Here is a 121,896-nt window from a genome sequence, read left to right on the forward strand (position 1 = left end):
CACACACACACACACACACACACACACACATTTCAGTGCTGTTAATTCAGGAGTCTGAGTCAGATACATTCCAGCACAGTTTCAAAAAGAATGTTAGCACAACTACATTACCAAATTATCTAGCGCTGCTATTTGTCCCATTCTTCGACTGATAACCTACGCGCAAAACGATACGCAAACCGAATAAACATACGAGACCACCTACAGTATAGCATTTGACTCAAGGCGACAGTGAGCACACCAAGTCTGAGACTGTAGCGCGGATTCAGTACAACTCCCTGAACACCAGCAAGGTCAGTCATCGCTCCTAACTTTGATAATTATATGGAATTGGGAGCATTACAAAGCATGCCGCACGCGCTTGCTTACGATGAAACCTAGTTTCTTGAACATTCAAGTTCAAAACAGTTTTGTATTTAAAATGTGAAACACACCCCCCAAAAAAACTGAATGAATATGAAGCAGGCTCACTAAAGTATATATATACTATATTGTAAATAGTGTGGCTACTCGTTTATTGCAACGAACTTCAGATGTAAGCCAAGTGTCCGCCAGGTGCCAACCGCTGGAAATTAGCCTGACACTAAAGCCGACGGTACTCTATAAAGATCTCGGTCATCCGACATTTTAAATACATTCGTTACTGTTTTATTAATACTTGCAATAATGTTGGTTTCACGCCAAGATTATCGAAATGCAATGCAAAAGAAGAAAAAAAACATTACCCGTAGGCTGTGTCCCCAAGCTCCCAATGGAGCAAATACGAAAGCATAAACGTAATGGTGTTTACTGGCGCTCTCACGTCGCTAAGTTGGCTATTCCGTACATGCAAATGAAGCCACCTCATTGCGCTTACCTGTCTGTAGCAGGTAAGAAATGCGTTGAGTGTATCGAGAGTTGCGTTGTTCAATTTTGGCTATTTGATCGGTCTTAGTTCCCAAACTGTGCTGCTGTCTTAGTGCTGGGTGCTGAAGTGCTGGACAGCGAACTAAACGGCAGCTGTGTCAATAACATTAACCGCTATGCCCAACATATTAAACACTACCCTCTGTCGACCGGGCGGCGCTGTTGCATATTTCTTTTCTGTATTTCTCTGATATTTTGAGGCAGCGATACTGCAGGAAAGGCAACAGCAGTGGGCGCAAAAACCAGGATGAGTAGATGCGAGCCGCGGTTATGTTCCCTTTTTAAAGGGAAGACAGGAAACCACCATGAAACCATCAAAATAATTGTATTGAAATTCAATTATAACTAGGCTATTGACCGGCGTAATACACTCACTGAGCACTTTATTACGTATTTATTAGACTTATTTATTTGACTTATTGGTCTTCTGCTGCTGTAGCCTATCCACTTAGAGGTTTGATGCGTTTTTTTTCAACGTTTTTTTCCCCCTCAGAACTGCTGCTGACTGGATGTTATTTGTTTTTCACACCATTCTCTGCAAACTCTGGAGATTGTTGTGCGTGAAAATCCCAGGAAATCAGCAGTTTTTGGTATTCTCAAACCACCCTGTCTGGCACCAACAATAATTTCTTCCTCATTCTGACATTTGGTATGAAAAACAGCTGAACCTCTAGACCACGTCTGCATGCTTCAATGCATTTAGTTGCTTCCACATGATTGGCTGAATAAATATTTGCATTAACACGGTGGTGTACAGATCTACCAAATAAAGTGCTCACTGAGTGTACATTAGCCTACTGTATATGTCATCGAATTTACATATTCTATTGTATCGTCTATGTATTAATATGTGTGCTGCCTGTATTCCGTTATACTGTACAGTATGCATTTTTTCAATGTTACGTAAACTCACAAGCATTGCTCTTTTCCAAACACAAGAGGGCATTAGTCACCCAGGAAAATCCGTTCAATTGTAATTTACAGCGAAGATAAAGCTATGCATTGCTGTAGCGACACCGTATGAATTAAACCGCAGATATAAACAATTAATTTAACTCGCTTGTTGCACTGTCTAAATAAATAATGCATAATAAATAAAGTAATAAATATGGTCCAGCAATAAATTATTTGTGTTCTGTGGAAGCAAAATAATTGCATGGAAGGCCAGCATAAATGAATATCATATAAATCAATACACTAATTAAAAATTGCGTTGCAGAATTCATAGCGAATCATCAGATAAGCATAGGCAAAGTAAGGAAACAGAATTTGATCATGAAATAGATGATACCCACATATCTTTCTATTACCTTTCCAGTGCTATTTATAAAATAAAAAATAACATTAATATTACATTGCATTACATTCATGGCATTTGGCAGACGCTCTTATCCAGAGATAAGTGTGCTGAAAGACCCTAGAGGGAAGTACAATTTCAACTGCTACCTGTACAACAAAGATAGAAGTGTCTGTGACACAGAGGGGATAACATAAAGCCCTGCTCTTCATATATCTCTATATCCTATAGCTTTCAGGAGCTCTATACTCTTAGACAAGTTCATCTGCTTCTACATTTTACAGACTGTTACAAACCTACAATTTCAAACAGCAGCTATAATGGCAACACAACTGTGTGCACACAGACTCTGTTACGCCTGCAGCTACATCCATACTGTGAGTGGATAGCTCTCCCTCAGTCTGCATAGAGCAGGAATCATCAAATCACAGCCCTCCAGGTCCGAGAACTGCCGGTTTTCCACCCTCCCTTTACCTGGGAGTCAGGTGTGAAGCCGGTCACTAGTATTACTTGTCCAGCTAATTACCTGGGAGGAAAAGAAAAACAGCGCCGGATTTGAATTTGAGCTGCAGATTTGATGATGGCTGGCACAGAGCAGGAGCCTTTAGGCCACTGGGATTCCTCACAGGCAGTTTGAAGATCCTCTGGTTGCCATGGCGATGTTGAATTTCTGATGACAGTGCCGTCAGTTCCTTTCAATCTGCAGGTTCCATCAAATCTGTGCATCATGTCAAATAGACAGGGCTGTTTCTCACACTCAAATGTCATCTTTTTGAGAAGCGATTCCTTAAGCCAAGTACTCACTTACAGTAAAGACCAAATAAAATACCCTTTAATACAAAGTAGCCTGATATACTGTATGTTCAATTGAACTCCATCCGTGTCAATGCTGGCTGTAGTCAAAGCAGGACATCATTACCCACAATGCCACTCTGTGAGAGACGGTTTGCCAGCAGGGGTTTCCAGTGTCTCACTGGCTGTCAGTAGCTCCTCTGGCTCTGTTTGAGTTTCCCCAGCCGCACAGGCACCACAGGCTAAAGTCACCAAAGTTCACCTGCACCAAGGCCAGATCGCACATTTGACTTCACCCCCCAACAAATCGGCAGCCCAAACTGAACAGGTATGCTGCACAGGTCAGATTGTGCATACATAGTGTGCTTTCTGAAATCTGTATGTGCATTTCAGAGAACAAGTCTCTTCAAGCCTCGTAAAATAAAAATTTGCCGGTTGTATTGTTTTCTTATATGCAGAGCGCTGCCGGTAAATATGTTAGCTGTTTTCCAATGTGAACGGTCTTGATCATGTGTTGATAGCTAGTCTAATACTTAAAATACTGAACACCATTTAGCTGCCTAGTGTGAAAATGCCCTTGAAGGACAAATGTGGGTCACAGGAAAGAAAGGATGAAGAACGACCAGGAGGAAAGGTAGCAAAACTACCTGAACGGCTTTTTGAAAAAATAATTGCTCATCTGCTAGCCTGTTCCCAGTAGCAGTTGCCCATCATAATCACTGCACACGACAGCGGCAAAACCTTGCAGGTAGGATAGCAAGCTAGACATAACATTAGCTTGCAGCACTTTTTCAGGTGGAAATCCGGCTACATTTGGCTGAAAAGTGAAAGTTTCCCAGCGACTAGGATGTAGCCATGCTATATCCAGGTAAACCCTGGGCTGTACTGGGTTGACCTAGTCCGTCTATGTAAAAACGTCTCAACCTATATTTCCACCCCCTCTCAATTACATCTCAATTCCAGTTTTGCTCAACGCAGTAACGTTAATGTGAGTTAACTTCAGTCTTGCAATGATTAATTAACATTAGTCAAAGTCTTCACTCGCATTGCATTCAAATTAGCCAAGGAAGCTGCTCATTCTCCCAGCAGTTTCCGTGAATTAAATTTGTTGCTGGACTGGTTATTTGTTGTAAACTCAGCGCTCCAACAATATCAGGGGGCTGTTTTTAAAAACCTTATGGTATAGAAAGTATAAATTGTATCGCTTAACAAATAGGTGTGTGGACGTTTTATTGTCAAGTTTGGTCCATTTCGTTTTATCAACTGCAGGAGGAGTTACGTCCATAATAAGAATAAGTATATATAGATATACTGTTATTTTTTAAAATAATAATGACAAGTTGAACGACAAAACAAAAGCTACGAAATTAACTGATTTTCATACATTAATTCATATTTTATTGTAAAAAAGTAAATAAAAAAAATGCATTCAGTGAATTAGGCCTAAGGACAGAGTGAACAGTCAATTTATTGATTGTGCTTTTCCTCTGATACTGACTCATGGGTAGTCCATGGGCCTAAGCTTTAGTCATGTAAACAACCCAGCTATCGTTATTTGATTCCATCTTCGTCGGTCCATGGTTCTGACTTGATTAATACAAATGTTCTGAAGTATCACAAACGATGTAGCCTGCGTCCCAATAACCAAAGTTACTCATGAGCCAAATGAAATCCAAAGTATTGTCTGTAAAATATCTGTCTAATGGTGCTGTGTGTGTGTGTGTGTGTGTGTGTGTGTGTGTGTGTGTGTGTGTGTGTGCGGAGGTTATATGCCTGCATTTTAGAGGAAGGGCCCATAAGAAAATCTTGCACCGGGCCCATTCTAACTAGTTGCTGCCAGTGAATGTGAGTGTGTGGGTGACTCAAGGTGGATTACACTGATTATATAAACTATTCTCTCCACAGAAAGACGTTAGCTAACTTAAGGCGGCAAACTAAAATCGCTGCGGTCGGGAAGATGCTGAGAGAACTTAGGTTGACACTCATTTGGCTGTTATAATGCATTTTAATCAATATAATATTTGTTCCTACCTTTTAAAATAAAAATCCCAGGTGAGCAGCTAATCAGCTATAGTTGCTCGCAGCTTTATATTTGAGTTATACCATTTGTATTAAAAGGTACCGGTGGCGGTGAAAATTGTTCAACAGTATCTGTTTTCTGCAAATATTGATTCAGTCTGCCAGTGTAACAGTACAGAATCAGCGCTCTCAGCTGATCCAGACTGATGTGAGTGTCCTCTAGTGGCTGAAAAGGGTACTTCGCAAATCTATTAATTAATCATTTCACGTTGCTGCCATCTCTTGCACGTTTTATGTAGTATGTTGGGTGACCTTTTTTTGTTGCTAGTTTACAGTATTAAAAAGCAACACACACAGATATTCTCCGTGCTGTGTTTTATTGACCAACGTTTCGGCAAAATGTGCCTTCACCCTGACGAAGGCACATTTTGCCAAAGTGTCGGCTAATGCTTTTTATTGTTTATGTTCTGCTAGTCTGCTCATCTGAAACTTTTGGGTGTGCTCCAATCTGTGTATATAAACGGTAGTCTGCAGTACAAATGACTTTACAAGATAATAAATGGTGTTTATGTATTCATTTGAGAAAAGATGGTGCGGTTTCAAGGTCATCCGACATGTAATAATAAAAACAGTTTTAATATTGGCATGTTCTATGGCTTGTTTGAGGTCCTGTTCACAGTGCTTGGCTGTTTTGATGCAATACTCCTTCATCTACCAGGCCTTGCTGGAATACTGTGTCGAGGACCCGGCCCTAGGCCCTCCTGATGAGAGATTGACAGAAGATGGGTTAAGCAGGAATGCATTGTTAACCCCTCGCACACGCCAATGGGGTAGGAGTAAAAGCTCCCGTAAGAGGAAAAGTATATGGTATAAAATAAATGTACAACCGTATATGGATACTGAGGAGTCTGAAGTCAGAGGACTTAGATTCAGGGTTTTAGAGAGCAAGGCTAAAGGCCTGACTGAGGCCATGCGTAGAATGTGTTCTAGCATGACCATGGAAGGGGCTGAACACGCAGAACGGAAAATTGGGGACCCAGGGAGTTTTGCATTCAAGGAGATGATAGATGTGATAACATACTTGGTTGACACGTGTGGGCTGGCTCCTACAGGGGAGGAGCACGAGGCCTGGTTAAAAAAACAGGGTGAGAAAGACAATGAAAATAATTGGGAAATCAAAGAGCAGGAGGAGATTGAAAAATGTAAAAGAGATAAGGAAAATGGCATGGACGTCAATACCGAGAGAAAATTAAGAGGCTTCACGGGCCTCTCTGAGGATAACACAAATAATTTATCGAATAGATTTAAAGGACTGACTATAGAGGAGTTGAATGATGAATTACACTCAGCTATTAGCTGGATGACCTTTGTAGACCCCTTAAGGCGCCACAAAAAGGGGCACCTAAAGAGGGTGTTGGGATGGTGGCAGGCTTTAACGTCTGGCTTACATGAAATCAAAGTTTGGAGGAAGTCAAGGAGAGATTATGAAACTGACACAGACACCAGTGATGAATAGGTTCATTAAAAACAACATAAGGGCTAGTGTTTTTCCACTCATATATTAAGATGGGGGAAATTCCCAAACCAGAGGGGCCCATGAAATAAAATATTGGGGACGGTTCTTTGGAGGTATGAGAAAATGACAATTGGAAAAACAGAAATAATTAATATGGTCATTGAAAAACAGGTTATATAAAAGATAAATGTCTTCCCGCTTGACATAATGGGGACATTTCTTATCAAAAAAGGTACACTTTTGTATACAAAAAAGATATATAAGGGATAAGTTTTTAGACCTTAGAGCAGGATCCCAGAATTTGGCTTCAGAAGATATCTACGAGCTGGTGAAGAAAGATCCACGCAGAACAATTATAACCAAGCTGGAGTGGTAATTATAATCTATATTACTTGTAGAAGTAGGAAAAGTAACATATTATAAGTTTACTTTTATATATCTTTTATTTCTTATTAGGATACTATATAAAGTTGAAAAATGTAGAGAAATTATCATATTTAGATAAATATAATATTATAGGAATAGTTTCTTTTTAAACGTCAAGAAGGGGGAGCTATAGGATAAGGCTAAGGCCAAAGAGGATGGATATAGGAAGGGTGTACCTTGATTTTTAAACATCGTGGTGGAAAGGTAATTTAGAAAGAGCTAAGAGGGGTATATGTAACTTGCATGTGATTAGCAAACTGCAAAAGATGATATGTACACTGTAATCTGTATAACTCTATTCTTTTGATTGATTATAATAAAGTATATCTTACTATAATCATATGTGATAAAGAGTCTTTAGAGGAATACATTGAATACAGGACATCGATTACCAGATTTGCATCACACCCTTCACTTCGAGACTGGGCTGGAAGTTCAGTAGAACTTACCAGGGCTCCAGGACGTTCGGAGTACTTGAGTTCGTCCCCGAGACACCTCCTCGTGGGGTACTGCTCGTGGGAACGTGAGGTCTGAGCTCGGCAAGGGGTCCGTGGCTCACGACAACTGCCTCTACGGAGACACAGAGCTGGACATATCCTCTCTGGATATCCACAAGCTCCACAACACACTGGTGCCACTGGACCGGATTGGGCTGGAGGAGGAGTTCAAGGTAAGAGCTGCTGCTTGAATCATGTCTGTCTCATATCAAAACGTTGTACTGTCACTTCAGTACCTATAATTATAAGTCTCTCACTGCTGACCTTGGCCTACATGTGTTTCTGTCGATGGGATTTGAACTCAAGTGTAGCTCATCCAGTGTAAATGTATTTCTGGCACACGCACACACGCACACACATACGCATGCATGTACGCATGCAAGGACACACACAATTCAGATTTTAGCTTAATGGATGCAAATTGGAAACATCAAGTCAAGTTTATTTGCCATATTGTTTACTTTGTTTGTTTACTTACTGAATTGTGTAGTCACATTTCTAGTCTGTTCATTATCACTTCTGGCAATGATTATTGTTAATATTTTATTTCTTATCAGAAATTGACCAATGTGAGGAAAACGAAGGCGTGCATGAGGGTGGGGAACCTTCAGGCAAACATGAAGAAGAACCAAGTCTCCAGATCATACCATGTGAGAACACTTCCTATTCCTCTCATAGTCATGTTTTGGAAGCCGCTTATGGCTCGACGATTCTGACTGGCTATAGGCCCCCACACTGAACTCCACACTGAAGTTTCCCCAAAATAGGTTTCATTACATTATCTAAGGTCAAAAAAGTTAGCTTGGGAGCAAGAGATGTGTGCCTTCACTACAAACTATGTTTCATTCATACAGCTGAATTGTTAGCTAGGAGGCTGTTTTCATATAGCATGGATACAGTTATCCATGAAGTGTTTTGTTGCTAGCTAGCTATTTTTTTGATGTTTCATGATAAAAGTGCCGTAACTAACCATCTCCCATGCTGTTAATTCTAATGAAATTACTCAGCCATAGCTCAGTTCAGCTGTTCCAGTAATGCCCCATGTTACATCCAGCAGCCGGCTGGCTATCTGAGCTTGGCTGGAATTACATTAAGACATGAAATAAATATTTGCTTCCATTACACTCTATGTTTCAGTAATGCAGCACGCTGCCTTGCCAGCTATACTTCAGTTAGTTCATTAGAACTTCAGTGTGGTCCCTACCCCCAGTTCCTACCTCACTGCTATAATTAGCCATGTGTATGCCATAAGATATAATGGCACTTATGTATAATTATTTTAGTATTCTGGGTATTCTAGCTGCCAAGACGTGGTATGCTAGTTGGAAAGTTGATATACTCTTCAAAGGCTCAAGTTGTATCTAGGTATCTATGTATCACTCTAGGACTTGGAACTGTTCTTTCCTCTGGAGTCTTCAATGCACTTGTCCCTGGTTTTGATTTGCACTTTATTGTACGTCGTTCTGGATAAGAGCATCTGCTTATTGACTGTAATGTAATGTAATGTAGTGTGATGTTATGCTCCATAGCTGTCCCTCCTGTTGGCTATGACATCATCAGATGTTTGTAGGCTACTCAACAAAAATTCTACCCTGGATAGCCATCCCACAAACAAAAAATGAATACCAGATAACAATGATAATTGTTTTGCAATGGATTTTAATAGGATTTCATCGGGTTTAATACATATCTTAAATGCATACATATTAATCAGGTAAATACAATTACATAAATCAAATCAAGTATAATCATTACATAAATCAAACAACATTTTTTTTTGTGGTGGGGGATGGGGAGAAAGGGGTCAGGGCTGTTGGAATGGTCAGTGGGGGCTCAGAACACAAAGTCAGCTTTTGTCATAAGGAAAATAAATAGCCCAGGCAAACTTCACTCTCTGGCTTTTGTTGGAAGTTGATTGTCAAGGTTCTCAGGGCGATCTGCCTGTCCTCCTCTCTGCCAATGAAGTGCCTGAATGTTCAGCTTCAGTAGCTGGCCCTCAAGCTGGCGTGTAGCTTTCTGCTTTTTCTTAATCTCACTGAAACACACACACACACACACACACACACAGTGCGTTTACACACAGACAAATGAGGACAATACACACATGCACACCTGTGAGAGAAAAGCACTCCACATTTGGGACAGTCACACATGCCACTTGCTGTTGGGGCAGCCCTTGGCTTTCCATGTGGCCAATGTCAGCTCAGTCTTGGCCTGCACAAGCTCCTGTGTCATACTGTCAATCTGGAGGAGAACACAGAAGAACAGAACATAGAAGCCAGAGCAAGATGTTTTTTCAAGATCAGTTTTTCTCCCTGAATCTGAAGGGCCTGTTTCGCACTGCTCCCCTCAATCCCTCACTGTACCTCGGCATGCAGTCCAGCCATGGACTGCTCAAAGTTCTTTGTATCCGCCTGCTAGCGGTTACAGTGAACAGCAGCTGCACAGTTTGCCCTGTTGTAGGCAAGCAGCTTCTCAGCCTGGCCATCTGACACTTCTAAGCCAGTCAAAAGTAACATTTGGTCTCATGCGCTGGTCAGCTTGCTGACTTCCCCCTCCTGGAGCATACATTGTTAGCCCCCACCGTTGGCACACATGCCTGTGGGGGAGAGCTAGAGAAGGATTCTTAGAGGCGCCTTCTTGGGCCCTGGGGGCCCCCCTTTTCTCACATTCCAGAACAGGAATATTGGAGATGTTATAAAGATGTTTCATGATAATCCCAGGTCAGAATAGAGTAATGTTTGGTGTTATTCTGATTGTTTCAGTGCGACTGGTGTAATAGTTTTTGTAACAGTCTACCTTTGATAGCATAACCATTCAGGAGTCGAGGGGAAACTGGGCAAAAGCTGTCTCTGTAGAAGTCATGTGTTTCAGCCCCCTGCCTGGTGGGCCTGGCTGTAAATTATAGATGGGTGACTCACTTTTAGGGTCAAGAACTAAGGCCTGGATTTTGGAGATAAGGAGAAGAAACCAAACAGTCTGGGGTGTCTCCTTTCCTTTCATTCACCCAAATCAGGTTTATCCAAAAGGAATATTACCATGAGAGGCACAAATACATATTTACAGCATAATGCAGTTATCATGAAAACTCCCAACTACAGCATTCATAGATATGATGGGGCGGCCTGTAGCACAGTTGTTAAGGTCAGGAAGGGTGCCATTTGTGAGGGGCCTGAGAGCTGGGGTTTCAATGTTGTTTAGACTACCTGTTGGGGAGTTAAGATGTATGAGTGGTCCAAGGCCAGTTGGGTCATGGGAAAAGAATCCTCCCGAACATTGGTGACCTCCCTGTGACCCCATACCTGGTCACTTCCAAGGGGGAAGACTCCGGACAATGCCACAGTGCCCTCATTTGGGCACTGCTGTCATTACACCGGTGACTGCTCTCCAAGATTAAATATTCAAAACTGCTATTAAGATAGTAAATAGACCCAGTAACACCTTGAAAACATTGCCCATGTGATCCTTGTATTATTGCATTAAGTCTTATGTAATGGTAACAGGAATTGCATGTAAAATGGATAATCAGGAGGGAAGTTTCATGATAACTGCAACATAATAAAACATAAGGGTAATCTGTTTGGTATGGATGTGATCTGATAAAATCAAGGAATCGGATGAGATACATTTCATACCAAATGGATTTTAATAAACCATAGTTTCAATAACTCAAGGGAAAACCTACACGTCCTCTCTTAGTAATCATCTAATTTTCCCTACTCAACAACCCCCAACGGTGGGGGTCTAAATTCCAGATTTGACCACCCCTCCAGGTTGATTTATGGCACTGCCGCCTGGTTTCAAACGTATGATTTGGCATAAAAGCATCAGGAAGTATCAGGAAGATCGTATTCGACTTCCCACACAACATGTCTTGTGTATGTATGTATGTATGTATGTGTAGCAGCGGAAGATCGTATTCGACTTTCCACACGGCATATTCTATACTCTGTGTTTGTGTGTAGTCCAAGCAGGCTAGGTATGATTATTTACTCTATCTCTATTCTTAATTTGTGTATTTTGTAATTGATTATGATATTCGAATGCTAATAACCTACCTGTCTGCGAATAAACTATTTTGTTTGTAACTTGCGTGATCTCCATGACTCTAATTCATCCTGTACCTATTCAGCCTAAATTACAACTGCATATTGAGGGGGAAAAGGGAGGCCAAAGACTGACCGATCGGCAGTTTGGCACATATGTGATATGTTCTAAGCTGTGAGGCCAGCAAGTTTCTGCCACTTAAAGGGTTGGGGGACGCACGGCTCTTGTGATTTGACGCGAAGGGAACCCCTGGGCGTTACGGCGCTGGTTCCTGTCAAATTAGCTCTAAAGAGCCCAGTTAATGCTACGCCGACCTGGGCTCGCAACTATCATGGCAGGTTTGCATGTATTGTGTTGAGTGGACCCTCAGCCTCTGAGTTCTACACCGAACTGAGATTTCAGCAATAATGTTAATCGCGAGAGCATATATTGAGTAATGGTGGCGCAGGTTTATTGTTTATTAAAAGGATCCCCATTAGCTTGTTCTGTGGCACTAGCTATTCTTAAGGTACAAGTCGAATGTAATCACTCCCGAGGTCCGCGTAAGTTGCAAACCCAAATTTCTAAATTATATTTTAAACGGAGTCAGATAAATGAGTAAAACTATAGTAACCACTAAGCATACAATACGGCCCCGTTTGAGAACGGAGAATATTAAGAATTGTACTGATCCGTTTCTGGCCAGCTGTAAGCGGGATATGGGGCAGGTCAATCCATATCCGACCCATGGCAACGGACCCAGTATATTCTTAAACATAATTGTGCTCTGTTCTTGTACGGAGGATAATAATTAACCCTACTAATGTTCTCCCAGCAACGCCAGAAGGACAAGCACTCAAAACCCCCTTCGGCCCCCGTTAAATTCCATCATTGGGTTAGCGTGGGGTTTTACACACTGTTATGAGAGAAGGGGGAGAGGGAGAATGGGGGAGGAAAAGAGGGAGAAAGAAAATACTGTATAAGACTGCGTACAGGTGTGTAACACTGAGTACACTGAGTACAGGTGTGTAAGACTGAGTACAGGTGTGTAAAACTGAGTACAGGTGTGTAAAACTGAGTGCAGGTGTGTAAGACTGAGTACAGGTGTGTAAAACTGAGTACAGATGTTTAAGACTGCGTACACTGAGTACAAGTGAGTAACACAGCGTACACTGAGTACAGGTGTATAAGACTGGCTGTAGGGGTGGGTAGATTAGTAGTAGTAGAGTAGAGGTGAAGATACCCACAGCAGGACCGTTCTCTCAGGCTCTTTTGCAGGGCGACAGAGGTGTTTTGTGTTCGAAACACTTTGGCGGTCAGACCGGGCATCAGTGAGCTGATGTACTCATTTAGAGTGGATGTCTGAGCAGGGAGCGAGAGAATGGGAGTGTTTTTGACACCCAAAGACACAGACATACAAAACACAGACGATCATTCAACTATAGACTTTCTGTCAGCACAGAAACAATCAGGTTGGAGACTCACGGTCAGTAGGTTGAACAATTTGTCCCCTGCTTCCTTGGCCTCAATGAAATCCTTGAGGTTTTTATAGACCTGGATCACAGAACAACAGGAGAACCATCTGCATAAACAGGCACTGCTCATAGTGAAGAAACCTAAGTGCAGCGTTGATGAAATATTAAGGAAACGTTCGGTCCGGCGTCTCCACTCACCCTCTGCGTGACGGGCACTTTATTGTAGGAGCGGATTAGGTCTTCCCTCAGGAAGTCGAACTCCACCGTGTACTCATTCCTGTCACGGTCTTTGTGCAGAGTGACGTTTTTCACATGGAGAGAGGAGCAGCTCACCTCCTTTTCGCTCCCCACACTCAGGGCCAGCTGCAGCGACACAACTCATTTATATTCAGGTCATCAACTGAAAAATCATCACTGACAATTTCTGACGCTGAAAACCGTTTTGTCACTTCCTTAGCGACTGCGTTTTCTCAGTTGATGACTAATGACAGGTTATTTTTCTATTCATTATTTACTTGTTTTTTCAAATTGCATTGTGATTTGACCGAATCTGTAATGAAATTGGCCCTATCGTCTCGAATCGAAGGGCGGCGGTCATTTCCACATCACATCTTGAGACCGCATGCTCAGCTAGTGAAGAGACTGTAGAGACCTGTCGGAGACAGGAAGTCCCGCCCTCCACTCACTTTGTCAATGAAGTAGAGAGCGGTGGCTCTCTGCCGAATCGCCATCTCTGCCGAATCCATGTCCTGGTAGTACTGGGACCGGATCTGGTCAACGTAGGAGTGCAGTCTCCGGGCCAGCTCATACCTCTCCCAGTCCTTCTCACCCTGGGTGGACAGCACAAAAGGTCTACTTTGCTTGCTGTTACATCACTTTCTGTCTGTAAGGATGGTGATCTACATGTCTTGTGTGGTTTTTGTGAATGGTTGGGTCCAGCGGGTACCTGAGGTTTGGAGCTGGCATTAAGCCTGATGTATCTGCTGGCCCCCTGAATTTTCTCTGTCCAGCTGGCTAGCCATGTAACAGTGTTGTCATGGCGAACTTCCTTCCACTGGTGACCAGGAGGCTCTGGGATACGTGCCTGTCTGTGGGGAGGGCAAGGGTGGTGTTCTCTTTTTCTCTCTACACTTATGCTTCTCACTAACAACATCCATCAACTTTACCAGGGAGCCCTCACTCCCCTCATGCCTCTGGCTCCCAGCATGCTTCACTCCCCGCATGCCTCTAACTCCCAGCATGCTTCATCCCTATCATGCCTCTAGCCCCCAGCATGCTTCACTCCTATCATCATGCCTCTAGCTCCCAGCATGCTTCACTCCTATCATGCCTCTAGTTCCCAGCATGCTTCACTCCCCGCATGCCTCTAGCTCCCAGCATGCCTCTTACTTGCTGCAGTTGATGATTATGTCCTCAGGCTGAATCCTCCTCTTCAGCATGCCCTCTTTGGCATGTTCCCCTTGGCCATGGAAGAGGCCCGGGGGCTCAATCCGGAAGTTTCCAATGCGTTCACGGTGCTGGTTCAGAGTGCAGTAGCCATACTCTTCCATAAGCCTCTTATTGGCCTCTGTGATGACCTGGAAACACACAAATAATGAGACTGAGAGTGGGAGGGACAGGCAGAGGGGCGAAGGAAATGCTTAAGAAGGACCTGAGCTGTCAGACTTTACCCCAGCCACTTGATGGTTGGAGCCACACCCACCTGTTTCTCCTCCTTGCTCATATTATATTTGGCATCCACCCTCCTCTTTTTCAGGTAGAAAAGCTTGAAGAAATCGCACTTATTCAAGTCTGTAATCAACATGCTCTCCTCTGGAGTCATCTCCTGTGCAGAGAAACACATGCAAGGAACCGATTAAAAGGGCAGTTCAAACAAAAATGAAAGTCTTTTCACTTACGCAGGGCACTATCAAACCATCCATATAATTTTGCTGAGATATATGAATAATTTTCGAGATTTGACAGCATTTGACGGTACTTTAATTAAATGTGTGGGTGAAATGCCCCTATTAACAAACAAACCAACCCAACAAAATCAACTAAACAGTCACCTACCCCTACCACCCCCACCCCATTTTTTTCCTTCACTCCCTGCTCTCCCCTTCCTCACCCTTCTCCAGTCTGTGAGGAAGTTCTTACAGAACACGTCACAGGTGGTACGCTCATGATCCAGCATCTGAGCATAGAAGAAGGCCACTTCCTCTGCTCTTGTGTAACAGGTTCTATTTGGGCCTAGATATCTGATGCATTAATTCTTATCAAAACTCAAAGGGTTAAACACTCTAGTAAAGGGTTAAAGACTCTAGGTTGACTCTAGGAGTATTCAAGGCACACGGACAAGGTATAAAATAACAAATATTAAATGCCGGTCTTTTATTAGCAATAATCAAATCCCTTATCAATAATATCAAACATATGCACACATTGGCCAATAAGATTTCCTGTGACTAATAGGTTGCAACCTTAAAAATAAATTTTTAAATGTCAAAATGTCCCATCTATCCGGGTAGTGTGATTTTGGTTCAGAGCGCTCAATTTGCTTATCTGTCTCCTGTGCGTTGCTGCAGCCTGGGCACATGGTGATGCTGTTCCTGGCGCGTGCAGCGTGCCGGGTGGAGAACATGCAGAGTGGAGCGTGTGCATGCAGTTCAGCTAGGGCGCTCGTGCTCGGGGGTCCTGGCTCGCCGATCAACTTTCTCAAAGTCCACAAAAAAACCAACCTGCACGCAGCAGCGGCTTCAATTAGAGTTCAAACCTAAATATGAATCTTGACTGTACAGTGCTTAATCTAGATCAAAGTTACATCAATTAACGTCAACTCACGTTAAATCGCACACACGAACCAAATGCACAAATTAACTGAATGCCTCGTTCATTATTTAGCTAGTTCAGCTATAATTCAGCTATAATTATACAACTTTGTCTCCGATTGGTTTTTTAAATATCTACATGAAATATGAACTAATATCATCAAAATTAAATGTACATCATGAAATCACGAAAAGAAAACCATAACGGCACTGCCGTTTCATAGGCTAACATTAGCTACACGAAATGCACCCAATACTTAGCATGACTCATGAACTGAAACTCACCGAAGCTTCTGCTCGATTAAACTTGAATATTAAAAAATGAAAGGTGGACTTTTCACCGTCGGACACTTGGTCTTTGTTAATACGAAAGGTTTTACTAAACCAACTCAAATTAAAAGGGGTTATTTAAATTTTAAACCTTTATCAAAGTTTGTAGGTACTTTCTCTGCAGTAGGCGTCAGCTGACTAATATCAGGGGAAGGTGTAAAGTTAAGAGCTTGGGAAAAAGCTTGGTCTAAACCAGGGGTCGGCAACCCTGGTCCTGGAGAGCCACAGGGTGTGCTGGCTTTCGTTGTTGCTTGGCATTAATTGATCAATGAAAGCCGTTGATTACACAGTTAACTCACCTCACCTGGTTTCTTGGGTCTGAGTCGCTTGCTTATTTTAAGGTGGAGACGAAAGCCAGCACACCTTGCGGCTCTCCAGGAGCAGGGTTGCCGATCCCTGGTCTAAACCATCTAGAATGGAGTGCATAACTAGGAGTAGGGGTTTCCTAGTGACTTGTATGTCAACCTATCAGGCTCTATTCTTTGTCTCATAGACCTTCTGACTTCTGGTTCTTCCTCCTGTGCAGGATTTTCCTGAGAAGGTGCACAACTATCCTTAACTCCATCGTTGGTCATCCTGTCTTCCGCAGGGGATACATCTTCTCTCCTTCTAGATTGTTGGAAGATCACATCTTCATCTTCAGAATCTGAGGACAGTTCTACGCTGGAATTATTGTTTTCAGGCAAGTCGTCAGCTGGGTTTTCTGGTAGGTTTTCAGGTAAGGTTTCGACTGCTTGATCCTCATCGACATCCAGTGCATCCTGCACAACTGAGACATCAGGAAGATAGAATGCCTCTGCCTCAGGGTTTAGGTTGGATCCATTTGAGCTTGTCTGCTCTTGTTCATCCTCTAACACAGGATTAGCTTTTGTCAATGGGATTTCATGGACAACAGTGATGGTTGGATATATTGTGTCCTTGGGAGTATAGTAGTACTCCATTTCGTCTTCACTGGGTTGATCAACCGTTTCCTCCAATCCTTCCTCTGTTTCCTGAGTTCTCTTCGGAGCTTTGGCTTTTGCCTTCCTTCCACTCTCTTGATCCGGTTCAGGCGATGCAGGGGGAGCGAGAAACCCACAGGGCAACAGCAAGTCGCGGTGTATCATCTTCTCTGGACCATCCGAGGCGGAAGGAGCCACTACATAGACCGGAGAATCACTGATGTGTTTCACAACTTTGTGCACAGTTTGGCTCCGCCTGTTAGCTATCTTGTGTTTCCCTCTGATCCCGACATTCTTGACCAATGTGTTTCACAACTTTGTACACAGTTTGGCTCCACCTGTTAGCTATCTTGTATTTCCCTCTGATCCCGACATTCTTGACCGATGTGTTTCACAACTTTGTACACAGTTTGGCTCCACCTGTTAGCTATCTTGTGTTTCCCTCTGATCCCGACATTCTTGACCGATGTGTTTCACAACTTTCTACACAGTTTGGCTCCACCTGTTAGCTATCTTGTATTTCCCTCTGATCCCGACATTCTTGACCGATGTGTTTCACAACTTTGTACACAGTTTGGCTCCACCTGTTAGCTATCTTGTGTTTCCCTCTGATCCCGACATTCTTGACGAGGACGAGGTCTCCGACCTCGAGGACTGACTCTCTGACCTTGAGGTCATATCTTTGCTTGTTGCGCTGAGCTGTCTTTTTGCTGTGCTCAATGGCAAGTTTGTAGCTTTCCTGTAAACTTTCCCTCAGTTTCTTCAAATACTCAGTGTGAGTGTCTTTGCTCTGTTCCTCTAGATGGAGTCCAAACGCCACATCGATGGGAAGGCTTGGATGTCTTCCAAACATTAATTGGTAGGGAGAGTAGCCAGTTGTGTCATTTTCCGTGCAATTGTAGGCATGCACGAGTGGCTGAACGAAGTCACGCCACTTGATCTTGTCCTCCTCTTGAAGAGTTCCGAGCATCTCCAGTAGCGTTCGGTTGAAGCGTTCCACGGGGTTTCCCTGTGGATGATAGGGCGTAGTTTGTGTCTTCTTTATGCCTAGGATCAGGCAGAGATCTTTGATTATCGCCGACTCAAAATCTCGACCGTGGTCGCTGTGAAGACGTTCTGGCAGTCCGTAATGGACAAAGAAATTGCTACACAAGGTCTTGGCGACAGTCTTTGTTTTCTGGTCGGCAGTAGGGACGGCCACCGCGTATTTGGTGAAATGATCAGTTATAACTAGAATGTTCTTTGTCCCTCGGCCATCAGGCTCTAGTGACAGGTAGTCCATACACACTAACTCGAGTGGTCGACTGGTTTTGATGTTCACCAGACCAGTCTTCTCTGCTCTTGCCTTTCGCCTGATACATCGCTCACATGTCCTGATCTTGTTGTCTACATCCATCACCAGCCGTGGCCAATAGAAACGTGTGCGGACAAGATCCAGTGTCCTGCCGATTCCCATTTGACCGACGGCATCATGCAGACTCTTCAGAGCCATTTCTCGATATTTGCTTGGAAGAACTAATTGGAAGGAAGGTTCTGTACATGCGTCTCCTGTACATAACTCCATTGTTGAGTACAAGTTGATCTGCAACTCTAAGCATGAGTCGCTCTTCCTGTTGTCTTACACGGTAGGACAGACGTTTCCCTGTACTGACAATGTTCATCACTCTGCTGATTGTGGGATCATTCCTTTGTTCTGCAGCCCAATTTTGCTGCGACATCCTGGGAAGAGTGCTCGATCCAAGGAGTAAGTCAGCTTGAGAGAACTCTGCTGGGATAGCACTCACATCAAGAGCAAGACACTGGACTAGGGCAATTGAGTGGCTTCCCTCATCACTGTCGGTAGCATTCTCTAGCTCATGTCTTTGACAGACAGCTTTCACTGCTTCTTTGGGGAAGACATGTTCAGTTTCCTCCTTCATGAACCGTGCACTGTGGTACTGTGATCAGCCTCTTCCGAGTCATGAGGACGTCGGGACAGACCGTCCGCATCTTGATTTTGCTTGCCAGCTCTGTACTGGATGTTGAAGTTGAAGCTGGACAGGGCAGCAAGCCACCGGTGTCCTGGGGCGTCGAGCTTGGCAGAGGTCAACACGTAAGTGTTGAGGGCGAGGAATTCTAGTTTGTGAGTGGGGTATCTCTTCTCACAGTTGGACAGACCTCTACTTGCAAAGGCGATGACACGCAGATGACCATCTTGTTCTTGGTAGAGAGCTGCACCAAGTCCGTATAGACTGGCGTCAGTATGTAAGATGTAGGGACATTTGGGATTAGCGAACCCTAGGATTGGAGCTGTCGTCAGTTTCTCGATGAGCATTTTGAATGCATCCTCACATTTTGATGTCCACTTTCCATCCAAGGGTTGCTTCAGATCAGCATTGGAGAAGGGCTTGGTGTTCTTAGACTTTAGAAGGATTTCAGTTTGCGGATGTTGGTTGGCCTTGGCCATGTGGTGAGTGCTGTGATTTTTCCAGGGTCAGTCTCTACTCCGTTTTCTGAGACGTGTCCCAAGTATTTCACTGACTTCTGAAAGAAGTGGCTGCCCATACACTTCTCCATGACTCTTTGAAAAGTGCTTGTGGCATCCTATTGAACTCTCGCGATGAGTATGTGAGATGCGAAAGGGCTCTCAGACTCCCTAATGATGTTGGCGTCACAGAGCTCTTTCAGGTGGAAACGGACCGCCTCGTAGTCTGATGGGTGGCTAGGTCGGGTAATTTGTTTGAAAGGGGTCGGATCAGAGAGACGGATCTTGTGTTTGACAGTTGTTGTGTGACCGTAGTCAAGGTCACCGACTGCAAACACCTCTGGGATGGAATTTAGCCTGTCTGTGATCCTTGCTTTCTACTCCTCTGACAGAGGGGAATTGTTGAAGTTGAAGGTGATCTTGTTCTGTGGGCTACTAAGACACTGAGCATTGCTCTCAGCAGTGGTGGGAGAGTGCGACACTTGGTGTTCCTGGTTTTCCTTTGAAGGAGTCGGCAGTGAGGAGAGAGATAAAGGGATAGAAAGCTCAGCGATGTTGCGTCTCGCCGGCACTGTTATGTCATGGGCAGTTTCGTTCCTGAGTAGGATAGGGACCTTGAAGGATGTCTGTCTTGGGCAGGACACGACATAACTACAGAAAAACAGACCACTGGGCAGACTAAACTGAGTGGGCGGTTCTACCATCAAGGGGACTCCAGCTACGGCAGGTACGTTTCTAGTGTAACCATTTAACACCATCTTTTGTCCAGCTGGGACTGTGACATTGTCCTTACTCTGCAGTTTAACTCTAGCTACTCTGCCATTGTGTTGCTCGATCTGGTACCTACTACACAGATTTCTGACAAGTGGTGCATAGGGGCAGTTCTCTGGTGTGTTCTTAGTGTCTTTGTCTCCAGCACAGGCTTTGTACAGGATGTCTAGGGTGTTAGTACCTATGAGAATAGGGACCTCGATGTTGGATCTGCAGTCTGGAACTACAAGGGCTAAAGTACTAACAGTTCCAGACTTGCCAGCTATCTCTTTTGAGAAGAAAAACTTCGATATAACCTAAGTAGGGAACAACGTGCCCCCCTGCCCCCTCTACTTCTATGATATTATCTCGTGGGAGAATGGGTCTGGATGGCAGGTAAGTATCATGAAAAGACTTAGATATAGTGGTCACCTGTCAAGAAGGGAACTACACCGATTTCCTTCGATAGTGATTACTGCAGTGCATCGTGGTCCAACTAAGTCATTGATAAGCTTGTCAGTGGACTGGGTAAGTGCATGGCATTTGGGGGTTCTGTTGTGTTTTGACTCTGACTCGGAACTATCATTGGGACTCTCAATGTTGTCGGCCTCAGTATGTCCCGCTACTGAAACCCTATGCAGTTTGACGGCAGGTCTTACGTGGCCTTCCACAGATCTTGTTTTGTACGCAGCTCTTGATACTTTTTGTCGACAGCCAGTTTGTTGGCTGGGTTTTCACACCCTTTGGCTATGTGGCCATCTTCGCCACATTTGAAGCAGAACCAGGCTCTAGGTTGCTTTGGCGTCGCCCGTTGGGCTTGAGCTTCAACTCGAGGTGTGGGCTGTTCTTGTTTTTCAGCTGCACGTGGCTTGTCTTCCCTTCCTCTTTTAGGTTTCCTTGTGCTCAGCTGCGTCTGCAGCTCTGTAACCTGTTTTCTCAGGCTCTCTGTCTCAGAGATATACGCCTGTAGGACTCCGTGATTTGGATTGGTGAATGGATCGAGTCCGGACACAGCCTGCACATTAGCCGTGGACTTCAGCTTGGAGCTCCCGAAATGGCGGTGCATGCGGTCCATTTTTGTGGCTCTCCTGTCCTCTTCGGTTCGCAGCTCCAGCAGCAGCTCTGCGAAGTCAAGGGCTTTCTCAGATTTCAGCTCCAGCTGCATGATGAGAGTGTGGTCCCAACAGCCGCGCTTGAATTGCTTGAGGAGCAGACGGTTTGAGTCTTTTTGTTTTATCCCTTTCCGCTTCACTGCAGTGGTCAGGAGCACCTGCAGCCGTTGCAGGTACTCGGATGCTTTCTCACCTGGATTTTGATTGGTGTTCAGGAATTTGGCGAAGATCTCCTCTCCATCCTCCACAACGCCATAAGCTGAGTCCAGTAGTTTTACATAGTCTTGGGGAGATGCAGAGGATCCAAGCTGCTTCACAACATCCGAAGCTGGGGGAAGCAGACTCTCCAAGATTTTCCTCCGCTGTACCTCCACTGGCACACGGTCGTGAGTCATCAGTTCCACATGCAGACACCATGTCTCAGTCAGCTTCACCGGGTGGCTTTGGAACTTTGCCGGAGAAAGAACGCAGCCATTTGGACTGATTTTGTGTGGTGGAGGCATCACTCTTGATCACATGTTCGACTACAAGGCGTTGTGCTTCTGGTGGATTTACTACGTCGTCATCATCCAGCTTGATTGTCTTGGTGGGAAAGATTTCACTTCGAACCACAGGCTGGGGTGACATTTTAGAAACGCAGAGTAAAAGAAGTGGGTCAGGCTTCTTGTGGTCAATTTTCTTCAGAGGTCAGCGGAATAAGGGGGTCATGCTATTTTCAGAACATACACTATCATCAGACTCACTACTGCTGTCTGAGTCAGGGGCGGTAGCTACACAAGCTGGGGTCTGGTCTGTGGGCGGTACTGGTACTTCTAGCCTATCTACGCACCACTTTGCCGTAGTGTCTACCACACTGCTTATATCAAGGGGAAGATCTGGCTCAAGAAGTGTAACTGGTGCCTCTGAATCAAACTCTACTATGACTGTAGTCTCGCCCTGCACTGCATTGACCTCCCTTACTACCCTTACAACCGCTCCGTATTGATTAAAAGTATCAATGATAGCATTATCAGTATCAGTGGCAGTAATGCCATACACACGCAATGACCTTTTTGCATGAACACCATACATATTCATAACATCCATTTTTCATTCACTTAGTTCGTTTTTGAAATCGCACACACAAACCGAATGCACAAATGAACTGAATGCCTCGTTCATTATTTAGCTAGTTCAGCTATCAGCATCGTGAGCTATAACTTACTTACTTCTTTCAGAGACCAATATTAATAATACAACTTTGTCTTCGATTGGTTTTTTAAATATCTACATGAAATATGAACTCATATCATCAAAATTAAATGTACATCATGAAATCATGAAAAGAAAACCATAACGGCACTGCCGTTTCATAGGCTAACATTAACTACACGAAATGCACCCAATACTTAGCATGGCTCATGAACTGAAACTCACCGGAGCTTTGGCTCGATTAAACTTGAATATTAAACAATGAAAGGTGGACTTTTCACCGTCGGACACTTGGTCTTTGTTAATACGAAAGGTTTTACTAAACCAACTCGAATTAAAAGAGGTTATTTTAATTTTAAACCTTTATCGAAGTTTGTAGCAACTTTCTCTGCAGAAATCTGTTTGCTGGTCATTTCTAGACTGACGTGACATAGTCCGCTGCGCCCTCTAGTGAAACTAGGGGGATTTACGTGAAAACACATAAATCATAGAAAACATTATTAACCTTTTCTATATAGGGGAAAAATACATGGGTTACATCCTCCCCCCCTGAATCTGCCTGTGTCCTCACATGCGCTCCAATTAAGGCGTAGGCGTCAACTGACTAATATCAGGGGAAGGTGTAAAGTTAAGAGCTCGGGAAAAAGCTTGGTCTAAACCATCTAGAATGGAGTGCATAACTAGGAGTAGGGGGTTTCCTAGTGACTTGTATGTCAACCTATCAGGATCTATTCTTTGTCTCATAGACCTTCTGACTTCTGGTTCTTCCTCCTGTGCAGGATTTTCCTGAGAAGGTGCACAACTATCCTTAACTCCATCGTTGGTCATCCTGTCTTCCGCAGGGATACCTCTTCTCTCCTTCTAGGTTGTTGGAAGATCACATCTTCATCTTCAGAATCTGAGGAGAGTTCTACGTTGGAATTATTGTTTTCAGGCAAGTCGTCAGCTGGGTTTTCTGGTAGGTTTTCAGGTAAGGTTTCGACTGCTTGATCCTCATCGACATCCAGTGCATTCTGCACAACTGAGACATCAGGAGGATACAATGCCTCTGCCTTAGGGTTTAGGCTGGATCCAGCTTGTCTGCTCTTGTTCATCCTCTAACACAGGATTAGCTTTTGTCAATGGGATTTCATGGACAACAGTGATGGTTGGATATATTGTGTCCTTGGGAGTATAGTAGTACTCCATTTCGTCTTCACTGGGTTGATCAACCGTTTCCTCCAATCCTTCCTCTGTTTCCTGAGTTCTCTTCGGAGCTTTGGCTTTTGCCTTCCTTCCACTCTCTTGATCCGGTTCAGGCGATGCAGGGGGAGTGAGAAACCCACAGGGCAACAGCAAGTCGCGGTGTATCGTCTTCTCTGGACCATCCGAGGCGGCAGGAGCCACTACGTAGACCGGAGAATCACTGATGTGTTTCACAACTTTGTACACAGTTTGGCTCCACCTGTTAGCTATCTTGTGTTTCCCTCTGATCCTGACATTCTTGACTGATGTGTTTCACAACTTTGTACACAGTTTGGCTCCACCTGTTAGCTATCTTGTGTTTCCCTCTGATCCCGACATTCTTGACGAGGACAAGATCTCCGACCTCGAGGACTGACTCTCTGACCTTGAGGTCATATCTTTGCTTGTTGCGCTGAGCTGTCTTTTTGCTGTGCTCAATGGCAAGTTTGTAGCTTTCCTGTAAACTTTCCCTCAGTTTCTTCAAATACTCAGTGTGAGTGTCTTTGCTCTGTTCCTCTAGATGGAGTCCAAACGCCACGTCGATGGGAAGGCTTGGATGTCTTCCAAACATTAATTGGTAGGGAGAGTAGCCAGTTGTGTCATTTTTCGTGCAATTGTAGGCATGCACGAGTGGCTGAACGAAGTCACGCCACTTGATTTTGTCCTCCACTTGAAGAGTTCCGGGCATCTCCAGTAGCGTTCGGTTGAAGCGTTCCACGGGGTTTCCCTGTGGATGATAGGGCGTAGTTTGTGTCTTCTTTATGCCTAGGAGCAGGCAGAGATCTTTGATTATCGCCGACTCAAAATCTCGACCTTGGTCGCTGTGAAGACGTTCTGGCAGTCCGTAATGGACAAAGAAATTGCTACACAAGGTCTTGGCGACAGTCTTTGTTTTCTGGTCGGCAGTAGGGACGGCCACCGCATATTTGGTGAAATGATCAGTTATAACTAGAATGTTCTTTGTCCCTCGGCCATCAGGCTCTAGTGACAGGTAGTCCATACACACTAACTCGAGTGGTCGACTGGTTTTGGTGTTCACCAGACAGGCTGTCTTCTCTGCTCTTGCCTTTCGCCTGATACATCGCTCACATGTCCTGATCTTGTTGTCTACATCCATCGCCAGCCGTGGCCAATAGAAACGTGTGCGGACAAGATCCAGCGTCCTGTCGATTCCCATATGACCGACGGCATCATGCAGACTCTTCAGAGCCATTTTCGATATTTGTTGGAAGAACTAATTGGAAGGAAGGTTCTCCTGCGTCTCCTGTACATAACTCCATTGTTGAGTACAAGTTGATCTGCAACTCTGAGCATGAGTCGCACTTCTCTCTCTTCCTGTTGCCTTACATGGTAGGACAGACATTTCCCTGTACTGACAATGTTCATCACTCTGCTGATTGTGGGATCATTCCTTTGTTCTGCAGCCCAATCTTGCTGCGACATCCTGGGAAGAGTGCTCGATCCAAGGAGTAAGTCAGCTTGAGAGAACTCTGCTGGGATAGCACTCACATTGAGAGCAAGACACTGGACTAGGGCAATTGAGTGGCTTCCCTCATCACTGTCGGTAGCATTCTCTAGCTCATGTCTTTGACAGACAGATTTCACTGCTTCTTTGGGGAAGACATGTTCAGTTTCCTCCTTCCTGAACACCCCTACCACAGGGGCGGTAACTTGCGCTCTTTCGTCCTCATTCTTGGTACTGTGATCAGCCCCTTCCGGGTCATGAGGACGTCGGGACAGACCGTCCGCCTCTTGATTTTGCTTGCCAGCTCTGTACTGGATGTTGAAGTTGAAGCTGGACAGGGCTGCAAGCCACCGGTGTCCTGCGGCGTCGAGCTTGGCAGAGGTCAACACCTAAGTCAACGGGTTGTTGTCGGTCATGATGGTGAACTCAGCTCCATAGAGGTAGTCGTAGAATTTGTCCGTAACTGCCCACTTGAGGGCGAGGAATTCTAGTTTGTGAGTGGGGTATCTCTTCTCACAGTTGGACAGACCTCTACTTGCAAAGGCGATGACACGCAGATGACCATCTTGTTCTTGGTAGAGAGCTGCACCAAGTCCAAATAGACTGGCATCAGTATGTAAAATGTAGGGACATTTGGGATTAGCAAACCCTAGGATTGGAGCTGTCGTCAGTTTCTCGATGAGCATTTTGAATGCATCCTCACATTTTGATGTCCACTTTCCATCCAAGGGTTGCTTCAGATCAGCATTGGAGAAGGGCTTGGTGTTCCTAGACTTCCTCCTCGGTGGGATGTAGCCCACAGTAAGATCATTCAGTGGCTTTGCAATTTTTGCGTAATCTTGCACGAACCTTCTGTCATATCCGGTGAATCCTAAGAAGGATTTCAGTTTGCGGATGTTGGTTGGCCTTGGCCATGTGGTGAGTGCTGTGATTTTTCCAGGGTCAGTCTCTACTCCGTTTTCTGAGACAACGTGTCCCAATTATTTCACTGACTTCTGAAAGAAGTGGCATTTGTCTGGGGATAACTTCAGACCAAAGTCCTTTAGTCGGCTCAGCACATGCATGAGGCGTTGTTCGTGTTGTTCCAGGGTGTCTGAAAAGACGATTAAATCGTCCAGGAATACGAGAACTTTGTTCAGGTTCAGGCTGCCCATACACTTCTCCATGACTCTTTGAAAAGTGCTGGGCGCATTGGTGACACCTTGTGGCATCCTATTGAACTCCCAAAAGCCCATGGGTGTTACAAAGGCTGTCTTGTACTTGTCATCCTCCTCCATTTCCACTTGGTAGTAGCCGGATTTTAAATCCATTACTGAGAACCACTTTGATCCTGTGAGCGTAGCGAAGGCTTCCTCTATATTTGGAAGGGCGTACGCGTCCTTGATAGTCTGGCTATTCAACCTCCGATAGTCGACACAGAGCCGGATGGCGCCACTCTTCTTCTTCGCGATGACTATCGGAGATGCGAAAGGGCTCTCAGACTGCCTAATGATGTTGGTGTCACTGAGCTCTTTCAGGTGGAGACGGACCGCCTCGTAGTCTGATGGGTGGATCGGGCCCTTTGTTTGAAAGGGGTCGGATCAGAGAGACGGATCTTGTGTTTGACAGCTGTTGTGTGACCGTAGTCAAGGTCACCGACTGCAAACACCTCTGGGATGGAATTTAGCCTGTCTGTGATCCTTGCTTTCCACTCCTCTGACAGAGGGGAATCGTTGAAGTTGAAGATGATCTTGTTCTCAGGGCTACTAAGACACTGAGCATTGCTCTCAGCAGTGGTGGGAGAGTGCGACACTTGGTGTTCCTGGTTTTCCTTTGAAGGAGTCGGCAGTGAAGAGAGAGATAAAGGGATAGAAAGCTCAGCGATATTGCGTCTCGCCGGCACTGTTATGTCATGGGCAGTTTCGTTCCTGAGTAGGATAGGGACCTTGAAGGATGTCTGTCTTGGGCAGGACACGACATAACTACAGAAAAACAGACCACTGGGCAGACTAAACTGAGTGGGCAGGGGACTCCAGCTACAGCAGGTACGTTTCTAGTGTAACCATTTAACACCATCTTTTGTCCAGCTGGGACTGTGACATTGTCCTTACTCTGCAGTTTAACTCTAGCTACTCTGCCGTTGTGTTGCTCGATCTGGTACCTACTACACAGATTTCTGACTAGTGGTGCATAGGGGCAGTTCTCTGGTGTGTTCTTAGTGTCTTTGTCTACAGCACAGGCTTTGTACAGGATGTCTAGGGTGTTAGTACCTATGAGAATAGGGACCTCGATGTTGGATCTGCAGTCTGGAACTACAAGGGCTAAAGTACTAACAGTTCTAGACTTGCCAACTATCTCTTTTGAGAAGAAAATGTCGACTGATATAACCTAAGTAGGGAACGACGTGCCCCCCTGCCCCCTCTACTTCTATGATATTATCTAGTGGGAGAATAGGTCTGGATGGCAGGTAAGTATCATGAAAAGACTTAGATATAGTGGTCACCTGTGAGCCTGAGTCAAGAAGGGAACTACACCGACTTCCTTCGATAGTGATTACTGCAGTGCATCGTGGTCCAACTAAGCCATTGATAAGCTTGTCAGTGGACTGGGTAAGTGCATGGCATTTGGGGGCATTTGGGGGTTCTGTTGTGTTTTGACTCTGACTCGGAACTATCATTGGGACTCTCAATGTTGTCGGCCTCAGTATGTCCCGCTACTGAAACCCTATCCAGTTTGACGGCAGGTCTTGCGTGGCCTTCCACGTTGGATATATTGTGTCCTTGGGAGTATAGTAGTACTCCATTTCGTCTTCACTGGGTTGATCAACCGTTTCCTCCAATCCTTCCTCTGTTTCCTGAGTTCTCTTCGGAGCTTTGGCTTTTGCCTTCCTTCCACTCTCTTGATCCGGTTCAGGCGATGCAGGGGGAGTGAGAAACCCACAGGGCAACAGCAAGTCGCGGTGTATCGTCTTCTCTGGACCATCCGAGGCGGCAGGAGCCACTACGTAGACCGGAGAATCACTGATGTGTTTCACAACTTTGTACACAGTTTGGCTCCACCTGTTAGCTATCTTGTGTTTCCCTCTGATCCTGACATTCTTGACTGATGTGTTTCACAACTTTGTACACAGTTTGGCTCCACCTGTTAGCTATCTTGTGTTTCCCTCTGATCCCGACATTCTTGCCCGATGTGTTTCACAACTTTGTACACAGTTTGGCTCCACCTGTTAGCTATCTTGTGTTTCCCTCTGATCCCGACATTCTTGACGAGGACAAGATCTCCGACCTCGAGGACTGACTCTCTGACCTTGAGGTCATATCTTTGCTTGTTGCGCTGAGCTGTCTTTTTGCTGTGCTCAATGGCAAGTTTGTAGCTTTCCTGTAAACTTTCCCTCAGTTTCTTCAAATACTCAGTGTGAGTGTCTTTGCTCTGTTCCTCTAGATGGAGTCCAAACGCCACGTCGATGGGAAGGCTTGGATGTCTTCCAAACATTAATTGGTAGGGAGAGTAGCCAGTTGTGTCATTTTTCGTGCAATTGTAGGCATGCACGAGTGGCTGAACGAAGTCACGCCACTTGATTTTGTCCTCCACTTGAAGAGTTCCGGGCATCTCCAGTAGCGTTCGGTTGAAGCGTTCCACGGGGTTTCCCTGTGGATGATAGGGCGTAGTTTGTGTCTTCTTTATGCCTAGGAGCAGGCAGAGATCTTTGATTATCGCCGACTCAAAATCTCGACCTTGGTCGCTGTGAAGACGTTCTGGCAGTCCGTAATGGACAAAGAAATTGCTACACAAGGTCTTGGCGACAGTCTTTGTTTTCTGGTCGGCAGTAGGGACGGCCACCGCATATTTGGTGAAATGATCAGTTATAACTAGAATGTTCTTTGTCCCTCGGCCATCAGGCTCTAGTGACAGGTAGTCCATACACACTAACTCGAGTGGTCGACTGGTTTTGGTGTTCACCAGACAGGCTGTCTTCTCTGCTCTTGCCTTTCGCCTGATACATCGCTCACATGTTCTGATCTTGTTGTCTACATCCATCGCCAGCCGTGGCCAATAGAAACGTGTGCGGACAAGATCCAGCGTCCTGTCGATTCCCATATGACCGACGGCATCATGCAGACTCTTCAGAGCCATTTTCGATATTTGTTGGAAGAACTAATTGGAAGGAAGGTTCTCCTGCGTCTCCTGTACATAACTCCATTGTTGAGTACAAGTTGATCTGCAACTCTGAGCATGAGTCGCACTTCTCTCTCTTCCTGTTGCCTTACATGGTAGGACAGACATTTCCCTGTACTGACAATGTTCATCACTCTGCTGATTGTGGGATCATTCCTTTGTTCTGCAGCCCAATCTTGCTGCGACATCCTGGGAAGAGTGCTCGATCCAAGGAGTAAGTCAGCTTGAGAGAACTCTGCTGGGATAGCACTCACATTGAGAGCAAGACACTGGACTAGGGCAATTGAGTGGCTTCCCTCATCACTGTCGGTAGCATTCTCTAGCTCATGTCTTTGACAGACAGATTTCACTGCTTCTTTGGGGAAGACATGTTCAGTTTCCTCCTTCCTGAACACCCCTACCACAGGGGCGGTAACTTGCGCTCTTTCGTCCTCATTCTTGGTACTGTGATCAGCCCCTTCCGGGTCATGAGGACGTCGGGACAGACCGTCCGCCTCTTGATTTTGCTTGCCAGCTCTGTACTGGATGTTGAAGTTGAAGCTGGACAGGGCTGCAAGCCACCGGTGTCCTGCGGCGTCGAGCTTGGCAGAGGTCAACACCTAAGTCAACGGGTTGTTGTCGGTCATGATGGTGAACTCAGCTCCATAGAGGTAGTCGTAGAATTTGTCCGTAACTGCCCACTTGAGGGCGAGGAATTCTAGTTTGTGAGTGGGGTATCTCTTCTCACAGTTGGACAGACCTCTACTTGCAAAGGCGATGACACGCAGATGACCATCTTGTTCTTGGTAGAGAGCTGCACCAAGTCCAAATAGACTGGCATCAGTATGTAAAATGTAGGGACATTTGGGATTAGCAAACCCTAGGATTGGAGCTGTCGTCAGTTTCTCGATGAGCATTTTGAATGCATCCTCACATTTTGATGTCCACTTTCCATCCAAGGGTTGCTTCAGATCAGCATTGGAGAAGGGCTTGGTGTTCCTAGACTTCCTCCTCGGTGGGATGTAGCCCATTCAGTGGCTTTGCAATTTTTGCGTAATCTTGCACGAACCTTCTGTCATATCCGGTGAATCCTAAGAAGGATTTCAGTTTGCGGATGTTGGTTGGCCTTGGCCATGTGGTGAGTGCTGTGATTTTTCCAGGGTCAGTCTCTACTCCGTTTTCTGAGACAACGTGTCCCAATTATTTCACTGACTTCTGAAAGAAGTGGCATTTGTCTGGGGATAACTTCAGACCAAAGTCCTTTAGTCGGCTCAGCACATGCATGAGGCGTTGTTCGTGTTGTTCCAGGGTGTCTGAAAAGACGATTAAATCGTCCAGGAATACGAGAACTTTGTTCAGGTTCAGGCTGCCCATACACTTCTCCATGACTCTTTGAAAAGTGTTGGGCGCATTGGTGACACCTTGTGGCATCCTATTGAACTCCCAAAAGCCCATGGGTGTTACAAAGGCTGTCTTGTACTTGTCATCCTCCTCCATTTCCACTTGGTAGTAGCCGGATTTTAAATCCATTACTGAGAACCACTTTGATCCTGTGAGCGTAGCGAAGGCTTCCTCTATATTTGGAAGGGCGTACGCGTCCTTGATAGTCTGGCTATTCAACCTCCGATAGTCGACACAGAGCCGGATGGCGCCACTCTTCTTCTTCGCGATGACTATCGGAGATGCGAAAGGGCTCTCAGACTGCCTAATGATGTTGGTGTCACTGAGCTCTTTCAGGTGGAGACGGACCGCCTCGTAGTCTGATGGGTGGATCGGGCCCTTTGTTTGAAAGGGGTCGGATCAGAGAGACGGATCTTGTGTTTGACAGCTGTTGTGTGACCGTAGTCAAGGTCACCGACTGCAAACACCTCTGGGATGGAATTTAGCCTGTCTGTGATCCTTGCTTTCCACTCCTCTGACAGAGGGGAATCGTTGAAGTTGAAGATGATCTTGTTCTCAGGGCTACTAAGACACTGAGCATTGCTCTCAGCAGTGGTGGGAGAGTGCGACACTTGGTGTTCCTGGTTTTCCTTTGAAGGAGTCGGCAGTGAAGAGAGAGATAAAGGGATAGAAAGCTCAGCGATATTGCGTCTCGCCGGCACTGTTATGTCATGGGCAGTTTCGTTCCTGAGTAGGATAGGGACCTTGAAGGATGTCTGTCTTGGGCAGGACACGACATAACTACAGAAAAACAGACCACTGGGCAGACTAAACTGAGTGGGCAGGGGACTCCAGCTACAGCAGGTACGTTTCTAGTGTAACCATTTAACACCATCTTTTGTCCAGCTGGGACTGTGACATTGTCCTTACTCTGCAGTTTAACTCTAGCTACTCTGCCGTTGTGTTGCTCGATCTGGTACCTACTACACAGATTTCTGACTAGTGGTGCATAGGGGCAGTTCTCTGGTGTGTTCTTAGTGTCTTTGTCTACAGCACAGGCTTTGTACAGGATGTCTAGGGTGTTAGTACCTATGAGAATAGGGACCTCGATGTTGGATCTGCAGTCTGGAACTACAAGGGCTAAAGTACTAACAGTTCTAGACTTGCCAACTATCTCTTTTGAGAAGAAAATGTCGACTGATATAACCTAAGTAGGGAACGACGTGCCCCCCTGCCCCCTCTACTTCTATGATATTATCTAGTGGGAGAATAGGTCTGGATGGCAGGTAAGTATCATGAAAAGACTTAGATATAGTGGTCACCTGTGAGCCTGAGTCAAGAAGGGAACTACACCGACTTCCTTCGATAGTGATTACTGCAGTGCATCGTGGTCCAACTAAGCCATTGATAAGCTTGTCAGTGGACTGGGTAAGTGCATGGCATTTGGGGGCATTTGGGGGTTCTGTTGTGTTTTGACTCTGACTCGGAACTATCATTGGGACTCTCAATGTTGTCGGCCTCAGTATGTCCCGCTACTGAAACCCTATCCAGTTTGACGGCAGGTCTTGCGTGGCCTTCCACAGATCTTGTTTTGTACGCAGCTCTTGATACTTTTTGTCGACAGCCAGTTTGTTGGCTGGGTTTTCACACCCTTTGTCTATGTGGCCATCTTCACCACATTTGAAGCAGAACCAGGCTCTAGGTTGCTTTGGCGTCGCCCGTTGGGCTTGAGCTTCAACTCGAGGTGTGGGCTGTTCTTGTTTTTCAGCTGCGCGTGGCTTGTCTTCCCTTCCTCTTTTAGGTTTCCTTGTGCTCAACTGCGTCTTCAGCTCTGTAACCTGTTTTCTCAGGCTCTCTGTCTCGGAGATATACGCCTGTAGGACTCCGTCATTTGGATTGGTGAATGGATCGAGTCCGGACACAGCCTACACATTAGCCGTGGGCTTCAGCTTGGAGCTCCCGAAATGGCAGAGGTGCATGCGGTCCATTTTTGTGGCTCTCCTGTCCTCTTCGGTTCGCAGCTCCAGCAGCAGCTCTGCGAAGTCAAGGGCTTTCTCAGATTTCAGCTCCAGCTGCATGATGAGAGTGTGGTCCCAACAGCCGCGCTTGAATTGCTTGAGGAGCTGACGGTTTGAGTCTTTTTGTTTTATCCCTTTCCGCTTCACTGCAGTGGTCAGGAGCACCTGCAGCCGTTGCAGGTACTCGGATGCTTTCTCACCTGGATTTTGATTGGTGTTCAGGAATTTGGTGAAGATCTCCTCTCCATCCTCCACAACGCCATAAGCTGAGTCCAGTAGTTTTACATAGTCTTGGGGAGAAGCAGAGGATCCAAGCTGCTTCACAACATCCGAAGCTGGGGGAAGCAGACTCTCCAAGATTTTCCTCCGCTGTACCTCCACTGGCACACGGTCGTAAGTCATCAGTTCCACTTGCAGACACCATGTCTCAGTCAGCTTCACCGGGTGGCTTTGGAACTTTGCCGGAGAAAGACTGCAGCCATTTGGACTGATTTTGTGTGGTGGAGGCATCACTCTTGATCACATGTTCGACTACAAGGCGTTGTGCTTCTGGTGGATTTACTACGTCGTCATCATCCAGCCTGATTGTCTTGGTGGGAGAGATTTCACTTCGAACCACAGGCTGGGGTGACATTTTAGAAACGCAGAGTAAAAGAAGTGGGTCAGGCTTCTTGTGGTCAATCTTCTTCAGAGGTCGGCGGAATAAGGGGGTCATGCTATTTTCAGAACATACACTATCATCAGACTCACTACTGCTGTCTGAGTCAGGGGCGGTAACTACACAAGCTGGGGTCTGGTCTGTGGGCGGTACTGGTACTTCTAGCCTATCTACGCACCACTTTGCCGTAGTGTCTACCATACTGCTTATATCAAGGGGAAGATCTGGCTCAAGAAGTGTAACTGGTGCCTCTGAATCAAACTCTACTATGACTGTAGTCTCGCTCTGCACTGCATTGACTACCTTTACAACCGCTCCATACTGATTAAAAGTATCAACGATAGCATTATCAGTATCAGTGGCAGTAATGCCATACACACGCAGTGACCTTTTTGCATGAACACCATACATATTCATAACATCCATTTTGAATTCACTTAGTTTGTTTTTGAAATCAGAAAAAAAATATTAATCATCGGCTAATTAATAATTAATATATAATACCTCTCCTTAAATACTCCTGGCTGGCTCGCCACAAAGTGCTTATGTAACAGGTTCTCTTCATGCCTAGATATCTGATGCATTAATTCTTATCAAAACTCAAAGGGTTAAACACTCTAGTAAAGGGTTAAAGACTCTAGGTTGACTATGAGTATTCAAGGCACACGGACAAGGTATAAAAAAACAAATATTAAATGACGGTCTTTTATTAGCAATAATCTAATCCCTTATCAGTAATATCAAACATATGTACACATTGGCCAATAAGATTTCCTGTGACTAATAGGTTGGTTCAGAGCGCTCAATTTGCTTATCTGTCTCCTGTGCGTTGCTGCAGCCTGGGCACATGGTGATGCTGTTCCTGGCGCGTGCAGCGTGCCGGGTGGAGAACATGCAGAGTGGAGCGTGTGCATGCAGTTGAGCTCGGGCGCTCGTGCTCGGGGGTCCTGGCTCGCCGATCAACTTCCTCAAAGTCCACAAAAAAAACCAACCTGCACGCAGCAGCGGCTTCAATTAGAGTTCAAACCTAAATATGAATCTTGACTGTACAGTGCTTAATCTATATCAAAGTTACATCAATTAGCATCAACTCACGTTAACTCACACACACAAACCAAATTCACAAATTAACTGAATGCCTCGTTCATTATTTAGCTAGTTCAGCTATCAGCATCGTGAGCTATAACTTACTTACTTCTTTCAGAGACCAATATTAATAATACAACTTTGTCTTCGATTGGTTTTTTTAATATCTACATGAAATATGAACTCATATCATCAAAATTAAATGTACATCAATGACACTTGGTCTTTGTTAATACTAAAGGTTTTACTAAACCAACTCAAATTAAAAGGGGTTATTTTAATTTTAAACCTTTATCGAAGTTTGTAGCTACTTTCTCTGCAGAAATCTGTTTGCTGGTAATTTCTAGACTGACGTGACATAGTCCGCTGCGCCCTCTAGTGGAACTAGGGGGATTTACGTGAAAACACATAAATCGTAGAAAACATTATTAACCCTTTCTATATAGGGGAAAAATACATGGGTTAGACTTGGATTCAATTTCACTGCTTTCTCTGAGCACAGATAACACGCCCTCACACAAACACTCTTCTTTCCCTCAACATGTTTTAAACATAACATGCAATGTCAAAAGCGTTGCCGCTCCATCAACGCACTCACCGTCATAGTAGAAATTGACATCATCGGGAAACAGTTGGTATTCCGCAGGAAACAGCGGTCCCCTGTGCTCCAGGAACCTCCATTTGGTCCCGTCTTCATTCCTTTCTTCCTCCCACCTTACGGGAGGGGGGGGGGGGGGGGGGGGGGGGGCGGACCAAATGGAAGCAGGGAAAGAGGAAGTGAGATCATTCCCCCATCACCGCTGGACAGGAAAGCTATGAAAGCAGTTTAGCCACTTCCTTGGCAACTGCATATTCCAAATGACGATTGATGACAGGTTATTTTAATATTGTTTTCATTATATGGTCAATTATAGAATTTTTAATGTATTTTTATATAGATTTTCTGAATACTATACACCCATCTGTAGTATATGAATTTCCATGACTCCCTCATTGGCCAACACATGGCCTGCTATCGCCTTTGTGCTCATGCATAAAGGAACGCCCATACACACCAACACAAATACACACACACACACACATAAAGAAACAAAGAGACACACACACAGCATGTTCTGTACCATCTCCGTTGCTGGTTCCCTTCTTTCCTCATGACCTTAATGGGCCTCACAGGCTTAAGGTCCTCATCAGGATTGTTTGTCCAAGACACCAGACAGTCTGTCCCTTCCTTAGGTTCCTGGGATGGGAAGAGCAAAGGTTAACTGTTCAATCAAAGAATGGGAAACACTTTCTCAGCTACTGTGTGTGCGTACATGCATGTGTGTGTTTGTGTGTGAGAGTGTGTGTGTGTGTTTGTGTGTACACACACCTGTTTTGTGTCCTTAATCCTCGGCTCTTCGTGCTTTCTTAATCACCTCCTTCTCTTGGCTTTTCTTATCAATGATCATCCTCTTAATCCCCGCCTCTTTTTTCTCATTAATCATCTCCTTCGGCCCTGCCCCTTTTTCTGCCTTTGTATTCACATCTGTGTTCTCTCAAGTCATGTGCTTTACAAGCTCCGCCTGTCTCCCTCAGAAGCTCCAGTCCTGTTGTCTGTTTCTTCTCCATCACCTTTAGAAGCTCATCTCCCTTTAGCTCTTTTCGCATGGCTTCTTTTTCCTTCTTAATTCTCATCAAATGTGTCTTTAGTCCAAGTCCTTTGTGTTCTGCAGTGTCCTTTGAATTCTTCCTCACCTCTACCTCCTCATGAATCATCTCCGTGAGCCCCGCCTCATTTTGTGCCTTTGTAACCTCCTCCTTCATTAGCCCCGCCTCATTTTGTGCCTTTGTAACCTCCTCCTCCTTTAGCCCCGCCTCATTTTGTGCCTTTGTAACCTCCTCCTTTAGCCCCGCCTCATTTTGTGCCTTTTTAAGCACCTCCTTCATTAGCCCCGCCTCATTTTGTGCCTTTGTAACCTCCTCCTTTAGCCCTGCCTCATTTTGTGCCTTTTTAAGCACCTCCTTCTTTAGCCCCGCCTCATCCATTACATTACATTATTGGCATTTGGCAGACGCTCTTATCCAGAGCGACGTACAACAAAGTGCATACCTAACCTGGGATAAGTGCACTGAAAGACCCTAGAGGGAAGTACAATTAAAATTGCTACCCGTACAACAAAGATAAGGACCAGGGCCTATTTATTTTATTTATTTATTTATTTTTTAACAACAAATAAACAAACAACAAAGCAAAAGTGACCAAACTTAACTATCCAAATACTGCTTACCTAGCCAACTAAAAAATACTGAAACACAACGTAAATCACAGACAACAATTAAGGTTCACAGGGAGGTAGGGAGGGATGGGGAGTGGTGCTGCTTGAAGAGGTGCATCTTCAGTTTGCGCTTGAAGGTGGGGAGAGATTCTACAGTTCTGACTTCAACGGGGAGTTTGTTCCACCACCGTGGAGCCAGAACAGACAGTAGTCGTGAGCGTGAGGTGGAGGTGCGGAGAGGGGGGAGTGCCAAGAGGCCTGTGGAGGCTGAACAAAGAGGTCTGGCAGGGGTGTAGGGTCTGATGATTTTTTGTAGGTAAGCTGGGGAAGACCCCTTAACTGCTTGGAAGGCTAGCACCAATGTTTTGAATTTGATGCGAGCCATGACAGGCAGCCAAGTGGAGGGAAGTAAGCAGGGGGGTGACGTGTGAGTATTTGGGAAGGTTGAAGACCAGACGAGCTGCTGCATTCTGGATAAGTTGGAGAGGTCTGATGGCGGACGCTGGAAGGCCAGCTAAGAGGGAATTGCAGTAGTCGAGGTGGGACAGAACCATCGCTTGGACCAGGAGCTGGGTCGAGTAGGGGGTGAGAAAGGGGCGGATTCTCCGTATGTTGTATAGGAAGAACCTGCATGACCGGGTCACCGCCGCTATGTTCTCGGAAAGGGACAGTCTGCTGTCCATCACCACGCCGAGGTTCCTTGCACTGGGTGATGGCGTGAGTGTGGTATCCCCAAGGGAAATGAAGAGATCCAGATGGGGAGAGGTCTTAGCAGGAATGAATATCATTCATGTCACTGGATGTCACTCAGGCAAGCAGAGATACGGGCTGAAACCTGTGTATCAGATGGTGGGAATGAGATGAAGAGTTGGGTATCGTCTGCATAGCAGTGGTAGGATAGCCTATGTGCAGTGACCACAGGGCCAAGGGAACGAGTGTAAAGAGAAAAAAGAAGCGGGCCTAGGACTAAGCCCTGGGGAACTCCTGTGGCAAGGGGCCGAGGTGTCGATACCGTACCAGGCCAGGCAATCTGGAAGGAGCGACCAGAGAGGTAGGACTCAATCCAGTCCAGGGCTGTGCCACAGATGCCCGTTGCTGACAGGGCGGACAGGAGGATGGAGTGATCCACAGTGTCGAAGGCAGCAGAGAGATCTAGAAGAATGAGGACAGGGGAGAGGGAGGCTGCACGTGTGGCATGGAGCGACTCACTGGCGGAGAGGAGCGCGGTCCCTGTCGAGTGGCCCGATCTGAAGCCAGACTGATGGGGGTCTAGCAGGTTCTTGTTAGAAAAGAAAGAAGAAAGTTGAGTAGAAGCAGCTCGTTCTATGGTTTTAGAAAGAAAAGGAAGAAGAGATACCGGGCGGTAGTTCTGGATGATGGAGGGATCCAGGGTACGCTTTTTTAGCAACGGAGTGATGTGGGCCCTCTTGGAGGATGCTGGAAAACAGCCGGAAGACAGGGAGGAGTTGACAAGGGAGGTGACAAATGGGAGAATGTCAGGTGTGATAGTCTGGAGAAGAGAAGAGGGGATAGGGTCAAGGGCACAGGTTGTAGGGCGGTGGGAGAGCAGGAGTTGAGAAACATCAGAGTCTGTAAGGGGGGAGAAAGTGGAAAAGGAAGGGATGGGCCTAGAGGGGGGGGAAGGGCACAGTAAGGGGGGCGGTGGTTGTAAAGGATCTGCGGATGACTGTGACCTTCTCATTGAAAAAATCAGCAGTCATCAGCAGCGAAGGAGGACTGAGGTGGAGAAGGCGGTGCGTTGAGGAGAGAGGAGAAAATGGAGAACAGTTTCCGGGGGTTAGAAGCAGAGTTCTGAATTTGTGTCTGATAGTATTTCGCTTTGGCGGCAGTGACAGCGGAGGAGAATGCCGCCAAGAGTGACTGGTAAATTGTCTGAAGGGTCTCTGGATTTTCCTCACTTCCTCTCCGCTGCGCAGAGGCTGGTCCTGGAGGTACGGAGGGTGTCAGATATCCAAGGACTGGGAGGGGATGTGCGAGGTGGCTTTGAGACAGGGGGACAGAGAGAGTCAAAGGCAGAGGAGAGAGATGAAAGGAGGGTGGCAAATGCAGAGTCAGTGGGGAGTTTGGAGAAGGATTCGAGAGGGGGGAGTGAGGCGGTTACAGTGGTGGCAAAGGAAGACGGTGAGAGGGAGTGGAGGTTACGGCGGGCTGAGGAAGTGTGGGTGGGAGGTGGGGGAGGAGGATGGGGAGGAAGAGGGAGGGAGAATGAGATGAAGAGGTGATCAGATCTATGCAGAGGGGTAGCCATGAAATCGGAGCATGAGCAGTTCCTCACAAAGACAAGGTCTAGGACATTGCCCGCCTTGTGGGTTAGAGGAGAGTGTTGCAGGGAGAGGCCGAAGGAGTGGATTAGCGGTAGGAAGGCAGCAGCCTGGGAGGCTTCAAGGTGGATGTTGAAGTCTCCAGGGAAAATCAGTGGGGTGCCATCCTCAGGGAAGGAGCTGAGAAGGGTGTCTAGCTCATCAAGGAAGCTTCCCAGGGGCCCTGGAGGACAATAGATAACTGCAATGAAAAGGTTAGTAGGGTAGGATACTGCAACAGAATGGAATTCAAAAGTGGATATGGACAGGTCAGAGAGGGGGAGAACAGAGAATTTCCATGAGGGGGAAATTAAAAGACCCACCGCCATGGCCGGAAGGCCGGGGAGTGTGCAAGAAGGAGAAGGAGGATGAGAGGGCAGCGGGAGTGGCGGTGTTGTCAGGTGTGATCCAGGTCTCCGTTAGGGCAAGGAATTGTAGGGACTGGAGGGAGGCATATGCGGGGATGAAGTCAGCCTTCCGAGTGGCAGACTAGCAGTTCCATAGTCCCCCTGTGACAGCAAAGTCCTCACAGGGGGTCAGCGGGGGGTAGCTGAGGTTGGAGGGGTTCCGACGGAGTGGAGGCCCACGTCGCAGGGGGCGCCTTCTCCCGAATCATGTGCTTTAGAAGCTCCACCTGTTTGTGCCACTTCTGAGTAGTCTCCCTCAGAAGCTCCAGTCCTGTTGCCTGTTTCTTCTCCATCACCTTTAGAAGCTCATCTCCCTTTAGCAGGGTTCTTCGTTGGCCCAAGTTCCTTCTGCTGTACAGTGTTCTTTGTTTTCTTCTCTGGTTCCTTCTCATCCTCATTGGTCTTTCTCTTCATTTTTGGCCTGGCCTCTCCCTCGCTCTGCTCTTTCTCAGCCATCTCCTTGGGAAGCTCCACCTGTTTGTGCCCTTTCTTCGCAATGTGCTTTTCATTTTTTGCTTTGACTTCCTCTCCTTGCTTCTTCAAAGCCTTCCTCCTGTCGATCTCTTTCTTCCAGATCTTCTTGAGCCTCTCTCTCTCTTTCTCATTCTTCCCCATCTTCTCCTTACTCAATCCAGCCTGTCCCTCCTGCTCTATCTGCATCCTCCTTTTCTTATCATCCGATTCCAACCTGTCTGTTTTTGGCCAGCCTCACCCACCTCCTTTTTCCTCTCCTTGTTCTTATCTCCCATCTCCCCCTGTATCTCCTTTCCCGTGTCACTCTTCTTGCTTCCCCCTTCCATCTTTCCAACACTCACTTTTTCCTGCATGCTTCCTTTTCAGGCTGAGGGGTGGGATTAGCAGTTAATGGCAATTTTCACACCACCTAGCACTGGCGCAACATATTGTTGAAGGGCAGCAGTGAATTGAGACTAAAGGACTGACTATCCTGTCATTAAATCCAGCTGTGCCAGCTTGACCAGCTTGAAAATTTAGCTGGTCAAAGTGGTTTCTGTTCTGGCTGGATATGAGCTGGTCTACCAGCTGTTTCAAAACATAGCTTGAGCTGATCAAAACATGTCAAGCTGGGAGCTAGTCTGAATCAACCAGCCGAACCATGGGGAGCTAGTTTGAACTTGTCAACCAGCTGTTTCAAAACCTAGCATCAGAATTTTTTCAGCAGGGTAGTTTGAATTTTTGCAATATGTGTGGAAAATGTGCAGAATATCTTGCTAGGACATGGAGTGGAGGCAGGAACACCTGGTTTTCTAAACCAGGCTTGATAAGGTGCTAGATGCTATCTAGCTTTTAGGCAAACTAAGCACTGGGTACACTTTAGTGGTCAGAAAAGGCCAGCATTACTTGGCTGAATGGCCTGGTCTCATCATTATGCTGTTATTTTATGTCATGCTATGCTGTGTTATGTTGTGCTATGCTATGCTATGCTATGTTATGTTATGTTATGTTATGTTGTGCTGTGCTATGCTATGCTATGCTATGTTATGTATGCTATGCTATGTTGTGCACTGATGAACTGCTCATCATTTGACTTTCGGATTGCTTTGCACTTGTTTATTCTGCTGTATTAAAGTCTATGGTTCTAAAGCCTCGTTCATGTCATATGGGAGAAAGTGCTCCGATTTGAAAGTGTTCACGCACTGTGCACTCTGGGAAACTCAACATGGTGGTAAAATTAATATTAAATACTGTGTAAAAATAAAATATAGACATACAATGCTATGATTTTGTTAACCTGAACGGTCAGCAGGTTCGTAGTTGTGGAAGCTGAACTCACTCACTTCCATGTTTCTTACTGCCAGGTTGGAGATTATTATTAGAGTTTGACCATTTGTTCCACAAGTTAAATTACATCCGTTAATAAATCAAGCTACAAAACTACAAAAATGGTCACATTTCGCTAGCCAATATTCAAGTTGCATACTACCCTGTCTGCAGGCGAATTGTAGTTTTAATATAGCAACTTGTTAGCAACTAACTTTATTAAAGCATATAAGCCTAACAGCTTTGAAATTCATGCTTGAGATATTTCAAGATGTGGGTGAACAAAATGTGAAACTCAAGCAACCTTTTGTCAATAGAAACAGTGTTCGAAATCTTGGGATACAAAATGACATCATCATCGGAAAACCAGTTTGAACTACAAAAGTTCTGTCAGGCTGTGACAGTCCAGCTGATATCTTTCTGTATTCAAACAACTCCCCGCTGTGACATCACAGAAGCTATGAATCTTTCAAATTAAAACTGAATTTGAAGAATACAAATTAGAAATAGCCCAATTCACCTTCATCAAATAGCCCAATTCACCTTCATCATCACCCAATTCACTATCATAAGACAACAGATTGTTAGCGCTAAATTTAGCTGCAGTAGGTTATAGTGTGGGATAGCTGGGCCATTAGATTGGAGGGTAATTGAATTGAAACACTAATGACAACTAGCAGGAATAAATCCATGCTGTATATGTCCTCACAGGGGAAATAGATTATTATTAGTAGTAGTATTGTTTGTAGTAGTATTGACACCATGTATTATTACATTTAATAGTATAATTTGGCATAATACTCTTCCATGGAGAGATAAGATATCAATCTTATCTAGTTTTTAAGAGATCAAGAGATTTAAATTAACAGCTAAGTCGATCCTGATTGGTAAATAAAAATGTGGAAACACTGGAGGGTTATTACTCACAGAGCCGGAGGAGGAGGCTCTGGTCCGAGAAAATCTAAAAGTACAAGTTTTGATGGCATTTGCTGGATTAAAATATCCATGATGATGAGAGCTGTTAGCAGTTGTGTGTACAATGTCTAAACTGAAAATCTACTGGTAACACTTTGAATTTCAACACATCTTCCTCTGTGACTTCATAGAGGTTAACAATACAGAACCCTAACATTCTAATGCTTTGGTTGTTTTCTAGTCAGAATTCGTACTGCTTCTAAGGCCTGTACAGTGCAACAGCAATGTGTTCAAATGTTCTCAACATAAAAGCTAATATATATTAGCTTCTATATCACCGTTCCCTCTGACTTCTAACATTTCTAATTCACATTAGGTAAGTACTGTGTGTATTTAGCACCTAATGTAAATTAGAAATGTTAGAAGTCAGAGGGAACAGTGATATAGAAGTGTGAACACAAAGTTGGTGGAGCGCTCATAAGTGGTTCTCCCTCGAAGCACAAATTGTTGGCAGTTTGACTCTGTTCTGTAGCTGTGTGACTGGTATAGCTTTGTATCTCCCATCCCATGCATAACGACATCTCTTTATACGTTTTATACGTTCATTTATCAAAGAGAAAGTACCTTATACAAGTTTTTTTTTTAACTTTCCCTGAATACGTTTCCTCCCTAAGTGTAAGTTTGTTTGCTGCTCTTCCATTTTTGTTTCTGGGCAAATAAATACATTTCAATAACCTGTACACGTGATGCTGTGCAGTTCTTGCACATGGCTACAGGCAGAAGGACGACTACATCGCCATTCAGGGCCCCCTTGCCCAATCAGTGGAGGACTTCTGGTGGATGGTGAGGGAGTGGAGGTGCCGCTCCATCGTTATACTAACTAGCCGAGCTGCAGGAATGCGAGCAGGTGGATGAACCCGAGTCAGTTCCCCGTCGATTCAGTTTTTGACAAGTCTATATTCTAAACACTCATCGGAAAGTAACACGAAGGCTAAGCTTGCTTTGACTGTGATGTGTATTTACATATCCTTAAATAAGCAAACTAGTCTTGGTCATGGTTATTAGCTGCATTTTCTTTGCAGGCTACAATGTGATCATGCTAAATTTATACCGTGCGTCTATTTTACAGAAAAAAGGCTATACTGTATAAACTATTCAGAAGTAACTTGTGGCAGGGTAATTCATTTGCCGTTAGTATTATTTTCTGATATGCAGAGCGCTGCCGGGAAATATGTTAGCTGTTTTCCTGTCTTGATCATGTGTTGATAGCTAGTCTAATACGTAAAATATTGAGCACAATTTAGCTGCCTAGTGTGAAAATGCCCTTGAAGGACAAATGTGGGTCGCAGAAAAGAAAGGATAAAAAGGAGCAGGAGGAAAGGGTGGTAAAACTACACAAACTAGACGCCTTTTTGAAAAAAAAATAATAATAATCTCAAATGCTACCCTGTTCCCGACCGCGGCGAAACCTTGGAGGTAGGATTGCAAGCTAGATAAAACTTTAGCTTGCTGCACTTTTTCAGGAGGAAATTCGGCTACATTTGGCTGAAAGGTGAAAGTTTCCCAGCGACTAGGATGTAGCCATGCTATATCCAGGTAAAGCCTGAGCTGTATTGGGGTTAACCCAGTATGTCTATTTGTCTCTCAATCACTCAACTCAATTTCCACCCAATAGACATCTAGATCCAGTTGCTCAACGCAGTAACGTTAATATGACTAAGGGCAATTTTCTTAATTGATTCTTAATTGACAGTGTGTTAACATAAAGACAATCACGTGATTACAAATAACCTTTTAGTGATAATCCTGATTACTATTAGACCACTTTCTGAATTAAGTGCTTTCTATGAGTCTTTCTCTGTCTCTCTCCCAGCAGACAGACAGCCTTTGACCTTAATGTCTCTGCTTCTCCTGGAAGGGGGAAGCTAGCACATTCCGGTCTTACAGCAAGGTCAACAAGGGGTATTCGGAAGACAAAATACTGATAAATGTTAGTGACCAGCTTCATGTCTTTTTATTTTGTTAAAGCTCCCCCTTCTGGAAAAGTATGTATAAGAGTCTGACTGTGTCTGATTCAAATCAGAAAGCCGGCAAGCTTTCTCACTTTCTGTCATTTCTTTGCAAATAAATACTAAAGTTAAACTCAAGTATGGCTATCGTTGTTTTTACTGGGATCTGTTTCATCAGACGACGCTCACCTGTGAAATGTTAAAAAGGGCATTTTTCCCTAACAGTGAGCTAACATCATTCTTAATTTGTTCTGATTAATTAACATTAGTCAAAGTCCGTAAATGTACTTCACTCGCATTGTATTCAAATTAGCCAAGGAAGCTGCTAATTCTCCCAGCAGTTTCCGTGAATTAGATAGATTTGTTTGTTAAATTGCTGGACGGGTTATCTGCTGTAAACTCAGCGTTCCACCAATGTTAAGTCAGGGGGCTGTTTTTAAAAACGTTATGATATAGAAAGTATAAATTGTATCACTTAACAAAGAGGAAGCGACCAAATAGGTGTGTGGAAGTTTGATTGACTGTTTAGTTTTATCAACTGCAGGAGGAGTTACGTCGATAAGAATAAGTACCTGCAATAAATAAAAAGACTTAATTTAAAAAATAATAATGACAAGTTGAACGACAAAACAAAAGCTACAAAAATAACTGATTTTCATACATTAATTCATATTTCATTGTAAAAAATGCATTCAGTCAATTTGGCACAAGTACACAGTGAACAGTGAGTATTGTGTTGTGCTTTTCCTCTGATACTGACACAAGGGAAGCCTATAGACCAGGGATCGGCAACTCTGGTCCTGGAGAGCCGCAGGGTGTGCTGGCTTTCGTCTCCACCTTAAAATAAGCAAGCGACTCAGACCCAAGAAACCAGGTGAGGTGAGTTAACTGTGTAATCAACGGCTTTCATTGATCAATTAATGCCAAGCAACAACGAAAGCCAGCACACCCTGCGGCTCTCCAGGACCAGGGTTGCCGACCCCTGCTATAGACCTAAGCTTTAGTAAACACCCCAGCTATCCTGAGTTGATTTGTTGACTTGCTGATTTCATTCTATTACCATCCTCGTTGGTCCATGGTTCTGACTTGATTAATGCAAATGTACTAAAGTATCACAAACGATGTAGCATGTGTTTGGCTCATAAGTTACTCATGAGCCGAATAAAATCCAAAGTATTGTCTGTAAAATATCTGTCTAATAGTGCATGCGTGTGTGTGCGTGCGTAGGTTATATGCAGTTGCGTTTGCGTGCCTGTGTGTTAGAGGAAGGGACCTGTAGGGACCTCAAAACTACATTTCCCACAATCCCACCAGACACTTCCGCGACGTCGACCCCGGCATGATGTCTAGCTACGGTTTAGCCAATACTGTAACAGCGAGAGCAATACAATTTCCCAGTATAGGAGCTGGGACAAGCATTGTCCAGCCTCTCTTTGACTCTTCTTGCCCTTCTCTTCACCTCATCTGGGCCCCGGCTTCTGCAGTGCACCACAAGGCCTTACGCACACGCCTTGCGGGAACTTAAAGTGGCCTGTAATGAGTGGAAACTTGTTTGGTGGCCCATGCGAGGACCCTATAGCCCGTTAAAAAAATCTTGCACCGGGGCCCATCCTAACTAGCTGCCGCTGCACCAGTGGTCACTGTGTGGAACAGCCTGGCAGCACGTAGTGCAGGTAGAAACTCCAGACCAGGCTTGATACGGTGCTAGATACTATCTAGCTTTTAGGTAAATTAAGCATTTAATGGCGCACATTAATGGTAGGAAAGTCAAGCATTGCTTGGCTGAATAGCCTGTTTTTGTCATTATCTTATGTTGAGATATTGGGCTCAATAACATCAAACAGCCAAAAAACACAGAGATTACAGGAAGCACAGAGGTGACACAAGACACAAGCTGATGTACCTCCAGGATACATCAGCACTGAACACACACACAGATGAATGAATCACATAGGATTACTCACTTTTCGGAAGTCACAGATTTTGGATGAAACAGAGCCAAATACTGTTTGTTTGAACATTCAACACCATCCATCCATCCATCCATTATCTGAACCCGCTTATCCTGATCAGGGTCGCAGGGGGGCTGGAGCCTATCCCAGCATACATTGGGCGAAAGGCAGGAATACACCCTGGACAGGTCGCCAGTCCATCGCAGGGCACACACACCATTCACTCACACACTCATACCTACAGGCAATTTAGACTCTCCAATCAGCCTAACGTGCATGTCTTTGGACTGTGGGAGGAAACCGGAGTACCCGGAGGAAACCCACGCAGACACGGGGAGAACATGCAAACTCCGCACAGAGAGGCCCCGGCCGACGGGGATTCGAACCCAGGACCTCCTTGCTGTGAGGCGGCAGTGCTACCCACTGCACCATCCGTGCCGCCCCATTCAACACCAGTGCAGGGTATCTAAATATTCAGAGCATTATTAGTATTAATTATTAGAAGGAAGGCTTTTGAATGGTATTATTATTTATACATTTTATTAGAGATGGCTACCCCTTGTGCCTGAGCCAAAAGGAAGTTTTTATAGTTATAGGTAGTACGGTATGCTTTTTTCACGCACTAGCCGCAGTTTAGGTATGCAAGCCGTATATTTTGTTGCACGATCAAGCACACAATGGCATTCACATATTCATTCATTCATTCATTATCCTAACCCACTTATCCTGAACAGGGTCGCAGGGGGGCTGGAGCCTATCCCAGCATACATTGGGCGAAAGGCAGGAATACACCCTGGACAGGTCGCTAGTCCCCATCGCAGGGCACACACACCGTTCACTCACACACTCATACCCACGGGCAATTTAGACTCTCCAATCAACCTAACCTGCATGTCTTTGACTGTGGGAGGAAACCAGAGTACCCGGAGGAAACCCACGCAGACACGGGGAGAACATGCAAACTCCACACAGAGAGGCCCCGGTCGACCGGGATTCGAACCCAGGACCTCCTTGCTGTGAGGCGGCAGCGCTCCCTGCTGCACCATCCGTGCTGCCACATTCACATATTGCACATTAGAAATAATTAGCCAACAAGAAACATATCTTGGATAGAAAGCCTTTTGTTTTATATGCTTGAAAGAAGAAGCATCGTTTTGTTTGTATACCTGCAACCTGCTGCTGAAGGGATACAATAACTACCATTTCTGCTGCCGTGCCATGATACTGCGTATGTGTGTCCGAAGCAGCCGCGGCCGGACAGTGCTCGTATCTATTAGAAACGTTTTGCAAAATACGTCACTAAATTATTTATGAATGAGAAAAAAAAAATTCACATATGTAACATTTATGGCTGGGGTTTTGAGCTAGTGAGTTCTTAATATCCTTAATATTTTTCACCAGCAAAAGTTTATTTTTTGATAGGTTGGGTCATTTTCAAAGTGATAGATAGTACTGGGCAGCTTAGAATTGCACAAGCAAAGCTATCTGCAATAAAATGAGATTTCAAGCCGTTAACTGAGACGGTTGTCCTGTAATTGAGAAGCCCCATCTGGTGGATTTAAAAGGCATTGCATGTAACAAAGAGAAACTTGCCTAAGTGTAGCGTTTTTGTAATGTCAAATATGTGATCTCCATAATTTCAAAATTACTTCCAAATAAATGCGCCTGTTAACATCACTCCAAATTGTTGAGGTGTAATCTGCTTTTCAGTTGGAAAAAAATTGTAAATCAGGTGTGCAACCACTATTCCATGTGAAATCTACATTTATTATACATATACTGTATAACACAGTGCGAGTAGTGACCCAATCTTTGATATTTTCATGCCAATTTTACTTATATTCAGATAGAATCACAAAACATTTCATTTGTGTTTTAACCATATTGATTAAGTCTCAACATTTATGTATGACTATACACTCACCGAACACTTTATTAGGTATTTATTATACTTATTTTTTAGCAGCAGTTCTGTGGGCAGAAACTGTTCCCAATCATTCCAAACATAATCAGAAATCTGGTGTTATATATATAGTGTGTCTTCTGTTAACTTCTTGTTTTTTGCTTTACTATTATTTTATTTCTTATCAGAAATTGACCAATGTGAGGATAATGAAGGAGTGCATGAGGGTGGGGAACCTTCAGGCAAACATGAAGAAGAACCAAGTCTCCAGATCATACCATGTGAGAACACTTCCTATTCCTCTCATAGTCATGTTTTGGAAGCCGCTTATGGCTCGATGATTCTGACTGGCTATAGGCCCCCACACTGAACTCCACACTGAAGTTTCCCCAAAATAGGTTTCATTACATTATCTAAGGTCAAAAAAGTTAGCTTGGGAGCAAGAGATGTGTGCCTTCACTACAAACTATGTTTCATTCATACAGCTGAATTGTTAGCTAGGAGGCTGTTTTCATATAGCGGATACAGTTATCCTTGAAGTGTTTTGTTGCTAGCTAGCTATTTTTTTGATGTTTCATGATAAAAGTGCCGTAACTAACCATCTCCCATGCTGTTAATTCTAATGAAATTACTCAGCCATAGCTCAGTTCAGCTGTTCCAGTAATGCTCCATGTTACATCCAGCAGCCGGCTGGCTATCTGAGCTTGGCTGGAATTACATTAAGACATGAAAGAAATATTTGCTTCCATTACACTCTATGTTTCAGTAATGCAGCACGCTGCCTTGCCAGCTATACTTCAGTTAGTTCATTAGAACTTCAGTGTGGTCCCTACCCCCAGTTCCTACCTCACTGCTATAATTAGCCATGTGTATGCCATAAGATATAATGGCACTTATGTATAATTATTTTAGTATTCTGGGTATTCTAGCTGCCAAGACGTGGTATGCTAGTTGGAAAGTTGATGTACTCTTCAAAGGCTCAAGTTGTATCTAGGTATCTATGTATCACTCTAGGACTTGGAACTGTACTTTCCTCTGGAGTCTTCAATGCACTTGTCCCTGGTTTTGATTTGCACTTTATTGTACGTCGTTCTGGATAAGAGCGTCTGCTTATTGACTGTAATGTAATGTAATGTAGTGTGATGCTATGCTCCATAGCTGTCCCTCCTGTTGGCTATGACATCATCAGATGTTTGTAGGCTACTCAACAAAAATTCTACCCTGGATAGCCATCCCACAAACAAAAAATGAATACCAGATAACAATGATAATTGTTTTGCAATGGATTTTAATAGGATTTCATCGGGTTTAATACATATCTTAAATGCATACATATTAATCAGGTAAATACAATTACATAAATCAAATCAAGTATAATCATTACATAAATCAAACAACATTTTTTTTTGTGGTGGGGGATGGGGAGAAAGGGGTCAGGGCTGTTGGAATGGTCAGTGGGGGCTCAGAACACAAAGTCAGCTTTTGTCATAAGGAAAATAAATAGCCCAGGCAAACTTCACTCTCTGGCTTTTGTTGGAAGTTGATTGTCAAGGTTCTCAGGGCGATCTGCCTGTCCTCCTCTCTGCCAATGAAGTGCCTGAATGTTCAGCTTCAGTAGCTGGCCCTCAAGCTGGCGTGTAGCTTTCCGCTTTTTCTTAATCTCACTGAAACACACACACACACACACACACAGTGCGTTTACACACAGACAAATGAGGACAATACACACATGCACACCTGTGAGAGAAAAGCGCTCCACATTTGGGACAGTCACACATGCCACTTGCTGTTGGGGCAGCCCTTGGCTTTCCATGTGGCCAATGTCAGCTCAGTCTTGGCCTGCACAAGCTCCTGTGTCATACTGTCAATCTGGAGGAGAACACAGAAGAACAGAACATAGAAGCCAGAGCAAGATGTTTTTTCAAGATCAGTTTTTCTCCCTGAATCTGAAGGGCCTGTTTCGCACTGCTCCCCTCAATCCCTCACTGTACCTTGGCATGCAGTCCAGCCATGGACTGCTCAAAGTTCTTTGTATCCGCCTGCTGGCGGTTACAGTGAACAGCAGCTGCAAAGTTTGCCCTGTTGTAGGCAAGCAGCTTCTCAGCCTGGCCATCTGACACTTCTAAGCCAGTCAAAAGTAACATTTGGTCTCATGCGCTGGTCAGCTTGCTGACTTCCCCCTCCTGGAGCATACATTGTTAGCCCCCACCGTTGGCACACATGCCTGTGGGGGAGAGCTAGAGAAGGATTCTTAGAGGCGCCTTCTTGGGCCCTGGGGGCCCCCCTTTTCTCACATTCTAGAACAGGAATATTGGAGATGGTATAAAGATGTTTCATGATAATCCCAGGTCAGAATAGAGTAATGTTTGGTGTTATTCTGATTGTTTCAGTGCGACTGGTGTAATGGTTTTTGTCACAGTCTACCTTTGATAGCATAACCATTCAGGAGTCGAGGGGAAACTGGGCAAAAGCTGTCTCTGTAGAAGTCATGTGTTTCAGCCCCCTGCCTGGTGGGCCTGGCTGTAAATTATAGATGGGTGACTCACTTTTAGGGTCAAGAACTAAGGCCTGGATTTTGGAGATAAGGAGAAGAAACCAAACAGTCTGGGGTGTCTCCTTTCCTTTCATTCACCCAAATCAGGTTTATCCAAAAGGAATATTACTATGAGAGGCACAAATACATATTTACAGCATAATGCATTTGTCATGAAAACTCCCAACTACAGCATTCATAGATATGATGGGGCGGCCTGTAGCACAGTGGTTAAGGTCAGGAAGGGCTGCCATTTGTGAGGGGCCTGAGAGCTGGGGTTTCAATGTTGTTTAGGCTACCTGTTGGGGAGTTAAGACGTATGAGTGGTCCAAGGCCAGTTGGGTCATGGGAAAAGAATCCTCCCGAACATTGGTGACCTCCCTGTGACCCCATACCTGGTCACTTCCAAGGGGGAAGACTCCGGACAATGCCACAGTGCCCTCATTTGGGCACTGCTGTCATTACACCGGTGACTGCTCTCCAAGATTAAATATTCAAAACTGCTATTAAGATAGTAAATAGACCCAGTAACACCTTGAAAACATTGCCCATGTGATCCTTGTATTATTGCATTAAGTCTTATGTAATGGTAACAGGAATTGCATGTAAAATGGATAATCAGGAGGGAAGTTTCATGATAACTGCAACATAATAAAACATAAGGGTAATCTGTTTGGTATGGATGTGATCTGATAAAATCAAGGAATCGGATGAGATACATTTCATACCAAATGGATTTTAATAAACCATAGTTTCAATAACTCAAGGGAAAACCTACACGTCCTCTCTTGGTAATCATCTCATTTTCCCTACTCAACAACCCCCAACGGTGGGGGTCTAAATTCCAGATTTGACCACCCCTCCAGGTTGATTTATGGCACTGCCGCCTGGTTTCAAACGTATGATTTGGCATAAAAGCAAGGGAGACAGACCAATCTGGGAAGATCGTATTCGACTTCCCACACAGCATATTGTACGTGTATGTAAGTATCAGGAAGATCGTATTCGACTTCCCACACAACATGTCTTGTGTATGTATGTATGTATGTATGTGTAGCAGCGGAAGATCGTATTCGACTTTCCACACGGCATATTCTATACTCTGTGTTTGTGTGTAGTCCAAGCAGGCTAGGTATGATTATTTACTCTATCACTATTCTTAATTTGTGTATTTTGTAATTGATTATGATATTCGAATGCTAATAACCTACCTGTCTGCGAATCAACTATTTTGTTTGTAACTTGCGTGATCTCCATGACTCTAATTCATCCTGTACCTATTCAGCCTAAATTACAACTGCATATTGAGGGGGAAAAGGGAGGCCAAAGACTGACCGATCGGCAGTTTGGCACATATGTGATATGTTCTAAGCTGTGAGGCCAGCAAGTTTCTGCCACTTAAAGGGTCGGGGGATGCACGGCTCTTGTGATTTGACGCGAAGGGAACCCCTGGGCGTTACGGCGCTGGTTCCTGTCAAATTAGCTCTAAAGAGCCCAGTTAATGCTACGCCGACCTGGGCTCGCAACTATCATGGCAGGTTTGCATGTATTGTGTTGAGTGGACCCTCAGCCTCTGAGTTCTACACCGAACTGAGATTTCAGCAATAATGTTAATCGCGAGAGCATATATTGAGTAATGGTGGCGCAGGTTTATTGTTTATTAAAAGGATCCCCATTAGCTTGTTCTATGGCACTAGCTATTCTTAAGGTACAAGTCGAATGTAATCACTCCCGAGGTCCGCGTAAGTTGCAAACCCAAATTTCTAAATTATATTTTAAATGGAGTCAGATAAATGAGTAAAACTATAGTAACCACTAAGCGTACAATACGGCCCCGTTTGAGAACGGAGAATATTAAGAATTGTACTGATCCGTTTCTGGCCAGCTGTAAGCGGGATATGGGGCAGGTCAATCCATATCCGACCCATGGCAACGGACCCAGTATATTCTTAAACATAATTGTGCTCTGTTCTTGTACGGAGGATAATAATTAACCCTACTAATGTTCTCCCAGCAACGCCAGAAGAACAAGCACACACTGTTATGAGAGAAGGGGGAGAGGGAGAATGGGGGAGGAAAAGAAGGAGAAAGAAAATACCGTATAAGACTGCGTACAGGTGTGTAACACTGAGTACACTGAGTACAGGTGTGTAAGACTGAGTACAGGTGTGTAAAACTTAGTACAGGTGTGTAAAACTGAGTACAGATGTTTAAGACTGCGTACACTGAGTACAAGTGAGTAACACAGCGTACACTGAGTACAGGTGTATAAGACTGGCTGTAGGGGTGGGTAGATTAGTAGTAGTAGAGTAGAGGTGAAGATACCCACAGCAGGACCGTTCTCTCAGGCTCTTTTGCAGGGCGACAGAGGTGTTTTGTGTTCGAAACACTTTGGCGGTCAGACCGGGCATCAGTGAGCTGATGTACTCATTTAGAGTGGATGTCTGAGCAGGGAGCGAGAGAATGGGAGTGTTTTTGACACCCAAAGACACAGACATACAAAACACAGACGATCATTCAACTATAGACTTTCTGTCAGCACAGAAACAATCAGGTTGGAGACTCACGGTCAGTAGGTTGAACAATTTGTCCCCTGCTTCCTTGGCCTCAATGAAATCCTCGAGGTTTTTATAGACCTGGATCACAGAACAACAGGAGAACCATCTGCATAAACAGGCATTGCTCATAGTGAAGAAACCTAAGTGCAGCGTTGATGAAATATTAAGGAAACGTTCGGTCCGGCATCTCCACTCACCCTCTGCGTGACGGGCACTTTATTGTATGAGCGGATTAGGTCTTCCCTCAGGAAGTCGAACTCCACCGTGTACTCATTCCTGTCACGGTCTTTGTGCAGAGTGACGTTTTTCACACGGAGAGAGGAGCAGCTCACCTCCTTTTCGCTCCCCACACTCAGGGCCAGCTGCAGCGACACAACTCATTTATATTCAGGTCATCAACTGAAAAATCATCACTGACGATTTCTGACGCTGAAAGCCGTTTTGTCACTTCCTTAGCGACTGCGTTTTCTCAGTTGATGACTAATGACAGGTTATTTTTCTGTTCATTATTTACTTGTTTTTTCAAATTGCATTGTGATTTGACCGAATCTGTAATGAAATTGGCTCGTCTCGAATCGAAGGGCGGCGGTCATTTCCACATCACATCTTGAGACCGCATGCTCAGCTAGTGAAGAGACTGTAGAGACCTGTCGGAGACAGGAAGTCCCGCCCACCCTCACTTTGTCAATGAAGTAGAGAGCGGTGGCTCCCTGCCGAATCGCCATCTCTGCCGAATCCATGTCCTGGTAGTACTGGGACCGGATCTGGTCAACGTAGGAGTGCAGTCTCCGGGCCAGCTCATACCTCTCCCAGTCCTTCTCACCCTGGGTGGACAGCACAAAAGGTCTACTTTGCTTGCTGTTACATCACTTTCTGTCTATAAGGATGGTGATCTACATGTCTTGTGTGGTTTTTGTGAATGGTTGGGTCCAGCGGGTACCTAAGGTTTGGAGCTGGCATTAAGCCTGATGTATCTGCTGGCCCCCTGAATGTTCTCTGTCCAGCTGGCTAGCCATGTAACAGTGTTGTCATGGTGAACTTCCTTCCACTGGTGACCTGGAGGAGGCTCTGGGATACGTGCCTGTCTGTGGGGAGGGCAAGGGTGGTGTTCTCTTTTTCTCTCTACACTTATGCTTCTCACTAACAACACCCATCAACTTTAACAGGGAGCCCTCACTCCCCTCATGCCTCTAGCTCCCAGCATGCTTCACTCCCCGCATGCCTCTAACTCCCAGCATGCTTCATCCCTGTCATGCCTCTAGCCCCCAGCATGCTTCACTCCTATCATCATGCCTCTAGCTCCCAGCATGCTTCACTCCTATCATGCCTCTAGTTCCCAGCATGCTTCACTCCCCGCATGCCTCTAGCTCCCAGCATGCCTCTTACTTGCTGCAGTTGATGATTATGTCCTCAGGCTGAATCCTCCTCTTCAGCATGCCCTCTTTGGCATGTTCCCCTTGGCCATGGAAGAGGCCCGGGGGCTCAATCCGGAAGTTTCCAATGCTTTCACGGTGCTGGTTCAGAGTGCAGTAGCCATACTCTTCCATAAGCCTCTTATTGGCCTCTGTGATGACCTGGAAACACACAAATAATGAGACTGAGAGTGGGAGGGACAGGCAGAGGGGCGAAGGAAATGCTTAAGAAGGACCTGAGCTGTCAGACTTTACCCCAGCCACTTGATGGTTGGAGCCACACCCACCTGTTTCTCCTCCTTGCTCATGTTATATTTGGCATCCACCCTCCTCTTGTTCAGGTAGAAAAGCTTGAAGAAATCGCACTTATTCAAGTCCGTAATCAACATGCTCTCCTCTGGAGTCATCTCCTGTGCAGAGAAACACATGCAAGGAACAGATTAAAAGGGCAGTTCAAACAAAAATGAAAGTCTTTTCACTTACGCAGGGCACTATCAAACCATCCATATAATTTTGCTGAGATATATGAATAATTTTCGAGATTTGACAGCATTTGACGGTACTTTCATTAAATGTGTGGGTGAAATGCCCCTATTAACAAACAAACCAACCCAACAAAATCAACTAAACAGTCACCTACCCCTACCACCCCCACCCCATTTTTTTCCTTCACTCCCTGCTCTCCCCTTCCTCACCCTTCTCCAGTCTGTGAGGAAGTTCTTACAGAACACGTCACAGGTGGTACGCTCATGATCCAGCATCTGAGCATAGAAGAAGGCCACTTCCTCTGCTCTTGTGTAACAGGTTCTATTTGGGCCTAGATATCTGATGCATTAATTCTTATCAAAACTCAAAGGGTTAAACACTCTTGTAAAGGGTTAAAGACTCTAGGTTGACTCTAGGAGTATTCAAGGCACACGGACAAGGTATAAAAAAACATATTAAATGCCGGTCATTTATTCGCAATAATCAAATCCCTTATCAATAATATCAAACATATGCACACATTGGCCAATAAATTTCCTGTGACTAATAGGTTGCAACCTTAAAAATAAATTAAAAAATGTCAAAATGTCCCATCTACCCGGGTAGTGTGATTTTGGTTCAGAGCGCTCAATTTGCTTATCTGTCTCCTGTGCGTTGCTGCAGCCTGGGCACATGGTGATGCTGTTCCTGGCGCGTGCAGCGTGCCGAGTGGAGAACATGCAGAGTGGAGAACATGCAGAGTGGAGCGTGTGCATGCAGTTGAGCTAGGGCGCTCGTGCTCGGGGGTCCTGGCTCACCGATCAACTTCCTCAAAGTCCACAAAAAAAACCAACCTGCACGCAGCAGCGGCTTCAATTTGAGTTCAAACCTAAATATGAATCTTGACTGTACAGTGCTTAATCTAGATCAAAGTTACATCAATTAACGTCAACTCACGTTAAATCGCACACACGAACCAAATGCACAAATTAACTGAATGCCTCGTTCATTATTTAGCTAGTTCAGCTATCAGCATCATGAGCTATAACTTACTTACTTCTTTCAGAGACTAATATTAATTATACAACTTTGTCTCCGATTGGTTTTTTAAATATATACATGAAATATGAACTAATATCATCAAAATTAAATGTACATCATGAAATCTCGAAAAGAAAACCATAACGGCACTGCCGTTTCATAGGCTAACATTAGCTACACGAAATGCACCCAATACTTGAACTCATGAACTGAAACTCACCGGAGCTTTTGCTTGATTAAACTTGAATATTAAACAATGAAAGGTGGACTTTTCACCATCGGACACTTGGTCTTTGTTAATACGAAAGGTTTTACTAAACCAACTCAAATTAAAAGGGGTTATTTTAATTTTAAACCTTTATCGAAGTTTGTAGGTACTTTCTCTGCAGTAGGCGTCAGCTGACTAATATCAGGGGAAGGTGTAAAGTTAAGAGCTTGGGAAAAAGCTTGGTCTAAACCATCTAGAATGGAGTGCATAGCTAGGAGTAGGGGGTTTCCTAGTGACTTGTATGTCAACCTATCAGGCTCTATTCTTTGTCTCATAGACCTTCTGACTTCTGGTTCTTCCTCCTGTGCAGGATTTTCCTGAGAAGGTGCACAACTATCCTTAACTCCATCGTTGGTCATCCTGTCTTCCGCTGTCTTCTCTCCTTCTAGGTTGTTGGAAGATCACATCTTCATCTTCAGAATCTGAGGACAGTTCTACGTTGGAATTATGGTTTTCAGGCAAGTCGTCAGCTGGGTTTTCTGGTAGGTTTTCAGGTAAGGTTTCGACTGCTTGATCCTCATCGACATCCAGTGCATTCTGCACAACTGAGACATCAAGAGGATAGAATGCCTCTGCCTCAGGGTTTAGGCTGGATCCATTTGAGCTCGTCTGCTCTTGTTCATCCTCTAACACAGGATTAGCTTTTGTCAATGGGATTTCATGGACAACAGTGATGGTTGGATATATTGTGTTCTTGGGAGTATAGTAGTACTCCATTTCGTCTTCACTGGGTTGATCAACCGTTTCCTCCAATCCTTCCGCTGTTTCCTGAGTTCTCTTCGGAGCTTTGGCTTTTGCCTTCCTTCCACTCTCTTGATCCGGTTCAGGCGATGCAGGGGGAGCGAGAAACCCACAGGGCAACAGCAAGTCGCAGTGTATCGTCTTCTCTGGACCATCCGAGGCGGCAGGAGGCACTACGTAGACCGGAGAATCACCGATGTGTTTCACAAGGTCTCCGACCTCGAGGACTGACTCTCTGACCTTGAGGTCATATCTTTGCTTGTTGCGCTGAGCTGTCTTTTTGCTGTGCTCAGTGGCAAGTTTGTAGCTTTCCTGTAAACTTTCCCTCAGTTTCTTCAAATACTCAGTGTGAGTGTCTTTGCTCTGTTCCTCTAGATGGAGTCCAAACGCCACGTCGATGGGAAGGCTTGGATGTCTTCCAAACATTAATTGGTAGGGAGAGTAGCCAGTTGTGTCATTTTTCGTGCAATTGTAGGCATGCACGAGTGGCTGAACGAAGTCACGCCACTTGATTTTGTCCTCCACTTGAAGAGTTCCGAGCATCTCCAGTAGCGTTCGGTTGAAGCGTTCCACGGGGTTTCCCTGTGGATGATAGGGCGTAGTTTGTGTCTTCTTTATGCCTAGGTGCAGGCAGAGGTCTTTGATGATCGCCGACTCAAAATCTCGACCTTGGTCGCTGTGAAGACGTTCTGGCAGTCCGTATTGGACAAAGAAATTGCTCCACAAGGTCTTGGTGACAGTCTTTGCTTTCTGGTCGGCAGTAGGGACAGCCACCGCGTATTTGGTGAAATTATCAGTTATAACTAGAATGTTCTTTGTCCCTCGGCCATCAGGCTCTAGTGACAGGTAGTCCATACACACTAACTCGAGTGGTCGACTGGTTTTGATGTTCACCAGACAGGCTGTCTTCTCTGCTTCTCTGCTCTGCTCTGCTGTTGTCGGTCATGATGGTGAACTCAGCTCCATAGAGGTAGTCGTATAATTTGTCCCTAACTGCCCACTTGAGGGCGAGGAATTCTAGCTTGTGAGTGGGGTATCTCTTCTCACAGTTGGACAGACCTCTGCATAGGCGATGACACGCAGATGACCATCTTGTTCTTGGTAGAGAGCTGTACCAAGTCCGTATAGACTGGCGTCAGTATGTAAGATGTAGGGACATTTGGGATTAGCGACCCCTAGGATTGGAGCTGTCGTCAGTTTCTCGATGAGCATTTTGAATTCATCCTCACATTTTGATGTCCACTTTCCATCCAAGGGTTGCTTCAGATCAGCATTGGAGAAGGGCTTGGTGTTCTTAGACTTCCTCCTCGGTGGGATGTAGCCCACAGTAAGATCATTCAGTGGCTTTGCAATTTTTGCGTAATCCTGGACGAACCTTCTGTAATATCCGGTGAATCCTAAGAAGGATTGTTGGTTGGCCTTGGCCATGTGGTGAGTGCTGTGATTTTTCCAGGGTCAGTCTCTACTCCGTTTTCTGAGACAACGTGTACCAAGTATTTCACTGACTTCTGAAAGAAGTGGCATTTGTCTGGGGATAACTTCAGACCAAAGTCCTTTAGTCGGCTCAGCACATGCATGAGGCGTTGCTCGTGTTGTTCCAGGGTGCCTGAAAAGACGATTAAATCGTCCAGGAATACGAGAACTTCGTTCAGGTTCAGGCTGCCCATACACTTCTCCATGACTCTTTGAAAAGTGTTGTCGAGGACCCGGCCCTAGGCCCCCCTGATGAGAGATTGATGGGGGATGGGTTAGAAAGGAATGCATTGTTAACCCCTCGCACACGCCATCGAGGTGGTAGTAAGAACGCCCGTAAGAAGAAAAATATGTGGTTCAGAGAATGAGCAGCCATACTTGTCAGTAGAGGAGTCTGAAGTCGGGGGACTTAGATTTAGGGTTTTAAGGGGCAAGGTTAAAGTTCTGACTGAGAATACCCCAACCCTACAGGGGAGGGGCACAATGCCTGGCTAAAGAAAAACAAAAATAAGGAAAACGGAAGGGATGTCAATACCGAAAGAAAATTAATGATTAATGGCGGATGATTTACACTCAGCTATTGGCTGGATGTCCTTTGTAGATCCCTTAAGGCGCCACAAAAAGGGGCACCTGAAGAGGGTGTTGAGATGGTGGCAGGCTTTAACGTCTGGCTTGCATGAGATCAAAGTTTGGAGGAAGTCAAGGAGAGATTATGAAACTGACACAGACACCAGTGATGAATAGGTTCATTAAAAACAACATAAGGGCTAGTGTTTTTCCACTCATATATTAAGATGGTGGAAATTCCCAAACCAGAGGGGCCCATGAAATAAAATATTGGGGACAGTTCTTTTGAGGTATGAGAAAATGACAATTGGAAAAACAGAAATAATTAATATGGTCATTAAAAAACAGGTTATATAAAAGATAAATGTCTTCCCGCTTGACATAATGGGGGCATTTCTTATCAAAAAAGGTACACTTTTGCATGCAAAAAAGATATATAAGGAATAAGCTTTTAGACCTTAGAGCAGGATCCCAGAATTTGGCTTCAGAAGATATCTACGAGCTGGTGAAGAAAGAGCCACGCAGAACAACTATAACCAAGCTGGAGTGGTAATTATAATCTATATTACTTGTAGAAGTAGTAAAAGTAACATATTATAAGTTTACTTTTATATATCTTTTATTTCTCATTAGGGTACTATATAAAGTAGAAAAATGTAGAGAAATTATCATATTTAGATAAATATAATATTATAGGAATAGTTTCTTTTTAAACGTCAAGAAGGGGGAGCTATAGGATAAGGCTAAGGCCAAAGAGGATGGATATAGGAAGGGTGTACCTTGATTTTTAAACATCGTGGTGGAAAGGTAATTTAGAAAGAGCTAAGAGGGGTATATGTAACTTGCATGTGATTAGCAAACTGCAAAAGATGATATGTACACTGTAATCTGTATAACTCTATTCTTTTGATTGATTATAATAAAGTATATCTTACTATAATCATAGGTGATAAAGAGTCTTTAGAGGAATACATTGAATACAGGACATCGATTACCAGATTTGCATCACACCCTTCACTTCGAGACTGGGCTGGAAGTTCAGTAGAACTTACCAGGGCTCCAGGACGTTCGGAGTACTTGAGTTCGTCCCCGAGACACCTCATGGTGAGGTACTGCTCGTGGGAACGTGAGGTCTGAGCTCGGCAAGGGGTCCGTGGCTCACGACAGTGTTGGGTGCATTGGTGACACCTTGTGACATCCTATTGAACTCCAAAAAGCCCATGGGTGTTACAAAGGCTGTCTTGTACTTGTACTCCTCCATTTCCACTTGGTAGTAGCCGGATTTTAAATCCATTACTGAGAACCACTTTGATCCTGTGAGCGTAGCGAAGGCTTCCTCTATATTTGGAAGGGCGTACACGTCCTTGATAGTCTGGCTATTCAACCTCCGATAGTCGACACAGAGCCGGATGGCGCCACTCTTCTTCTTCGTGATGACTATCGGAGATGCGAAAGGGCTCTCAGACTCCCTAATGATGTTGGCGTCACAGAGCTCTTTCAGGTGGAGACGGACCGCCTCGTAGTCTGATGGGTGGATAGGTCGGGTAATTTGTTTGAAAGGGGTCGGATCAGAGAGACGGATCTTGTGTTTGACAGCTGTTGTGTGACCGGAGTCAAGGTCACCGACTGCAAACACCTCTGGGATGGAATTTAGCCTGTCTGTGATCCTTGCTTTCCACTCCTCTGGCAGAGGGGAATCGTTGAAGTTGAAGGTGATCTTGTTCTCAGGGCTACTAAGACACTGAGCATTGCTCTCAGCAGTGGTGGGAGAGTGCGACACTTGGTGTTCCTGGTTTTCCTTTGAAGGAGTCGGCAGTGAAGAGAGAGATAAAGGGATAGAAAGCTCAGCGATGTTGCGTCTCGCCGGCACTGTTATGTCGTGGGCAGTTTCGTTCCTGAGTAGGATAGGGACCTTGAAGGATGTCTGTCTTGGGCAGGACACAACATAACTACAGAAAAACAGACCACTGGACAGACTAAACTGAGTGGGCGGTTCTACCATCAAGGGGACTCCAGCTACAGCAGGTACGTTTCTAGTGTAACCATTTAACACCATCATTTGTCCAGCTGGGACTGTGACATTGTCCTTACTCTGCAGTTTAACTCTAGCTACTCTGCCATTGTGTTGCTCGATGTGGTACCTACTACACAGATTTCTGACTAGTGGTGCATAGGGGCAGTTCTCTGGTGTGTTCTTAGTGTCTTTGTCTCCAGCACAGGCTTTGTACAGGATGTCTAGGGTGTTAGTACCTATGAGAATAGGGACCTCGATGTTGGATCTGCAGTCTGGAACTACAAGGGCTAAAGTACTAACAGTTCCAGACTTGCCAACTATCTCTTTTGAGAAGAAAATGTCGACTGTGATATAACCTAAGTAGGGAACGACGTGCCCCCCTGCCCCCTCTACTTCTATGATATTATCTAGTGGGAGAATAGGTCTGGATGGCAGGTAAGTATAAGGGGGTCATGCTATTTTCAGAACATACACTATCATTAGACTCACTACTGCTGTCTGAGTCAGGGGCGGTAGCTACACAAGCTGGGGTCTGGTCTGTGGGCGGTACTGGTACTTCTAGCCTATCTACGCACCACTTTGCCGTAGTGTCTACCACACTGCTTATATCAAGGGGAAGATCTGGCTCAAGAAGTGTAACTGGTGCCTCTGAATCAAACTCTACTATGACTGTAGTCTTGCCCTGCACTGCATTGACCTCCCTTACTACCCTTACAACCGCTCCATACTGATTAAAAGTATCAATGATAGCATTATCAGTATCAGTGGCAGTTATTCCATACACACGCAATGACCTTTTTGCATGAACACCATACATATTCATAACATCCATTTTGCATTCGCTTAGTTCGTTTTTGAAATCAGAAAAAAGACTAATCTTTTATAATAATTTATATATAATACCTCTCCTTAAATTCTCCTGGCTGGCTCGCCACAAAGTGCTTATGGAACAGGTTCTATTTGGTCTATTTGGGCTCGCCGATCAACTTTCTCAAAGTCCACAAAAAAAAACCAACCTGCACGCAGCAGCGGCTTCAATTAGAGTTCAAACCTAAATATGAATCTTGACTGTACAGTGCTTAATCTATATCAAAGTTACATCAATTAGCGTCAACTCACGTTAAATCGCACACACAAACCAAATGCACAAATGAACTGAATGCCTCGTTCATTATTTAGCTAGTTCAGCTATCAGCATCGTGAGCTATAACTTACTTACTTCTTTCAGAGACCAATATTAATAATACAACTTTGTCTCCAATTGGTTTTTTAAATATCTACATGAAATATGAACTCATATCATCAAAATTAAATGTACATCATGAAATCATGAAAAGAAAACCATAACGGCACTGCCGTTTCATAGGCTAACATTAGCTACACGAAATGCACCCAATACTTAGCATGACTCATGAACTGAAACTCACCGGAGCTTTTGCTCGATTAAACTTGAATATTAAACAAAGAAAGGTGGACTTTTCACCGTCGGACACTTGGTCTTTGTTAATACGAAAGGTTTTACTAAACCAACTCAAATTAAAAGGGGTTATTTTAATTTTAAACCTTTATCGAAGTTTGTAGCTACTTTCTCTGCAGAAATATGTTTGCTGGTCATTTCTAGACTGACGTGACATAGTCCGCTGCGCCCTCTAGTGAAACTAGGGGGATTTACGTGAAAACACATAAATCATAGAAAACATTATTAACTTTTTCTATATAGGGGAAAAATACATGGGTTAATCCTCCCCCCCCTGAATCTGCATGTGTCCTCACATGCGCTCCAATTAAGGCGTAGGCGTCAACTGACTAATATCAGGGGAAGGTGTAAAGTTAAGAGCTTGGGAAAAAGCTTGGTCTAAACCATCTAGAATGGAGTGCATAACTAGGAGTAGGGGGTTTCCTAGTTACTTGTATGTCTATTCTTTGTCTCATAGACCTTCTGACTTCTGGTTCTTCCTCCTGTGCAGGATTTTCCTGAGAAGGTGCACAACTATCCTTAACTCCATCGGTGGTCATCCTGTCTTCCGCAGGGGATACATCTTCTCTCCTTCTAGGTTGTTGGAAGATCACATCTTCATCTTCAGAATCTGAGGACAGTTCTACGTTGGAATTATTGTTTTCAGGCAAGTCGTCAGCTGGGTTTTCTGGTAGGTTTTCAGGTAAGGTTTCGACTGCTTGATCCTCATCGACATCCAGTGCATTCTACACAACTGAGACATCAGGAGGATAGAATGCCTCTGCCTCAGGGTTTAGGCCGGATCCATTTGAGCTCGTCTGCTCTTGTTCATCCTCTAACACAGGATTATCTTTTGTCAATGGGATTTCATGGACAACAGTGATGGTTGGATATATTGTGTCCTTGGGAGTATAGTAGTACTCCATTTCGTCTTCACTGGGTTGATCAACCGTTTCCTCCAATCCTTCCTCTGTTTCCTGAGTTCTCTTCGGAGCTTTGGCTTTTGCCTTCCTTCCACTCTCTTGATCCGGTTCAGGCGATGCAGGGGGAGCGAGAATCCCACAGGGCAGCAGCAAGTCGCAGTGTATTGTCTTCTCTGGACCATCCAAAGCGGCAGGAGCCACTACGTAGACCGGAGAATCACTGATGTGTTTCACAACTTTGTACACAGTTTGGCTCCACCTGTTAGCTATCTTGTGTTTCCCTCTGATCCCGACATTCTTGACCGATGTGTTTCACAACTTTGTACACAGTTTGGCTCCACCTGTTAGCTATCTTGTGTTTCCCTCTGATCCCGACATTCTTGACCGATGTGTTTCACAACTTTGTACACAGTTTGGCTCCACCTGTTAGCTATCTTGTGTTTCCCTCTGATCCCGACATTCTTGACCGATGTGTTTCACAACTTTGTACACAGTTTGGCTCTACCTGTTAGCTATCTTGTGTTTCCCTCTGATCCCGACATTCTTGACCGATGTGTTTCACAACTTTGTACACAGTTTGGCTCTACCTGTTAGCTATCTTGTGTTTCCCTCTGATCCCGACATTCTTGACCGATGTGTTTCACAACTTTGTACACAGTTTGGCTCCACCTGTTAGCTATCTTGTGTTTCCCACTGATCCCGACATTCTTGACGAGGACAAGGTCTCCGACCTCGAGGACTGACTCTCTGACCTTGAGGTCATATCTTTGCTTGTTGCGCTGAGCTGTCTTTTTGCTGTGCTCAATGGCAAGTTTGTAGCTTTCCAAACGCCACGTCGATGGGAAGGCTTGGATGTCTTCCAAACATTAATTGGTAGGGAGAGTAGCCAGTTGTGTCATTTTACGTGCAATTGTAGGCATGCATGAGTGGCTGAACGAAGTCACGCCACTTGATCTCGTCCTCCTCTTGAAGAGTTCCGAGCATCTCCAGTAGCGTTCGGTTGAAGCGTTCCACGGGGTTTCCCTGTGGATGATAGGGTGTAGTTTGTGTCTTCTTTATGCCTCGGATCAGGCAGAGATCTTTGATTATCGCCGACTCAAAATCTCGACCTTGGTCACTGTGAAGACATTCTGGCAGTCCGTAATGGACAAAGAAATTGCTACACAAGGTCTTGGCGACAGTCTTTGCTTTCTGGTCGGCAGTAGGGACGGCCACCGCGTATTTGGTGAAATGATCAGTTATAACTAGAATGTTCTTTGTCCCTCGGCCATCAGGCTCTAGTGACAGGTAGTCCATACACACTAACTCGAGTGGTCGACTGGTTTTGATGTTCACCAGACAGGCTGTCTTCTCTGCTCTTGCCTTTCGCCAGATACATCGCTCACGTCCTGATCTTGTTGTCTACATCCATCGCCAGCCGTGGCCAATAGAAACGTGTGCGGACAAGATCCAGCGTCCTGCCGATTCCCATATGACCGACGGCATCATGCAGACTCTTCAGAGCTATTTCTCGATATTTGCTTGGAAGAACTAATTGGAAGGAAGGTTCTGTACATGCGTCTCCTGTACATAACTCCATTGTTGAGTACAAGTTGATCTGCAACTCTAAGCATGAGTCGCTCTTCCTGTTGTCTTACACGGTAGGACAGACGTTTCCCTGTACTGACAATGTTCATCACTCTGCTGATTGTGGGATCATTCCTTTGTTCTGCAGCCCAATTTTGCTGCGACATCCTGGGAAGAGTGCTCGATCCAAGGAGTAAGTCAGCTTGAGAGAACTCTGCTGGGATAGCACTCACATCGAGAGCAAGACACTGGACTAAGGCAATTGAGTGGCTTCCCTCATCACTGTCGGTAGCATTCTCTAGCTCATGTCTTTGGCAGACAACTTTCACTGCTTCTTTGGGGAAGACATGTTCAGTTTCCTCCTTCATGAACCGTGCAATGAACTGTTGCATTTTTTCGTCCTCATTCTTGGTACTGTGATCAGCCTCTTCCGGGTCATGAGGACGTCGGGACGGACCGTCCGCATCTTGATTTTGCTTGCCAGCTCTGTACTGGATGTTGAAGTTGAAGCTGGACAGGGCAGCAAGCCACCGGTGTCCTGGGGCGTCGAGCTTGGCAGAGGTCAACACGTAAGTCAACGGGTTGTTGTCAGTCATGATGGTGAACTCAGCTCCATGGAGGTAGTCGTAGAATTTGTCCGTAACTGCCCACTTGAGGGCGAGGAATTCTAGTTTGTGAGTGGGGTATCTCTTCTCACAGTTGGACAGACCTCTACTTGCAAAGGCGATGACACGCAGATGACCATCTTGTTCTTGGTAGAGAGCTGCACCAAGTCCGTATAGACTGGCGTCAGTATGTAAGATGTAGGGACATTTGGGATTAGCGAACCCTAGGATTGGAGCTGTCGTCAGTTTCTCGATGAGCATTTTGAATGCATCCTCACATTTTGATGTCCACTTTCCATCCAATGGTTGATTCAGATCAGCATTGGAGAAGGGCTTGGTGTTCTTAGACTTAAGAAGGATTTCAGTTTGCGGATGTTGGTTGGCCTTGGCCATGTGGTGAGTGCTGTGATTTTTCCAGGGTCAGTCTCTACTCCGTTTTCTGAGACAACGTGTCCCAAGTATTTCACTGACTTCTGAAAGAAGTGGCTGCCCATACACTTCTCCATGACTCTTTGAAAAGTGCTGGGCGCATTGGTGACACCTTGTGGCATCCTATTGAACTCCAAAAAGCCCATGGGTGTTACAAAGGCTGTCTTGTACTTGTCATCCTCCTCCATTTCCACTTGGTAGTAGCCGGATTTTAAATCCATTACTGAGAACCACTTTGATCCTGTGAGCGTAGCGAAGGCTTCCTCTATATTTGGAAGGGCCTTGATAGTCTGGCTATTCAACCTCCGATAGTCGACACAGAGCCGGATGGCGCCGCTCTTCTTCTTCGCGATGACTATCGGAGATGCGAAAGGGCTCTCAGACTCCCTAATGATGTTGGCGTCACAGAGCTCTTTCAGGTGGAGACGGACCGCCTCGTAGTCTGATGGGTGGATAGGTCGGGTAATTTGTTTGAAAGGGGTCGGATCAGAGAGACGGATCTTGTGTTTGACAGTTGTTGTGTGACCGTAGTCAAGGTCACCGACTGCAAACACCTCTGGGATGGAATTTAGCCTGTCTGTGATCCTTGCTTTCTACTCCTCTGACAGAGGGGAATTGTTGAAGTTGAAGGTGATCTTGTTCTCAGGGCTACTAAGACACTGAGCATTGCTCTCAGCAGTGGTGGGAGAGTGCGACACTTGGTGTTCCTGGTTTTCCTTTGAAGGAGTCGGCAGTGAAGAGAGAGATAAAGGTATAGAAAGCTCAGCGATGTTGCCTCTCGCCGGCACTGTTATGTCGTGGGCAGTTTCGTTCCTGAGTAGGATAGCAGCTCTGTGAAGTCAAGGGCTTTCTCAGATTTCAGCTCCAGCTGCATGATGAGAGTGTGGTCCCAACAGCCGCGCTTGCATTGCTCGAGGAGCTGACGGTTTGAGTCTTTTTGTTTTATCCCTTTCCGCTTCACTGCAGTGGTCAGGAGCACCTGCAGCTGTTGCAGGTACTCGGATGCTTTCTCACCTGGATTTTGATTGGTGTTCAGGAATTTGGCGAAGATCTCCTCTCCATCCTCCACAACGCCATAAGCTGAGTCCAGTAGTTTTACGTAGTCTTGGGGAGAAGGAGAGGATCCAAGCTGCTTCACAACATCTGAAGCTGGGGGAAGCAGACTCTCCAAGATTTTCCTCCGCTGTACCTCCACTGGCACACGGTCGTGAGTCATCAGTTCCACATGCAGACACCATGTCTCAGTCAGCTTCACTGGGTGGCTTTGGAACTTTGCCGGAGAAAGAACGCAGCCATTTGGACTGATTTTGTGTGGTGGAGGCATCACTCTTGATCACATGTTCGACTACAAGGCATTGTACTTCTGGTGGATTTACTACGTCGTCATCATCCAGCCTGATTGTCTTGGTGGGAGAGATTTTACTTCGAACCACAGGCTGGGGTGACATTTTAGAAACGCAGAGTAAAAGAAGTGGGTCAGGCTTCTTGTGGTCAATTTTCTTCAGAGGTCGGCGGAATAAGGGGGTCATGCTATTTTCAGAACATACACTATCATCAGACTCACTACTGCTGTCTGAGTCAGGGGCGGTAACTACACAAGCTGGGGTCTGGTCTGTGGGCGGTACTGGTACTTCTGGCCTATCTACGCACCACTTTGCCGTAGTGTCTACCACACTGCTTATATCAAGGGGAAGATCTGGTTCAAGAAGTGTAACTGGTGCCTCTGAATCAAACTCTACTATGACTGTAGTCTCGCCCTGCACTGCATTGACCTCCCTTACTACCCTTACAACCGCTCCATACTGATTAAAAGTATAAACGATAGCATTATCAGTATCGGTGGCAGTAATGCCATACACACGCAGTGACCTTTTTGCATGAACACCATACATATTCATAACATCCATTTTGCATTCACTTAGTTCGTTTTTTAAATCAGAAAAAAAACTAAAAAATTAATCGCCGACTAATTAATAATTCATATGTAATACCTCTCCTTAAATTCTCCTGGCTGGCTCGCCACAAAGTGCTTATGGAACAGGTTCTATTTGGTCTATTTGGGCTCGCCGATCAACTTTCTCAAAGTCCACAAAAAAAAACCAACCTGCACGCAGCAGCGGCTTCAATTAGAGTTCAAACCTAAATATGAATCTTGACTGTACAGTGCTTAATCTATATCAAAGTTACATCAATTAGCGTCAACTCACGTTAAATCGCACACACAAACCAAATGCACAAATGAACTGAATGCCTCGTTCATTATTTAGCTAGTTCAGCTATCAGCATCGTGAGCTATAACTTACTTACTTCTTTCAGAGACCAATATTAATAATAGAGGCTATTATTAACTAATATCAGGGGAAGGTGTAAAGTTAAGAGCTTGGGAAAAAGCTTGGTCTAAACCATCTAGAATGGAGTGCATAACTAGGAGTAGGGTGTTTCCTAGTGACTTGTATGTCAGCCTATCAGGCTCTATTATTTGTCTCATAGACCTTCTGACTTCTGGTTCTTCCTCCTGTGCAGGATTTTCCTGAGAAGGTGCACAACTATCCTTAACTCCATCGTTGGTCATCTTGTCTTCCGCAGGGGATACATCTTCTCTCCTTCTAGGTTGTTGGAAGATCACATCTTCATCTTCAGAATCTGAGGACAGTTCTACGTTGGAATTATTGTTTTCAGGCAAGTCGTCAGCTGGGTTTTCTGGTAGGTTTTCAGGTAAGGTTTCGACTGCTTGATCCTCATCGACATCCAGTGCATTCTACACAACTGAGACATCAGGAGGATAGAATGCCTCTGCCTCAGGGTTTTGGCTGGATCCATTTGAGCTCGTCTGCTCTTGTTCATCCTCTAACACAGGATTAGCTTTTGTCAATGGGATTTCATGGACAACAGTGATGGTTGGATATATTGTGTCCTTGGGAGTATAGTAGTACTCCATTTCGTCTTCACTGGGTTGATCAACCGTTTCCTCCAATCCTTCCTCTGTTTCCTGAGTTCTCTTCGGAGCTTTGGCTTTTGCCTTCCTTCCACTCTCTTGATCCGGTTCAGGCGATGCAGGGGGAGTGAGAAACCCACAGGGCAACAGCAAGTCGCGGTGTATCGTCTTCTCTGGACCATCCGAGGCGGCAGGAGCCACTACGTAGACCGGAGAATCACCAATGTGTTTCACAACTTTGTACAGTTTGGCTCCACCTGTCAGCTATCTTGTGTTTCCCTCTGATCCCGACATTCTTGACCGATGTGTTTCACAACTTTGTACACAGTTTGGCTCTACCTGTTAGCTATCTTGTGTTTCCCTCTGATCCCGACATTCTTGACCGATGTGTTTCACAACTTTGTACACAGTTTGGCTCCACCTGTTAGCTATCTTGTGTTTCCCACTGATCCCGACATTCTTGACGAGGACAAGGTCTCCGACCTCGAGGACTGACTCTCTGACCTTGAGGTCATATCTTTGCTTGTTGCGCTGAGCTGTCTTTTTGCTGTGCTCAATGGCAAGTTTGTAGCTTTCCAAACGCCACGTCGATGGGAAGGCTTGGATGTCTTCCAAACATTAATTGGTAGGGAGAGTAGCCAGTTGTGTCATTTTCCGTGCAATTGTAGGCATGCACGAGTGGCTGAACGAAGTCACGCCACTTGATCTTGTCCTCTTGAAGAGTTCCGAGCATCTCCAGTAGCGTTCGGTTGAAGCGTTCCACGGGGTTTCCCTGTGGATGATAGGGCGTAGTTTGTGTCTTCTTTATGTCTAGGAGCAGGCAGAGATCTTTGATTATCGCCGACTCAAAATCTCGACCTTGGTCGCTGTGAAGACGTTCTGGCAGTCCGTAATGGACAAAGAAATTGCTACACAAGGTCTTGGCGACAGTCTTTGTTTTCTGGTCGGCAGTAGGGACGGCCACCGCGTATTTGGTGAAATGATCAGTTATAACTAGAATGTTCTTTGTCCCTCGGCCATCAGGCTCTAGTGACAGGTAGTCCATACACACTAACTCGAGTGGTCGACTGGTTTTGATGTTCACCAGACAGGCTGTCTTCTCTACTCTTGCCTTTCGCCTGATACATCGCTCACATGTCCTGATCTCGTTGTCTACATCCATCGCCAGCCGTGGCCAATAGAAACGTGAGCGGACAAGATCCAGTGTCCTGCCGATTCCCATATGACCGACGGCATCATGCAGACTCTTCAGAGCTATTTCTCGATATTTGCTTGGAAGAACTAATTGGAAGGAAGGTTCTGTACATGCGTCTCCTGTACATAACTCCATTGTTGAGTACAAGTTGATCTGCAACTCTAAGCATGAGTCGCTCTTCCTGTTGTCTTACACGGTAGGACAGACGTTTCCCTGTACTGACAATGTTCATCACTCTGCTGATTGTGGGATCATTCCTTTGTTCTGCAGCCCAATTTTGCTGCGACATCCTGGGAAGAGTGCTCGATCCAAGGAGTAAGTCAGCTTGAGAGAACTCTGCTGGGATAGCACTCACATCAAGAGCAAGACACTGGAATAGGGCAATTGAGTGGCTTCCCTCATCACTGTCAGTAGCATTCTCTAGCTCATGTCTTTGACAGACAGCTTTCACTGCTTCTTTGGGGAAGACATGTTCAGTTTCCTCCTTCATGAACCGTGCAATGAACTGTTGCATTTTTTCGTCCTCATTCTTGGTACTGTGATCAGCCTCTTCCGGGTCATGAGGACGTCGGGACAGACCGTCCGCATCTTGATTTTGCTTGCCAGCTCTGTACTGGATGTTGAAGTTGAAGCTGGACAGGGCAGCAAGCCACCGGTGTCCTGGGGCGTCGAGCTTGGCAGAGGTCAACACGTAAGTCAACGGGTTGTTGTCGGTCATGATGGTGAACTCAGCTCCATAGAGGTAGTCGTAGAATTTGTCCGTAACTGCCCACTTGAGGGCGAGGAATTCTAGTTTGTGAGTGGGGTATCTCTTCTCACAGTTGGACAGACCTCTACTTGCAAAGGCGATGACACGCAGATGACCATCTTGTTCTTGGTAGAGAGCTGCACCAAGTCCGTATAGACTGGCGTCAGTATGTAAGATGTAGGGACATTTGGGATTAGCGAACCCTAGGATTGGAGCTGTCGTCAGTTTCTCGATGAGCATTTTGAATGCATCCTCACATTTTGATGTCCACTTTCCATCCAAGGGTTGCTTCAGATCAGCATTGGAGAAGGGCTTGGTGTTCTTAGACTTCCTCCTCGGTGGGATGTAGCCCACAGTAAGATCATTCAGTGGCTTTGCAATTTTTGCGTAATCCTGGATGAACCTTCTGTAATATCCGGTGAATCCTAAGAAGGATTTCAGTTTGCGGATGTTGGTTGGCCTTGGCCATGTGGTGAGTGCTGTGATTTTTCCAGGGTCAGTCTCTACTCCGTTTTCTGAGACAACGTGTACCAAGTATTTCACTGACTTCTGAAAGAAGTGGCATTTGTCTGGGGATAACTTCAGACCAAAGTCCTTTAGTCGGCTCAGCACATGCATGAGGCGTTGCTCGTGTTGTTCCAGGGTGCCTGAAAAGACGATTAAATCGTCCAGGAATACGAGAACTTCGTTCAGGTTCAGGCTGCCCATACACTTCTCCATGACTCTTTGAAAAGTGTTGGGTGCATTGGTAGTAGCCGGATTTTAAATCCATTACTGAGAACCACTTGAACCTGTGAGCGTAGCGAAGGCTTCCTCTATATTTGGAAGGGCGTACACGTCCTTGATAGTCTGGCTATTCAACCTCCGATAGTCGACACAGAGCCGGATGGCGCCACTCTTCTTCTTCGCGATGACTATCGGAGATGCGAAAGGGCTCTCAGACTCCCTAATGATGTTGGCGTCACAGAGCTCTTTCAGGTGGAGACGGACCGCCTCGTAGTCTGATGGGTGGATAGGTCGGGTAATTTGTTCGAAAGGGGTCGGATCAGAGAGACGGATCTTGTGTTTGACAGCTGTTGTGTGACCGTAGTCAAGGTCACCGACTGCAAACACCTCTGGGATGGAATTTAGCCTGTCTGTGATCCTTGCTTTCCACTCCTCTGGCAGAGGGGAATCGTTGAAGTTGAAGGTGATCTTGTTCTCAGGGCTACTAAGACACTGAGCATTGCTCTCAGCAGTGGTGGGAGAGTGCGACACTTGGTGTTCCTGGTTTTCCTTTGAAGGAGTCGGCAGTGAAGAGAGAGATAAAGGGATAGAAAGCTCAGCGATGTTGCGTCTCGCCGGCACTGTTATGTCGTGGGCAGTTTCGTTCCTGAGTAGGATAGGGACCTTGAAGGATGTCTGTCTTGGGCAGGACAGGACATAACTACAGAAAAACAGACCACTGGGCAGACTAAACTGAGTGGGCGGTTCTACCATCAAGGGGACTCCAGCTACAGCAGGTATGTTTCTAGTTTAACCATTTAACACCATCTTTTGTCCAGCTGGGACTGTGACATTGTCCTTACTCTGCAGTTTAACTCTAGCTACACTGTCATTGTGTTGCTCGATCTGGTACCTACTACACAGATTTCTGACTAGTGGTGCATAGGGGCAGTTCTCTGGTGTGTTCTTAGTGTCTTTGTCTACAGCACAGGCTTCGTACAGGATGTCTAGGGTGTTAGTACCTATGAGAATAGGGACCTCGGACCTGCAGTCTGGAACTACAAGGGCTAAAGTACTAACAGTTCCAGACTTGCCAGCTATCTCTTTTGAGAAGAAAAAGTCGACTTCGATATAACCTAAGTAGGGAACGACGTGCCCCCCTGCCCCCTCTACTTCTATGATATTTTCTAGTGGGAGAATGGGTCTGGATGGCAGGTAAGTATCATGAAAAGACTTAGATATAATGGTCACCTGTGAGCCTGAGCCAAGAAGGGAACTACACCAATTTCCTTCGATAGTGATTACTGCAGTGCATCGTGGTCCAACTAAGCCATTGATAAGCTTGTCAGTGGACTGGGTAAGTGCATGGCATTTGGGGGTTCTGTTGTGTTTTGACTCTCAATGTTGTCGGCCTCAGTATGTCCCGCTACTGAAACCCTATCCAGTTTGACGGCAGGTCTTGCGTGGCCTTCCACAGATCTTGTTTTGTACGCAGCTCTTGATACTTTTTGTCGACAGCCAGTTTGTTGGCTGGGTTTTCACACACTTTGGCTATGTGGCCATCTTCGCCACATTTGAAGCAGAACCAGGCTCTAGGTTGCTTTGGTGTCGCCCGTTGGGCTTGAGCTTCAACTCGAGGTGTGGGCTGTTCTTGTTTTTCAGCTGCACGTGGCTTGTCTTCCCTTCCTCTTTTAGGTTTCCTTGTGCTCAGCTGCGTCTGCAGCTCTGTAACCTGTTTTCTCAGGCTCTCTGTCTCAGAGATATACGCCTGTAGGACTCCGTGATTTGGATTGGTGAATGGATCGAGTCCGGACACAGCCTGCACATTAGCCGTGGGCTTCAGCTTGGAGCTCCCGAAATGGCGGTGCATGCGGTCCATTTTTGTGGCTCTCCTGTCCTCTTCGGTTCGCAGCTCCAGCAGCAGCTCTGCGAAGTCAAGGGCTTTCTCAGATTTCAGCTCCAGCTGCATGATGAGAGTGTGGTCCCAACAGCCACGCTTGAATTGCTTGAGGAGCTGACGGTTTGAGTCTTTTTGTTTTATCCCTTTCCGCTTCACTGCAGTGGTCAGGAGCACCTGCAGCCGTTGCAGGTACTCGGATGCTTTCTCACCCGGATTTTGATTGGTGTTCAGGAATTTGGCGAAGATCTCCTCTCCATCCTCCACAACGCCATAAGCTGAGTCCAGTAGTTTTACATAGTCTTGGGGAGAAGCAGAGGATCCAAGCTGCTTCACAACATCTGAAGCTGGGGGAAGCAGACTCTCCAAGATTTTCCTCCGCTGTACCTCCACTGGCACACGGTCGTGAGTCATCAGTTCCACATGCAGACACCATGTCTCAGTCAGCTTCACTGGGTGGCTTTGGAACTTTGCCGGAGAAAGACTGCAGCCATTTGGACTGATTTTGTGTGGTGGAGGCATCACTCTTGATCACATGTTCGACTACAAGGCGTTGTGCTTCTGGTGGATTTACTACGTCGTCATAAGGGGGTGATGCTATTTTCAGAACATACACTATCATCAGACTCACTACTGCTGTCTGAGTCAGGGGCGGTAACTACACAAGCTGGGGTCTGGTCTGTGGGCGGTACTGGTACTTCTGGCCTATCTACGCACCACTTTGCCGTAGTGTCTACCACACTGCTTATATCAAGGGGAAGATCTGGCTCAAGAAGTGTAACTGGTGCCTCTGAATCAAACTCTACTATGACTGTAGTCTCGCCCTGCACTGCATTGACCTCCCTTACTACCCTTACAACCGCTCCATACTGATTAAAAGTATAAACGATAGCATTATCAGTATCAGTGGCAGTAATGCCATACACACGCAGTGACCTTTTTGCATGAACACCATACATATTCATAACATCCATTTTGCATTCACTTAGTTTGTTTTTGAAATCAGAAAAAAAATATTAATCATCAGCTAATTAATAATTAATATATAATACCTCTCCTTAAATACTCCTGGCTGGCTCGCCACAAAGTGCTTATGTAACAGGTTCTCTTCGTGCCTAGATATCTGATGCATTAATTCTTATCAAAACTCAAAGGGTTAAACACTCTAGTAAAGGGTTAAAGACTCTAGGTTGACTATGAGTATTCAAGGCACACGGACAAGGTATAAAAAAACAAATATTAAATGACGGTCTTTTATTAGCAATAATCGAATCCCTTATCAATAATATCAAACATATGTACACATTGGCCAATAAGATTTCCTGTGACTAATAGGTTGGTTCAGAGCGCTCAATTTGCTTATCTGTCTCCTGTGCGTTGCTGCAGCCTGGGCACATGGTGATGCTGTTCCTGGCGCGTGCAGCGTGCCGGGTGGAGAACATGCAGAGTGGAGCGCGTGCATGCAGTTGAGCTCGGGCGCTCGTGCTCGGGGGTCCTGGCTCGCCGATCAACTTCCTCAAAGTCCACAAAAAAAACCAACCTGCACGCAGCAGCGGCTTCAATTTGAGTTCAAACCTAAATATGAATCTTGACTGTACAGTGCTTAATCTAGATCAAAGTTACATCAATTAACGTCAACTCACGTTAAATCGCACACACGAACCAAATGCACAAATTAACTGAATGCCTCGTTCATTATTTAGCTAGTTCAGCTATAATTCAGCTATAATGATACAACTTTGTCTCCGATTGGTTTTTTAAATATATACATGAAATATGAACTAATATCATCAAAATTAAATGTACATCATGAAATCACGAAAAGAAAACCATAACGGCACTGCCGTTTCATAGGCTAACATTAGCTACACGAAATGCACCCAATACTTAGCATGACTCATGAACTGAAACTCAACGAAGCTTCTGCTCGATTAAACTTGAATATTAAACAATGAAAGGTGGACTTTTCACCGTCGGACACTTGGTCTTTGTTAATACGAAAGGTTTTACTAAACCAACTCAAATTAAAAGGGGTTATTTTCATTTTAAACCTTTATCAAAGTTTGTAGGTACTTTCTCTGCAGTAGGCGTCACCTGACTAATATCAGGGGAAGGTGTAAAGTTAAGAGCTTGGGAAAAAGCTTGGTCTAAACCAGGGGTCGGCAACCCTGGTCCTGGAGAGCCGCAGGGTGTGCTGGCTTTCGTTGTTGCTTGGCATTAATTGATCAATGAAAGCCGTTGATTACACAGTTAACTCACCTCACCTGGTTTCTTGGGTCTGAGTCGCTTGCTTATTTTAAGGTGGAGACGAAAGCCAGCACACCCTGCGGCTCTCCAGGTGACTTGTATGTCAACCTATCAGGCTCTATTCTTTGTCTCATAGACCTTCTGACTTCTGGTTCTTCCTCCTGTGCAGGATTTTCCTGAGAAGGTGCACAACTATCCTTAACTCCATCGTTGGTCATCCTGTCTTCCGCAGGGGATACATCTTCTCTCCTTCTAGATTGTTGGAAGATCACATCTTCATCTTCAGAATCTGAGGACAGTTCTACGCTGGAATTATTGTTTTCAGGCAAGTCGTCAGCTGGGTTTTCTGGGAGGTTTTCAGGTAAGGTTTCGACTGCTTGATCCTCATCGACATCCAGTGCATCCTGCACAACTGAGACATCAGGAAGATAGAATGCCTCTGCCTCAGGGTTTAGGTTGGATCCATTTGAGCTTGTCTGCTCTTGTTCATCCTCTAACACAGGATTAGCTTTTGTCAATGGGATTTCATGGACAACAGTGATGGTTGGATATGTTGTGTCCTTGGGAGTATAGTAGTACTCCATTTCGTCTTCACTGGGTTGATCAACCGTTTCCTCCAATCCTTCCTCTGTTTCCTGAGTTCTCTTCGGAGCTTTGGCTTTTGCCTTCCTTCCACTCTCTTGATCCGGTTCAGGCGATGCAGGGGGAGCGGGAAACCCACAGTGCAACAGCAAGTCACGGTGTATCGTCTTCTCTGGACCATCCGAGGCGGAAGGAGCCACTACATAGACCGGAGAATCACTGATGTGTTTCACAACTTTGTACACAGTTTGGCTCCACCTGTTAGCTATCTTGTGTTTCCCTCTGATCCCGACATTCTTGACCGATGTGTTTCACAACTTTCTACACAGTTTGGCTCCACCTGTTAGCTATCTTGTATTTCCCTCTGATCCCGACATTCTTGACCGATGTGTTTCACAACTTTGTACACAGTTTGGCTCCACCTGTTAGCTATCTTGTGTTTCCCTCTGATCCCGACATTCTTGACCGATGTGTTTCACAACTTTCTACACAGTTTGGCTCCACCTGTTAGCTATCTTGTATTTCCCTCTGATCCCGACATTCTTGACCGATGTGTTTCACAACTTTGTACACAGTTTGGCTCCACCTGTTAGCTATCTTGTGTTTCCCTCTGATCCCGACATTCTTGACGAGGACGAGGTCTCCGACCTCGAGGACTGACTCTCTGACCTTGAGGTCATATCTTTGCTTGTTGCGCTGAGCTGTCTTTTTGCTGTGCTCAATGGCAAGTTTGTAGCTTTCCTGTAAACTTTCCCTCAGTTTCTTCAAATACTCAGTGTGTCTTTGCTCTGTTCCTCTAGATGGAGTCCAAACGCCACGTCGATGGGAAGGCTTGGATGTCTTCCAAACATTAATTGGTAGGGAGAGTAGCCAGTTGTGTCATTTTTCGTGCAATTGTAGGCATGCACGGTGGCTGAACGAAGTCACACCACTTGATCTTGTCCTCCTCTTGAAGAGTTCCGAGCATCTCCAGTAGCGTTCGGTTGAAGCGTTCCACGGGGTTTCCCTGTGGATGATAGGGCGTAGTTTGTGTCTTCTTTATGCCTAGGATCAGGCAGAGATCTTTGATTATCGCCGTCTCAAAATCTCGACCTTGGTCGCTGTGAAGACGTTCTGGCAGTCCGTAATGGACAAAGAAATTGCTACACAAGGTCTTGGCGACAGTCTTTGTTTTCTGGTCGGCAGTAGGGACGGCCACCGCGTATTTGGTGAAATGATCAGTTATAACTAGAATGTTCTTTGTCTCTCGGCCATCAGGCTCTAGTGACAGGTAGTCCATACACACTAACTCGAGTGGTCGACTGGTTTTGATGTTCACCAGACCAGTCTTCTCTGCTCTTGCCTTTCGCCTGATACATCGCTCACATGTCCTGATCTTGTTGTCTACATCCATCGCCAGCCGTGGCCAATAGAAACGTGTGCGGACAAGATCCAGCGTCCTGCCGATTCCCATATGAGCGACGGCATCATGCAGACTCTTCAGAGCCATTTCTCGATATTTGCTTGGAAGAACTAATTGGAAGGAAGGTTCTGTACATGCGTCTCCTGTACATAACTCCATTGTTGAGTACAAGTTGATTTGCAACTCTAAGCATGAGTCGCTCTTCCTGTTGTCTTACACGGTAGGACAGACGTTTCCCTGTCCTGACAATGTTCATCACTCTGCTGATTGTGGGATCATTCCTTTGTTCTGCAGCCCAATTTTGCTGCGACATCCTGGGAAGAGTGCTCGATCCAAGGAGTAAGTCAGCTTGAGAGAACTCTGCTGGGATAGCACTCACATCAAGAGCAAGACACTGGACTAGGGCAATTGAGTGGCTTCCCTCATCACTGTCGGTAGCATTCTCTAGCTCATGTCTTTGACAGACAGCTTTCACTGCTTCTTTGGGGAAGACATGTTCAGTTTCCTCCTTCATGAACCGTGCAATGAACTGTTGCATTTTTTCGTCCTCATTCTTGGTACTGTGATCAGCCTCTTCCGGGTCATGAGGACGTCGGGACAGACCGTCCGCATCTTGATTTTGCTTGCCAGCTCTGTACTGGATGTTGAAGTTGAAGCTGGACAGGGCAGCAAGCCACTGTTGTCCTGGGGCGTCGAGCTTGGCAGAGGTCAACACGTAAGTCAACGGGTTGTTGTCGGTCATGATGGTGAACTCAGCTCCATAGAGGTAGTCGTAGAATTTGTCCGTAACTGCCCACTTGAGGGCGAGGAATTCTAGTTTGTGAGTGGGGTATCTCTTCTCACAGTTGGACAGACCTCTACTTGCAAAGGCGATGACACACAGATGACCATCTTGTTCTTGGTAGAGAGCTGCACCAAGTCCGTATAGACTGGCGTCAGTATGTAAGATGTAGGGACATTTGGGATTAGCGAACCCTAGGATTGGAGCTGTCGTCAGTTTCTCGATGAGCATTTTGAATGCATCCTCACATTTTGATGTCCACTTTCCATCCAAGGGTTGCTTCAGATCAGCATTGGAGAAGGGCTTGGTGTTCTTAGACTTAAGAAGGATTTCAGTTTGCGGATGTTGGTTGGCCTTGGCCATGTGGTGAGTGCTGTGATTTTTCCAGGGTCAGTCTCTACTCCGTTTTCTGAGACAACGTGTCCCAAGTATTTCACTGACTTCTGAAAGAAGTGGCTGCCCATACACTTCTCCATGACTCTTTGAAAAGTGCTGGTGACACCTTGTGGCATCCTATTGAACTCTCGCGATGACTATCCGAGATGCGAAAGGGCTCTCAGACTCCCTAATGATGCTGGCGTCACAGAGCTCTTTCAGGTGGAAACGGACCGCCTCGTAGTCTGATGGGTGGCTAGGTCGGGTAATTTGTTTGAAAGGGGTCGGATCAGAGAGACGGATCTTGTGTTTGACAGTTGTTGTGTGACCGTAGTCAAGGTCACCGACTGCAAACACCTCTGGGATGGAATTTAGCCTGTCTGTGATCCTTGCTTTCTACTCCTCTGACAGAGGGGAATTGTTGAAGTTGAAGGTGATCTTGTTCTCTGGGCTACTAAGACACTGAGCATTGCTCTCAGCAGTGGTGGGAGAGTGCGACACTTGGTGTTCCTGGTTTTCCTTTGAAGGAGTCGGCAGTGAAGAGAGAGATAAAGGGATAGAAAGCTCAGCGATGTTGCGTCTCGCCGGCACTGTTATGTCGTGGGCAGTTTCGTTCCTGAGTAGGATAGGGACCTTGAAGGATGTCTGTCTTGGGCAGGACAGGACATAACTACAGAAAAACAGACCACTGGGCAGACTAAACTGAGTGGGCGGTTCTACCATCAAGGGGACTCCAGCTACAGCAGGTACGTTTCTAGTGTAACCATTTAACACCATCTTTTGTCCAGCTGGGACTGTGACATTGTCCTTACTCTGCAGTTTAACTCTAGCTACTCTGCCATTGTGTTGCTCGATCTGGTACCTACTACACAGATTTCTGACTAGTGGTGCATAGGGGCAGTTCTCTGGTGTGTTCTTAGTGTCTTTGTCTACAGCACAGGCTTTGTACAGGATGTCTAGGGTGTTAGTACCTATGAGAATAGGGACCTCGATGTTGGATCTGCAGTCTGGAACTACAAGGGCTAAAGTACTAACAGTTCCAGACTTTCCAACTATCTCTTTTGAGAAGAAAATGCCGACTGTGATATAACCTAAGTAGGGAACGACGTGCCCCCCTGCCCCCTCTACTTCTATGATATTATCTAGTGGGAGAATAGGTCTGGATGGCAGGTAAGTATCATGAAAAGACTTAGATATAGTGGTCACCTGTGAGCCTGAGTCAAGAAGGGAAGTACACCGATTTCCTTCGATAGTGATTACTGCAGTGCATCGTGGTCCAACTAAGCCATTGATAAGCTTATCAGTGGACTGGGTAAGTGCATGGCATTTGGGGGTTCTGTTGTGTTTTGACTCTGACTCGGAACTATCATTGGGACTCTCAATGTTGTCGGCCTCAGTATGTCCCGCTACTGAAACCCTATCCAGTTTGATGGCAGGTCTTGCGTGGCCTTCCACAGATCTTGTTTTGTACGCAGCTCTTGATACTTTTTGTCGGGTTTTCACACCCTTTGGCTATGTGGCCATCTTCGCCACATTTGAAGCAGAACCAGGCTCTAGGTTGCTTTGGCGTCGCCCGTTGGGCTTGAGCTTCAACTCGAGGTGTGGGCTGTTCTTGTTTTTCAGCTGCATGTGGCTTGTCTTCCCTATCTCTTTTAGGTTTCCTTGTGGCTCTCCTGTCCTCTTCGGTTCGCAGCTCCAGCAGCAGCTCTGCGAAGTCAAGGGCTTTCTCAGATTTCAGCTCCAGCTGCATGATGAGAGTGTGGTCCCAACAGCTGCGCTTGAATTGCTTGAGGAGCTGACGGTTTGAGTCTTTTTGTTTTATCCCTTAACGCTTCACTGCAGTGGTCAGGTGCACCTGCAGCCGTTCAGGAATTTGGCGAAGATCTCCTCTCCATCCTCCACAACGCCATAAGCTGAGTCCAGTAGTTTTACATAGTCTTGGGGAGATGCAGAGGGTCCAAGCTGCTTCACAACATCCGAAGCTGGGGGAAGCAGACTCTCCAAGATTTTCCTCCGCTGTACCTCCACTGGCACATAGTCGTGAGTCATCAGTTCCACATGCAGACACCATGTCTCAGTCAGCTTCACCGGGTGGCTTTGGAACTTTGCCGGAGAAAGAATGCAGCCATTTGGACTGATTTTGTGTGGTGGAGGCATCACTCTTGATCACATGTTCGACTACAAGGCGTTGTGCTTCTGGTGGATTTACTACGTCGTCATCATCCAGCCTGATTGTCTTGGTGGGAGAGATTTCACTTCGAACCACAGGCTGGGGTGACATTTTAGAAACGCAGAGTAAAAGAAGTGGGTCAGGCTTCTTGTGGTCAATCTTCTTCAGAGGTCGGCGGAATAAGGGGGTCATGCTATTTTCAGAACATACACTATCATCAGACTCACTACTGCTGTCTGAGTCAGGGGCGGTAACTACACAAGCTGGGGTCTGGTCTGTGGGCGGTAGTGGTACTTCTAGCCTATCTACGCACCACTTTGCCGTAGTGTCTACCACACTGCTTATATCAAGGGGAAGATCTGGCTCAAGAAGTGTAACTGGTGCCTCTGAATCAAACTCTACTATGACTGTAGTCTCGCTCTGCACTGCATTGACTACCTTTACAACCGTTCCATACTGATTAAAAGTATAAACGATAGCATTATCAGTATCGGTGGCAGTAATGCCATACACACGCAGTGACCTTTTTGCATGAACAACATACATATTCATAACATCCATTTTGCATTCACTTAGTTTGTTTTTGAAATCAGAAAAAAAATATTAATCATCGGCTAATTAATAATTAATATATAATACCTCTCCTTAAATATTCCTGGCTGGCTCGCCACAAAGTGCTTATGTAACAGGTTCTCTTCGTGCCTAGATATCTGATGCATTAATTCTTATCAAAACTCAAAGGGTTAAACACTCTAGTAAAGGGTTAAAGACTCTAGGTTGACTATGAGTATTCAAGGCACACGGACAAGGTATAAAAAAACAAATATTAAATGACGGTCTTTTATTAGCAATAATCTAATCCCTTATCAATAATATCAAACATATGTACACATTGGGCAATAAGATTTCCTGTGACTAATAGGTTGGTTCAGAGCGCTCAATTTGCTTATCTGTCTCCTGTGCGTTGCTGCAGCCTGGGCACATGGTGATGCTGTTCCTGGCGCGTGCAGCGTGCCGGGTGGAGAACATGCAGAGTGGAGCGCGTGCATGCAGTTGAGCTCGGGCGCTCGTGCTCGGGGGTCCTGGCTCGCCGATCAACTTCCTCAAAGTCCACAAAAAAAACCAACCTGCACGCAGCAGCGGCTTCAATTTGAGTTCAAACCTAAATATGAATCGTGACTGTACAGTGCTTAATCTATATCAAAGTTACATCAATTAGCATCAACTCACGTTAACTCGCACGCACGAACCAAATGCACGAATGAACTGAATGCCTCGTTCATTATTTAGCTAGTTCAGCTATCAGCATCGTGAGCTATAACTTACTTACTTCTTTCAGAGACCAATATTAGTCATACAACTTTGTCTTCGATTGGTTTTTTAAATATCTACATGAAATATGAACTCATATCATCAAAATTAAATGTACATCAATGACACTTGGTCTTTGTTAATACTAAAGGTTTTACTAAACCAACTGAAATTAAAAGGGGTTATTTAAATTTTAAACCTTTATCGAAGTTTGTAGCTACTTTCTCTGCAGAAATCTGTTTGCTGGTAATTTCTAGACTGACGTGACATAGTCAGCTGCGCCCTCTAGTGGAACTAGGGGGATTTACGTGAAAACACATAAATCGTAGAAAACATTATTAACCCTTTCTATATAGGGGAAAAATACATGGGTTAGACTTGGATTCAATTTCACTGCTTTCTCTGAGCACAGATAACACACCCTCACACAAACACTCTTCTTTCCCTCGACATGTTTTAAACATAACATGCAATGTCAGAAGCGTTGCCGCTCCATCAACGCACTCACCGTCGTAGTAGAAATTGACATCATCGGGAAACAGTTGGTATTCCGCAGGAAACAGCGGTCCCCTGTGCTCCAGGAACCTCCATTTGGTCCCGTCTTCATTCCTTTCTTCCTCCCACCTTACGGGAGGGGGGGGGCGGACCAAATGGAAGCAGGGAAAGAGGAAGTGAGATCATTCCCCCATGGACAGGAAAGCTATGAAAGCAGTTTAGCCACTTCCTTGGCAACTGCATATTCCAAATGACGATTGATGACAGGTTATTTTAATATTGTTTTCATTATATGGTCAATTATAGAATTTTTAATGTATTTTTATATAGATTTTCTGAATACTATACACCCATCTGTAGTATATGAATTTCCATGACTCCCTCATTGGCCAACACATGGCCTGCTATCGACTTTGTGCTCATGCATAAAGGAACGCCCATACACACCAACACAAATACACACACACACACACACACATAAAGAAACAAAGAGACACACACACAGCATGTTCTGTACCATCTCCGTTGCTGGTTCCCTTCTTTCCTCATGACCTTAATGGGCCTCACAGGCTTAAGGTCCTCATCAGGATTGTTTGTCCAAGACACCAGACAGTCTGTCCCTTCCTTAGGTTCCTGGGATGGGAAGAGCAAAGGTTAACTGTTCAATCAAAGAATGGGAAACACTTCCTCAGCTACTGTGTGTGCGTACATGCATGTGTGTGTTTGTGTGTGAGAGTGTGTGTGTTTGTGTGTACACACACCTGTTTTGTGTCCTTAATCCTCGGCTCTTCGTGCTTTCTTAATCACCTCCTTCTCTTGGCTTTTCTTATCAATGATCATCCTCTTAATCCCCGCCTCTTTTTTCTCATTAATCATCTCCTTCGGCCCTGCCCCTTTTTCTGCCTTTGTATTCACATCTGTGTTCTCTCAAGTCATGTGCTTTACAAGCTCCGCCTGTCTCCCTCAGAAGCTCCAGTCCTGTTGCCTGTTTCTTCTCCATCACCTTTAGAAGCTCATCTCCCTTTAGCTCTTTTCGCATGGCTTCTTTTTCCTTCTTAATTCTCATCAAATGTGTCTTTAGTCCAAGTCCTTTCTGTTCTGCAGTGTCCTTTGAATTCTTCCTCACCTCTACCTCCTCATGAATCATCTCCCTGAGCCCCGCCTCATTTTGTGCCTTTGTAACCTCCTCCTTCATTAGCCCCGCCTCATTTTGTGCCTTTGTAACCTCCTCCTCCTTTAGCCCCGCCTCATTTTGTGCCTTTGTAACCTCCTCCTTTAGCCCCGCCTCATTTTGTGCCTTTTTAAGCACCTCCTTCATTAGCCCCGCCTCATTTTGTGCCTTTGTAACCTCCTCCTTTAGCCCTGCCTCATTTTGTGCCTTTTTAAGCACCTCCTTCTTTAGCCCCGCCTCATCCATTACATTACATTATTGGCATTTGGCAGACGCTCTTATCCAGAGCGACGTACAACAAAGTGCATACCTATAACCAGGGATAAATGCACTGAAAGACCCTAGAGGGAAGTACAATTAAAATTGCTACCCGTACAACAAAGATAAGGACCAGGGCCTATTTTTTTATTTTTATTTTATTTTATTTTTTTTAACAACAAATAAACAAACAACAAAGCAAAAGTGACCAAACTTAACTATCCAAATACTGCTTACCTAGGCAACTAAAAAATACTGAAACACAACGTAAATCACAGACAACGATTAAGGTTCACAGGGAGGTAGGGAGGGATGGGGAGAGGTGCTGCTTGAAGAGGTGCATCTTCAGTTTGCGCTTGAAGGTGGGGAGAGATTCTACAGTTCTGACTTCAACGGGGAGTTTGTTCCACCACCGTGGAGCCAGAACAGACAGTAGTTGTGAGCGTGAGGTGGAGGTGCGGAGAGGGGGGAGTGCCAAGAGGCCTGTGGAGGCTGAACAAAGAGGTCTGGCAGGGGTGTAGGGTCTGATGATTTTTTGTAGGTAAGCTGGGGAAGACCCCTTAACTGCTTGGAAGGCTAGCACCAATGTTTTGAATTTGATGCGAGCCATGACAGGCAGCCAAGTGGAGGGAAGTAAGCAGGGGGGTGACGTGTGAGTATTTGGGAAGGTTGAAGACCAGACAAGCTGCTACATTCTGGATAAGTTGGAGGTCTGATGGCGGACGCTGGAAGGCCAGCTAAGAGGGAATTGCAGTAGTCGGGGTGGGACAGAACCATCGCTTGGACCAGGAGCTGGGTCGAGTAGGGGGATTCTCCGTATGTTGTATAGGAAGAACCTGCATGACCGGGTCACCGCCGCTATGTCAAGGGCGGCCTGTAGCGTAGTGGTTAGGGTAAATGACTGGGACACGCAAGGTCAGTGGTTCTAATCCCGGTGAAGCCACAATAAGATCCGCACAGCCGTTGGGCCCTTGAGCAAGGCCCTTAACCCTGCATTGCTCCAGGGGAGGATTGTCCCCTGCTTAGTCTAATCAACTGTACGTCGCTCTGGATAAGAGCGTCTGCCAAATGCCAATAATGTAATGTAATGTAATGTAATGTTCTCGGAAAGGGACAGTCTGCTGTCCATCACCACGCCGAGGTTCCTTGCACTGGGTGATGGCGTGAGTGTGGTATCCCCAAGGGAAATGAAGAGATCCAGATGGGGAGAGGTCTAAGCAGGGATGAATATCATTTCAGTCTTACCTGGGTTGAGCTTTAGATGGTGGTTGTCCATCCAGCTCTGGATGTCACTCAGGCAAGCAGAGATACGGGCTGAAACCTGTGTATCAGATGGTGGGAATGAGATGAAGAGTTGGGTATCGTCTGCATAGCAGTGGTAGGATAGCCCATGTGCAGTGACCACAGGGCCAAGGGAACGAGTGTAAAGAGAAAAAAGAAGCGGGCCTAGGACTAAGCCCTGGGGAACTCCTGTGGCAAGGGGCCGAGGTGTCGATACCGTACCAGGCCAGGCAATCTGGAAGGAGCAACCAGAGAGGTAGGACTCAATCCAGTCCAGGGCTGTGCCACAGATGCCCGTTGCTGACAGGGCGGACAGGAGGATGGAGTGATCCACAGTGTCGAAGGCAGCAGAGAGATCTAGAAGAATGAGGACAGGGGAGAGGGAGGCTGCACGTGCGGCATGGAGCGACTCACTGACGGAGAGGAGCGCGGTCCCTGTCGAGTGGCCCGATCTGAAGCCAGACTGATGGGGGTCTAGCAGGTTGTTGTTAGAAAAGAAAGAAGAAAGTTGACTAGAAGCAGCTCGTTCTATGGCTTTAGAAAGAAAAGGAAGAAGAGATACCGGGCGGTAGTTCTGGATGATGGAGGGATCCAGGGTACGCTTTTTTAGCAACGGAATGATGTGGGCCCTCTTGGAGGATGCTGGAAAACAGCCGGAAGACAGGGAGGAGTTGACAAGGGAGGTGACAAATGGGAGAATGTCAGGTGTGATAGTCTGGAGAAGAGAAGAGGGGATAGGGTCAAGGGCATAGGTTGTAGGGCGGTGGGAGAGCAGGAGTTGAGAAACATCAGAGTCTGTAAGGGGGGAGAAAGTGGAAAAGGAAGGGATGGGCCTAGAGGGGGGGAAGGGCACAGTAAGGGGGGCGGTGGTTGTAAAGGATCTGCGGATGACTGTGACCTTCTCATTGAAAAAATCAGCAGTCATCAGCAGCGAAGGAGGACTGAGGTGGAGAAGGCGGTGCGTTGAGGAGAGAGGAGAAAATGGACAGTTTCCGGGGGTTAGAAGCGGAGTTCTGAATTTGTGTCTGATAGTATTTCGCTTTGGCGGCAGTGACAGCAGAGGAGAATTCCGCCAAGAGTGACTGGTAAATTGTGAGGTCTGAAGGGTCTCTGGATTTTCCTCACTTCCTCTCCGCTGCGCAGAGGCTGGTCCTGGAGGTACGGAGGGTGTCAGATATCCAAGGACTGGGAGGGGATGTGCGAGGTGGCTTTGAGACAGGGGGACAGAGAGAGTCAAAGGCAAAGGAGAGAGATGAAAGGAGGGTGGCAAATGCAGAGTCAGTGGGGAGTTTGGAGAAGGATTCGAGAGGGGGGAGTGAGGCGGTTACAGTGGTGGCAAAGGAAGACGGTGAGAGGGAGTGGAGGTTACGGCGGGCTGAGGAAGTGTGGGTGGGAGGTGGGGGAGGAGGATGGGGAGGAAGAGGGAGGGAGAATGAGATGAAGTGGTGATCAGATCTATGCAGAGGGGTAGCCGTGAAATCGGAGCATGAGCAGTTCCTCACAAAGACAAGGTCTAGGACATTGCCCGCCTTGTGGGTTAGAGGAGAGTGTTGCAGGGAGAGGCCGAAGGAGTGGATTAGCGGTAGGAAGGCAGCAGCCTGGGAGGCTTCAAGGTGGATGTTGAAGTCTCCAGGGAAAATCAGTGGGGTGCCATCCTCAGGGAAGGAGCTGAGAAGGGTGTCTAGCTCATCAAGGAAGCTTCCCAGGGGCCCTGGAGGACAATAGATAACTGCAATGAAAAGGTTAGTAGGGTAGGATACTGCAACAGAATGGAATTCAAAAGTGGATATGGACAGGTCAGAGAGGGGGAGAACAGAGAATTTCCATGAGGGGGAAATTAAAAGACCAGTACCACCGCCACGGCCGTCCCCCTGTGACAGCAAAGTCCTCACAGGGGGTCAGCGGGGGTTAGCTGAGGTTTGAGGGGTTCCGACGGAGTGGAGGCCCATGTCGCAGGGGGCGCCTTCTCCCGAATCATCTGCTTTAGAAGCTCCGCCTGTTTGTGCCACTTCTGAGTAGTCTCCCTCAGAAGCTCCAGTCCTGTTGCCTGTTTCTTCTCCATCACCTTTAGAAGCTCATCTCCCTTTAGCAGGGTTCTTCGTTGGCCCAAGTTCCTTCTGCTGTACAGTGTTCTTTGTTTTCTTCTCTGGTTCCTTCTCATCCTCATTGGTCTTTCTCTTCATTTTTGGCCTGGCCTCTCCCTCGCTCTGCTCTTTCTCAGCCCTCTCCTTGGGAAGCTCCACCTGTTTGTGCCCTTTCTTCGCAATGTGCTTTTCATTTTTTGCTTTGACTTCTTTTTGCTTCTTCAAAGCCTTCCTCCTGTCCATCTCTTTCTTCCAGATCTTCTTGAGCCTCTCTCTCTCTTTCTCATTCTTCCCCATCTTCTCCTTACTCAATCCAGCCTGTCCCTCCTGCTCTATCTGCATCCTCCTTTTCTTATCATCCGATTCCAACCTGTCTGTTTTTGGCCAGCCTCACCCACCTCCTTTTTCCTGTCCTTGTTCTCATCTCCCATCTCCCCCTCTATCTCCTTTCCCGTGTCACTCTTCTTGCTTCCCCCTTCCATCTTTCCAACACTCACTTTTTCCTGCATGCTTCCTTTTCAGGCTGAGGGGTGGGATTAGCAGTTAATGGCAATTTTCACACCACCTAGCACTGGCGCAACATATTGTTGAGGGGCAGCAGTGAATTGAGACTAAAGGACTGACTATCCTGTCATTAAATCCAGCTGTGCCAGCTTGACCAGCTTGAAAATTTAGCTGGTCAAGGTGGTTTCTGTTCTGGCTGGGTATGAACTGGTCAACAAGCATGGCCAAGCTGCTTATAAGCTCTTCTAGCTGGATATGAGCTGGTCTACCAGCTGTTTCAAAACATAGCTTGAGCTGATCAAAACATGTCAAGCTGGGAGCTAGTCTGAATCAACCAGCTGAACCATGGGGAGCTAGTTTGAACTTGTCAACCAGCTACCAGCTGTTTCAAAACCTAGCATCAGAATTTTTTCAGCAGGGTAGTTTGAATTTTTGCAATATGTGTGGAAAATGTGCAGAATATCTTGCTAGGACATGGAGTGGAGGCAGGAACACCTGGTTTTCTAAACCAGGCTTGATAAGGTGCTAGATGCTATCTAGCTTTTAGGCAAACTAAGCACTGGGTACACTTTAGTGGTCAGAAAAGGCCAGCATTACTTGGCTGAATGGCCTGGTCTCATCATTATGCTGTTATTTTATGTTATGCTATGCTATGTTATGTTGTGCTATGCTATGCTATGTTATGTTGTGCTATGCTATGTTATGTTGTGTTATGCTATGCTATGTTATGTTATGTTGTGCTATGCTATGTTATGTTATGTTGTGCTATGCTATGTATGCTATGTTATGTATGCTATGCTATGTTGTGCACTGATGAACTGCTCATCATTTGACTTTCGGATTGCTTTGCACTTGTTTATTCTGCTGTATTAAAGTCTATGGTTCTAAAGCCTCGTTCATGTCATATGGGAGAAAGTGCTCCGATTTGAAAGTGTTCACGCACTGTGCACTCTGGGAAACTCAACATGGTGGTAAAATTAATATTAAATACTGTGTAAAAATAAAATATAGACATACAATGCTATGATTTTGTTAACCTGAACGGTTAGCAGGTTCATAGTTGTGGAAGCTGAACTCACTCACTTCCATGTTTCTTACTGCCAGGTTGGAGATTATTATTAGAGTTTGACCATTTGTTCCACAAGTTAAATTACATCCGTTAATAAATCAAGCTACAAAACTACAAAAATGGTCACATTTCGCTAGCCAATATTCAAGTTGCATACTACCCTGTCTGCAGGCGAATTGTAGTTTTAATATAGCAACTTGTTAGCAACTAACTTTATTAAAGCATATAAGCCTAACAGCTTTGAAATTCATGCTTGAGATATTTCAAGATGTGGGTGAACAAAATGTGAAACTCAAGCAATCTTTTGTCAATAGAAACAGTGTTCGAAATCTTGGGATACAAAATGACATCATCATCGGAAAACCAGTTTGAACTACAAAAGTTCTGTCAGGCTGTGACAGTCCAGCTGATATGTTTCTGTATTCTAACAACTCCCCGCTGTGACATCACAGAAGCTATGAATCTTTCAAATTAAAACTGAATTTGAAGAATACAAATTAGAAATAGCCCAATTCACCTTCATCAAATAGCCCAATTCACCTTCATCATCACCCAATTCACTATCATAAGACAACAGATTGTTAGCGCTAAATTTAGCTGCAGTAGGTTATAGTGTGGGATAGCTGGGCCATTAGATTGGAGGGTAATTGAATTGAAACACTAATGACAACTAGCAGGAATAAATCCATGCTGTATATGTCCTCACAGGGGAAATAGATTATTATTAGTAGTAGTATTGTCTGTAGTAGTATTGACACCATGTATTATTACATTTAATAGTATAATTTGGCATAATACTCTTCCATGGAGAGACTGCTATGATTAGTCAAATATCAATCTTATCTAGTTTTTAAGAGATCAAGAGATTTAAATTAACAGCTAAGTCGATCCTGATTGGTAAATAAAAATGTGGAAACACTGGAGGGTTATTACTCACAGAGCCGGAGGAGGAGGCTCTGGTCCCAGAAAATCTAAAAGTACAAGTTTTGATGTCATTTGCTGGATTAAAATATCCATGATGATGAGAGCTGTTAGCAGTTGTGTGTACAATGTCTAAACTGAAAATCTACTGGTAACACTTTGAATTTCAACACATCTTCCTCTGTGACTTCATAGAGGTTAACAATGCAGAACCCTAACATTCTAATGCTTTGGTTGTTTTCTAGTCAGAATTCGTACTGCTTCTAAGGCCTGTACAGTGCAACAGCAATGTGTTCAAATGTTCTCAACATAAAAGCTAATCTATATTAGCTTCTATATCACAGTTCCCTCTGACTTCTAACATTTATAATTTACATTAGGTAAGTACTGTGTGTATTTAGTACCTAATGTAAATTAGAAATGTGATATAGAAGTGTGAACACAAAGTTGGTGGAGCGCTCATAAGTGGTTCTCCCTCGAAGCACAAATTGTTGGCAGTTTGACTCTGTTCTGTAGCTGTGTGACTGGTATAGCTTTGTATCTCCCATCCCATGCATAACGATATCTCTTTATACGTTTTATACGTTCATTTATCAAAGAGAAAGTACCTTATACAAGTATTTTTTTTACTTTCCCTGAATATGTTTCCTCCCTAAGTGTAAGTTTGTTTGCTGCTCTTCCATTTTTGTTTCTGGGCAAATAAATACATTTCAATAACTTGTACACGTGATGCTGTGCAGTTCTTGCACATGGTTACAGGCAGAAGAACGACTACATCGCCATTCAGGGCCCACTTGCCCAGACAGTGGAGGACTTCTGGTGGATGGTGAGGGAGTGGAGGTGCCGCTCCATCGTTATACTAGCCCAGGGGTCGGCAACCCTGGTCCTGGAGAGCCGCAGGGTGTGCTGGCTTTCGTCTCCACCTTAAAATAAGCAAGCGACTCAGACCCAAAAAACCAGGTGAGGTGAGCTAACTGTGTAATCAACGGCTTTCATTGATCAATTAATGCCAAGCAACAACGAAAGCCAGCACACCCTGCGGCTCTCCAGGACCAGGGTTGACCGACCCCTGTTCTAAACACTCATCGGAAAGTAACACGAAGGCTAAGCTTGCTTTGACTTTGATGTGTATTTACATATCCTTAAATAAGCAAACTAGTCTTGGTCATAGTTATTAGCTGCATTTTCTTTGCAGGCTACAATGTGATCATGCTAAATTTATACCGTGCGTCTATTTTACAGAAAAAAGGCTATACTGTATAAACTATTCAGAAGTAACTTGTGGCAGGGTAATTCATTTGCCGTTATTATTGTTTAATGATATGCAGAGCGCTGCGGGGAAATATGTTAGCTGTTTTCCTGTCTTGATCATGTGTTGATAGCTAGTCTAATACGTAAAATATTGAGCACAATTTAGCTGCCTAGTGTGAAAATGCCCTTGAAGGACAAATGTGGGTCGCAGAAAAGAAAGGATAAAAAGGAGCAGGAGGAAAGGGTGGTAAAACTAAAACGCCTTTTTGAAAAAAATCATCTCTCAAATGCTACCCTGTTCCCGACCGCGGCGAAACCTTGGAGGTAGGATTGCAAGCTAGATAAAACTTTAGCTTGCTGCACTTTTTCAGGAGGAAATCCGGCTACATTTGGCTGAAAGGTGAAAGTTTCCCAGCGACTAGGATGTAGCCATGCTATATCCAGGTAAAGCCTGAGCTGTATTGGGGTTAAACCAGTATGTCTATTTGTCTCTCAATCACTCAACTCAATTTCCACCCAATAGACATCTAGATCCAGTTGCTCAACGCAGTAACGTTAATATGACTAAGGGCAATTTTCCTAATTGATTCTTAATTGACAGTGTGTTAACATAAAGACAATCACGTGATTACAAATAACCTTTTAGTGATAATCCTGATTACTATTAGACCACTTTCTGAATTAAGTGCTTACTATGAGTCTTTCTCTGTGTCTCTCCCAGCAGACAGACAGCCTTTGACCTTAATGTCTCTGCTTCTCCTGGAAGGGGGAAGCTAGCACATTCCGGTCTTACAGCAAGGTCAACAAGGGGTATTCGGAAGACAAAATACTGATAAATGTTAGTGACCAGCTTCATGTCTTTTTATTTTGTTAAAGCCCCCCCTTCTGGAGAAGTATGTATAAGAGTCTAACTGTGTCTGATTCAAATCAGAAAGCCGGCAAGCTTTCTCACTTTCTGTCATTTCTTTGCAAATAAATACAAAAGTTGAACTCAAGTATGGCTATCGTTGTTTTTACTGGGATCTGTTTCATCAGACGACGCTCACCTGTGAATTTTTCCCTGACAGTGAACCAACATCATTCTTAATTTGTTCTGATTAATTAACATTAGTCAAAGTCCGTAAATGTACTTCACTCGCATTGTATTCAAATTAGCCAAGGAAGCTGCTAATTCTCCCAGCAGTTTCCGTGAATTAGATAGATTTGTTTGTTAAATTGCTGGACTGGTTATCTGCTGTAAACTCAGCGTTCCACCAATGTTAAGTCAGGGGGCTGTTTTTAAAAACGTTATGATATAGAAAGTATAAATTGTATCACTTAAAGAGGAAGCGACCAAATAGGTGTGTGGAAGTTTGATTGACTGTTTAGTTTTATCAACTGCAGGAGGAGTTACGTCCATAATAAGAATAAGTACCTGCAATAAATAAAAAGACTTAATTTAAAAAATAATAATGACAAGTTGAACGACAAAACAAAAGCTACAAAAATAACTGATTTTCATACATTAATTCATATTTCATTGTTAAAAAAAAATGCATTCAGTCAATTTGGCACAAGTACACAGTGAACAGTGAGTATTGTGTTGTGCTTTTCCTCTGATACTGACACATGGGAAGCCTATAGACCAGGGGTCGGCAACCCTGGTCCTGGAGAGCCGCAGGGTGTGCTGGCTTTCGTCTCCACCTTAAAATAAGCAAGCGACTCAGACCCAAGAAACCAGGTGAGGTGAGTTAACTGTGTAATCAACGGCTTTCATTGATCAATTAATGCCAAGCAACAACGAAAGTCAGCACACCCTGCGGCTCTCCAGGACCAGGGTTGCCGACCCCTGCTATAGACCTAAGCTTTAGTAAACATCCCAGCTATCCTGAGTTGATTTGTTGACTTGTTGATTTCATTCTATTACCATCCTCGTTGGTCCATGGTTCTGACTTGATTAACACAAATGTCCTAAAGTATCACAAACGATGTAGCATGTGTTTGGCTCATAAGTTACTCATGAGCCAAATAAAATCCAAAGTATTGTCTGTAAAATATCTGTCTAATGGTGCATGCGTGTGTGTGTGCGTGCGTAGGTTATATGCATTTGAGTTTGCGTGCCTGTGTGTTAGTGGAAGGGACCTGTAGGGACCTCAAAACTACATTTCCCACAATCCCACCAGACACTTCCGCGACGTCGACCCCGGCATGATGTCTAGCTACGGTTTAGCCAATACTGTAACAGCGAGAGCAATACCATTTCCCAGTATAGGAGCTGGGACAAGCATTGTCCAGCCTCTCTTTGACTCTTCTTGCCCTTCTCTTCACCTCATCTGGGCCCCGGCTTCTGCAGTGCACCACAAGGCCTTACGCACACGCCTCGCGGGAACTTAAAGTGGCCTATAATGAGTGGAAACTTGTTTGGTGGCCCATGTGAGGACCCTATAGCCCATTAAAAAAAAATCTTGCACCGGGGCCCATCCTAACTAGCTGCCGCTGCACCAGTGGTCACTGTGTGGAACAGCCTGGCAGCACGTAGTGCAGGTAGAAACTCCAGACCAGGCTTGATACGGTGCTAGATACTATCTAGCTTTTAGGTAAATTAAGCATTTAATGGCGCACATTAATGGTAGGAAAGTCAAGCATTGCTTGGCTGAATAGCCTGTTTTTGTCATTATCTTATGTTGAGATATTGGGCTCAATAACATCAAACAGCCAAAAAACACAGAGATTACAGGAAGCACAGAGGTGACACAAGACACAAGCTGATGTACCTCCAGGATACATCAGCACTGAACACACACACAGATGGATGAATCACATAGGATTACTCACTTTTCGGAAGTCACAGATTTTGGATGAAACAGAGAGCCAAATACTGTTTGTTTGAACATTCAACACCAGTGCAGGGTATCTAAATATTCAGAGCATTATTAGTATTAATTATTAGAAGGAAGGCTTTTGAATGGTATTATTATTTATACATTTTATTAGAGATGGCTACCCCTTGTGCCTGAGCCAAAAGGAAGTTTTTATAGTTATAGGTAGTACGGTATGCTTTTTTGACGCACTAGCCGCAGTTTAGGTATGCAAGCCGTATATTTTGTTGCACGATCAAGCACACAATGGCATTCACATATTCATTCATTCATTCATTATCCTAACCCACTTATCCTGAACAGGGTCGCAGCATACATTGGGCGAAAGGCAGGAATACACCCTGGACAGGTCGCTAGTCCCCATCGCAGGGCACACACACCGTTCACTCACACACTCATACCCACGGGCAATTTAGACTCTCCAATCAACCTAACCTGTATGTCTTTGACTGTGGGAGGAAACCAGAGTACCCGGAGGAAACCCACGCAGACACGGGGAGAACATGCAAACTCCACACAGAGAGGCCCCGGTCGACCGGGATTCGAACCCAGGACCTCCTTGCTGTGAGGCGGCAGCGCTCCCTGCTGCACCATCCGTGCTGCCACATTCACATATTGCACATTAGAAATAATTAGCCAACAAGAAACATATCTTGGATAGAAAGCCTTTTGTTTTATATGCTTGAAAGAAGAAGCATCGTTTTGTTTGTATACCTGCAACCTGCTGCTGAAGGGATACAATAACTACCATTTCTGCTGCCGTGCGATGATACTGCGTATGTGTGTCCGAAGCAGCCGCGGCCGGACAGTGCTCGTATCTATTAGAAACGTTTTGCAAAATACGTCACTAAATTATTTATGAATGAGAAAAAAAAAATTCACATATGTAACATTTATGGCTGGGGTTTTGAGCTAGTGAGTTCACGTCCTTAATATTTTTCACCAGCAAAAGTTTATTTTTTGATAGGTTGGGTCATTTTCAAAGTGATAGATAGTACTGGGCAGCTTAGAATTGCACAAGCAAAGCTATCTGCAATAAAATGAGATTTCAAGCCGTTAACTGAGACGGTTGTCCTGTAATTGAGAAGCCCCATCTGGTGGATTTAAAAGGCATTGCATGTAACAAAGAGAAACTTGCCTAAGTGTAGCGTTTTTGTAATGTCAAATATGTGATCTCCATAATTTCAAAATTACTTCCAAATAAATGCGCCTGTTAACATCACTCCAAATTGTTGAGGTGTAATCTGCTTTTCAGTTGGAAAAAAATTGTAAATCAGGTGTGCAACCACTATTCCATGTGAAATCTACATTTATTATACATATACTGTATAACACAGTGCGAGTAGTGACCCAATCTTTGATATTTTCATGCCAATTTTACTTATATTCAAATAGAATCACAAAACATTTCATTTGTGTTTTAACCATATTGATTAAGTCTCAACATTTATGTATGACTATACACTCACCGAGCACTTTATTAGGTATTTATTAGACTTATTTTTTAGCAGCAGTTCTGTGGGCAGAAACTGTTCCCAATCATTCCAAACATAATCAGAAATCTGGTGTTATATATATAGTGTGTCTTCTGTTAACTTCTTGTTTTTTGCTTTACTATTATTTTATTTCTTATCAGAAATTGACCAATGTGAGGATAATGAAGGAGTGCATGAGGGTGGGGAACCTTCAGGCAAACATGAAGAAGAACCAAGTCTCCAGATCATACCATGTGAGAACACTTCCTATTCCTCTCATAGTCATGTTTTGGAAGCCGCTTATGGCTCGATGATTCTGACTGGCTATAGGCCCCCACACTGAACTCCACACTGAAGTTTCCCCAAAATAGGTTTCATTACATTATCTAAGGTCAAAAAAGTTAGCTTGGGAGCAAGAGATGTGTGCCTTCACTACAAACTATGTTTCATTCATACAGCTGAATTGTTAGCTAGGAGGCTGTTTTCATATAGCGGATACAGTTATCCATGAAGTGTTTTGTTGCTAGCTAGCTATTTTTTTGATGTTTCATGATAAAAGTGCCGTAACTAACCATCTCCCATGCTGTTAATTCTAATGAAATTACTCAGCCATAGCTCAGTTCAGCTGTTCCAGTAATGCTCCATGTTACATCCAGCAGCCGGCTGGCTATCTGAGCTTGGCTGGAATTACATTAAGACATGAAAGAAATATTTGCTTCCATTACACTCTATGTTTCAGTAATGCAGCACGCTGCCTTGCCAGCTATACTTCAGTTAGTTCATTAGAACTTCAGTGTGGTCCCTACCCCCAGTTCCTACCTCACTGCTATAATTAGCCATGTGTATGCCATAAGATATAATGGCACTTATGTATAATTATTTTAGTATTCTGGGTATTCTAGCTGCCAAGACGTGGTATGCTAGTTGGAAAGTTGATGTACTCTTCAAAGGCTCAAGTTGTATCTAGGTATCTATGTATCACTCTAGGACTTGGAACTGTACTTTCCTCTGGAGTCTTCAATGCACTTGTCCCTGGTTTTGATTTGCACTTTATTGTACGTCGTTCTGGATAAGAGCGTCTGCTTATTGACTGTAATGTAATGTAATGTAGTGTGATGCTGTGCTCCATAGCTGTCCCTCCTGTTGGCTATGACATCATCAGATGTTTGTAGGCTACTCAACAAAAATTCTACCCTGGATAGCCATCCCACAAACAAAAAATGAATACCAGATAACAATGATAATTGTTTTGCAATGGATTTTAATAGGATTTCATTGGATTTAATACATATCTTAAATGCATACATATTAATCAGGTAAATACAATTACATAAATCAAATCAAGTACAATCATTACATAAATCAAACAACATTTTTTTTTGTGGTGGGGGATGGGGAGAAAGGGGTCAGGGCTGTTGGAATGGTCAGTGGGGGCTCAGAACACAAAGTCAGCTTTCCGCTTTTTCTTAATCTCACTGAAACACACACACACACACACACACACACACACACACACAGTGCGTTTACACACAGACAAATGAGGACAATACACACATGCACACCTGTGAGAGAAAAGCACTCCACATTTGGGACAGTCACACATGCCACTTGCTGTTGGGGCAGCCCTTGGCTTTCCATGTGGCCAATGTCAGCTCAGTCTTGGCCTGCACAAGCTCCTGTGTCATACTGTCAATCTGGAGGAGAACACAGAAGAACAGAACATAGAAGCCAGAGCAAGATGTTTTTTCAAGATCAGTTTTTCTCCCTGAATCTGAAGGGCCTGTTTCGCACTGCTCCCCTCAATCCCTCACTGTACCTCGGCATGCAGTCCAGCCATGGACTGCTCAAAGTTCTTTGTATCCGCCTGCTGGCGGTTACAGTGAACAGCAGCTGCACAGTTTGCCCTGTTGTAGGCAAGCAGCTTCTCAGCCTGGCCATCTGACACTTCTAAGCCAGTCAAAAGTAACATTTGGTCTCATGCGCTGGTCAGCTTGCTGACTTCCCCCTCCTGGAGCATACATTGTTAGCCCCCACCGTTGGCACACATGCCTGTGGGGGAGAGCTAGAGAAGGATTCTTAGAGGCGCCTTCTTGGGCCCTGGGGGCCCCCCTTTTCTCACATTCCAGAACAGGAATATTGGAGATGGTATAAAGATGTTTCATGATAATCCCAGGTCAGAATAGAGTAATGTTTGGTGTTATTCTGATTGTTTCAGTGCGACTGGTGTAATGGTTTTTGTAACAGTCTACCTTTGATAGCATAACCATTCAGGAGTCGAGGGGAAACTGGGCAAAAGCTGTCTCTGTAGAAGTCATGTGTTTCAGCCCCCTGCCTGGTGGGCCTGGCTGTAAATTATAGATGGGTGACTCACTTTTAGGGTCAAGAACTAAGGCCTGGATTTTGGAGATAAGGAGAAGAAACCAAACAGTCTGGGGTGTCTCCTTTCCTTTCATTCACCCAAATCAGGTTTATCCAAAAGGAATATTACCATGAGAGGCACAAATACATATTTACAGCATAATGCAGTTATCATGAAAACTCCCAACTACAGCATTCATAGATATGATGGGGCGGCCTGTAGCACAGTTGTTAAGGTCAGGAAGGGCTGCCATTTGTGAGGGGCCTGAGAGCTGGGGTTTCAATGTTGTTTAGACTACCTGTTGGGGAGTTAAGATGTATGAGTGGTCCAAGGCCAGTTGGGTCATGGGAAAAGAATCCTCCCGAACATTGGTGACCTCCCTGTGACCCCATACCTGGTCACTTCCAAGGGGGAAGACTCCGGACAATGCCACAGTGCCCTCATTTGGGCACTGCTGTCATTACACCGGTGACTGCTCTCCAAGATTAAATATTCAAAACTGTTATTAAGATAGTAAATAGACCCAGTAACACCTTGAAAACATTGCCCATGTGATCCTTGTATTATTGCATTAAGTCTTATGTAATGGTAACAGGAATTGCATGTAAAATGGATAATCAGGAGGGAAGTTTCATGATAACTGCAACATAATAAAACATAAGGGTAATCTGTTTGGTGTGGATGTGATCTGATAAAATCAAGGAATCGGATGAGATACATTTCATACCAAATGGATTTTAATAAACCATAGTTTCAATAACTCAAGGGAAAACCTACACGTCCTCTCTTAGTAATCATCTAATTTTCCCTACTCAACAACCCCCAACGGTGGGGGTCTAAATTCCAGATTTGACCACCCCTCCAGGTTGATTTATGGCACTGCCGCCTGGTTTCAAACGTATGATTTGGCATAAAAGCATCAGGAAGTATCAGGAAGATCGTATTCGACTTCCCACACAACATGTCTTGTGTATGTATGTATGTATGTATGTGTAGCAGCGGAAGATCGTATTCGACTTTCCACACGGCATATTCTATACTCTGTGTTTGTGTGCAGTCCAAGCAGGCTAGGTATGATTATTTACTCTATCTCTATTCTTAATTTGTGTATTTTGTAATTGATTATGATATTCGAATGCTAATAACCTACCTGTCTGCGAATAAACTATTTTGTTTGTAACTTGCGTGATCTCCATGACTCTAATTCATCCTGTACCTATTCAGCCTAAATTACAACTGCATATTGAGGGGGAAAAGGGAGGCCAAAGACTGACCGATCGGCAGCTTGGCACCTATGTGATATGTTCTAAGCTGTGAGGCCAGCAAGTTTCTGCCACTTAAAGGGTTGGGGGACGCACGGCTCTTGTGATTTGACGCGAAGGGAACCCCTGGGCGTTACGGCGCTGGTTCCTGTCAAATTAGCTCTAAAGAGCCCAGTTAATGCTACGCCGACCTGGGCTCGCAACTATCATGGCAGGTTTGCATGTATTGTGTTGAGTGGACCCTCAGCCTCTGAGTTCTACACCGAACTGAGATTTCAGCAATAATGTTAATCGCGAGAGCATATATTGAGTAATGGTGGCGCAGGTTTATTGTTTATTAAAAGGATCCCCATTAGCTTGTTCTGTGGCACTAGCTATTCTTAAGGTACAAGTCGAATGTAATCACTCCCGAGGTCCGTGTAAGTTGCAAACCCAAATTTCTAAATTAAATTTTAAACGGAGTCAGATAAATGAGTAAAACTATAGTAACCACTAAGCATACAATACGGCCCCGTTTGAGAACGGAGAATATTAAGAATTGTACTGATCCGTTTCTGGCCAGCTGTAAGCGGGATATGGGGCAGGTCAATCCATATCCGACCCATGGCAACGGACCCAGTATATTCTTAAACATAATTGTGCTCTGTTCTTGTACGGAGGATAATAATTAACCCTACTAATGTTCTCCCTGCAACGCCAGAAGGACAAGCACGCAAAACCCCCTTCGGCCCCCGTTAAATTCCATCATTGGGTTAGCGTGGGGTTTTACACACTGTTATGAAAGAAGGGGGAGAGGGAGAATGGGGGAGGAAAAGAGGGAGAAAGAAAATACTGTATAAGACTGCGTACAGGTGTGTAACACTGAGTACACTGAGTACAGGTGTGTAAGACTGAGTACAGGTGTGTAAGACTGAGTACAGGTGTGTAAAACTGAGTGCAGGTGTGTAAGACTGAGTACAGGTGTGTAAAACTGAGTACAGATGTTTAAGACTGCGTACACTGAGTACAAGTGAGTAACACAGCGTACACTGAGTACAGGTGTATAAGACTGGCTGTAGGGGTGGGTAGATTAGTAGTAGTAGAGTAGAGGTGAAGATGCCCACAGCAGGACCGTTCTCTCAGGCTCTTTTGCAGGGCGACAGAGGTGTTTTGTGTTCGAAACACTTTGGCGGTCAGACCGGGCATCAGTGAGCTGATGTACTCATTTAGAGTGGATGTCTGAGCAGGGAGCGAGAGAATGGGAGTGTTTTTGACACCCAAAGACACAGACATACAAAACACAGACGATCATTCAACTATAGACTTTCTGTCAGCACAGAAACAATCAGGTTGGAGACTCACGGTCAGTAGGTTGAACAATTTGTCCCCTGCTTCCTTGGCCTCAATGAAATCCTTGAGGTTTTTATAGACCTGGATCACAGAACAACAGGAGAACCATCTGCATAAACAGGCACTGCTCATAGTGAAGAAACCTAAGTGCAGCGTTGATGAAATATTAAGGAAACGTTCGGTCCGGCGTCTCCACTCACCCTCTGCGTGACGGGCACTTTATTGTAGGAGCGGATTAGGTCTTCCCTCAGGAAGTCGAACTCCACCGTGTACTCATTCCTGTCACGGTCTTTGTGCAGAGTGACGTTTTTCACATGGAGAGAGGAGCAGCTCACCTCCTTTTCGCTCCCCACACTCAGGGCCAGCTGCAGCGACACAACTCATTTATATTCAGGTCATCAACTGAAAAATCATCACTGACAATTTCTGACGCTGAAAGCCGTTTTGTCACTTCCTTAGCGACTGCGTTTTCTCAGTTGATGACTAATGACAGGTTATTTTTCTGTTCATTATTTACTTGTTTTTTCAAATTGCATTGTGATTTGACCGAATCTGTAATGAAATTGGCCCTATCGTCTCGAATCGAAGGGCGGCGGTCATTTCCACATCACATCTTGAGACCGCATGCTCAGCTAGTGAAGAGACTGTAGAGACCTGTCGGAGACAGGAAGTCCCGCCCACCCTCACTTTGTCAATGAAGTAGAGAGCGGTGGCTCTCTGCCGAATCGCCATCTCTGCCGAATCCATGTCCTGGTAGTACTGGGACCGGATCTGGTCAACGTAGGAGTGCAGTCTCCGGGCCAGCTCATACCTCTCCCAGTCCTTCTCACCCTGGGTGGACAGCACAAAAGGTCTACTTTGCTTGCTGTTACATCACTTTCTGTCTATAAGGATGGTGATCTACATGTCTTGTGTGGTTTTTGTGAATGGTTGGGTCCAGCGGGTACCTGAGGTTTGGAGCTGGCATTAAGCCTGATGTATCTGCTGGCCCCCTGAATGTTCTCTGTCCAGCTGGCTAGCCATGTAACAGTGTTGTCATGGCGAACTTCCTTCCACTGGTGACCTGGAGGAGGCTCTGGGATACGTGCCTGTCTGTGGGGAGGGCAAGGGTGGTGTTCTCTTTTTCTCTCTACACTTATGCTTCTCACTAACAACATCCATCAACTTTACCAGGGAGCCCTCACTCCCCTCATGCCTCTAGCTCCCAGCATGCTTCACTCCCCGCATGCCTCTAACTCCCAGCATGCTTCATCCCTATCATGCCTCTAGCCCCCAGCATGCTTCACTCCTATCATCATGCCTCTAGCTCCCAGCATGCTTCACTCCTATCATGCCTCTAGTTCCCAGCATGCTTCACTCCCCGCATGCCTCTAGCTCCCAGCATGCTTCTTACTTGCTGCAGTTGATGATTATGTCCTCAGGCTGAATCCTCCTCTTCAGCATGCCCTCTTTGGCATGTTCCCCTTGGCCATGGAAGAGGCCCGGGGGCTCAATCCGGAAGTTTCCAATGCGTTCACGGTGCTGGTTCAGAGTGCAGTAGCCATACTCTTCCATAAGCCTCTTATTGACCTCTGTGATGACCTGGAAACACACAAATAATGAGACTGAGAGTGGGAGGGACAGGCAGAGGGGCGAAGGAAATGCTTAAAAATGACCTGAGCTGTCAGACTTTACCCCACCCACTTGATGGTTGGAGCCACACCCACCTGTTTCTCCTCCTTGCTCATGTTATATTTGGCATCCACCCTCCTCTTGTTCAGGTAGAAAAGCTTGAAGAAATCGCACTTATTCAAGTCCGTAATCAACATGCTCTCCTCTGGAGTCATCTCCTGTGCAGAGAAACACATGCAAGGAACCGATTAAAAGGGCAGTTCAAACAAAAATGAAAGTCTTTTCACTTACGCAGGGCACTATCAAACCATCCATATAATTTTGCTGAGATATATGAATAATTTTCGAGATTTGACAGCATTTGACGGTACTTTCATTCAATGTGTGGGTGAAATGCCCCTATTAACAAACAAACCAACACAACAAAATCAACTAAACAGTCACCTACCCCTACCACCCCCACCCCATTTTTTTCCTTCACTCCCTGCTCTCCCCTTCCTCACCCTTCTCCAGTCTGTGAGGAAGTTCTTACAGAACACGTCACAGGTGGTACGCTCATGATCCAGCATCTGAGCATAGAAGAAGGCCACTTCCTCTGCTCTTGTGTAACAGGTTCTATTTGGGCCTAGATATCTGATGCATTAATTCTTATCAAAACTCAAAGGGTTAAACACTCTAGTAAAGGGTTATAGACTCTAGGTTGACTCTAGGAGTATTCAAGGCAAACGGACAAGGTATAAAAAAACAAATATTAAATGCCGGTCATTTATTAGCAATAATCAAATCCCTTATCAATAATATCAAACATATGTACACATTGGCCAATAAGATTTCCTGTGACTAATAGGTTGCAACCTTAAAAAAAAAATAAAAAAAAGTCAATATGTCCCATCTACCCGGGTAGTGTGATTTTGGTTCAGAGCGCTCAATTTGCTTATCTGTCTCCTGTGCGTTGCTGCAGCCTGGGCACATGGTGATGCTGTTCCTGGCGCGTGCAGCGTGCCGAGTGGAGAACATGCAGAGTGGAGCGTGTGCATGCAGTTGAGCTAGGGCGCTCGTGCTCGGAGGTCCTGGCTCGCCGATCAACTTTCTCAAAGTCCACAAAAAAAACCAACCTGCATGCAGCAGCGGCTTCAATTTGAGTTCAAACCTAAATACGAATCGTGACTGTACAGTGCTTAATCTATATCAAAGTTACATCAATTAGCATCAACTCACGTTAACTCGCACACACGAACCAAATGCACGAATGAACTGAATGCCTCGTTCATTATTTAGCTAGTTCAGCTATCAGCATCGTGAGCTATAACTTACTTACTTCTTTCAGAGACTAATATTAATTATACAACTTTGTCTCCGATTGGTTTTTTAAATATATACAAGAAATATGAACTAATATCATCAAAATTAAATGTACATCATGAAATCACGAAAAGAAAACCATAACGGCACTGCCGTTTCATAGGCTAACATTAGCTACACGAAATGCACCCAATACTTAGCAAGACTCATGAACTGAAACTCACCGGAGCTTTTGCTCGATTAAACTTGAATATTAAACAATGAAAGGTGGACTTTTCACCGTCGGACACTTGGTCTTTGTTAATACGAAAGGTTTTACTAAACCAACTCAAATTAAAAGGGGTTATTTTAATTTTAAACCTTTATCGAAGTTTGTAGGTACTTTCTCTGCAGTAGGCGTCAGCTGACTAATATCAGGGGAAGGTGTAAAGTTAAGAGCTTGGGAAAAAGCGTGGTCTAAACCATCTAGAATGGAGTGCATAACTAGGAGTAGGGGGTTTCCTAGTGACTTGTATGTCAACCTATCAGGCTCTATTCTTTGTCTCATAGACCTTCTGACTTCTGGTTCTTCCTCCTGTGCAGGATTTTCCTGAGAAGGTGCACAACTATCCTTAACTCCATCGTTGGTCATCCTGTCTTCCGCAGGCGATACATCTTCTCTCCTTCTAGGTTGTTGGAAGATTTAGGTTGATCTTCATCTTCAGAATCTGAGGACAGTTCTACGCTGGAATTATTGTTTTCAGGCAAGTCGTCAGCTGGGTTTTCTGGTAGGTTTTCAGGTAAGGTTTCGACTGCTTGATCCTCATCGACATCCAGTGCATTCTGCACAACTGAGACATCAGGAGGATAGGGTTTAGGCTGGATCCATTTGAGCTTGTCTGCTCTTGTTCATCCTCTAACACAGGATTAGCTTTTGTCAATGGGATTTCATGGACAACAGTGATGGTTGGATATATTGTGTCCTTGGGAGTATAGTAGTACTCCATTTCGTCTTCACTGGGTTGATCAACCGTTTCCTCCAATCCTTCCTCTGTTTCCTGAGTTCTCTTCGGAGCTTTGGCTTTTGCCTTCCTTCCACTCTCTTGATCCGGTTCAGGCGATGCAGGGGGAGAGAGAAACTCACAGGGCAACAGCAAGTCGCAGTGTATCATCTTCTCTGGACCATCCGAGGCGGCAGGAGCCACTACATAGACCAGAGAATCACCGATGTGTTTCACAACTTTGTACACAGTTTGGCTCCACCTGTTAGCTATCTTGTGTTTCCCTCTGATCCCGACATTCTTGACGAGGACGAGGTCTCCGACCTCGAGGACTGACTCTCTGACCTTGAGGTCATATCTTTGCTTGTTGCGCTGAGCTGTCTTTTTGCTGTGCTCAATGGCAAGTTTGTAGCTTTCCTGTAAACTTTCCCTCAGTTTCTTCAAATACTCAGTGTGAGTGTCTTTGCTCTGTTCCTCTAGATGGAGTCCAAACGCCACGTCGATGGGAAGGCTTGGATGTCTTCCAAACATTAATTGGTAGGGAGAGTAGCCAGCTGTGTCATTTTCCGTGCAATTGTAGGCATGCACGAGTGGCTGAACGAAGTCACACCACTTGATCTTGTCCTCCTCTTGAAGAGTTCCGAGCATCTCCAGTAGCGTTCGGTTGAAGCGTTTCAAGGGGTGTCCCTGTGGATGATAGGGCGTAGTTTGTGTCTTCTTTATGCCTCGGAGCAGGCAGAGATCTTTGATTATCGCTGACTCAAAATCTCGACCTTGGTCGCTGTGAAGACGTTCTGGCAGTCCGTATTGGACAAAGAAATTGCTCCACAAGGTCTTGGTGACAGTCTTTGCTTTCTGGTCGGCAGTAGGGACGGCCACTGCGTATTTGGTGAAATGATCAGTTATAACTAGAATGTTCTTTGTCCCTCGGCCATCAGGCTCTAGTGACAGGTAGTCCATACACACTAACTCGAGTAGTCGACTGGTTTTGATGTTCACCAGACAGGCTGTCTTCTCTGCTTCTCTGCTCTGCTCTGCTGTTGTCGGTCATGATGGTGAACTCAGCTCCATAGAGGTAGTCGTATAATTTGTCCCTAACTGCCCACTTGAGGGCGATGAATTCTAGCTTGTGAGTGGGGTATCTCTTCTCACAGTTGGACAGACCTCTACTTGCATAGGCGATGACACGCAGATGACCATCTTGTTCTTGGTAGAGAGCTGTACCAAGTCCCTATAGACTGGCGTCAGTATGTAAGATGTAGGGACATTTGGGATTAGCGACCCCTAGGATTGGATCTGTCGTCAGTTTCTCGATGAGCATTTTGAATTCATCCTCACATTTTGATGTCCACTTTCCATCCAAGCGTTGCTTCAGATCAGCATTGGAGAAGGGCTTGGTGTTCTTAGACTTCGTCCTCGGTGGGATGTAGCCCACAGTACGATCATTCAGTGGCTTTGCAATTTTTGCGTAATCCTGGACGAACCTTCTGTAATATCCGGTGAATCCTAAGAAGGATTTCAGTTCGCGGATGTTGGTTGGCCTTGGCCATGTGGTGAGTGCTGTGATTTTTCCAGGGTCAGTCTCTACTCCGTTTTCTGAGACAACGTGTACCAAGTATTTCACTGACTTCTGAAAGAAGTGGCATTTGTCTGGGGATAACTTCAGACCAAAGTCCTTTAGTTGGCTCAGCACATGCATGAGGCGTTGCTCGTGTTGTTCCAGGGTGCCTGAAAAGACGATTAAATCGTCCAGGAATATGAGAACTTCGTTCAGGTTCAGGCTGCCCGTACACTGCCCATGACTCTTTGAAAAGTGTTGGGTGCATTGGTGACACCTTGTGGCATCCTATTGAACTCCCAAAAGCCTATGGGTGTTACAAAGGCTGTCTTGTACTTGTCATCCTCCTCCATTTCCACTTGGTAGTAGTCGGATTTTAAATCCATTACTGAGAACCACTTTGATCCTGTGAGCGCAGCGAAGGCTTCCTCTATATTTGGAAGGGCCTTGATAGTCTGGCTATTCAACCTCCGATAGTCGACACAGAGCCGGATGGCGCCGCTCTTCTTCTTCGCGATGACTATCCGAGATGCGAAAGGGCTCTCAGACTCCCTAATGATGTTGGCGTCACAGAGCTCTTTCAGGTGGAGACGGACCGCCTCGTAGTCTGATGGGTGGATAGGTCGGGTAATTTGTTTGAAAGGGGTTGGATCAGAGAGACGGATCTTGTGTTTGACAGCTGTTGTGTGACCGTAGTCAAGGTCACCGACTGCAAACACCTCTGGGATGGAATTTAGCCTGTCTGTGATCCTTGTTTTCCACTCCTCTGACAGAGGGGAATCGTTGAAGTTGAAGGTGATCTTGTTCTCTGGGCTACTAAGACACTGAGCATTGCTCTCAGCAATGGTGGGAGAGTGCGACACTTGGTGTTCCTGGTTTTCCTTTGAAGGAGTCGGCAGTGAAGAGAGAGATAAAGGGATAGAAAGCTCAGCGATGTTGCGTCTCGCCGGCACTGTTATGTCGTGGGCAGTTTCGTTCCTGAGTAGGATAGGGACCTTGAAGGATGTCTGTCTTGGGCAGGACACGACATAACTACAGAAAAACAGACCACTGGGCAGACTAAACTGAGTGGGCGGTTCTACCATCAAGGGGACTCCAGCTACAGCAGGTACGTTTCTAGTGTAACCATTTAACACCATCTTTTGTCCAGCTGGGACTGTGACATTGTCCTTACTCTGCAGTTTAACTCTAGCTACTCTGCCATTGTGTTGCTCGATCTGGTACCTACTACTTTTTTTCTTTCTACTTTTTTAAATCTGTTTGCTGGTAATTTCTAGACTGACGTGACATAGTCCGCTGCGCCCTCTAGTGAAACTAGGGGGATTTATGTGAAAACACATAAATCATAGAAAACATTATTAACCTTTTCTATATAGGGGAAAAATACATGGGTTACATCCTCCCCCCCTGAATCTGCATGTGTCCTCACATGTGCTCCAATTAAAGCGTAGGCGTCAACTGACAAATATCAGGGGAAGGTGTAAAGTTAAGAGCTTGGGAAAAAGCTTGGTCTAAACCATCTAGAATGGAGTGCATAACTAGGAGTAGGGGGTTTCCTAGTGACTTGTATGTCAACCTATCAGGCTCTATTCTTTGTCTCATAGACCTTCTGACTTCTGGTTCTTCCTCCTGTGCAGGATTTTCCTGAGAAGGTGCACAACTATCCTTAACTCCATCGTTGGTCATCCCGTCTTCCGCAGGCGATACATCTTCTCTCCTTCTAGGTTGTTGGAAGATTTAGGTTGATCTTCATCTTCAGAATCTGAGGACAGTTCTACATTGGAATTATTGTTTTCAGGCAAGTCGTCAGCTGGGTTTTCTGGTAGGTTTTCAGGTAAGGTTTCGACTGCTTGATCCTCATCGACATCCAGTGCATTCTGCACAACTGAGACATCAGGAGGATAGGGTTTAGGCTGGATCCATTTGAGCTTGTCTGCTCTTGTTCATCCTCTAACACAGGATTAGCTTTTGTCAATGGGATTTCATGGACAACAGTGATGGTTGGATATATTGTGTCCTTGGGAGTATAGTAGTACTCCATTTCGTCTTCACTGGGTTGATCAACCGTTTCCTCCAATCCTTCCTCTGTTTCCTGAGTTCTCTTTGGAGCTTTGGCTTTTGCCTTCCTTCCACTCTCTTGATCCGGTTCAGGCGATGCAGGGGGAGCGAGAAACCCACAGGGCAACAGCAAGTCGCAGTGTATCGTCTTCTCTGGACCATCCGAGGCGGCAGGAGCCACTACATAGACCAGAGAATCACCGATGTGTTTCACAACTTTGTACACAGTTTGGCTCCACCTGTTAGCTATCTTGTGTTTCCCTCTGATCCCGACATCGCGGATGTTGGTTGGCCTTGGCCAAGTGGTGAGTGCTGTGATTTTTCTAGGGTCAGTCTCTACTCCGTTTTCTGAGACAACGTGTCCCAAGTATTTCACTGACTTCTGAAAGAAGTGGCATTTGTCTGGGGATAACTTCAGACCAAAGTCCTTTAGTCAGCTCAGCACATACATGAGGCGTTGCTCGTGTTGTTCCAGGGTGCCTGAAAAGACGATTAAATCGTCCAGGAATACGAGAACTTTGTTCAGGTTCAGGCTGCCCATACACTTCTCCATGACTCTTTGAAAAGTGTTGGGTGCATTGGTGACACCTTGTGGCATCCTATTGAACTCCCAAAAGCCCATGGGTGTGACAAAGGCTGTCTTGTACTTGTCATCCTCCTCCATTTCCACTTGGTAGTAGCCGGATTTTAAATCCATTACTGAGAACCACTTTCATCCTGTGAGCGTAGCGAAGGCTTCCTCTATATTTGGAAGGGCCTTGATAGTCTGGCTATTCAACCTCCGATAGTCGACACAGAGCCGGATGGCGCCGCTCTTCTTCTTCGCGATGACTATCCGAGATGCGAAAGGGCTCTCAGACTCCCTAATGATGTTGGCGTCACAGAGCTCTTTCAGGTGGAGACGGACCGCCTCGTAGTCTGATGGGTGGATAGGTCGGGTAATTTGTTTGAAAGGGGTTGGATCAGAGAGACGGATCTTGTGTTTGACAGCTGTTGTGTGACCGTAGTCAAGGTCACCGACTGCAAACACCTCTGGGATGGAATTTAGCCTGTCTGTGATCCTTGTTTTCCACTCATCTGACAGAGGGGAATCGTTGAAGTTGAAGGTGATCTTGTTCTCTGGGCTACTAAGACACTGAGCATTGCTCTCAGCAATGGTGGGAGAGTGCGACACTTGGTGTTCCTGGTTTTCCTTTGAAGGAGTCGGCAGTGAAGAGAGAGATAAAGGGATAGAAAGCTCAGCGATGTTGCGTCTCGCCGGCACTGTTATGTCGTGGGCAGTTTCGTCCCTCAGGGACCTTGAAGGATGTCTGTCTTGGGCAGGACAGGACATAACTACAGAAAAATAGACCACTGGGCAGACTAAACTGAGTGGGCGGTTCTACCATCAAGGGGACTCCAGCTACAGCAGGTACGTTTCTAGTGTAACCATTTAACACCATCTTTTGTCCAGCTGGGACTGTGACATTGTCCTTACTCTGCAGTTTAACTCTAGCTACTCTGCCATTGTGTTGCTCGATCTGGTACCTACTACACAGATTTCTGACTAGTGGTGCATAGGGGCAGTTCTCTGGTGTGTTCTTAGTGTCTTTGTCTCCAGCACAGGCTTTGTACAGGATGTCTAGGGTGTTAGTACCTATGAGAATAGGGACCTCGATGTTGGATCTGCAGTCTGGAACTACAAGGGCTAAAGTACTAACAGTTCCAGACTTGCCAGCTATCTCTTTTGAGAAGAAAATGTCGACTTTGATATAACCTAAGTAGGGAACGACGTGCCCCCCTGCCCCCTCTACTTCTATGATATTATCTAGTGGGAGAATGGGTCTGGATGGCAGGTAAGTATCATGAAAAGACTTAGATATAGTGGTCACCTGTGAGCCTGAGTCAAGAAGAGAACAACACCAATTTCCTTCGATAGTGATTACTGCAGTGCATCGTGGTCCAACTAAGCCATTGAGGGTTCTGTTGTGTTTTGACTCTGACTCGGAACTATCATTGCGACTCTCAATGTTGTCGGCCTCAGTATGTCCCGCTACTGAAACCCTATCCAGTTTGACGGCAGGCCTTGCGTGGCCTTCCACAGATCTTGTTTTGTACGCAGCTCTTGATACTTTTTGTCGACAGCCAGTTTGTTGGCTGGATTTTCACACCCTTTGGCTATGTGGCCATCTTCGCCACATTTGAAGCAGAACCAGGCTCTAGGTTGCTTTGGCGTCGCCCATTGGGCTTGAGCTTCAACTCGGGGTGTGGGCTGTTCTTGTTTTTCAGCTGCGCGTGGCTTGTCTTCCCTTCCTCTTTTAGGTTTCCTTGTGCTCAGCTGCGTCTGCAGCTCTGCAACTTGTTTTCTCAGGCTCTCCATCTCGGAGATATACGCCTGTAGGACTCCGTCATTTGGATTGGTGAATGGATCGAGTCCGGACACAGCCTGGACATTAGCTGTGGACTTCAGCTTGGAGCTCCCGAAATGGCGGTGCATGCGGTCCATTTTTGTGGCTCTCCTGTCCTCTTCGGTTCGCAGCTCCAGCAGCAGCTCTGCGAAGTCAAGGGCTTTCTCAGATTTCAGCTCCAGCTGCATGATGAGAGTGTGGTCCCAACAGCCGCGCTTGAATTGCTTGAGGAGCTGACGGTTTGAGTCTTTTTGTTTTATCCCTTTCCGCTTCACTGCAGTGGTCAGGAGCACCTGCAGCCTTTGCAGGTACTCGGATGCTTTCTCACCTGGATTTTGACTGGTGTTCAGGAATTTGGCAAAGATCTCCTCTCCATCCTCCACAACGCCATAAGCTGAGTCCAGTAGTTTTACATAGTCTTGGGGAGAAGCAGAGGATCCAAGCTGCTTCACAACATCCGAAGCTGGGGGAAGCAGACTCTCCAAGATTTTCCTCCGCTGTACCTCCACTGGCACATAGTCGTGAGTCATCAGTTCCACATGCAGACACCATGTCTCAGTCAGCTTCACCGGGTGGCTTTGGAACTTTGCCGGAGAAAGAATGCAGCCATTTGGACTGATTTTGTGTGGTGGAGGCATCACTCTTGATCACATGTTCGACTACAAGGCATTGTACTTCTGGTGGATTTACTACGTCGTCATCATCCAGCCTGATTGTCTTGGTGGGAGAGATTTTACTTCGAACCACAGGCTGGGGTGACATTTTAGAAACGCAGGGTAAAAGAAGTGGGTCAGGCTTCTTGTGGTAAATTTTCTTCAGCGGTCGGCGGAATAAGGGGGTCATGCTATTTTCAGAACATACACTATCATTAGACTCACTACTGCTGTCTGAGTCAGGGGCGGTAGCTACACAAGCTGGGGTCTGGTCTGTGGGCGGTACTGGTACTTCTAGCCTATCTACGCACCACTTTGCCGTAGTGTCTACCACACTGCTTATATCAAGGGGAAGATCTGGCTCAAGAAGTGTAACTGGTGCCTCTGAATCAAACTCTACTATGACTGTAGTCTCGCCCTGCACTGCATTGACCTCCCTTACTACCCTTACAACCGCTCCATACTGATTAAAAGTATCAACGATAGCATTTTCAGTATCAGTGGCAGTAATGCCATACACACGCAATGACCTTTTTGCATGAACACCATACATATTCATAACATCCATTTTGCATTCACTTAGTTCGTTTTTCGTAATTAATAATTTATATATAATACCTCTCCTTTAATTCTCCTGGCTGGCTCGCCACAAAGTGCTTATGGAACAGGTTCTATTTGGTCTATTTGGGCTCGCCGATCAACTTTCTCAAAGTCCACAAAAAAAACAACCTGCATTGAAGCAGCGGCTTCAATTAGAGTTCAAACCTAAATATGAATCTTGACTGTACAGTGCTTAATCTATATCAAAGTTACATCAATTAGCGTCAACTCACGTAAAATCGCACACACAAACCAAATGCACAAATGAACTGAATGCCTTGTTCATTATTTAGCTAGTTCAGCTATCAGCATCGTGAGCTATAACTTACTTACTTTCAGAGACCAATATTAATAATACAACTTTGTCTCCAATTGGTTTTTTAAATATGTACATGAAATATGAACTCATATCATCAAAATTAAATGTACATCATGAAATCATGAAAAGAAAACCATAACGGCACTGCCGTTTCATAGGCTAACATTAGCTACACGAAATACAATACTTAGCATGACTCATGAACTGAAACTCACCGGAGCTTTTGCTCGATTAAACTTGAATATTAAACAATGAAAGGTGGACTTCACCGTCGGACACTTGGTCTTTGTTAATACGAAAGGTTTTACTAAACCAACTCAAATTAAAAGGGGTTATTTTAATTTTAAACCTTTATCGAAGTTTGTAGCTACTTTCTCTGCAGAAATCTGTTTGCTGGTCATTTCTAGACTGACGTGACATAGTCCGCTGCGCCCTCTAGTGAAACTAGGGGGATTTACGTGAAAACACATAAATCATAGAAAACATTATTAACCTTTTCTATATAGGGGAAAAATACATGGGTTAGACTTGGATTCAATTTCACTGCTTTCTCTGAGCACAGATAACACACCCTCACACAAACACTCTTCTTTCCCTCGACATGTTTTAAACATAACATGCAATGTCAAAAGCGTTGCCGCTCCATCAACGCACTCACCGTCATAGTACAAATTGACATCATCGGGAAACAGTTGGTATTCCGCAGGAAACAGCGGTCCCCTGTGCTCCAGAACCTCCATTTGGTCCCGTCTTCATTCCTTTCTTCCTCCCACCTTACGGGAGGGGGGGGGGGGGGGGCGGACCAAATGGAAGCAGGGAAAGAGGAAGTGAGATCATTCCCCCATCACCGCTGGACAGGAAAGCTATGAAAGCAGTTTAGCCACTTCCTTGGCAACTGCATATTCCAAGTGACGATTGATGACAGTTATTTTAATATTGTTTTCATTATATGGTCAATTATAGAATTTTTAATGTATTTTTATATAGATTTTCTGAATACTATACACCCATCTGTAGTATATGAATTTCCATGACTCCCTCATTGGCCAACACATGGCCTGCTATCGACTTTGTGCTCATGCATAAAGGAACGCCCATACACACCAACACAAATACACACACACACACATAAAGAAACAAAGAGACACACACACAGCATGTTCTGTACCATCTCCGTTGCTGGTTCCCTTCTTTCCTCATGACCTTAATGGGCCTCACAGGCTTAAGGTCCTCATCAGGATTGTTTGTCCAAGACACCAGACAGTCTGTCCCTTCCTTAGGTTCCTGGGATGGGAAGAGCAAAGGTTAACTGTTCAATCAAAGAATGGGAAAGACTTTCTCAGCTACTGTGTGTGCGTACATGCATGTGTGTGTTTGTGTGTGAGAGTGTGTGTGTGTTTGTGTGTACACACACCTGTTTTGTGTCCTTAATCCTCAGCTCTTCGTGCTTTCTTAATCACCTCCTTCTCTTGGCTTTTCTTATCAATGATCATCCTCTTAATCCCCGCCTCTTTTTTCTCATTAATCATCTCCTTCGGCCCTGCCCCTTTTTCTGCCTTTGTATTCACATCTGTGTTCTCTCAAGTCATGTGCTTTACAAGCTCCGTCTGTCTCCCTCAGAAGCGCCAGTCCTGTTGTCTGTTTCTTCTCCATCACCTTTAGAAGCTCATCTCCCTTTAGCTCTTTTCGCATGGCTTCTTTTTCCTTCTTAATTCTCATCAAATGTGTCTTTAGTCCGAGTCCTTTCTGTTCTGCAGTGTCCTTTGAATTCTTCCTCACCTCTACCTCCTCATGAATCATCTCCCTGAGCCCCGCCTCATTTTGTGCCTTTGTAACCTCCTCCTTCATTAGCCCCGCCTCATTTTGTGCCTTTGTAACCTCCTCCTCCTTTAGCCCCGCCTCATTTTGTGCCTTTGTAACCTCCTCCTTTAGCCCCGCCTCATTTTGTGCCTTTTTAAGCACCTCCTTCATTAGCCCCGCCTCATTTTGTGCCTTTTTAAGCACCTCCTTCTTTAACCCCGCCTCATCCATTACATTACATTACATTATTGGCATTTAGCAGACGCTCTTATCCAGAGCGACGTACAACAAAGTGCATACCTATAACCAGGGATAAGTGCGCTGAAAGACCCTAGAGGGAAGTACAATTAAAATTGCTACCCGTACAACAAAGATAAGGACCAGGGCCTATTTATTTTTATTTATTTTATTTTTTTTAACAACAAATAAACAAACAACAAAGCAAAAGTGACCAAACTTAACTATCCAAATACTGCTTACCTAGCCAACTAAAAAATACTGAAACACAACGTAAATCACAGACAACAATTAAGGTTCACAGGGAGGTAGGGAGGGATGGGGAGAGGTGCTGCTTGAAGAGATGCATCTTCAGTTTGCGCTTGAAGGTGGGGAGAGATTCTACAGTTCCGACTTCAATGGGGAGTTTGTTCCACCACCGTGGAGCCAGAACAGACAGTAGTCGTGAGTGTGAGGTGGAGGTGCGGAGAGGGGGGAGTGCCAAGAGGCCTGTGGAGGCTGAACAAAGAGGTCTGGCAGGGGTGTAGGGTCTGATGATTTTTTGTAGGTAAGCTGGGGAAGACCCCTTAACTGCTTGGAAGGCTAGCACCAATGTTTTGAATTTGATGCGAGCCATGACAGGCAGCCAGTGGAGGGAAGTAAGCAGGGGGGTGACGTGTGAGTATTTGGGAAGGTTGAAGACCAGACGAGCTGCTGCATTCTGGATAAGTTGGAGAGGTCTGATGGCGGACGCTGGAAGGCCAGCTAAGAGGGAATTGCAGTAGTCGAGGTGGGACAGAACCATCGCTTGGACCAGGATCTGGGTCGAGTAGGGGGTGAGAAAGGGGCGGATTCTCCGTATGTTGTATAGGAAGAACCTGCATGACCGAGTCACCGCCACAATGTTCTCGGAGAGGGACAGTCTGCTGTCCATCACCACGCCGAGGTTCCTTGCACTGGGTGATGGCGTGAGTGTGGTATCCCCAAGGGAAATGAAGAGATCCAGATGGGGAGGGGTCTTAGCAGGGATGAATATCATTTCAGTCTTACCTGGGTTGAGCTTTAGATGGTGGTTGTCCATCCAGCTCTGGATGTCACTCAGGCAAGCAGAGATACGGGCAGAAACCTGTGTATCAGATGGTGGGAATGAGATGAAGAGTTGGGTATCGTCTGCATAGCAGTGGTAGGATAGCCCATGTGCAGTGATCACAGGGCCAAGGGAACGAGTGTAAAGAGAAAAAAGAAGCGGGCCTAGGACTAAGCCCTGGGGAACTCCTGTGGCAAGGGGCCGAGGTGTCGATACCGTACCAGGCCAGGCAATCTGGAAGGAGCGACCAGAGAGGTAGGACTCAATCCAGTCCAGGGCTGTGCCACAGATGCCCGTTGCTGACAGGGCGGACAGGAGGATGGAGTGATCCACAGTGTCGAAGGCAGCAGAGAGATCTAGAAGAATGAGGACAGGGGAGAGGGAGGCTGCACGTGCGGCATGGAGCGACTCACTGACGGAGAGGAGCGCGGTCCCTGTCGAGTGGCCCGATCTGAAGCCAGACTGATGGGGGTCTAGCAGGTTGTTGTTAGAAAATAAAGAAGAAAGTTGAGTAGAAGCAGCTCGTTCTATGGTTTTGGAAAGAAAAGGAAGAAGAGATACCGGGCGGTAGTTCTGGATGATGGAGGGATCCAGGGTACGCTTTTTTAGCAACGGAGTGATGTGGGCCCTCTTGGAGGATGCTGGAAAACAGCCGGAAAACAGGGAGGAGTTGACAAGGGAGGTGACAAATGGGAGAATGTCAGGTGTGATAGTCTGGAGAAGAGAAGAGGGGATAGGGTCAAGGGCACAGGTTGTAGGGCGGTGGGAGAGCAGGAGTTGAGAAACATCAGAGTCTGTAAGGGGGGAGAAAGTGGAAAAGGAAGGGATGGGCCTAGAGGGGGGGAAGGGCACAGTAAGGGGGGCGGTGGTTGTAAAGGATCTGCGGATGACTGTGACCTTCTCATTGAAAAAATCAGCAAAGTCATCAGCAGCGAAGGAGGACTGAGGTGGAGAAGGTTCTGAATTTGTGAATTTGTGTCTGATAGTATTCTGAATTTGTGTCTGATAGTTCTGAATTTGTGTCTGATAGTATTTCGCTTTGGCGGCAGTGACAGCGGAGGAGAATGCCGCCAAGAGTGACTGGTAAATTGTGAGGTCTGAAGGGTCTCTGGATTTTCCTCACTTCCTCTGCGCTGCGCGGAGGCTGGTCCTGGAGGTACGGAGGGTGTCAGATATCCAAGGACTGGGAGGGGATGTGCGAGGCGGCTTTGAGACAGGGGGACAGAGAGAGTCAAAGGCAGAGGAGAGAGATGAAAGGAGGGTGGCAAATGCAGAGTCAGTGGGGAGTTTGGAGAAGGATTCGAGAGGGGGGAGTGAGGCGGTTACAGTGGTGGCAAAGGAAGACGGTGAGAGGGAGTGGAGGTTACGGCGGGCTGAGGAAGTGTGGGTGGGAGGTGGGGGAGGAGGATGGGGAGGAAGAGGGAGGGAGAATGAGATGAAGTGGTGATCAGATGTATGCAGAGGGGTAGCCGTGAAATCGGAGCATGAGCAGTTCCTCACAAAGACAAGGTCTAGGACATTGCCCGCCTTGTGGGTTAGAGGAGAGTGTTGCAGGGAGAGGCCGAAGGAGTGGATTAGCGGTAGGAAGGCAGCAGCCTGGGAGGCTTCAAGGTGGATGTTGAAGTCTCCAGGGAAAATCAGTGGGGTGCCATCCTCAGGGAAGGAGCTGAGAAGGGTGTCTAGCTCATCAAGGAAGCTTCCCAGGGGCCCTGGAGGACGATAAATAACTGCAATGAAAAGGTTAGTAGGGTAGGATACTGCAACAGAATGGAATTCAAAAGTGGATATGGACAGGTCAGAGAGGGGGAGAACAGAGAATTTCCATGAGGGGGAAATTAAAAGACCAGTACCACCGCCACGGCCGGAAGGCCGGGGAGTGTGCGAGAAGGAGAAGGAGGATGAGAGGGCAGCGGGAGTGGCGGTGTTGTCAGGTGTGATCCAGGTCTCCGTTAGGGCAAGGAATTGTAGGGACTGGAGGGAGGCATATGCGGGGATGAAGTCAGCCTTCCGAGTGGCAGACTGGCAGTTCCATAGTCCCCCTGTGGCAGCAAAGTCCTCACAGGGGGTCAGCGGGGGGTAGCTGAGGTTTGAGGGGTTCCGACGCCGTGGAGGCCCACGTCGCAGGGGGTGCCTTCTCCCGAATCATGTGCTTTAGAAGCTCCGCCTGTTTGTGCCACTTCTGAGTAGTCTCCCTCAGAAGCTCCAGTCCTGTTGCCTGTTTCTTCTCCATCACCTTTAGAAGCTCATCTCCCTTTAGCTCTTTTCGTATGGCTTCTTTTTCCTTCTTAATTCTCATCAAATGCGTCTTTAGTCCAAGCCCTTTCTGTTCTGCAGCGTCCTTTGAAGTCTTCCTCAGCTCCTCCTCATCCTCACTGCCCTTTATCTTCTCATTTTTTGGCCAGACCTTCAGAAACTCTGCCTCTTTCGGGTCTTTCTCGGTAACATCCTTCAGAGGAAGCTCCACTGCTTCCTTCTGTTTCTTGGCCATCTCTTTCCGATATTCCTTCAGCTGTTTTCGCCTTTCTTCTTTTTGATTTTTAATTTTCATTAAGTGCTTCTTTCGATCCTTTAGATCCATGTCCTTCCCCTCCGCAGGGTTCTTCGTTGGCCCAAGTTCCTTCTGCTGTACAGTGTTCTTTGTTTTCTTCTCTGGTTCCTTCTCATCCTCATTGGTCTTTCTCTTCATTTTTGGCCTGGCCTCTCCCTCGCTCTGCTCTTTCTCAGCCATCTCCTTGGGAAGCTCCACCTGTTTGTGCCCTTTCTTCGCAATGTGCTTTTCATTTTTTGCTTTGACTTCTTCCTCTCCTTGCTTCTTCAAAGCTTTCCTCCTGTCCATCTCTTTCTTCCAGATCTTCTTGAGCCTCTCTCTCTTTCTCATTCTTCCCCATCTTCTCCTTACTCAATCCAGCCTGTCCCTCCTGCTCTATCTGCATCCTCCTTTTCTTATCATCCGATTCCAACCTGTCTGTTTTTGGCCAGCCTCACCCACCTCCTTTTTCCTCTCCTTGTTCTTATCTCCCATCTCCCCCTCTATCTCCTTTCCCGTGTCACTCTTCTTGCTTCCCCCTTCCATCTTTCCAACACTCACTTTTTCCTGCATGCTTCCTTTTCAGGCTGAGGGGTGGGATTAGCAGTTAATGGCAATTTTCACACCACCTAGCACTGGCGCAACATATTGTTGAAGGGCAGCAGTGAATTGAGACTAAAGGACTGACTATCCTGTCATTAAACCAGCTGTGCCAGCTTGACCAGCTTGAAAATTTAGCTGGTCAAGGTGGTTTCTGTTCTGGCTGGGTATGAACTGGTCAACAAGCATGGCCAAGCTGCTTATAAGCTCTTCTAGCTGGATATGAGCTGGTCTACCAGCTGTTTCAAAACATAGCTTGAGCTGATCAAAACATGTCAAGCTGGGAGCTAGTCTGAATCAACCAGCCGAACCATGGGGAGCTAGTTTGAACTTGTCAACCAGCTACCAGCTGTTTCAAAACCTAGCATCAGAATTTCTTCAGCAGGGTAGTTTGAATTTTTGCAATATGTGTGGAAAATGTGCAGAATATCTTGCTAGGACATGGAGTGGAGGCAGGAACACCTGGTTTTCTAAACCAGGCTTGATAAGGTGCTAGATGCTATCTAGCTTTTAGGCAAACTAAGCACTATGATTTTGTTAACCTGAACGGTCAGCAGGTTCGTAGTTGTGGAAGCTGAACTCACTCACTTCCATGTTTCTTACTGCCAGGTTGGAGATTAGAGTTTGACCATTTGTTCCACAAGTTAAATTACATCCGTTAATAAATCAAGCTACAAAACTACAAAAATGGTCACATTTCGCTAGCCAATATTCAAGTTGCATACTACCCTGTCTGCAGGCAAATTGTAGTTTTAATATAGCAACTTGTTAGCAACTAACTTTATTAAAGCACATAAGCCTAACAGCTTTGAAATTCATGCTTGAGATATTTCAAGATGTGGGTGAACAAAATGTGAAACTCAAGCAACCTTTTGTCAATAGAAACAGTGTTCGAAATCTTGGGATACAAAATGACATCATCATCGGAAAACCAGTTTGAACTACAAAAGTTCTGTCAGGCTGTGACAGTCCAGCTGATATCTTTCTGTATTCTAACAACTCCCCGCTGTGACATCACAGAAGCTATGAATCTTTTAAATGAAAACTGAATTTGAAGAATACAAATTAGAAATAGCCCAATTCACCTTCATCAAATAGCCCAATTCACCTTCATCATCACCCAATTCACTATCATAAGACAACAGATTGTTAGCGCTAAATTTAGCTGCAGTAGGTTATAGTGTGGGATAGCTGGGCCATTAGACTGGAGGGTAATTGAATTGAAACACTAATGACAACTAGCAGGAATAAATCCATGCTGTATATGTCCTCACAGGGGAAATAGATTATTATTAGTAGTAGTATTGTTTGTAGTAGTATTGACACCATGTATTATTACATTTAATAGTATAATTTGGCATAATACTCTTCCATGGAGAGACTGACTGCTATGATTAGTCAGATATCAATCTTATCTAGTTTTTAAGAGATCATTTAAATTAACAGCTAGGTCGATCCTGATTGGTAAATAAAAATGTGGAAACACTGGAGGGTTATTACTCACATAGCCAGAGGAGGAGGCTCTGGTCCCAGAAAATCTAAAAGTGCAAGTTTTGATGTCATTTGCTGGATTAAAATATCCATGATGATGAGAGCTGTTAGCAGTTGTGTGTACAATGTCTAAACTGAAAATCTACTGGTAACACTTTGAATTTCAACACATCTTCCTCTGTGACTTCATAGAGGTTACAGAACCCTAACATTCTAATGCTTTGGTTGTTTTCTAGTCAGAATTCGTACTGCTTCTAAGGCCTGTACAGTGCAACAGCAATGTGTTCAAATGTTCTCAACATAAAAGCTAATATATATTAGCTTCTATATCACTGTTCCCTCTGACTTCTAACATTTCTAATTTACATTAGGTAAGTACTGTGTGTAAGTCAGAGGGAACAGTGATATAGAAGTGTGAACACAAAGTTGGTGGGGCGCTCATAAGTGGTTCTCCCTCGAAGCACAAATTGTTGGCAGTTTGACTCTGTTCTGTAGCTGTGTGACTGGTATAGCTTTGTATCTCCCATCCCATGCATAACGACATCTCTTTATACGTTTTATACGTTCATTTATCAAAGAGAAAGTACTTTATACAAGTTTTTTTTTTTTACTTTCCCTGAATATGTTTCCTCCCTAAGTGTAAGTTTGTTTGCTGCTCTTCCATTTTTGTTTCTGGGCAAATAAATACATTTCAATAACCTGTACACGTGATGCTGTGCAGTTCTTGCACATGGCTACAGGCAGAAGGACGACTACATCGCCATTCAGGGCCCCCTTGCCCAGACAGTGGAGGACTTCTGGTGGATGGTGAGGGAGTGGAGGTGCTGCTCCATCGTTATACTAGCTAGCCGAGCTGCAGGAATGAGAGCAGGTGGATGAACCCGAGTCAGTTCCCCGTCGATTCCGTTTTTGACAAGTCTATTCTAAACACTCATCGGAAAGTAACACGAAGGCTAAGCTTGCTTTGACTGTGATGTGTATTTACATATCCTTAAATAAGCAAACTAGTCTTGGTCATGGTTATTAGCTGCATTTTCTTTGCAGGCTACAATGTGATCATGCTAAATTTATACCGTGCGTCTATTTTACAGAAAAAAGGCTATACTGTATAAACTATTCAGAAGTAACTTGTGGCAGGGTAATTAATTTGCCGTTAGTATTATTTTCTGATATGCAGAGCGCTGCGGGGAAATATGTTAGCTGTTTTCCTGTCTTGATCATGTGTTGATAGCTAGTCTAATACGTAAAATATTGAGCACAATTTAGCTGCCTAGTGTGAAAATGCCCTTGGAAGGACAAATGTGGGTCGCAGAAAAGAAAGGATAAAAAGGAGCAGGAGGAAATGGTGGTAAAACTACATTTTTTTGGAAAAAAATCATCTCAAATGCTACCCTGTTCCCGACCGCGGCGAAACCTTGGAGGTAGGATTGCAAGCTAGATAATACTTTAGCTTGCTGCGCTTTTTCAGGAGGAAATCCGGCTACATTTGGCTGAAAGGTGAAAGTTTCCCAGCGACTAGGATGTAGCCATGCTATATCCAGGTAAAGCCTGAGCTGTATTTGGGTTAACCCAGTATGTCTATTTGTCTCTCAATCACTCAACTCAATTTCCACCCAATAGACATCTAGATCCAGTTTTGCTCAACGCAGTAACGTTAATATGACTAAGGGCAATTTTCATAATTGATTCTTAATTGACAGTGTGTTACCATAAAGACAATCACGTGATTACAAATAACCTTTTAGTGATAATCCTTATTACTATTAGACCACTTTCTGAATTAAGTGCTTACTATGAGTCTTTCTCTCTCAGACAGACAGCCTTTGACCTTAATGTCTGGAAGGGGGAAGCTAGCACATTCCGGTCTTACAGCAAGGTCAACAAGGGGTATTCGGAAGACAAAATACTGATAAATGTTAGTGACCAGCTTCAT

At 45.2% G+C, this 121,896-nt stretch overlaps 1 protein-coding gene and 2 pseudogenes across 1 annotated transcript; all 3 read right to left on the minus strand.

Moving 5' to 3' along the window:
* Window positions 1-9,286: 9,286 nt before the first annotated feature.
* LOC133107686 (DNA topoisomerase 1-like) lies at window positions 9,287-35,224 on the minus strand (annotated as a pseudogene).
* A 14,604-nt stretch (window positions 35,225-49,828) lies between these two features.
* LOC133107587 (DNA topoisomerase 1-like) lies at window positions 49,829-83,074 on the minus strand (annotated as a pseudogene).
* A 14,345-nt stretch (window positions 83,075-97,419) lies between these two features.
* LOC133107588 (DNA topoisomerase 1-like) lies at window positions 97,420-113,008 on the minus strand. Its single transcript, XM_061216574.1, has 11 exons — window positions 112,901-113,008; window positions 102,889-103,010; window positions 102,481-102,603; window positions 102,168-102,355; window positions 101,722-101,866; window positions 101,462-101,605; window positions 100,975-101,139; window positions 100,787-100,855; window positions 100,549-100,663; window positions 97,641-97,768; window positions 97,420-97,518 (listed from the first exon to the last, which is right to left on the minus strand). The coding sequence occupies exons 1-11, from the start codon at window positions 112,980-112,982 to the stop codon at window positions 97,420-97,422; spliced, it is 1,380 nt and encodes a 459-aa protein (XP_061072558.1). The 5' UTR covers window positions 112,983-113,008.
* Window positions 113,009-121,896: the final 8,888 nt, after the last annotated feature.

Source organism: Conger conger, chromosome 13 (assembly GCF_963514075.1).
Source record: "Conger conger chromosome 13, fConCon1.1, whole genome shotgun sequence".
Classification (NCBI taxonomy): domain Eukaryota; kingdom Metazoa; phylum Chordata; class Actinopteri; order Anguilliformes; family Congridae; genus Conger; species Conger conger.

What these genes read in the sequence shown, in the direction of transcription:
- LOC133107588 (XM_061216574.1), bottom strand. Translation starts at nt 112,982, where the DNA reads ATGGAGGTTCTGGAGCACAGGGGACCGCTGTTTCCTGCGGAATACCAA. An exon ending in TGAGCAAGGAGGAGAAACAG is followed by an intron (nt 102,356 to 102,480) that starts GTGGGTGTGGCT and finishes GTGTGTTTCCAG; the next exon opens with GTCATCACAGAGGTCAATAA. An exon ending in TGGCTGGACTGCATGCCGAG is followed by an intron (nt 97,519 to 97,640) that starts GTACAGTGAGGG and finishes GTTCTCCTCCAG; the next exon opens with ATTGACAGTATGACACAGGA.